This window comes from Camelus ferus, chromosome 4 (genome assembly GCF_009834535.1).
Source record: "Camelus ferus isolate YT-003-E chromosome 4, BCGSAC_Cfer_1.0, whole genome shotgun sequence".
Lineage (NCBI taxonomy): Eukaryota > Metazoa > Chordata > Mammalia > Artiodactyla > Camelidae > Camelus > Camelus ferus.
In genome coordinates this window covers 53,123,344-53,267,522 of record NC_045699.1, presented here as the reverse complement: position 1 = coordinate 53,267,522, position 144,179 = coordinate 53,123,344, and the positions used below count along the sequence as shown (strand labels likewise).

The 144,179-nt window shown below is 38.9% G+C and overlaps 1 long non-coding RNA gene across 1 annotated transcript; it reads left to right on the top strand.

The window, feature by feature from the left end:
* The first annotated feature begins 39,518 nt into the window (after positions 1 to 39,518).
* Positions 39,519 to 104,543, top strand: LOC116663218. Its single transcript, XR_004319393.1, has 4 exons — positions 39,519 to 39,835; positions 40,361 to 40,576; positions 79,593 to 79,648; positions 104,337 to 104,543. It is a non-coding gene; the product is annotated as an uncharacterized LOC116663218 (long non-coding RNA).
* Positions 104,544 to 144,179: the final 39,636 nt, after the last annotated feature.

Here is a 144,179-nt window from a genome sequence, read left to right as displayed (position 1 = left end):
CATTACTATGCCATAAGATATCCTCACCTCCAGAGGGAGCGAGAAAGGAGATCACAGAAGATGCCAAAGATCCTGAAAGGGACGGAAACTCTATCATGTCACAATCTGTTGAAATACAGTCATAACCTTAGTACTTTGGCCATTTAAGTATCTTACCAGTTGGCAGCATAGCCTACTGGACAATTCTTGAGCAATGAATGGGGAGATCCTGATTTGAGTCCAAGTACTGTCAGCTTCCCACTATGTGATCTTTGGCAAGTCAGGTTTCACTCTGAGTTTCAGAATCTTCGTTCATAACACAAGGTAGTTGGACTAATTCAATGCTTTCAAACTCTTTTAAAATACTTATATATCCCTTTCTTTCTTTAAATAAATGTTCTTGGGATTATAAACAAATCAAATATTAAAGCAGGATGGCTCTGGGATTCAGGGTCTCACCCATGCCCACCATCTTCCCTACCTCATGGTAGATCCTGGGGTCCTGTGTTTAACAGTTCTAACACCACTGTAATAGATTATATCAAAGATCTTTTCCAGCTCCGAAATTCTGTATGACAACCTGAAGCAAAGGCAATAGCTTAATGAAAATCAGCACACACACAAAATCCATGTTCAGCTTTTTTTTCTTTCTGAAAAGTTTTCTTGGAAAAACAGAAACAAAAGCCGAATAGTTCCTTAATATATTTCAGCACTAAGTAAGATTATTCTTTATCTATAGGTGAACAACTTGCGGTAATGTTAGATACAGTAGACTTCAAAGGAAGTCAGGAGTTGCGTTTAGGAACAGAAATCAGATTTCCTTCCCATCTTTTATACTTCTTGTAACCATAAATGCATCTAAACCAATTCATAGAGCATCACTGGATTTAAGATCTGGAAAGCAGTCACACCATATACATATTTCACAGTGCAGTATTTCTACACAATTTGGCTACCCTCAGCAGATTTGTATCAGACCACTGAGTGTTGTAGCATACTAGGCTCTGCACACACAGTAGCCTTGAGGGTGTTGGGTTGTTCTGCCGAAACTGTGAGTGGCTCTGGTTTGCCACCTGTTTGGTTGATTGACATTCTGCATTGCCTGATTCATAGTTGGCCCTCAGAAATATCTGTTGAGTGAATGGATGAATTCAGTAAGCTGAGTCAGGTCACTGAAAGGTCCCAGTGGCCACTCAAGCCAAGATTAAATGACAACTAGCCTAACAGTTGACACAGACCTTTAGAAACTTGGCCAATTATTGTTCTTACATACATGTGACCATGGGAACGTGAGACTACAGAAATGTTTTATGGGCTTAGATCATAACTGCACAAAATGAGAAGAGAATACTCAAGGCCTTGGTTTGATGTTCACAGTAGCAAATAATAGTTGGAAACCAGGCCTTCAAGGATGATCTTTAAAATTAATTGATAATTTAATCCATTTAAGAAAAAGTAGAAATATGTATTTGTAAAATGTCATGCTGCCTATGCCTCCTTGCTGGTGACCAGAAACTCATTAGTCTAAGATTGACTAATCTATCTGCTTTGAATCAGGAACTTTGACTTAATGCAGGCAAAGGCAGGAAAGAATATCCTATTGACAGAATTCTACTTCTTTTCTTTCTAGAGTGTATTTTATGCTCACTAGGTTGAACCAATTCCTCATCTTGTTTTTGTAATTTCAAACTACATAGAAAATTTTTGTACTCGGAATGCAGTTTTTGAGTTAGTAGTGGTTACTAAATTCTTGTATAAAGTTGTAAAATTTATAGAGCACCAGGGTAGCATTTCTCTTAAATGCTCAAAAAACGATTTGATTTGTGAGATGCTCTCTGTCAGAAGGGTTGAAGTCAAGCAAATCTTACTGACATGATGCAACAGAGGCAGTGTTGGGTTAAAAATTATATTAAACTGTTTGTAAATTAGTGTGAAATATATTTAAGAGTTTGTGTTACTTAAAAATCTTGTTCCAGTTGAATATAATTTTTAAATGCTACCGATTAATATTAAAATTACATGACTTAATGAAGAAATGAACTGCTTAAATGACGTTTTATCAAAATACTTAAAGTGAAAATTAATTTTAGTGTAATAATTTGACTAAAAATAGAAAAAAAAGAAAGAAAAGAAATTAATTCCATGCTATCTTAAAAAGAATATGGTAAATTATCTACTCTGAGTAGTTTTCCCTTCATGCCCAGGGTGGTCACTCTGAGTGTTGTGCAATGTCATGGAACAGTGAAGCCTTCACAGCTATATGTGTGGGCCTCTTTGCCACCAGATCCCTTAGTTCTTTGAGTTCTTGCATGTGCTTTTAGTGACAGGCTTCATCATCTTCTTCTCTGAAGTTATTACCTGTTACTTCTTATTTCTCTCTTCATTCTGATCCATCAGTTGTTTGGTTTTTTTTCTTGATATGTTGTGTATTAGGGTAGTGCAGTTTTTACAAATATGTATAAAATAAGGTAAATGCATTCTGAGATCCACAGCTTTAGTAAAGAGTATGAGTATTACTTTAAATTCATGGTATTTAGGGAACACCTATTTTTACTGTTCTTTTATTTCTACTTTATTCCCTGGATCTGAATAATTGCTGTTTTGAATGCACAGTATTTCTACTTCTTAACGTATATGATGAATGGATGAAATTTTTCTTTTATTTTAAAAATTAACATATTTTATTATGAAAGACCATCAGTCATATTCTCAATAAACTGTATCTATAGATTGCCTGACAGTTCCAACTAATCTATCACCAGGGAACTTCCATTCACCTGGTAGCAACATATCATAGTGACAAACAAATTAAATAAGAATGGAAGGCTTATTAAGTTCCATGATTGCACAGAAAAAAATAAATGAATGCCATAATACACAGCCATCTCAATCATACCAGATAGAACATTTGCAAATGACGCTAAAGTTATGTCAAAATAGGACATTTGTTATCTCCACTGAAAGCCACTGGTTCAGTGGTGTTTCCACTATTGATGAAACTGATCATACTGTATTAGGCTTTCACATTTGTTCACATCTCTGCAGAGAGAAGTTGTGTAAATCTCTGAAATTGCATTTTGCCTGGAAACCAGCTTCCTTTCAGATGCTCCCAATAATTCATAAGTAATACGGAGAGTAAAGTAAAGCACTTTATATCCAAGCCTCTATGCACTGAAACATAGCAGAAACAGCCTAGTCCACTAGGCTGAGTACTACTCTAGGAAAAAAAAAAATCCCTAGAAACTCAGATTTAAATCCCCTGAAGAAGCATGATACAAAGAACAGAGCTCTGGACTTGGTATCTGGAGGCCCAGACTAGTCTAAATCCAGAAAACCTCCAGTCTGCCACTAACTAGCCTTGTGACGGTGGACAAGTCCTTTGCTCTCTGTGAGCCTTATTTCCCTCCTCTACAAATGAGTTTGAATGAGATGCTCTAAAGTCTGTTCCAGCTCTGGAACCGCTTGTGTCACTGCAACATAATGGGCTTTAATGAAATCCTTTTTGCTACGGGGTTTGGGTGAGGGCCTGCTGTGGCTGATTTATTCATGAGGCATGGAAAGAGTGCCAAGGCTATCCTCCTGCTCTTTCTCAGACTCAGGCCTACCCATATTTTTCCAGTGCTGCCCTCAACTGTTGGCATTTTTCAAGCAAGGAATTAAGCTTTTTGAATTCTCCTCTTCTTCATCATAAATAAATGTTGTTTTATGTATACTTTGACCTACTATGGGCTAGTTTCTGCTTCTTGGGGTTCCAGAGCTTCCGACTCGTGTTCTGTGTCCGAAAAGTTACAACTGACAATGGCTCTCCCTGGTCCATCTGTCATCTGCTCTCTTGATAATACTTGGCACCCTCGTCCTTTCTTACTTATGACAATCAGTTTTGGTTGACACAGTGACTAAATGTAAAATATATTTGTTATATATTTAAGTATTTATGTAAATATTATAATTATATATTGTTATAACAATATTATAGATAAATATATTTGTATGTATGTATATTCATATAAATATATTTATTTATATTATGTATTATTATATGCATTATATTTATATTATATACAACTATACATGTTTTATATATAAGAATATATTACATATTTATATATGATTATAATTATATATAACTTTATGTATCATATAAATTATACATGCATATATAACTGATCTCTATGTATAAGTAATAATTAGAAAATATTCTAAAAGAAATATTTGATCCATAATAGCAGGAAAGAAAGCATCAACTAGCTAACTTACAATGGAAAGTATAGAATCTATATGAAGAAAAATGGAGAACACTGCTGATTGTTAAAGGAAGACTGGGGTAAATGACAAGACACACCTATTTCTGGCTAGAAAAATTCACCCTTAGAAACTATCAATTTTCCCTAAACTAATCTATAATACCAATGAATTACCAATTAAAATCACAGTAGGATTTTGAAAGATGGAGCAAAATTATTTTAAAAATTTGGGTGAATAATGATGTAATGGGGGGAGGGTATAGCTCAGGGGTAGAGTGCGTGCCTAGCATGCATGAGGTCCAGGGTTCAAACCCCAGTACCACAACCACCATTGGATTAAAAACCAATCAATCAGTTAATCAATAAACTGATTACCTCCCCCCACCAAAAATATAAATAAATAAAATTTAAAAAAAAGATGTAATAAATAGAAAATTAGGTAAAACTCCTTTTTTTATTATTCATTCATTCATTCGTTTGCTTGTTTATTTATGTTATTTATTTATTTGGAGAAGGGAGGTAATTAGGCTTATTTGTTTATCTGTGTTTGGAGGAGGTACTAGGGAATGAACCCAGGATGGTGCATGCTAAGCATGCACTCCAGCACATTCTACCACTTGAGCTATACCTCCCTCCCACTGGAAAAACTTCTAATGAGGAAAACTTATACCAGTTACTAACTTATTTGAGAGTGTGACAGAAATTAAAACAGGTGATATTACTGATGGAGAAACCAATCGGTAGATTAGAGGATCAGTACTGAAGCAGTCTTAGGTATGTAGAGAATTTTGTGTATGATAAAAGTTGAATTTTCATTACTTGGGGGAAATTTTTGATAAATGAGGATAAATTGGGAGATAGTGTTACAATGCTGTGTCCCTATCTTGTTCCAAACTAATTTTGAAATGGATCAAATATTTTTTAAATGTTAAGTACAGAACAACAATACCTGAATAAATCATAATTATATTAAAAAGGTAATTTGCCCTTGAGAATGACTTAAGTATATCACAAAAACCAGAAACTGAATGAAGTGAAAATTATGATAAATTTGATGACATTAAAAAAAAAACACCTCTAAAGACCATTATTATCTTTTAGAAATACAGGCTAAGGTATTTGTAGATGAAATAATATGATGTTTTGGAGTTGCTACAAAAGAATACAGGATTGAAGGAAGGAGAAGTTTAAAATGGAAACAAGATTGTCCATGAGTTAATTGTTGAAGCTGAATGATAGGTACATTGGGGTTCATTTATACTTTTTCCTCTTTTTTTGTATGTTTGAAGTTTTTAATGATTAAAAAAGTCTTTTATATGGCTAAAAACAATCATAAAATGCTGAAATGCCACACTGGAAAATATTTGCATCACCAATAGACAAAACAAGGGGCAATATTTCTAGTATGCAAAAAACTATTAACCAATGCGTGAAAGAAAGCTTATACAAATAAAAAAGAAATGGCAAAAAACATGAACAGACATTTCACAAATGGAGAAATAATAGCCGATAAATATATATGAATATTTGCAACCTTACTTAGTCAAAGTTAATGAACATAAAACTCACCTATCAGATTTGTGAGATTAAACAGGTTCAGAAAAAAGAAGAAAAGAAAACTCAAAAATAATTAGAGTATCGGTAAATGATGTAATTTCCTATATGGTCTCTAGAAATGTGAATTGCACAAACCTTTAAGAGTGTAGCTTCGCAATATGTTTTAAAATATAAACATACATTGAAATCCACATTCTACTTACAGAAATTTATTTGAAGGAGATATTGGCACAAATGACAAAAAAATGTAAGCATTATGATATTCTTAATATAAAAGAGAATACAATGCCCATTAATAGGAAGCTGGTTCAGTATTCTGTAATACAGATGAATAATGAAGTATTTTATAGCAACTAAAATGATTATATGTATCCATATTTATTGCCAAGGAGAGAGATCAACGGCATGTATTTGAGAGAAAATAATATTTAAATATTTTTATTTTCCAATTTATAGAAAATATATGAATCTTTGTATACATACATAGGGGATTGTCTGGAAGAAGGTTCACTAATTTTTTAAGTATGACAGTCTGTTGGTTGAATTTCTGGTGATTTTTATATTCTGCGTATTTTTGTGTATTGTATAAATTGATAATAATTAAGAGATAATTTATTAAGAGCCAATTTGGTAAAAATAATTCATTTCATATGCCTGACTTCACCACTACATATTGAGGTGCTAAGGGATTATGAGCATATAATTCATTAATCTTTGTGTTTCTAACTCCTATTGGTGCCTAGTAGGTGCTTAGTGAATATTATTGAAGTTAAATTGAATTTTATCTACCATCTTTCCTTGGCATCCATTCCTGCAATTTTTAAAAATTTGGCATAATATATGGTTCTGTCCATATTTACCTAGCATTTTTAGAGCAGGAGAGAGTTAAAAAATTTCTTTCCATTTAAACTAAAATTCCTACTTTGTGGATGAGGAAAATGTAGCTCAGAAAGGTAAAATGGCATACTCAGGATCATAGAGCTAGTGGTTTTCTGAATGTGAGCTCCATGGGAGCAAGTGTTTTAATCTGTTCTGTTTATTTCTATATCCCCAGCATCTAGGATCTGGCACATAGTAGGTACTCAATAAATATTTATTGAATGGATAAATTAATGCATTTTCTCACCACTCTGGGTCAGGCAGTTTGTCCATTTTTTTCCCCTCCGTGATTCCTCTTTTGTTTGAAATAGATTCTCAAAGTGGGCTGTTGTATAAAAATCCTTTCTTTTCTCATTGAAAATAAAGATACCCTTTTGAGGGGTTGATGATTGACTGACATGCTGATCATTATTATTATTGGCAATGAGATGCAGGGAGTGAAAATAATAGTGAGGAGGCCTTGTTTCTTTCATCACTGATACTTCACCATAAGCACTCAGGATGGCTCAGACCTGACGCATTATGGATCAAGCTTGGTAACAGTGGACAATGGAGAGGGGAAAGGAACCAGAGTTGGGCAAAGACATACTCTTCAGGGCTGAACGTAGATCCAGGATCATGCCTGGCTTTGGAGAAGTCAGGGGACAGTCCTGGAAAAATAAATACCTCTGGGGTCTAGCATCACAGGGATATTTCTGGAAGCAGTTGATACTGCACCATCTCATCTGGGTCATTCAGGGTCTGGGAATCCAGGCAGTAAGTACCATTTAGGGGTGAGGCTAGAAAGCAGAAAAATAGCAGCTCCTCAAAGTTTGGAGGAGCTGAACTGGGATATAGTTCTGTGAATGTGGCCTGAGCAAAATCATGCAGGGTCCCAGTGTCATGTAAGGTGGAGTGAGACCCAGCATTGGGCAACTCTAACTCCAGGTCAGATGATGTGGTCACAGATACATGATCAGAAACAGAAGCACAATTCTTAAGGTGGGACAAATCTAGATTGATGGATACTGAGAGTTAGAATATGGAGCTACACAGATGACCTAAAAGGCTAGAATTAGAACTTGTAATTTTATTAGAAACCTAAGTTTACCAAGCTGAGTTGGAAGCATGTCCTAATTTCAAGTTCCAACAGAGGTGTGATAGGGAAGATTAGCTAATATATTGACCTGTTTAGCAGGTACTAGCTTAGGCACTGGGGCAGGAATAACTATTCAGGAAGAGAGCATTTGGGGGCAATACTAGGGCAGTCAGTGGTAGAGGCTGACATCATCTACTTTCCATCATTTGTAATGAGACTGGTTCATGCAATTCATCTGTTGCTCTGTTTACTTTCAGTGTATCTAGTTCTTGTTTACTTCTAATCAACTAAACCCTCACATAATCCTTTGGATAAGAAAGACATTCATTGAAAGACAGTCAAAGAAAAATATTATGATGCATTTTAAAATATATAGGACAGATAATTTTCATGCAATCTTAACATAGCCTTAAAGTTTTATTTCTTTATCTCAGGTTTTTGCATCTATTCAAAGTAAGGCTAATATTTCTTCTTAAGTTTATGTTTCTGAGCAATATTCTAATCTGTTTGTCATGGACAATCAAGTCATTGAAAGGTGTATGTGTGTGTGGGAGGAGACTGGAAATATTACTTCATTTTATGACATTCTTAAAACCAAGTTTTGATTTTGTTTTGTTTTCAGAACTCTTTATTTCTGTTATGGGATCTACTGGGTCTTTTTGGCTTTTTCCCTGCTATAGTGTCTGCCAGTGTCCTGGTCAGGCCCCAAAATGCAGTTCAGTAAGATTTAATAGAACTCTGGGTAATCACGTTAAATGAGTGCTGCCCACGCTGAGGGCATTGAAATTGGGGACTGTCGGCAAGGCAGATAAGTCAGTTTTAAGGATTCTCTAGAGGAGCTGCAAAAGAGTTCCTCTCCCTTTTGATGGCATCTCCTATTCACAGCTTCAGCCTCTAGAAAGGCTTTGATTCAGCAGCAAGTTGGAGCTTTTAAACACTCCAGTGGGCCTTTGTTGGCAATTGCTCTGCCTGTATGCACAGAGGGCTCATTCTTCCACAAAGGCCCAGACAGCCTGCTGATGGGCCAAACCAGTTTACACTGATGCTGTTCGTGGGAGGAAGAAGAAAGCAAGCAAGCATGGATCAGCGTGGCCTGTAAAGGCACCATTTATCCCTTTCCAGCTTGGTATCCTCTTCCCTAATTGCGTGCCACCTTCAGTATGCCTTGTGTTTAGTGGTCTTTGAGCTGCAATTCTTACAGACTGAAATACCTCTGACACTCCTCTAAAATAAATTCCTGAATATACAACAGAGGCTGTTACAAGGTGCCGTCCCCAGTGTGCCTTGGGGAAAATGCTTTGTGGACAAAGTAATGTCATCTCACGCCCCTCTACACACCCACCTTTCCCTTTGATCTTGGTGTTTACCTGTAGCTTATTGGTACCAAGGCAAACTGGGTATTGAAGCATTTGACTTTGAAATGTCTCATTCTCCAATAGGTATTCTTTGAAGTCAGATCCATTATGCATTGTTTATTGCCCTTTCAGACATACCCACATGTATTTCTAAAACCAAAGTTCTTCTTTACTCATTCAAAATGAGCACTAGAGTTTGTTGCCATATTGGTTATCCTTTGATATTTTTAAAATGAGAGAAATGATATCTCTGGAGTCCATTTTGTCCACTTACAAATTATTTTAACAATATATGTTAAGGGCAATTTTACGTTCTCTCTATCCCATTACTATCTTCCAAAACACAATTATATGTCAATTGAATGACTCAGAACTTCTTCTGCCCAAGTAATAAATCATAAGTGTAATGGGTAAAAAGAATTTGTCATTGTTCAGTGTGTATACAGAGTTATGTGGCATATAACCTCAAATTTCTTTCAGATCATATATAAATACATAATAAAATAATAATACTCATTAGTCAACACCAAATATAAGTTCCAGATGTCTGAACATCAAAGTATTTATAGGCCTACAGGAACCGCCTTGAAACAGGAACAGTTCTTCAGAAATGGTACTGGAAGAAAGCAGGCTACAAAAACCTCCCAAATTCTCTGAAACAAAAGCTATTCTTGTTTATACATAAATTATGAATGACTTTTTAAGGGCTGACTCATTGGCCAGTGCATGTGCCTACAAATCCGGTTTCACAAGAGAATGGGAGCTGACTGGACTAACAGGAATTCTACAACAAATCATTTTTTCCCAGCTTGCCTCTAAAGCAAGTCAGTTTGCCCAGAATTGTGCAGCCACCACTCTTGTAAAGGCACAGAGGGTTTATTGCTCCAACTGGGAGTCCTGCCACAGCTCTGATGCCACTTAGATCATCTAGCAGGGACTGCCTGCTTCAAGTGCATCGTGGACCAACTCTCTTGTCTGCAAATGTGGCTGTGGTGCTCTTAAGCTAGTCCTTGGAAGAAGGGACTTGACAGCCCCCTCAAGTGGTGGAAATGGAATGACAGCAGTTAGACCCCTTGTCTGAAGCCGTTCACCTAAGAAACTGCAATTTCTAAGTCGTTTTTCTGGATTTTGGCCTTGTGTCTGAGGATATTGCCCTGGCAGACAACAGTGTCAGCTTCTAATCTCAACTGAGCCATTTATTCATGGCCTGATTTTAAATAGATGAGTTGACTTTCCTCAGGTTTTCCCATCCATAAACTGAGGTATTATACAGGTCTTAATAACTTTTCAGATCCTGTCCATCTTTTGATGAGCTATGATTTGGTTTTCCTCTACACAAAAAGTAGTAAGTGAATGTATTACTTAGTTCATCAACATGATGTATTAGATCCTGGCGACCAGAATTGCTAATGAGTAGCCTAATTAATCATGACTCAATATAAGATTTCACCATTAACACAGACCTTCCCAGACTTGAAACATTTTTCTCTTGCAAGGAGAAGAGGGGGCAGGATCTGATTATTTCCTGAGAGTTTAAGTATGAAAAGGTAAAGCCAAGACATCTGATTGACATTGTGAAAAAAATCCTATTTTCTTTTTATTTTTCAGATCTTCCTCTTATAGGAATTCTTACAGGAAGGAGGGGAAAAAAGAATGCACTTTTAAAATGCAGTGTTTCAAACCCTCCAATGACTGATAGTGTATGAATGTCAAGAATTTTGAACATGAGTTATCCATCCTAATTTTTCTACCCCAAATGCTTTTTGTTGATTTTTCTAACCATGGAAAAATGTCCCTAGGAAGGAAATGTTTGGTTCTTGAAATGTTGAACAGGGAGTTGAGTGTTTGGATCTGAGCTTCATTGGACCTCTTTGGGAAGCTGTCTTAAGTGGAGGTAACCACACTTCTTTTCCTCCTTTTCTCATAAGGAATTTGTTTTTATCTGTACATTTGTCCATATAAAGAATCCTGAATTTCCTCTGATAACAAAATTTGATCACTACAAGGTGGTAATAGTATTGACTTATCAGTTTTCATTAATAAATAAATGACTTCAAACTCCACAGGCAACATGGAATAAAGTCAACATGAAAGAGTGATTGATTACTTAAATCTTGAAGTTTCAATGTTGCACAATTAACAATAAATCCATTATTACTTGATGTATTTTCTCAAACAAAAAACACATGTGACTGGGAATTTAAAAACTGAACAGGCATTGGCAAATGTTTTCCAAATATAATACACCATCCTGACAGCTAATGCATCAGCAATGTTTACTTCAGCAAATGTTTCCAATTGGGAGGGAGAAAAAAAATGAATGTCTAATAATAATCTTCTACGTTTGAACATGTGTATAGTGCTTTACAGTTTACAAAGCACTTTCAGTGTATACATCCACCCAGCTGATCCTTGAAACCACCCCGGGACGGGAGGTAGATGGGACACATATTATCTTCCAGCAGTTTGCAGTTACCCACTCCTGTCATGCTGTTTTGTGTTTTTGTGACTTCACATGTGCTCTTCCTGAGTCCTGGAATGCCCTCTTACCCCTCCTCCATGCCATTTTTTATCTAGCTAATTCCCAATCAACTTTAAAAATCAATGCAACTGCCACCTTTTTTCAAATCCTCTGGAATCCTCTAGTCTGATTTAGAAGTCTTCCTTCTGTGCTTCTTCTGTAGCATGTAGTGTAGCAACAATCACATATTACTGTAATCATCTGTTTGCTTTTCTGTCTCTTACTAGACTGTGCACTAACTTGATTACGTGGGTCTCATTTTATTACTGGGCGCTGTCACTGTCACATAGTAAGCACTCAGTGTTGAAAAACTCCATTTATGACATAAGGAATCTGATGCTCATGAAATTAAGTGTCTTGTTCACTTAGTTCAGCTAGTGGGGTGCAGAGGTTGAACTTCAGCCTGCGATGCTGGTCTCCCAGTCCAGTAGTCTTTCCTTAATATCATGCTGTGTTTGCTCTGCTTATTTCAACTGAAACATATTAAATGATCATGGATTAAACATAACAGCATCTTGAGGATATTTCTGCAGCACTTATTAGAAACCATTGAGAAGAAATATGCTACTTTTTCTTAGTACTTTATTTATCATTTTTTAGTTCCCTATTTACTTCCTGTTTTCTTCCAACAGAGATCTGAGGCAGCTTAAAATAAAGTTTATGTAAGTAAGGATGAAAGACAAAGAGCCAGGTAAAAGAGGAAGTAAGGAGGGAAAGTGTTGAATCAAAAATATTAGGCAAAAGAAAGTGACTAACTGACCTTAAAACTTAGCTTTGAGCTTCCTGGGATTCAAGAAAACAAGGGAAACATAATGTGCTATATTGCTCTTATTGCTGTGTAAAGAGAGAGACCATCATGGCAGACAGTTTTTTCCCCTAGCATTAAACTTTAAGAGGAATTTATTGCATATATATTTATATGAGTGAGTCCATGAAAAACATAATGGAAAATGCCTTCACCTGCAGCTCACAAAAGAGAAATTTCTTCATTAAATATTTATTGACTGTCTCCTGTATGTTAGACACTGTACTGGGACAAAGATTCAAAGATGAATAAGATATGATCCTGCCTTCAAAAGACTTCACAGTTTGCTAGAAAACAAAAGTAATATACAGCTTACTAGATATAAAGGGGCAGAAATTTTTGACAAGCATATAACTATTTAGGCATATCATCAATGTTTGATGAATGAAAGGATTAACGCCTTATTTGTTTTTGTGTTTTTCTTAATTCTTTCCTTTAAAGTCTATGCGCATTGTACAATTGCTGTTCAGTATAAGAATGTATATACTTTAAAAGCTTATAAACATTAGCCATACATGGACGCATCTTTTTCAACACTAGCCCACTAGGAAGTAAACCTAATAATAAATTGTCTGGACTCAGAAAACTTGGTTAGAGTGAAAAGTCCACATTTTGTTCCTGTAATTTGTAACCACGCACTCAGAAAATCCTGAGGCTGGCTCAGAACCAGCTGACGACCCCTCCAGCTCTGGGCTTATAATGGGGAGCCTATTTTCCTTTTATTACTGGCAACTGGAAAAGCCTAGTAACTATTTTCCATTGACATTCCCTCCAGGATGGAGAGCTTGTTTTTCCTAGATTTTCGTATATTTTTAGATGGTCATCTTGGGCAGTCTGGCTTCATATCAAAAGTGTTTTTAATTGAAGAGGTTCTCCCTTGGGCTACTGGGTAGAAAAATACGTTCTCTGTATCCCCATGTCTATTTTGGGGGTCACAGCTGGACTCCAGTTCCCCATCTGTTTGAAAAGTGGCTGCTCTTTCATCTTATCCCTGCAGCGTGCCCAGAAAGAAGGGAAAAGGAAGGAAGGAACAGAATCTGTGATCAACCTTCTAAATGGCTGACTTAGAAGTGGCAAAAGTGGCAACTGTGGGCCACCTACTCCATTGTCTCAAACTTATGGAAAATTTTTTAAATGTTGATGGAGACGCAGGAGCGTTGATTATTGGGCAATAAAAAGGTGGTGGTCTCCACTTTCAGAATTGCTGTTGGGTGGGACTTTGGGGAGCTTTTACTTAACCCGATGACACTACCTCCACCTCGCATTTTTCATTTGCATAGTTCTTATTTTCTTAGAGGCAGAACTACTAGTGCTTAACTCTGGGTTCATGAAAGCCAAAACTTTAAAAAAAACCCTATGGTTATATGTGTGGCTTTTGCTCCTTTTGCTTCCTGCGTAGTGTGATGAAGCAAAGCACACTTAGTTATCAAGGAGACTAGTGCTTGATATTTTATCATTTCAGAATATTGTTTAGCAATCTGGAAAGTACTGGGCAAGAAGCCAGGTCTCTCACTGGGTCTAACATGGGGAAGATGGGAAGTGAACTACCAGGGATCCATAGGTTATAGCTCACTGGTGTTGACTGATTTCAGAGGACCACTAACTTGTGAGGGTCACATAGTTGATAGCTGTGGACTGCCGTTGATATGACTCCAAGTCTGATATTCCATTCTCTTAACCCCATGGAGGCCTGGCGTGCCCAGCATACCATGATACCTCTTTAGGAGAATAAGGGATATTGATGTGTTCCCTTGACATTTAAGTTTTCCTTAAATGATTCTTTCCACAGGGTAGGATTATTAGTAGAGAAGAGTTTTAGGCTATAACCCAGCATTCATCTTCTGAGGAAACCACTGATTGATTCTATTATATTATTCAGAGGAAGCTAAGAATATGAGGCATCAACAGACAGTGGAATTCCTTTTCCATGAAGCCAGAGATGTCAGAGAAAACACAATTAATGACATTTCATAATGCTTTATACACAGTGTACTTATCTGATTCTTAAGTTGTCTTGTCCTAGTTAAGAGGACAGGATAAGGGGTGTGACATCCACATAGTTTCACTTGAAAAAGGGACTCATGCTAAAGTCAAACTTTTCAGGTATTTGCTGATACGATCTGTTGGGAGTGGCTTCTTTACAGTTGAGGCCATTGTAGTTCAAGTGTGGAGTCTAGAGACCTAGATCTGGGCTTCTGAGAGTTTCACTGTAGTGCACTCTACCGAAAATGGTTTTATTAAAGGATGCTGCTTAGTATTCTGTGATAATTTACTTTCATTGATACTTTTAAAATGTTTCTGAAAGTTTAGTCATAAGTAAAAATTCTTTGGAAGCTTCTAGGGTATCCTGAGTTATTAATCAGCATGTATATATTATGGGGTTATGTTCAAAATATTGAACATTTGCTTTTGGTATGGCCACTGACTGTTAGAAAGGACTCAGCCTGCAGAGTTGGGGACTGATTGGAGGAGGAGCCTTCCTTGTCAGGTTCTAACCCTTCAGGGGTTGGGAAGGTCTTGCTTAGAGGGTGGCGTAGGTGGAGGCAGTCCCAAGGGAGACGATAAGGTATCCAGAACTGCAGGGAGGATTTCAGGGAGGGGGAGCTATCTACCAACTGACAGAAAAGGGAACCCTCAAAACCAATGTGAGACTCCATTTATAGAGTCTTTTCTAGAAATATTGACATCTAACACCAGAAAGATGATGTAATTAAATATTTAAGAGTACAGGTTCTGGAGTCAGGCTGCCTGGATGTTTTAGTTTCCTATTGCTGCTATAACAAGTTATCACAAACTTGGTGGCTTAAGATAATGCACATTTGTTCTTTTATAGTTCTGAAGGTGAGAAGTCTAAAATCAAAGTGTTGGCAGGGCTATTTTCCTTCAGGAAGCTTCAGGGGAGAATTCATTTCCTTTTCTTTTCAGCTTCGAGAGGCCACGTGCCATTCCTTGGCTCATAGCCCCTTCCTTCTATCACTCCAACCTCCTGCTTCTGGCAACACATCTCTTATTATTGACTTCGACCTTCTTGCTTCTCTAGTGATTACCTTGCAGTTACTCTTGGATCATCCAGGATAATCTTGCCATCTCAAATTCCTTAATTTAATTGCATCAGCAAAGTCCCTTTGGCCATATAAGGTAACACGGTCATAGGTTCTGGGGATTAGATCGTGGACACTTTTAGGTGGTTATTGTTCTGTCTACCACAGTGGATTCCCATCCCGTCTTTACACTTCCTAGCTATGTGACCTAGTGATTAGCTGTGAGCAAATTACTCATTCTCTCTGTGCCTTGGTTTCCTTGAATGAAAAATGGGGATGACAGTAGTAGTTTCCTTGCTGGAGGAAGATTAAATGAGTTATTATAGGTTAAGGGCTTGGAACCATGCCTAGCCCCTAGCTTGTGTTCAGTGAGTGCTGCTTGTTATGACCTGTGGGTATCAATGCTCTTCTGATGAATCTGCTCCCTGACAGACTGTTTCATTCTGTCACTGACTGTAGAGCCAGTGTCCTTGTCAGGCCAGTTTAAGGAGACGGTACCTTTTGGTCCTTCACCAATCTGTTGCTGTATAATGATTTGCTTGGTTTGCTATCCCTGCAACCACTCCTTCACTGCATTCAGGGAGCTTCTTGAGTTCTTCCTGCAACATCAACGTAGCTATGCCTCCAGGACCAAAAGAAAACAAAAACAAATAAATATAGACTAGCTTAACTAAATTGTAGCTTTGTAAGTCCAGGGCTAACCCTGAACCCATGCCTGAAGTCTACCAATTCCTTATTTCAGTGACCATCCTTGTAAGAATTTTCCAAAATGTAGTTTCATCCTGTTCTCAGTCATCTTCCTAGCACATGGTTGCCGTCTCCAGGCTGATGGAGCCCCTGACGTTGCTGTTTTCTAGTTTTTCTGCCTCTCCTCCCCATATCCTCCAAAACACATAGCAGCCCAACCCCAACATGTACCCTCGTCCTGGAAGGGATTTCAAGGCTCTGCCTTCATATCAAATGTGGGGAATCAAAGTCTGTTCCTTTTATAGAATAGATTGGATTTGGACTTGTAGGCATCTTCTGTCTGAGGGTTGTCGTGAAAGAAGAAAGTGGCATGTATAGATGAGGGTAGAATAGATGGCTCCTTCCAATCTGGGAGATCAGTGAATTCAGTGGAAACACTATAAGGAAAATTATAAGATGCTCTCCTAACATGACTGCATCCACAAAGACTGTGTTTCTACAGAGTATTATAATAACTTATTCAATATTTCTGTTGTGTTCAGGTTTGCCTTTTTAAATATCCCTATTTGTGGAAATTCCTCACCTGTAAAACCATATGCAGATAAAGAAAATATATTCTCTGACACTAAAAATCAATCTGTTTAATCCAGTGATCCTTTTCAGCATCCCCTCCTGCCCCGTTACCACTGTTTTAAGAAAGAATTTCAGTTTGTGGCATCACTTTAGTAACTTCTATTGCTTCTAAACTGGGTTGTACTATTTTGAAAAACAAAAAAAGTATTTTACCCAGACCTATTTTCCTTGTCAACTGCCTTTGCCACAAAAGACTAAATTCGTCTCTATTATAAATAGAGCTCAGTTACAGAGAAGTTTTACTGGCTACCTTAAAAGAAGCATGGTTATTTTAATGGGTAGAATAATCTGAAATTTTTGTTTTCTTAATTTTCCAGCTCTCTTTTCAAATTAAAAAAAAATCTTCATTAAAAGACATACAAACCATTTTTATAATATGCAGACTTTTTAACTCTAACATTAAGCATCTGAAGAGGAATACACAAACACTCAGCCCAGAGTCAGCCTTTAGTTTGATGGCATGGAAAAGAACAAACACTTGATTAGAAGTCAGTAAACCTGGGTACTAGTTCTATGTTACTGATTATTAAGACATTCATTCTGTGTGCTTCAGCTCTTCATCTGTAAAATGTGGATAATAATTTCTCTACCTCATAAACTTGTAACAGGGCTCAAGGGAAGTAATATATAAGAAATTGCACTGGGGAGCACAAAGGGCCATTTTAAAATATGAAATTTCAGCACAGTATAGTAGAGAAAAGGCACAGGTTTGCAGTCAGCCTGTGCAGTGAATGCTGGTTCTGTCAAGTAAGAAGCTGTGTGACTTGCCCAATTTAGTTAGCCTCTCTGAGCTTTGAATTCCTCATCTGTAAATTAAAAACCCTTCTGGGTGATTGTGAGCATGGAAACAAGTGTTCAGTGATGGTAGCTCTTATTACTTTTCTCCACTGAACAAGGCATTCCTGTTTATATATCCAAGCTATAAATATACCAGAGGTTTCCCTGACCCAGGCACTCTTGGAACATTTGACTCAATAGTCTTTCTCCTTTTTTTTTTTTTTCTTTTTTTATGAAAAATTGATACTGTGGGTAGACTTGTGGTTCTCCATGTCATTAGGTTCAGAAATAAATGTGCTCAACCACAAACTCCCCATCTTGCTCCAAAGGCAGCTCAGGTTTTTGGTCTGCACATTGAGTAGAGTGTGCCCTTGCCTGCAAGGAGCATTCTTATCCCTTGGGACAGAGCCCAGGGCCAGGTGGGGGCTCAGACCTGAGCAACTTTCAATTTATCATGTCTGAGAATTGTCTTCACTTTCCTCAGAAAGGCCCAATGTCTTTTACAGCTCAGTCTGGCGTGGCTGTAAGTCAGCAAGTGCAGACTCAAGCGAGGGCAGAGAGGTAACCAAATGAGTGCTGCAGGGGGCAGCAAGAAGACCAAGGAGAATGGGGAATGGCAGCTCTCAGTCCAGCTGATGGTTGCCAGGCAGGAACGCAGGATCAATTTTACTTATCTTGTTTGTTTTCCCCCAGAAAAACCACAAATCTGAATTTTCATGTGATATTTTCCAATTTTTAAATGTTGGCGACTAATCCTAATTACTATCTAACTCTGTAGAGATTAGAGTTGTCCCATGACTTACAGTGTTTGTCTTCTGATCTCCAGTGCTGGCCTGTGGGCCTCTAGTAACTCTATGGGTCAGAAGACACTGCCTTTATCTGCATGAACTTAGGTCACTTAGAATCATAATCACCTTTAAACGAAAAAGCCACCAACTCCCATAGACGGGATTTTAGTTCTGAAATTCTCTAATATTATACTGTTTTTTGACTATTCAAATTATCTTGAATAATTTTTGAAAAGTTTAATAAAATGTAACCCTCCTTGATCATTATCTCTTGATAAAAATTACAATTTTCAAATCATGTTTATATAAGACAAAAGCACTTCAGAATAGCATGGGTGACTCATCTGTGCACACAGACTCCTAACACCAGTATGTTTTTGGAATGGGACAGAGAGGTCTTGCCCAGATATGATTTCCATCGGCATTAAGTTCTTCTGACTTAAAGACCCATTTAGGATCAACAATTTGCAGGATGAAAACCCAGTCTGAGTGGAGCCACTGGGGCATCTATGGAGAGAAGCAGGTTTCAGATTCCACTCTCTCACCCCCTTAGATTGGGTGGAAGGGGAGGAGGCTCACTCCTTTAACTAATTGGCAGGGAGGCGTGGTGGGGAGAAGTGTAGCTAATAGCCAATTCCTTGTTTAGAATACCATTGCTGTAAGGGAAAATGGACTCTTGCAAACAGTCTAATTCAGTGGCTTTCACACTGTGCTCTGCAGTCTTCAGAGGAGTTTGGGGATCTTCCAGAGATACTGGCCTTTTAAATGACACTCTAAAGCTTATTATAGAGTATTGTTACTGTATATAGAGGTCATTTGAGGAAAGCGTTCCATTAATTAAAGAAAGAAAACCCCACTGATCTCATTTTGACTTTCAGTTGAAAAACCAGCCCAATGTCTAAATTATCCAAGGTTGCTCTTGAAGAAAGTCAAGGCAGTCCCCAGACCCTGACTTGGTTGTCTCCAAGCCCTTTCCTGTACTGTGTGCACATTAGTTACCTGGTTTAGCACCGGCTTTCTCTCTTCTCAAAGGTGCTAGAGGCATTTTCAATTGCTTGTTGAAAGTTAAAGTAGCTTGAACTGTTTTGTTATTTTATAAGTTTGGGAAATTTTGACATTTTTAACAAGGGCTTAGTAGCCACTATTTAGCACAACCACCATATACCATTTAGACTTAGAATTTTTTGGCTAGTGGGACTCTGGCCACCACCAGACTTCATTTCTGGCCTCCATCGATAAGGACTGTGGTCTTTTGGGAGGACCAGAGGTTGGTATGTTCTAGTGGTGTGCTTTCTAAGGGTGGGTGATCTTGACTTGTAGCATTTGCCAATTTCCATTGTGTAAATAGTCCCACCACAGCCAATTTCAAGTTATAAATGACACATTACCGAGCAAAAGGTTGAGAATAGATGTGCCCAACTGGTCATCACCAGCGGTGCCAGCTGGCTCCTGCACACCACTGTGCATTCTCCCCTTCCCAGTTAGGAACTCACAGGCCCTTAGCTTTGCCCCAGTTCTCACCTCCACAGCCAATATTTTCCATTCTCCCCTACTCTAACATTTCTCTCCTCGTAATGCCAAACCTAAGAATGGCCTGCTGTATCAAATGACTGATTGAATTAAAAGCATCCTTATATTATCTAAAAGTTTAAAAATATATGTCAGGTAAGACAATAAGCACACCCCTCCCCCCACCATTCCATCCTTTTAAAATCCTACATCTTTCATTGATTCAGGTTTTTAACTATTTCTTCAAGTTTTGATTAAGTTTCTTAAGTTTTGAAAAGCATAAGTATTCCAAGTTATTTCACTAGATGGTGCTGTATATAGGTTAGAGTTAGGGCAAGTGTCAGCTGAAAATCTGGGTGTCCTCTGAGGAAATCATTTCTTCTTATAACCAGAAGTTGTCATCAAATTGAAATTGGGATATTCCAATTGACTTTATTCTTTCCTTGCCTTTGTCTGTGGGGTTGGTGAATGCTTTCCACCAAGAAAGATCATCATTTGCCACTTAATTTAAGCATTGCTTTCCCCAGTGGTGGAAGATGCGTTAACTTTTCTCTGGTCATAAAGATTTTGCCATATCTTTTGCACCTTTGAGCTCTGCCACACTTCATTTGGAAGATGTCTCTGTCCCTGCCCTGTGACCTCTCCCTAATCCTTATTAAGGATTTATGGGTGCCAATATCATTTGTCCCTTTAGTTTTATTTCTGAGCTTCAGAATTTAATTCTACAAACATCATTCAGTACTTAATATTTTGGGGGAAATATATAAGCCCTACTACATATTTCATTTTATGTCATTCATTATGTACAGGAAGTTCATATTTTAACCCAACTTCTATAGTGTATTTTTCCACTTTCCATTCCCAAGAGACACATAAAGAACCTCTCTGAAGAGAGGATAAAAACATCACCTGCATTTTGCCACCTATAAAATAGTCATCAATCATTTTCACTGTTAACCACAATGATGTATAGGACTATCGATTGATTGCATTATTAATTTTTAAAATTTTAATTCTACCTTAAACATAGAAATGAAGAAAAGACTATTAATGAATATTGAAAATATCTTTTCAACCACTCTGTCGCCTCCATAAGGAAGCCGTGTTTTGCTTATAGTTGTATCCCCCAGTAGAGTACCAGGTATGTACAGGTGATTAGTGAATAGCTGCCACATTAGTTGTTAGGTGACACACATTGACATGCTACCCCAATTATTCTTTGGAATTCTAGAAGCAAGCCGTATTGTACCCATAGTGTCCCATAGAATGAGAAAATGAATTCCCAGAGACTTGTCCTGAGGTCCCACAGGTAATGCAAGCAAAAGGGCTGGAACTTGTCTCCTAGGCTTCATTCCAAAACCCTTCTTCTTACTGATTTTATGTAGATTAAGTATTGGGTCGGCTGTAATTCTTTCAGGTCCTGAAACCTGGGAGAGAATTACAAATGCTTATCGGCTTCCTTTTGGTGGGGAACAAAATAACCAAATGTTATGGCAAATAGAAACAGTATAACACTCAGTTTTGTTAACCATATCTTTGTGGTGTTCACATAAATGTCATTCTCTCTATCTAGAGGGGCAAAACATTTTACATCACATCTTGCAAATCTTCACAACTGACATAGAAGAATTCTTAAAAATGGAAACATTGAGAAGTGTTTGAAAAATCAGATAAGCTGAATTGATTAATAATTAAATCTCCTTTTATGTTATAGGTTCAGATAATCTCTTAATTCTTGAGTCAGTTTTGGTAATTTGTGCTTTTCTAGAAATTTGCTCATTTTGTCTAGACTGTCTCATTTTTTTGGCATGCAATTATTTATAGTAATGCAAGCAAAGTCTTGCATTATAGTCTTTTTATTTCTGTAAGGTTAGTAGTAAGACCTTCATTCCTGATTTTAGTGACTTGAGTCATCTTTCTTTTTTTCTTAGTCAGTCTAGTTAAATGTTTGTCTATTTTGTTGGCCTTTCGGAAGACTTACATTCTAGCAGGGGAGAGAGAAATAAGAAAATGACTTGAGAATGTCATTAGTTCTATGTAGAAAATGAGCAAGGAGAGGTGATAGAGAAGGAATGGACGGATGAAGAAGGCAGGGCTCACTTTAGGCAGCATGTTTGGGGAAGGTGACATTTTAGCTAATCCAGGAATGAAGAGAAGGGGACTACTGGAGGGACCTGAGAAAGATGGAGTCACTGGTCCAAGGGGTATTAACATGGACAAAGCTTGGTGTATTTAAGGAAGGAAAAAGCTGGAGATAGTGGTGGAGACGGAAGGGCACAGACAAGGTTGGAGAGTTAATGGGACTGATTCGGTGAAGCCTTTGATGTTATAATGAGGACTCTGGGTTTTATTATCAGTGCAATGTTTGTAGGGTTTTAAAAAAGTGAATGACATGATCAGATATATTTCCAAAATGTCTGTCCGGCTACTGTGTGAGAATAAATTTAAGGGGGGGCAAGAGGACACCAGTTAGAAAGGTACTGTGATTGTTCAGCTGAGACATGACAGGGGCTTGGACTGGGGAGGGGTGGTGGTGGAATCAGAAATTGTCTACAGTACTTGTTTCCAATGATAGCTCTATCCTATTGCTAAAAACATGAATAGATTAAAGTCACAGTGACAGGTTGACTTTAGGGGAATATGTCATAGGGGAAGGGTGGGTGGATAGGCAGAAGGCAGGAGACTAGGTGGGTAGCTAGATCAGTAGGTGGGCACGCTTTATGCCTTAAACTTTTACAGTATTATTATTTTTTCAAATATTTTTTAAAATTGGCACGGTGAAATGTTCTTACTTGTGTTTTTGTGAGCCTCAGTCCTCTGGGGGTTTATATAACACCATATTGAACGTATATTATGCACAAATGGCATGAAGACTTATGCCTATGCATTTGTGTGGTTTGTTTTAGGTTTTGTTTTTGATTGAATCTTATTTTAAAAAGGTTTGAGGATGCTATCTGACTACTGATTTTTCATCAGGATGCCTTGCATATAGTATGTACTCCATAAATATTTGTTGAATTTAAAGTAATTGGATCCAGTCAGAAAGCTAGCCTCAGCCGGTGTACTTTGAAACACATATTGATTGGTGTCATTTTTTTCTTTCCTCCTGCTTCCTTCCCTCCCTCCCTCCTTGCCTCCATTGCCCCTTTCTTCTCATTTCCCTTCCTTCCTTCTCCCCTGCTTCTTTCCTTCCTTTCTTTCATCTTTTTTTTTTTTTTTTTTTTTTTTTTGGACTCATTCATTCTTTCTTCTTCCTGGGATTGACAGTCTAACATCTAAGTGATATTCCAGTGTTTGGTTAGCTGTAGGTAAGTCAGTAGACCTTTAAGTTTTGGGCAAGGAATATTTTCACAAGGACCTATGAATATGTAAAAATCCTCAGAGTTACATACTCAGCTATTCTCTGTTGTGCTCAGAGATATCATCATGCAGACTGCTGTTGGGTTGAAGAAATCCATGAATGAATTACACTTTTTTTTTTCAGTGCTTTTGAAATAGAAAAAAAGCATCAGCTCGGCTGTCCAGTGGAAAATGTACCACTTGTATATATAGCATATAAAAACTCTTGAATGAATTTCCAAGCTAATACAATAGATAAATATTTTTTAAAATACACATAGTTTCTTTTCTTTAAAAAAATACACACAGTTTCTAATTTGAAATGGAATCTTTTCAATTTGAGGGTCAGTTTGATCCTTAAGAAGATGTTTCTGAGCATCAGTTCGTAAATTTTCAAGTTTATACTTAAAATCCAACTTAGAAATGAAGGTGAGACTTCTTGCTATGACTGTTACCATAGGCAGAAGGCTTTTCAGTTGACAAGCTCTAGAGACATCATTTCTGCTTTGAACATACCCTAACTCCAGTGTACACAGACACAGGTCTTCTAGTCTTTCCAGGAAAACTTACTTGTGAAGGACTTGAGGGAAAAGCCAGGGTCCCATCTCACCTATTTCCCCTTTAAATCATATCTCTATCTCTGCCAAGCGTGGGAGACTGGGACTTGGGGCAGACCCCAGGCTGGGCCTGACCAGCGTCAAGCCTTGGGCCAGGGGCCAGGAGATGGAATGCCTGGGAGAACACTTACCTGCTCACCCACGTCTGAGTGGGTAGCATGTTTCTCATTAGGGGCATGGGAAGGTGAACTCAATGAGCAAAGGTAATTTAGGGTTCCCATTCTTGTTCTTACCTGGCATGCCACTTATACAGGAGGCAAAAAACTTTTTTTTTTGTAACTAGGAATTTTTGGGTTATCCTAAATGGGTTACATAAAGCCTGTTTAGATTAATAAAGGAAGGTGGAGGAAATGGGACAAGGTTTACCTAAATATGGGAAGACAATAATTGTCCTCTAATTTCTTTTGGCAACATTTGGTTTACAATTGTTGCTCACCTCTTCAAAATGGAATTATTTTTAAGGCTTATTAAAATTGTCTAGAAAATGCCGTACAAGATATACAGGCAAAAGTAAACAAACACAAACATTTAGAAGGTCATGAAAGATTGTGTTTCTATCCAGAGACTTAAGGAAGTGGAGACTGATGGTAATTAACAGTATGTTTGAAGCAAAAACAATACTTTTGTTACCTGGATACTTCATCTTGAAGGATCTGGGCTATGCCTCACATTCTTCCAAGGGGCATATCATGGAATGTGCACTTAAACTTAGTGGGATCCTGCAAGAGGAGTTCTCCATAGGTATCCTCTTGTTTCAGGCCAGAGGCAGGTTATAGGATGGCCTCTTCTCTCCCATGTTGGTTTCCCCACTGCAATGCCAGGCCCCCCTATCAAGAGCGTTTGGCAGCACAGTAGGCGGAGGCGTGCCAGCAAAGCTCTCACAGTGTTTATGGTGCCAGCTGCTTGCTTGGCATCCAACGAAGTTTCATCAGCTTTTGTTTGGGATTTTCTTGGAGCTCATACTAATTTCTTTAAGATCGTAAAAGGATGAGGTATTTCCACATCTGCAACCACCAATGCTTGCTCAGTGGAAAATGGTGAGAAATTGCTTGGTTGCCTCTGGAGGAAGCACGGGTCTATAGCACTTTACAAAGTGTTCTCACACCCAGTGGTTCACTGCAGTCTCTTGGCAAGCCTGGGAAGTGAATACCACTTGTACCAGCAGTTTACAAGGCCTAATAAGTTATTAGCCCAGGGCAACTTCACTAGTAAGCAGCAGAGTCGGAACTCAAAGCCGAGGACTTTTTTTTTCAGTCAGTAAACTTTTATTTCTTAGAGCAGTTTTAGGTTCATAGCAAAACTGAGCAGAAAGTACAGAGATTTCTCATTTACCTGCTGTCCCCATACACATGCAGTCTCCCCTACTACCAGTGTCTTTGGTTGCACCAGAGTGGTACATTTGTTACAGTTGATGCATTACCTTGATCCATCATTAACACCCAAAGTCCATGGTCTACATTAGGGTTCACTCTTGGTTTTATACATTGCTTGGTTTTGGCAAATGTATGACATGTATCCACCCTTGTGGTATCATACTGAATAGTTTCACTGCCCGCAAAATCCTCCATGCTGTGTCTGTTTATTCTACCCTATCCCCAACCCCTGGAAACTGCTAATATGTTTACTATCTCCATAGTTTTTCTTTTTCCATATTGTCATAACTTGTAATCATGTAGCCTTCTCAGATCAGCTTCTTTAACTTAGTAAGATCTATTTAAGCTCCCTATATGTCTTTTCATAGTTTGATAGCTCATTTCTTTCTAGTGTTGAATAATATTCCATCAGCTGGATATACCACAGTTTATTTATCTACTGAGGGACATCTTGGTTGCTTCCGAGTTTTGGCAATTGTGAAACTACCTGCTATAAACATCCATGTGCAGGTTTTTGTATGGACATAAATTTTAACTTCTTTGGGTAAATAATGAGAGTGTATTTGCCAGATTATATGGTAGGAGTATGTTGAAGTTTATGAGAAATTACCAAGCTGTCTTCCAAAATGGATGTACTACTATTTTGCATTCCCACCAGCAATGAGTGATAGTTCCTGTTGCTCCATATTCTTGCCAGCCTTTGATGATGTCACTATTCCAGATTTTGGCCATTCATTTAATAGGAATATAATGATATCTCATGGTTGTTTTAATTTGCAGTTCCCTAATGACACATGATGTTATACATCTTTTCATATGCTTGCTTGTCATCTGTGTGTCTTTTTTGTTGAGCTGTCCAGGTCTTTTGCCCAATTTTTAACTAGACAGTCCATTTTCTTTTCTTAATTATTGTATTTATTTTTATTTTTTAATTTATTGATTTCTTCCATTTTCTTATTATTAAGTTTTTAAAGTTTTTTATATATTTTGCATTATAGTCCTTTATCAGTTGTGTCTTTTATAAGTATTTTCTCCCAGTCTGGAGCATTTCTTCTCATTCTCTTGATATTGTCTCTCATGTAGCAGAAGTTTCTTATTTTAATGAAGTCTAGCTCAATCAATTCTTTCTTTCATGGATTGGGCCTTGGTGTTATATATAAAAAGTCATTGCATCCCCAAGGTCATATAGGTTTTCTTGTTATCTTTAAGGAGTTTTATAGTTTTGCATTTTGCATTTAGGTCTGTGATCCATTTTGAACTAATTTTTGTGAAAGGTATAAGCTCTGTATCTAAATTTGGCTTTTACACATTCGTGTCCAGCTGTTCCAGCACCATTTGTTAAAAAGATTATCTTTGCTCCATTATATTGCCTTTGGTCCTTTGTTAAAGATCATTTGACTGTATTTATGTGGGCTATTTCTGGGCTCCCTATTCTGTTCCATTGATCTATTTGTTCTTTCATACTGTCTTGATTACTGTAGCTTTGTAGTAAGTCTTAAACTCAGAATAATGTCAGTCATCTACTTTGTTCTTACCCTTCAGTAGTGAGTTGTCTATTCCGGGACCGTTATTTCTCTATGTAAACTTTAGAATAATTTTGTCACCATCCACAAAATAACTTGCTAGGGTTTTGTATTGGGACTGCATCAAATCTATAGATAAAGTTGGAAAAAACTGACATCTTGACAGTATCTTCTTATGCACAAATATGAAACATTGCTCCATTTATTTAGTTCTCCTTTAGTATCTTTTATGAAAGTTTTGTATTTTTCCTCATATAGATCTTGTACGTATTTTGTTATTTTTATACCTAAGTATGTCATTTTTTACATGCCAGTGTAAATGGTAGTATGTTTTTAATTTTCAGTTTCAAATTCCTCTTGTTCATTTTTGGTATATAGGGAACCAATTGACTTTTGTATACTGACATCATATTCTGCAGTTTTTTTGTAATCACTTATTAGGTCCAAGAGGTTTTTTGGTCAATTCTTTTGGATTTTCTACATAGATGATCATGTTGTCTATGAACAAAGATAATTTTATTTCTTCCCTCCCATCCCCTCCCCTCCCCTCCTCTCCTCTCCTGTTTCATTGCATTAGTTACAACTTCTAGGATGATGTGGAAAAGCAGTGGTGAAAGGAGACATCCTTGCTTTGTTTCTAGCCTTAGCAGAAAACTCACCATTAAGTATGACGATAGCTGTAGATTTTTGTAGGTGTTCTTTACCAAGTTGAGGAAGTTCTATTCCTACTTTTCTGAGTGTTTTTTTTTTTTTTTATCATGAATAGGTGTTAGATTTTGTCAAATGCTTTGTCTGCATCTATTGATGTAATTAGGTGACTTTTCTTTTTTAGTCTATTTATGTGGTGGATTACATTAATTAATTTTGAAATGTTGAACCAGCCTTGCATACCTGGAATAAATATATGGCATCATGGTGTATAGTTCTTTTCATACATTGTTGGATTTGATTTGCTAATATTTCACTGAAGGTTTTTATATCTATATTTATGAAGAATATTGGTCTGAAGTTTACTTATAATGTCTTTATCTGGTTAGTAGGATAGTGCTATCCTTATGGAATAAATTAGAAAGTATTCCCTTTTCTATTTTCTGGAAGAGATTTTGGAGAATTGTTGTATCTTCCTTAAATGTTTGGTAGAATTCGCCAGTGTACACATCTAGGCCTAGAGCTTTTGCTTTTGGAAGGTTATCAATTATTGATTCAATTTCTTTAGCTGTTAAAAGTCTATCCAGATTGTCTGTTTTTCTTGTGTGAGTTTTGACTGATTATTTCTTTCAACAAATTGGTCCATTTCCCCTCTTTCTGCCAGAAGCATGAAAGGATTTGTCTCTGATATTCACTGTGAAAACCTGATAGAGCTTCCAGGAAATAAAACTCACCAAAGTGTTGAGGCCTCCTGATGACTGTGTCCCCCTGGTGTTGTAATTCTCAGAGTTGGTCACACTGAACTTCCATAAATTCATTGATTACAGTTCAGTCTTTATTACCCTGGCACTGGTTTCCAAGGAGGTTTCTGTTCCACCTGTCTGTCTCTCTAACTTGGGAGGCACCAGTTTACCCTGTGACCTCTCTTCTCTGAGAGATCTAAGAAGAGTTGTGGTTTTTCAACATAGCTTCTTACTTGTTGTTAGGATGGAGTGGTGACTTTTAAGCTCCTTATATGCTGGACTGGAAATGGGAAGGAACCTTGGACTTTTGACCTAACCTTGGTATTCTTTCCTGTGTACTACAACTGTCTCATATGGACTGAATTTTGTAGAGAGAGTAACACTCATGGCCATACCTTATATTATTGTTCATCTTCTATGAGTTAATAACCTTATTTCATACCTTGGAATCCACTCATCAACAATCTTGTCATCTGCCCTTTCATGTTTTCTTGCCTAATTGAAATAAAACTTGGAGCCATACTAATTTCATTCAACTTGTAATAGGATGATATGGATGCAATTTTAACGAAAAAGTTTTAGTTTTTAGCAAAAAATTAATGTATATAGTCTGCTTAGTATGGTAAAGGGACTGACTATGTCTTATTCTTCACTACACCTCACCTTTCACATCTTGATGACTAGGACAAGGTTAGTATAGTTTTTAAGGGGATGACGATTCTTCTGATCATAAAAGTACACTTCAGTTTACCCAATATATTTGTTATAAAATGATACGTATGCACTGTTATTTTACAAATACATATTGTGTCAAAAGTATATTTCTTTTGGGAAAGTCCAGGGAGAATATTAATGAAAAAGTTAATGTGAGCAACATCGGATTTTTGTTAAGATGGCGATTCCAAATTGACAAGTAAATGAAGATCTGTAAAGGGAGGCAAGCAGGATAATGTGAAGAAGAGATATTTATTTTCCTAAGAATTGATGTATTTTGGAAAAGTTCATGATAGTAATTCAACCAAATAGCATTTATTTGTGATCAAACAGCCAAATGAAACTGCCTGAGATATTGCAAAATAATTGAGTGTAAAATAAAGACTCAGAGGCCCAGGAGACGTAATTCTGCAGGCCCACTCCCAAATCTGTTCTCAGTAATTTAAGAAGGAAATGATAATGGAAGCCATTCTTCTCAAATATTTCCTGAGCGCACATTGGGTGTGTGACATTGCGATGAGGCCCTGGTGGGTAGTGTCTAAGGATTAAACAAAGAGACAAACTCTCAGCCTCTTAGAAGTTTAATCTGAGAAGAGACATTCAAACAGGTATGCACGGTAGGGGGTGATTAAGAATGGAGTCAACCAAGACTCAGATTGAAAATGTCAACACCTTGTCTTTTTTTTTTGGTCACAAGTCATTTTGACCTGGTATAAAGGGAGAGGGAAGGTGCCTCCCAGAAGGCCAGGAAAACAGGGCGCTCAGATTCCTAGCTGGGTTTATTTAAAGACTTCTCCTTGGATTCAGTTCAGCCACAAATGATAATGTAACCACTAGTGAATGCTGCTACCCACCACCATCCCCCAACCCCCGGCACCCCACACGTGGGCTTTGTCAGCGTGTAATTCTCAGCACAGGCACAATTCTCAGCCTTCCCCCAACTCCTGGTTTACTTTAAGCTCAAGTTTATTTGTTTTTCCAGTTGTGTTTTCAGGACTTTCAGGGCAGGTAGTTTCCCTTAAACTTGCTCAACTACACTCCCCCTTTTTCAAGTCCACTTAGAAACATGTTCTAACCCATATACTTAGTAGGGTATTTTCTTTAGAAAAAAAGTTTTTTTGTGTGTAAGTATTTCAAGTTGTGGCCTGTGGCATTTATCTAGGAGACAATGCTTCACACAATTAACAGTTTTAAATCTACCATTTTAAAATCAAGTTTCGTTTCAAGTTCTCCCCATCTCATTTTTTTTTTTAAAGCCAAAGAGCACTTCTGAAGAAATCAACATGCGTATTAACTTTACAACATCTGGCTAATTCAATATTCTCGATTTGCCTTTTGAATTTTAATTTAGATGCACATGAACAAAAATGTTTTCCAGCCATGCCTTCAAGTACCAACTTTACTATACATGGTCACAGGCTGCATGCACATAAAGCAGTGAGAGGGATAGGTGCAGAGTGTATTCATTCTATACGTAAATTGCCCCACACCAGAAACTCAAACCTGCATCCCAGAATGCACTCGGATACACAGAAGCTTCAAAGGCAAATCTTTCCCTGAAGGGAATTGGTAAAATTGGAGTTGGGTGAACCTCAAAGGACTCTCGATTCGCAAACATTGCTTATGTTTGGATTTGGAATTGAATTTGGCTCCAGCGGTTGGCATCTCTACACTGTGCTGTGAACTACCCCAGCCACAGAGAAGGGGGAGGAAGAGGAGTAGAATTTCCAAAAAACACACAATAGTGCAATGTTGATGCAATTAAGAAAATTAGAAAATGGAGTTTAAATTGAAAAAGACTGTCTTTATCTTTTGCTTCCTTTGTGATATCCTTTCAGCTCCATATCCTCTGTCTTCTTTGATCTCATTTGCCTTCCACTTTTCCTTCCCTTTCTTTTTCTTATAAGATTGCTATTCAAGCCTGTTCCTCCCTTCCAGACTTTGCCTCAAGGGCTTGAGTTGTGAATTTCAGGGCTTAAAAAGGCCTGGCAGGTTGCAAAACAGTATGTTCAGTATGAGCTAAATTTTGAAAAGAGGAACTATGCATTTATTTATGCATGTATGTGTGTGCACAGACAAGTGATTAGAAAGATACTTAAAATTTTTAACAGTATTTTTTTCCTGGACAATGGGTGGTTTTCACATTTCTTCTTTTTCTTCTCATTTTCATATTCTTCATAATTGAATGTATTTTCTTATTTTTCTGCAAAGAACACACTGTAATGAATGCAGTGTATAAAAGAGCTGGTAATTTGTCATGGTCTTATTACTGATTTTTAGGAAACTTATATTCCTTCCTATGTCCTATTTTTTTATTATTATTACTATTTAGTTTTAATAAAGTTCTTATCTTGTGCCTATTGCATTTTAATTAAAGGATGTTTCATTTCTTCATTTAAAATATTTTAATTTTAACTGTTCGAATGTATCTGTGATTAAATAGGTATAACCTCACTTTAGATAGTGGATGGATTTCTGATATGCTGTGTGTATAAAGGTTTAACAAATTCTATTTAGAAGGCTTTAGAGACATAGCTTTTCTTGCAAAGCAACAAAAAACAATTCTTTTGGAAAAGGAAATAATGTTACAAAATTTTCCTTTTTGAAAGTTTCACAGGCTAGTTTTCCATTAATAATATGACTCAAGGAAATAAAATATATTGCTAAAAAATAACCATTGAAAAGAATGGGCATTATCACAAAGCTAAATATATAAACTGGTAAAGGTATTGGCTATCTTTATGTTTGTTCTCTACTACAATTGAGTGAATCATCTCTAAAGGGAGAGAGAAACAAAACATTCCTCTAAGTCATGGATAATACCTACATTTTCAATCTTCAGTGAATCACTCTCCTTGGGGTCTTAGCTGGGAGATTTCTCTTAAGAAGAAAACATTCCTTTATCTGGGAATGCTTTTGTAATTTAAAAGATTTTACTCTCTTTGCTGGGGTTCAAGAGAGAGATGCTTTCACCCAATTATTCTGATAAATGTGTATCTTTATAGGTTCTGGAAAGACCGTTTATTAATTTTCTTACTGAGCCTTCTGTTGAGGAAGATTAGAGTTTATAGATGGGAAAGCATTTTGGCCACTTGATCTAATTCTCAGAGTGTGGATCCCCAAAAGAATATGAGGGTTACTCCCTTTAGGATGGGCTAAATGGCACAGGAGAACTGGATGATTGGCTACTTCAGTTGGTGTCTGGCTTCTCAGCCAACGGCTCAGGTCTAGAGGAGAGCCAGAGGGAGTGGGATCAACACAATGTTATAGCTCCAATCTGATTTCGCTGCCCTTATCAGGATGATTGTGGTCATAAAGAAACACTGACTCAGACCTTTTCAGTTTTCTTAAATGCATAATCTTCAGTGAAACTCCCTTTTCATGGGCCATGACATAAAGCAAAGCTTCTTTAATTCTCATCAAGAATCTGAAAGGAAGAGTAATCTTGATTGGTAAAAGTCTGCATTATGGAATATGTCTAGAAAGATGGGACTTGATTATCTAAAAAGATGGGAGTAAATGGCCCATTTACTGAAACTAGCCAAAGGGTTTTCAAGGAGAGATGTCATAAATTTATCATGCATCATCGTATTGTGGTTGAAAGCATGAGCCCTCTGGCCAGATAGTCGGGATTCAATCACAGCTCAGCCTCTTACTAGGCCTGAGACTTTGGGCTGTAAGTATCTTTGCTGTGCCTCCGTTTACTCATCTGTAAAGCAAAGAAAATAATAGTACTTACTTCAAATAGCTGTTACGAGAATTCAGTTAGAAAATACATGCATGTCTTAGAACAGAGCCTTGCCACAGCTAATTAGCTATAATAACTAGCTATTATTATTTTAAAGAGAGCTTGGTACATGAAGACAAGGTATTGGAGTGGTGGCGTTGTGTAATGGTTAAGATGGTAGATTTCAGAGCCAGACTGCCTGAACTTGAATTCCCATTCATCTCTTATTTGCTAGCAACCTTGGCCAAGTTACCTAACCATTCTGTACTTCAGTTTCCTCACAGATAGAAGTGTGCTTATTGTAGTACTTCCCTCACAGAATTATTGAAGATGTAAAGATTATTGTAAAGCATTGACACCTACAAGTCACTTAGGACCATATTTGGCATATAGCATTTGGTAAATATTGATATTATTATTACTACTATTACCATTATTGATGTTATCATTACTATCACTATTACCACATGTGGCTATTTGACTCTGTTGCGGCACTCACTTTTTCAGCCTGCCTTTTTATGAGTAAAATGGAAATAGTAACTCTCAGGCGGCTCAAGCACCTTCCTAAGTTACTTTGTATCTCAGAGGATTGATTATTAAGTATTGTCTTTCATCTCCAAACTCACCCTTCCATATCCCTACATTATGGAGCTGGGATGGGGAGCCTGCAAACCTCATTTCTGCCACAGCAACCCCGCCTTAGGAACTGGAGTGTAGTTTCATGTGCCTTCTGCATTTTACTATCGCCAAATTCTTCCTTTGTTCCCTCAGCTTGAGTGAGAGCTTGAGCTTGCTACCTCTTTGACACCTTTGAGTCCTCTTCCTAGCTAGTTAACCACTTTATCTAGACTATTTAGCGGTCCTTTATACTGAATTATCTCTGTTTGTACAACTGGTGTGGTTTCTGGCTACGACTGAGTCCTGATCGGAAACCTAAGGAATCTTAGGTTCATTCAGGAAGCAGAACACCTGAAGCTTATGATTCTTGAAGCAAAGCCTTATGAAAGACTTATATTTCATCTACACTGAGAGAAGACATCATTTTCTCTTCAGCTGCTATTGTCTTATCTCATTACTAACAATTAATAATAGGCCAAAGATCTAATTTACATTCATGTCAGAAAAATGGAAAATTTTGAAACTTCTCTCTGCTACTTTTTTTTTTTCCCTTGAGAACAGAGTTGCCTAGAGTTATATTTCAGCAGTGAAGCACTTCGATTCAGCTCGGAGGACATCAGTATATCTCAGTTGCAAAGACTCTTTACCCCTCCTGTTTATGCCTCTGTTTTAAGGGATCATGGTCCCTGAGCACCCCTCCACCCCCCAAACACACACACATAATGGGAAGGTAAGCTATAATCCAAGTGCAATTATTATGAACTCTACCTTACACTGGTTAAGTTTAAATTTAAAGGAAATTACTGTGTTCTGAAACATCTTTGAAAAACAAGAAGGCTACTTGGAGAGAGGTAGGAGTGTTCTGAGACTAATGTGGAACTGAATTCAAACCTTGTTTTCCTGCTCAGTCTTTTTAATTGTGGCAAATTGTAACTTCCTGTTTTTTTTCCAGGGCAGGGACATGGCTAATGAAAAGGCCCCATAAGGATATTTGGACGTCAAATGACTCTTACAAAAGAGCATTTTGATGATTTAAGTGTAAATAAATTAGAAACATACCACAGTATTTGATGTCTCTTAAAGTCTCCACGAGGTTAAAAACGAGGTTAAAAATGGCCAGGGAAGAACTAGAGAATACAAGAAACTTCGTGACATGGTCTATCTTGAAGTAGTCTTTGGACCAAATTTAATGAGTCCCAAAATAAGACTTATTTGCGTATTCTTAATTGATAATGAAAATGTCCTCATTAATCCTGACCATCAAGGAATACAATAACAATTATAGTTAGAATCTATTTCAGCAAATGAGGATGTATTTTTTTATAAGTAAGCAGCCCTACGCTAATGAATATATTCTAAGTTATAGGCAACGTTTCCTGCAATTCCTAAAGGAAGTATCTTGTGGGACAAGTGAAAGCATTTTCCTGTAATATGATGGGTGAGGGTAGGGTACAAAAAGGGGAGAAAAAAGAAATGATTATACTTGCTGGATCCTTAAAAGTTTTTGGATAGTGGAAGCATTGATTTCAAACAATCCGCTTCTAAGTTAAAACAAAGTAAATGATGATGAAGAACATTTCCTGTTGCATTTGTTAGCATTGACGTCAGTACTTCTCATTCTATTAACACTTCTTCGCTAATTTCATAGAGGTCAGTAAAAGCAAGCCTCTTAATCTTTTCTTCTCCAGAAATCCTGTCAGTAGAACTCTTGGCACTATACAGAAGGTGGAAAATTAAGGAAACGCCATATTTTCACAGCACCTGAAGTAGATTTACGACAGTGGACCATGCCCTTCTCCATTCTGGACCTTAATACCCCATTCTGTAAAATGACAGCCTGGGAGAACTTTGACTGGCACCTGATTTCGGGCATGTGGGGAGTCAAACATTTTACACTGAGAATTCAGCACCCTTTTACTTTCTCCCTAATTTCTTTTCCTCCTCATACACGGACTTTATATTAAAGGTATTGTTAGTTTTGTGTTGTATTGTTCATTTTCAATACTTTTTTTATTTTATTTTTTTTTTTACAATTGCTGTGCTTTATAACCATGTTTACAGCCTTTTACCTGAGCTCTGTGTTTACTACATTTCAGTAGTTAACACTGGTCTTTTTATACCCTGACTTCTTTATTCTTGAGTTCTTATCTTTCTGTTGGCTGATGTATATCTTCAAAAAATATTTTAAGACATATATATTTTCTGAGAACTTACAAATCTGAGAATATCTGTCTCCTGTGTTTACAAATCAGTGGCATTTTGTGTTGGTATAAAATTCTTGGTCTCTAAATTTTTGCCCTCTCAGTTCACTGTAGACGTGACTCAATTGTGTAATCCTTTCCTTTCATCTCATTCTTTTCTCTTTTCATCTCATCCTGTTCTCTCCTTATGGCGTCTCCCTCCTGGTCCCCAACCCTCACCCCATTTCAAAGCAACCATGTCTTTTTTCTTTATCCTACAACAGGTACCAAATAGCTTTCTAAAAATTTTCTTCTGGTTCCTGTCATAAATCATTTTAAGGAAATAACCTATTATCTGAGTTACACAGTTAATACTCTTTTTTGGTTGTTCCATAGAGTTTTTCAGCAGTACTAGACTGACTTTTGCCTTGAGTTCTCTTAAGGAAAACTCTGCATAGATTTGGCCTTTAACTAGAGGGGTTTTGTCAGGTTGGGGTAGAATGTTCCCCTCCCTCACCACCTGGCCCTTTGACGCTTGAAACTGATGGAAGGCATGATGACGCTCTTGAGTCCAGCAGGCGTTGTGCCCCGGCTCCCCCGCCTACTCCTGCTGCCACTGAATTCAGGTGGTTTCTTCACCTCCCAGGTGCACCACGTCACTATCAGACCCTCTCCCATGTCCTGACATGTGATTGCTCAGACTTTTAGTCCTCAGATAGGCACAAACCAGCATTTTGATTACTTCAAAAAGCAATACCCATGCTACAGAGAAGGATTTCCAAGTTTTCTGGTTGTTCCTGCCAGGCTTAATTTTCATGTTGATGGGGGTTTTCCTCTTTTTTCTCTGACTTCATGTACATTTTAATGGCAGCAACTCTGACCGGGGCTGCTAGCCAGATGCCATTGTAAAGCAGAAATAAAACGATTGGGCCACAGAGTCCGTACATTTAAAACCCTCTGTAGAGGCTGCTGAACAGCATTCCAAAAACTTGGTACTGATCTGCTCTTCTGTCAGCAAGAAACTTTTTCTCAGGGCTGCTCTTGGATCTGTATTGTTGATGTTTCACAGAGATGACTCTTTCAGCCAAGCATTTTTATTACTGTCTGCCTGTGCTGGTGGTCAGTCATGTTTGATTTTTGTGTCTCTGAAGCATCTGACTGACAATCTTGTATTTTGTTTTGTTTTTCTAAAATACAGTATCAGTGCGGTTTATGTAGCAAAAGTTATCAGGAGTTCAAGCCTTGGTTTCCCCATTTACCTGCTGTGTGATCAAGACAAGTTGTTCAAATTCTCTGGGCCTCCGATGCAAAGTGCTGACTGACACTCCTATATGCATAGTTGTGAAGGGCACGTGAATTGAAGCCTGGATAGGGGCTTTGTAAATGTAAATTCTGTAGGAATGTTGGCAGAATGGCTGAGTTAGTGGGTTCTCCAGTCAGAAAGGTGTCACCTCAGCCACTTATTTGCTGCTGGACCAGATTTCTAATCTCTCTGAGACTTGGTCTCCTCGTCTGTACAAATGGGGAATAAAACATATACGTGGTAATAAAAACATGGAGATAAAATGGTTTTAAAAGCAGAGTTGCTGTGAGAATTGTTAAGTTAATTAAACAAGAAGACCATGAGACAAAAGTGGCTCTAATGCCCTGGTGCCTACCTCAGCAAAGCACAGCACAGTCTAAGCCTGTAAATGCTTCACGGTTGCAGAATCAAAACGCTAAGGACAACCAATTCCACACGGCCAGCTAGGCTTTCAGCTGCCTCCACATCCTTTCCTTTCTTGCTTTTGGACCTTCTCTATGTAAGTCTCCCCTGCCGCACTTCCTTGCACCTGTCAAAGGAGTGCTTCTAACCACTTCCAGTTTGGTGCTGCACAATTCGATCAATTTTTACTCAGATAAACTCTTAAAAATTTTAATATGACTCTGTTCATCTTTTTTGAAGGTTAAATGAGGAAGTGAATGTAAAGATCTCTGCACAAAATAAGTACCCAGCAAAGGTTAGTCATTGTTAGAGTCATTACGTTCTATGCCAGGATATATGCCAGTGTTTGTTATCAGGAGTTCAAGCCTTGTTACCCACATGCACATATATCTGCAGGAGCAGAATCTAAGTAAACCAAAATACAGCAATTTCATTTACCTATTTCCTTTCCCTCCTAGACTCTGACTCTTATTCTAGACTATGACTCTATTCTGAAACACTGATTTAGTTCCTTTTTTTCTTCTTTCTTCTTCATCTTTTTCTTCTGTTGTTCTGTTTTCTTTTGTTTCATAAAAAGCTGGCTGACAGTTTGCAAGTTTATTTGCAGAGGAATGTCCTTTGTTTTCCTCATCTCAGTCTCACACACAGTAAAACAACAACAACAAAAAATCTCACAGACAAAAGCCAAAACTTACCACTCCTTTTCTTCTACCCAAAATTCCAAATAATTCTTTTAAAAATTATCCCACAAAAATATTTATGTTATCTTTTTTTATTCTTTTGTTATATGGTTGCAGAAAAATTATTTTACCCATTGATTTTACCTGGATTTACTTCTCAGGTCCTTAATAGTCTGGTGTTGAAGGGAAATGATATATAAGATTTGGGGGAGGATTGTAAGAAGTACAATATGAAACATGTCTTAGCAGAGTCCCTGGCACATGGAGGGAGCTCACTCTGGTGTGCTGCATTGTTTCGTTTGTAGCGATGAATAGAGAACAGGTGATCTCCACCTTTGGGCCTTGCAGCAGTTACTTGTTGCTTGCTCATAGTAGCACCTGGGGATCAGCTGAGGCCGTTGTTGTGATGGCATCTCAGCCCAACTTCTCCCTCTGCCTAGTTCAACTTCCTTCACTGCCCCCTAGGCAGTGAGCTTCTGGCACTCTCCAGTAATCTCCCTGTATGCAAATCTCTGCCTCTTAATCAACTTCCTGTGGAACACAATTTGCAACACAACACTCCCTACATAAAAGCCTGCATGGATATCTATGGATTCCAGGATGAAGTCCAAATTCTTTAGCAGGTCTTCCAGGGCCCTTCTCAGTCTGACCTCAAACTACTTCTCTTGAATCTTCCCTGAGAATATTTTGCCCCTGTACTTCTGCCACAGGTCACGTTTCTCCCTGCCCACAATAAATGATACTCTTAATTCATACTTTTCTTCTTCTGCCAATGGCTGTTCATCTTTTATCTACCCGATAAATTCTTAAGTGAAATATCACTTTTGAAGTTCAGTTTCTTCCATTGTTTCTATAGAGTGTCTAATGCTTGCTTTGGCCATCACACTTAAATGTCAGGTGATGAACTCAGAGAACCATGACCTTAAACCACCAGTGACCCATCCACCCTGCCGCATGTGCTGCGCATGGAATTTGTTATCTGCTTACCCATCCTTATGCCCTTGCCTTAGTCTTAGCCAGTCCTGCCAGCTCTGATCAGGAATTTGTCCCGGGCTTTTGGTCTCTGTTTGGTCTTGAGGATTCCTTTATCTTCGATTTGATGCCTGACTTCCATTCAGTCACAGCAGCTACTCAGTTCCTTTCAAAAGGTTTTGATTTCTTCCTTTCTCCTCAGTATGTATGACTTCTCTTTCCCATTTTCAGCTTTCTCATTGTCATTCAATTGACAGAATAAATGCTATTAGAATCCTGACTCTCAAACTAGGAGCAGGGAACATTTTTAATGTCTTGATTTACATGTGATTGTGGACTCCCTGAGCAGAAGGACTCTGATGTATCTTTGTGTTTCCATTTCCTAGCTCAGGGCCTGAACTGAGTAGGTGCCAGTATGATGTGTTTATAGGGTGGAAGATCATCAGATTATGGAGGCTCTTCATCAGCTATGCTAAAGTGAGAACCTAACACAAGGACATTTATGTGGGCACATAACTGAATTGTTTGGAATCTGATATTCTAAGAGGCAGGCTAGTACAGCAAAGCACCATTATTATGATACAAGGGATGTTTAAGGCAATTGTCAGTAAATGTTTCTGTGCAAAGAACCTCCCATATTGCAGACCCTGAGCTGAATGCTATGATGATTTAAAAATAAAATCTCCAGGGATTATATGCCCAATGTGCTCACAGTCTTATGAGTCTGACAAGAAATTCCTACAAAACAGATTAGAAAGGAAAGTATTTCAAGAGAGAGTTACTGATTATAGAACCTGGAAGCTGGGAGAAAGGGAAGAGGATGGGAATCTGGAAGGAAGTGGGATCAGAACTGAATTTTATTTTATCACCATCCTCACTGCATTGTGCTTCTTTAAGGCAAAAACCATGTCTTATTTATATTTATATTTACAGTGTGTCCTTGCACATCTCCAAATAATTCCCTGATGGAGAGTCTGGCACATATTTGGATTATCATGAATATTGGATGTATGATCATTGAAAGCCTAGAGAATCAAGCATAAAGGATGGACAGGAATCCTGAAGAACTGGCACTGGGGAACAGCATTGGAAACAGTCTCCTTAGGCCTCCACTACTGGCTTCACTGGCCCTGGACACTTTTGGTCTGTGTCTCTAGATTATCAATGCTCCCACCTCCTTTGTACATAATTTCCCAAATGACCCTGCATCTTTGCATCACTCCTCTGAGATCCAGTGTTCCAGAGAGGCACATGCTATTCTTTGATTGGCTAAGCCAAGCCTACGTCATGGGCTGATGTCCCAGCCTGTGGGGACGGCAGATGGGAAGAGTTGTTGATTTCATAGTGGAAACAAGTTCCTACCTGTCCTTGGGACTCACCCTATAGTGATTCCCTCTCCTACTCCCTGCCCCTATATAGGAAGGACATATAGATGTTGCTTAGTCAAAGATGACAAATGTTCATAAAGGGATGATTAGTTATGAACTTAGGCTTTTGGACAACGTGTGTACATTTTCTAATTCTGCCAGTCAACTATGGACTGCACCCACCAAAAAGGCTTAGAAGTGGATAATTAGTCTCTCACATCTTCTCTAGGGCTCTGACAGTTGGCAGTATTTAACTGCTCTTTAAAGAATGATCCATGAAACTTGTCTGGTTCTTTTTCAGATATGAAAACTAAATCCAGCTTTCTCCTGTTTGCCTGCACATCTGTGATGTGTATTGTACAACCACATACCTTTGTAGTATGAGAAGGTTTCCCCAAGGGAGAAACACATATGGCAAACAAGTGAAATAGCCAACATTGAGTGGGCAAGACAATTGAAATTTGGCTTTGTGATCACCCTGCTTCTTCTGAATCATTGAAAGAGTCGGCTTCTAGAGGTAACAGACATGGGCAGCTGGTTATATCAGCCATATAATGTACCTTTTGTGTGGGATTAAACATTTTTTCATGTTAATGACTATGCCATGTTTTCTTTGGAGTTCAAACTCAGCCTGGTGTCTCAGATGAAATACAAACCATTTTAAAAGGTTAGGAAATGGGCTATTTCTCTGAGAGTTGATCAGTTTGTGCAAAGATTCAATAATGAGCACATCAATAATTTCAAATATTGCTACTTATATTTTGAGTTCCCTGAACACGAGCTATGTTTTTACTAATTTCTATATTGGTTAACATAGTGAGGTTGACTCATTTTGTAGTTTACATCTGAATAGAGTCCCACTTTTCATATCTTATATCTATTTGATTCTCATGATGAGGCTCTTAGGAAGATGAAGTGCTATTCTAATTTACAGGTGAAGAAACTAGAGCTCATAGATGCCAAATGAATTGTTAAGGTCATATAGTTGGTAAGGGGTAGGTTTAGGTCTATATCCTAGATTTCTTGTTTTCAAGTCCATTGCTTTTACAACTAACATCATAATGCAGCCAAGTGAAGGAACTAGTTATGAAATGAGTTTGAGTTGAGACCTCCTGTGTTGCACATTTAAAAGGACTCAATGGGATCTTTTAACAAAAGATGTTTTCTTGAGTGCTTTTCTTGATGGTTATGAAACCCATGGATTGATGTATTTTGACAGAAATGTTACTGGGTAGCTCTACTCCTTCTCTTTGATGAATAATGGAATTGGTCACATCAAAGAATTTTCATACTCAATCGCTGGGATGTAGCAAGAAAGAACCTGGTTTATCTAGCTCTACTTTGGAGGAAGCAGAGAATGTTGGTGGTGAACCTAGCATCAGGAATGTGAACTGAGTTTAGGAGGCCTCTAAACCACAAACTCTACCTGGATCAATGTATAGTTGTATAGTTAATAATGAAATATTAAAGACACCTTGTTCATATAGGTCATTTGAGATACAATGAAAAATCTCATGTTATTCTGTTGCTCTTGAGAAAATAAGAAATAATCAGACTAACCCATAGTTTCATTAACTATGAACAGATTTGGCCACATTAGTTTCTTTGACCATAATGCAATCCATAAATATATTTATTACAATTTTATGTAATTCTGAGTTGGTCAGAGGAACTAACATTTAATGATTACCTGTTATAAAAGTCTGCATCCACTTCACCTGTGTACCTGAGACATGGAGACAGTCTCAGACTGGAAGATCTGGCAGTCACCCTTGGGTTTGGAGGGAGTTAACTTTTGTAGTATCCACAATTACATCCCATTCCCTACCTTGCTGGTCACTGAGGAAACCACTGCTGCTGATCAACCTTCCTTCATCTCTGCTACAGCCACAATCCTGGGATAAACCGTATTAATCTTGTTAAATTTAGAGAGTTTAGAACCAAACTTAGTAAACAAAGGTGTGCTTTCATCTTTTCATTTCTTTATTTTCAAATCTTTAAACCTCTAAAACTGAAAGGAATATATTATGAAGATAAAAAGCATTATTATTCTGTTTTCCCTCAATGTTTTAATGAATCAAATGTTCTATAAGAAGTTGAAATAATAGTATAATAAACATCCATATACTCTTTATTTAAATTCAACAAATATTAACATACTATTTTATTTATTCTTTCTTTCTGTGTCTCTTTCTCGCTCCATAAAATTTTCTGCATCCTTTGAAAGTATGTTGCATATATCATAGCATTTTATCTCTAAATATTTCAGGAGACATCTCCTAAACATAACATCTCCTACATACTCATGATGAGTCATAGGAAAATTAGCAATAATTTTCGTATCTTCCAATATTTAGGTCAGACTTAAAATTTCCCAGTTGTCTCAAAAACATTTTTGGACCTTTTAAAAATGTTTTGGAAAACAGGATCCAATCTAGGATCACACGGTGCCTTTGGTTGTTGTTTCTCTTAGACCCTTTTAACCTGGAATAATCACACCCCCCACCCCCTCCTTTCCCCACTGTCTTCTTTTTGCCCCTGATATTTTACATTATGGTGAGTCCAGGCTAGTTGTCTTATAGAATGTTCTGCATTCTGAGTTTCTCTGATTATTTAAACTTGGTATCATTTAATTCATTCCTCTATCCCTTTATTTCCTATAAATTGGAAACTATGTCTGAAAGCTTAATTAGATTGAGATAAAACATTTTTGGCGAGAATGCATCATAGGCGACATTGGATATTTCACATTGCATCACATCGGGGGCATAAAATATCAGCTGGTCCCACTATTAGGGATGCTAATTTTTATTAATTGGTTAGGTTGCCAAATGACACCAACACTAAAATAGAAAATATATTACAAAGAATTACCGTATACCCTTCACTTAGATTCCCCATATATTTCTGTTTTAAACTATTTGCTTTCTCATTTCATTCCTCTCTCTCTCTCTGTCCCTCTCTCTCTCTCTCTATATATATTTTTCTTTCTGAACCATTTGAGATAAATTACATATACAGGCCTCTTTATCACTACATGCTTCAGTGTGTATTTCCTAAATGAAAGGGAATTCTTTTATATAACCACAGTATAATGGTCACAATTAGAAAAATTAACATTAATACAGTATTATTAGCTCATTTACAAATCCTGTAATTTCACCAATTGTCCTACTGATATCCATCGGTATTTTTCTGGTCTAGGATCCAATCTTGAATTACACACTGAATTTAGTTGTCATGTCTCTTTTCATTCTCATTGTATTTCATGATGCTGGCGGAAGCTGCTGGGACAGGAGGTTTCTGCGTGGTAGGAGGCTTTTGTACCTAATGTAGACATTTCAGAGCACATGGTGTGCCTCCTGAGCACTAGACGTCACTTAATGTAGAAACAAACTCATAAGCACAACATATTCCTGATTTCTTTCTCAGTATAGTTGATGCATTGCTGTTATCTGAGGCAAAAGAAACAAGATCTGAAGAAACTGAGGGAATCCTTAGAGCATATCTTATAGCATTTATCAGTGATGTGCTCTGAGTTTAAATGGTTTCTAAATATGTGATGTCAGAAAGAAGTTTTTGCTTATATTCATTTAAATCTGTATTGGGAAGGGTGCAGCTCACCAATTTGTCTTCTCTATGTGACCAAGTTCTGGTACAAGAAATACAATTAGTAGTTGACTATTGAATGGATCTCAGGTAGATAGAACATCCTATCTTCCCTCTTGGACCCTTAGTTCTCTACCTCTCTTTGGACTAAATAAGATTGAACATTAAAATTGAGACACAAGAAACATCTTTAAAGGCAGAATCTTTTGGCTATAGTAAAATACTTTGGGAGTGGTAATGCAAAAGTTGGTTGAATTTACACATTTTTCATACCTCTAGCCATAGAGCAATGATTGGCCAAATTATGATCTATTTTACTGGTATTAAAAAAATTAAGTCATAGAATTTATTGTAAATAAAATAATTTTCCAGATCACTAAAATTTATCCCCATAAATAATACAACATTTCTGATTTTAAGTATCCTGGATAAAATTTTTTTCCCTAAACTATATTATATTACATAATTTAGGGGATACATAGAATAATTTAGGCTAACAATATTAGGACAAACATAGTTTATTAGTTTTTTTTTTTTTTAAACATAAGCAAATCCAACTCTTGCTCTTCAAACCTCATTAATTAATATATATATACCCTGGAAATACATGGGCTTCAAGGTCAAACTTGTAGTCGGCCTTCCTAATAAGCATTTACTTTCTGCGTAAGGCATTTAAGATAGCATTTGGAGTGTATGAAACAGGTTCATCAAGGGTAGGATTTATATTAGTTAGGATGACTTTTTAGTTGTAAATGACAGAAAAATCTCATTAAACCTGCCCAAGCAAAAAGGAAATCTATTTACTCACACAGTTGAGAAGACTAGGGGTAAACGTGGCTTAAACAAGCCTGGATATAGTGGCTCAGTGATATTTTTAGAAACCAGTCTCTTCCCATAGCTCCTCTTTGTTTTTCTCTGTGTGGATTTCATTCTCAGTCTTTCTCTTATAGTGACAAAATGGCTGCCAATAGCGCCCAGCTTGCATCTGCAGAATTCTGAATCTTGAGAAAATGAATACTCCTTTTCTACAAACAGTTTGAAGTAAAATTCCTTAGCCTGGTTTTCACTGGCTCATATTTAGTCACATTTTCATCCTTGAACCAATTTCTATGTTTAGAGTAATATAATGTACTGATTGGCTAAGGCCTAGGATGCATTCCCTCTCAGGAAAACATTCAGCTCTTTCCAAACAACATTGTACAAGAATGAGAGAAGAGCTGATTCTCCTAAATGAAAACGGGTCAACAAAAGAAAGGGGAATAGGTGAGGGATGGCCGAGGAACGTTACATGTCCATATCAGGTTGACACAGTACATATCACATATCGTGACACAAATGGTTCTGTTTGGTATAAAACTTCACAGTTTTACAAAACACTTTCACAGACACACTAACCTTCAAGACAGCCCCACAAGGGAAGCAGGAGGGATTATTAGTCCTATTTTACAGATAAATAGCTTGTTTGGGAGTGAGCACGTTAAGATCCCCTTCTAGCCTGCAGCAACCCATGTAAGGGTTAAGATCTCCTCTGACCAAATTCCTCCTGTCTGCCTAAAGGAAATGCTCTTTAGAGCAAAGCTTCTGCTTTGGTTCTATTTCAGTAACAGGACATTACAATCTTTGGCCTCCTTACTGAGCCGGAACTTCTCATTTCAGTTTTTGTCCCAACCATAATACCTCACAGAGGAATATTTACTGGAATATGGGAAGAGAGGGGAATCTTAATTTGTGTTAGTTTTATTGTTCACGCGTGGATTAAGAACAACACAAGTGTCTTCACTGGGTTAGATAAATATGATGAACTCCATAGAGCCATTGAGGGCTGAAGCAGAAGTAATCATGAGAAGTCATTTAGGCTTCTGCTGTCACTCTGCAGGTGAGAAGACAGAGGACCACACGGGATATAAGTAGCCCAATTCCACAGATTTAGTTAGAAGTAGAGCTGGGATTAAAATTTGACATTTCTGACTTCTAGCCATTGTTTTTCTCCCTATTCCACACTGCTTCTCTTACCAGATATGTCTCATGTGAAAAAAACTATAGTTCATTTATGGGACCAAACTGTTTTATTCTATTTGCAATTGTATGCCCAATGAAAAACAAAACAAGATAAAATTTTAAATGTGGAATATTTTGGCTCCTGAATTTAGCCCCATCCTGCTTTCCCCCTAGGGTGTGCCCCAGCAACCAAGCTTCCTAGCCATTGCTGTTTCACTTTAGGGTAGAACTGTCAAATTTAACAGATAAAAATACAGAATTCCCAGTTCAATTTGAGTTTCAGATACACAATAATTTTTTTAGTATGTCCCCTGCAATCTTTGGGACATACTTAAACTAAAAATTATTTGCTGTATCTCTGAAATGCAAATTGAACTGGGCGTCCCCTGTCTTATCTGGCATGCTACTTTGGGAACCCACTAGAAGAACTTGCCTTTGTTGGGGGAGGGGAGCAGTTAATAAATACTGATTAATGATTGGGTTGAATCCCAGGGAAAGAAAAGATTGGCTCAGAAATTACTTTCCCTTGGTCTCTCTCAAGCTTAAAGCTTTGAAGAAGATTCCAGTTACTAGTTGACCAGAAGTGGGTTGAGGCATGATCTTCCACAAAGAGGTACAGGTTATAATCTGAGTCAGGTTCAACATGAGCACTCATCCATGCTGAGGGGAGGGCGGGAAGGGAGCCACTGGCTGTCTTAAGGTACCCGCTGCCTACAGAAGATGGGTAAACACCATTCCATCTGCTCACCTACATGCGGACCTTGTTTTATTGAAATTGAAAGTCAAACCACTTACATGGTTGCATCATTTATTATTGGCTTATTTCTTTAACAATTTTCTGATTAAGAAAATTCCTCAGAATTAGAAACTTGGGACAAAGAAGGGAGTGATTAGGTGAAGAAACTGACATATAAAGGATACTAATCTACGTGCCAGACAACTCTGCCAGTTGCCTGAAAGTTAAACGTATTCATCCTCCCTTCCTTTCCTCTTTTGTTTCTTCTTTCCTTCTCTGCCTTTTTTCTTTCCTTTCCCCTCTTCCCTTCTCCTCCTCTCCCACAGGCAACCATTCAGACATTTTTGTGTCTTTTTTTATTTGTATGTGTTCTTGCAAAATATTCATTGTATTTTTGTATGGATGCTTTTTAAATTTACAGAAATGCCATTGTGTTACACAGCTCATTCTTTTAAATTAGCTCAGTAACATATATTTTAAGATCCGTTTATGTTGCTCTGCCTACACCAGTAAGGCATTGATTGGTTACTTCTAACTACTAGATTCTTTTCTTTATCGACAGTATGCTCCTTTAAGGCCAAACTTGGCTTATTTATTTTTTTTATTAAATTAATTTGTTAATTCAAGAATAAATGACCTTGCTATTTCTTTTTTCTTTTTTTATTGAAGTATATTCAATATCTTAGAGTAGCCTATAATGAAAAAGAATATGAAAAGGAATATATGTATGTATATGTATGACTGAAAAGTTACACTGTAAACCAGAAATTGACACAACATTGTAAACTGGCTATACTTGACTTATTAATGTTAGAATCTACAATGCCAAGTTTAGAGCCTGGCACTTAAAAAGTGTTTAAGCAATTTGTGTTGAGAATTGAAAATATGATACGAATAGCAGTGTTTAATTAAAATTTTGGTGAACTGAAAGGAATGAAATGTTAATGAGAGAAGCAGCCAAGAATTATAGATATTAAAGACTCATTTAGGAAGAATTTCTATGTTGTCAGAATCTTTGATGATTAGTTAGGTTTTCTAACTTCAACTTAATACCAATGAGCCATAGTCATAAGTATAATTACCTTGGGACTTCTGAGTGTAGTTGCAAAGTTTTGACATAGTCTTATTTAAAAGCACAGCTTTAGGAAAACAGAAGTGATACACCTAGCACATAAATTCCAGCTTTACTCACAACTGGGGTAGGATTAACCTTTAATGGAAATGAGTTAGTAGCATTGCTCAAGTCCTCTCAGTTCTCCAAATTCAAATCCCTGCTTTGAATCAAATTAAATGCAGAAAATTCCGCCTTCATTTCCCTCAAGTAGGATACTTGAATGTTTGTGTAAGAAAAAGACATTGACTCTGACAGGAACAGCACAATAATCATGGACCTAATTAAAAAAATTTTTTTTGAGGTGAAAAATACCAACAATACTAGTGGATTCAAACTGCTTGTTGAGGGAGCCTCAAACATGCATTTGACTGGGGAACCACGTGAAGATGTCGCCCAGTATGGGCACAGCCATATGAGCTGTGTGTTGTGGAAGAAAAACCATCCTGTGATCGAATGGGGCTCAGTGGGACTTCTTAGAAGCAGGGCTCTAGAAACCAGTCATTTTCCTACTGTCCTTCTGCCTGTGCCTCAGGAAGAGAGAAAATATTCTAAGGACACTTAGCTTTTCCTCTGGGATTCAGGGGACTGGCTGGGGGCTTTTGAGGCAGACATGCAGCTGTTGGTATGAAGGGACACTGGGGAAGTTTATCCTTGGTTTTCTGCAGTTTCAGAAGGAAACTTTCTTACAGGAAGATTGTTTTAAGTTCCTTCTTAAATATTTTTATACAGTTACTAAAATCATGGACTTTGGATCCATACCACCCTGGTTTGCAGACCAGTTCTGCCATTTACCAGCTGAAGGACCTTTTCCAAGTGACAGAACCTCCACGAGTCTCCATCGCGTCATCTTTTTAGTTATTCAGGTGACAAGGCTGAACAGGTTTCTTTACAGCAGAACTTTTTAGGGTTTTTAATATGGTAATGTCAACTATGAATCTCTGAGAGATTGTTAGGGTAATATAGAACTTCCCAAGATACTTCGTCATGGAGTACTTTTTTCTCTCAGAGCATCTTATAGGGCTAAATTTCTGAGCCAACATTCAGGGAATGCTGCTGTATAAGGATGTTCTGGATACTTATTTAAGTCATGACTATAGTAATTATTAATTGATAGATTGACTGAAGTCAGAAACTATTCTGAGCACTTTACATGTATTGTATTTATTTTTATACATTCACCCTAAAAGACAGGTTATTGTCCTTGTTTTGCAAATGAGAACACTGAGGCACAGAGAGTTAGTTAATTAACTAGCCCAAGGTCATATAGCTCTCTTCGGCTATCTAATTTGCTGTTTAACAAAGATCTCAAGTTTTTAGCTTCAGTGACTACATTTTTCATTTTTTCAAGTTCTATTTGGTTCCTTTACAGATCCATCTATTCTTTTTCAGTGCCCTGTGTTTTCATTATAGTTTTCATTTCTTCTTTTATCTCTTTAATAATTTAAGGCATTTATTTTGTATTGAGTGAGTTCACTTTAAAATTTCTGGTTCTTGAAGTGCAAATTATTGCATTTGCTAAGTCTACTGACTATCCATCATTGTAGCTCATTTCTTTGTGTAATTTTAAAAATTTTGCAAGTGACTTTATCTCCAGGACACACGGTTATTTGCTGCTTGCTGCTGTTTATTTCTGGTGCTGCTGGGTTGCTGAATTTAGCAAATAAAAATTCAGAATACCCAATAAAATTTGAATTTCAGAAAAATAACAACTAATTTTTTAGTGTAAGAATGCCCCCAAATTGCCACTTAAATATTATTTAACTTAAATTCAAACTTAACTGGGTAAACTGTATTTTATCTGACATCTCTACCTGGGTAGGTCTTCAGTACCCTGCTTTATGAAAGTCTGTCCATGGAATGATTATATAATTGAGTCCATTTGAAGCCACAGGGACTCACAAGGGTCAGACCAATGGTTATATACTTTTTTGGCTTGGGATTCCTAGAAAATGTGGGTTGTGTACATTTGGTTGCTGTATGTATGACCAAACTTCCAGGTTGCCCTGGGACAGAGGTATTGCCTAAGATACAGGATTTTCAGTGCTAAAACCAGGAGAGTATTAGCAAATGGGATAAGTTGGTCACCCTAATGCCACACCCACGTGTGGGTGGACTGGGAGTCCAGATTTCTTACAGAATCTTTTTTTTATTTTCTAACTCTTGAGAATACAGCAAATTGATATTCTTGATATATCTGAGAGCCTTTGCTTAGGATTTTTCTAATTCTGTTTTCATGAAAAGAAACAGCCTTTTGAAGTTCCAGAGTTAATGCAGGTGTCTCTCCACTTGGCCATGTTTCCTGTTCCCAAAATGGATGTTAAACTCCCCTCTCGTGGCCCTCTGGCTTGTTTCTGGATTTAATACTCGTAAGATGCTGAGCAGGCTGCTCATTAAACCTTCCTGGTCAGACTTTGAGTTTTGCTTTTGTTTCTTGGATTTTATTTTCCTTTCTCTTAAACTTGGCTCTATATTTTTTTACTTATTATATTTAACACAGCATGTTAATGCATTTTTAGTGAGAAATAGTTCCCCATTAACTGACCACCATTTTGCCATAGTGGTAAACATCTCTGTAATAATTGCATTTTCTATAACAAGCATGTAAATAAAAAATTAATATTGTGAAGAAGATTTGTAGTGAAACTGAAACTCTCATCTACTGATGGGTAGGAGTATAAGTAGGTGTAACCTTTTAAATAGATAAGAAGAATTACTAAGTGCCTTAAAAATGTTTACATGCCTTAACCTAGGAATTGATTTTTAGGAAGTAATCCAAAATATAGGTAAAGTTTCAAGCACGAATCTATTTTTTATAATGCTAATTATGATAAACAAAAGTTGGAAGCAACTTGAACATCCCAAAGTGGGAGAGTGGTATCTTACAGCACTTTCATATCCTGCCTGACTCTAAAGCTTATTCTCAAAACCACCAAGGTAGGACCTCATAATTTTATTTAAATTTTAGAGTGAAATGAAAAATGTCTTCACATTTTTGCCTATTTGACAAAGTAGGATTGCTTATTTCTTATTGTTGAATTTTAAAAGTTCTTTTTACATTCTAGACACAAGTCTTTTATCGGATATGTGTTTTGCAAATATTTTCTCTCAGTTTATGGTTTGTCTTTCGATTTTCCTAATGGTGTTTTTTGAAGAACAGAGTTTTTAATTTTGATGGAGTCCAATTAATCAATCTTTTCTTTTGTGGTTTATGTTTGGTTAGTGTTTCTAAGATACCTGCTTAACCAAAGGTCACAAAGATTTTGTCCTGTTTCTTTCAGAATTTTTATAGTGTCAGGTTTTACTTTTAGTGCTATAATTCATTTTGAGTTAATTTTTATATGTATTAATATGGGTTGTGGCTCACTTTTTGCATATGAATATCAAATTTTTTTCAATAGTATTTATTGGAAATGTACCTTTTACCTTTGCTTAAAAGCAAATATGTGAATCTACTTCTAGACTCTATTTCGTTTCATTGATCTATGTGTCTGTGTTTTTTGCCATTACCACATTGTCATGATTACTATGACTTTTAGTAAATCTTTTAATCAGGTAATGTGAATCCTCCAGTGGTGTTCTTTTCCAAGTTATGCGGGTTACTCTCTTCCTTTGCCTTTTCATAGAAATTTTAGAATTGTTTGTTCTAAAATTGTGACTGTGTTGAATCTAGATTGATTTGAATGGAATTGTCATCCTAATTTTATGGAGTCTTCCAGTACATGAGCACAATACCTCCATTCACTTAGCATTTCTTTGATTTTTTTATTTGCATTTTCTTGTTTTCAATATATAATCCTTATATATATTTTGAAGATTTATTTTAAGTATTTCATGTTTTCAGGTGCTAATTTAAATGTTTTTTTCAATTTCAGTTATAATTATTCATTGCTGATATATAGAAATAAAAATTGTTTTTGTTATATTGTATCTTGCAGTCTTACTAAACTCACTTACCAGTTTTAGTAGCTTTTAAAAAGATTACTTGGAACTTTTTATGTGGACACCTCTGTGAAGAAAGTCAATTTTATTTCTTTTACGGAAAGTCTTTTGTAATCTGTATGCCTTTTATTTCCTTTTCTTTCTGTGTTGCACTGGCTGGGGCCTCCCACGTGATACTGCGTAGAAACGAGGGCAGTGGACTATCAAGGGGGTTTTACGTAGTTACAAACGATTTAAAGCAGTTGAAGTTAGAGGGAAATTTGTGTGTGGGTTTGTGTTAAGTGACCAAATGATCCTGGTTTGTGAGGGACTTTCCGAGTTTTATCAATGAAAATCTCGTGTCCTGAGAACCCTCTCTGTCCCAGGCAAACCTGGACAGTTGATCATCCTGGTGTGTGAGCTCTGTGTGTTTGTGGTGAGCGTGTGGGGGTGTGTGTGGGAGTGAAGGTTGAAGGTGGAAAATAGAGGATAAAATGACTTAGTTCTCTTTCTAGACTCACCTTTAAATTACATGGTCACTTCTATTTATTAAGTCTTTCATATAAGAAGAGGAAGCTGAGGAGGTGGAGAAGAGAAGTCTTTATCATTCAGTTGGTTTTGGACACTAACAAGTAATTATAATTAGAGAGAAATAAATATTTTGTGTTCCAAAATGGACACTGTTTGATTGAATGTCAGATTAGTGCAGATGATTTAGAAAAGTATTCTTTGGGGCTGCACTTCACATTGCATAAATAAACAAGCTTTATTTTTCCGATTTTATAAAATGCTTTTTTAACTTTATGTTTTCTGAACAAGTAGTCACAAGAGAAAAATTCATGTATTCATGTAGGGCCCATGCCAAAAAGAAAAAAAAACTGTAAACTTTTCCAATTTAGAGTTTGGTACAAATATGTCATATGTCCTAGTGAATAAAATGAATAATTATTCATCTTAATATATACTTTTGTGCCTAGTAACATGCAAAAAAATGTAGTTTTGGCATAATCTTCCATAGTAATCCTTAGGACGCTCATGAAAACTGTACTCAAAGTATCGTCTGAGTCATTTAGGTTTTGAATATGATTTGTGGAGTGGAGTTAAAATAAATCTAAGATGAAGAAGCCCTTGCTTATAGTGACTACAAATATTATCATAGTAATTCATCTTTTTGTTTTTTTGTTTTTGCCTTTGCATGAATCATGGGTAGTCATGCAAGCATCCAAGAAGAACAGACACAAATGGGGCTGAACAAGAGTAGTTTAATCCACCCAGTTTTTCTGAGTCTGAAAAGCATACTCTGATCTGTTTTCCAGGTTCTTTACACTATTTGACCAGTTATTTCCTGCCTCTTCCTCCCTAAGCCAGGGACCTACTCTCCACCATCAACTTTAGAGCGTTCTTCTCACTCTCATTTTAATGTCATGCTCCTTCTAAACATGGCAGTGATGCTGTGATTTTTTTTTTTCAATGACGCAGATATACCTCACATGTAATCTATAATTGTGGTCTGTTTGGAGAAATGACATTAGGAGTTGTCTCAATATTCCTGTTCTTTTGAAATGTTCAGCTTTATACTTTGGCTTCTGGACTATGATTCAGGAGTGTCTGCTATAACCCGTATGTTCTTCTTCTAAATATACCACAAAGCCTCATAATTTGCAGGACTTTAAAGAGCTCTTTCTTCCTTTCTTCCTTCCTATTTAATTGAATGTGCCCAGAGAAAGTCTAATAGCCTACGTATCTGCTTTTCAATGGAAAGTTTAAGGGACAATAAACTATATTAATTTTACTTTCAACATCTGATTCCCTCCTTCCACATCAGCTCTTCCTCTTATATTCTCAGTTTCAGTTAATGATCCAGATAGAAGCCACAAAACTGTCTTTGATGTTCTCTCCTCATTTCTTCCTCAACCAACAAGTGACCATTTTCAGTCCATTCTTGCTTTACTTCGTTTCTTTAGTCTGGCCTCTCCTCTCTGTCCGTGGCCCTTCATGCCAATTCTGAATTTGTTTTCTCTCCCAGAATAGAGCAAGAGCCACTTAACTAATCTCCCTGTGTATTAATTTCCTAGGGCTGCCGTAACAAATCACCAAACTTGGCAGCTTAAAGCCACAATTCTTTTTTCTCTCATAGTTCAGGAGGCCAGAAGTCTGAAATTGAGGTTTCAGCAGTTGATTCCTTCTGGAGGCTTTGAAGGCAAAACTGTCCCAGGCATTTCTCCTAGCTTCTGGTGTTGCCAGCAATCCTTTGCATTCCTTGGAGGCACACTCCAGTTTCTGCCTCCTTCATGTTACCTTCTCTGTATCCTTTTCTACCTCTTATAAGGAGCCTTTCATTAAATTTAGGGTCTAATATGAGGTCATATTAGATTAAAGTGGGCCCTAATACCTTAAATACATCTGCCAAGACATTATTTCCAAATAAGGCCACATTCTGAGGTTCCAGGTGAGCATGAATTTTTGGCAGGCACCATTCAGCCCATCTATGCAGCCTGCATCTCATCTCTCTCCACTCCATGGTTTTTACTACACACAGCACAGAGAATTTTCTTCAACACAGATTTCATCAGGCTATTTCCCCACTTAAAGCTCTTGGATGACTCTTAATTGTCTACCAGCCAAAGAGCAATCCTTTAACTTGGAAATCAAGGCTTTGTATGATCTGGATGCAAACTTCCTTTAAAGTTTGTTTCTTTCCACACACTCCGAACTGCAAGCATCCAGACCCTCTTACCAGTGGGAACACTTTCTTCACGTGCCTTGGCTTCTGGTAATCCGTCTGCTTGACTCTCTCCAGTATATCCATTCAGCTTGTACAGACCTATGCTACTCATCTTCCAGGCTCAGCTCAGATGTCACCTTCTGGATGGAATCTCCCAATCTTTCCTTTATACTCTTATCCCCTTTCACAGCATTTTATGCATCTCCACTACAAAGTATGTCATGCTAGACATCACAGTGAGATTACTACATTGTTACATGATGAGGTTTTAAAAAATAGGGTTGTTTCCTTATTCTTCTTTGTAACTCCATGAGGAGAATCATGGTTGGCATGTAGGCGTAGCTGTGGCATAGTGGTTGAGCACTTGGGCTCTAGACTGGCATTGTCTGGGCCTGAATTTCTGCCTCACTGCTACCTATGTGACTTGGACAAATTACTTATTTAAGTTTCTCTCATCTATAAAATGGGTGAAATAATAATGCCCAACTAACAGGGTTATTATGAAGACTTGATGAGTTACTCCATGAAAAGTGCGTAGAGTGATGCTGTCTCATTATATTACCAGAGTTGCTCAGTTTGTTTTCATTGACGGAGGATGAGATGAGTGGAGGGATGAATGGAGAGAACTGAGTATATGAGTAAATACCCAAAGATTGAGTTTCTCTTTTCTGACTTTCTTTTATCTGTTAGTACTTAAAATTGTCTCCATTTTTGCCAGGCTTCAAACCTCAGGCATCTCTTCCTTACTTTGCCACTCATACCCATCTATCTCTGTGTGAATGAATTCATTCAATGTACATTTACTTATTTCATTAATTCTACAACTATTGAGTGCCTGAGTAAAAATTCTTAGAAACATTTTAGTTTCTCAGTTGGAAGCTAAAGGGTCAATTCTTGTCACTCAAGAACTTCTAGCCTAGTAGATAAGAGTACACTTGATCAAAATAGAAGGTACAGAGTGACACAGGTACAAATAAAGTGCTTTCAGAATCTGAGGTGGAAGGTATATGTAGAGCTCTCTTTATGTAGGAGTAACTGGAAAGGCCAGTTGAAGAAGGTGGCATCAGAGTATTGTCTCTTCATCTCATAAAGTTTAAAGTTTGGTTGGTGAGTGGCTCTCTGCTAGAAGACATTTAAGGACCTAGGACCTTTCCATTTGTGATTCTTCCGTCTTCATCATGTGACTTCTAAGGTGGTCATGCTTGTCTGATTCTGGGTGGCAAAAGGGGGAAAAGCATTGAGGATGACATGTGAAAGATTTTGATGGGTCAGTTCTAGAAGTGGCACCTGTTCCTTCCACTCATTCTGTGCTGTCTAGAACCCAAGACTAACTACAAGGGAGGTGAAGAATAATAATCTCACTGTGTGTGCAGAGCAAAGAGGAAATGGGTATGGTGAACAGCTAGCCAGTCTCCATCTCAATTCATGAAGAATTTAAAATAGCTGTGTATGTTTTAAGAGTATGTACATAACAGTTTAAAATAACCAACCTCTTGCCAATTAGGAGCATCAGGAAAATGCTGCTATAGAAACACCCATGAGGAACAGGAAAAAAGGAGATTTGCTAAAAGGCAAGCATCAGTGTTAAAGGGATAATTAACTCTGTATACCAGTTCTACGAAGTGTATTTTCAGAAAGTGAGGAAGAACAAGTTCCCTGTTTGTTTCCATGAAGCTCTTGTATAAATCATTCTTCTGAGCAACCAACTCATTCAACTAATGTCTACTGGATACTATTTCTTTGGCATTTCATAGACATCTCAAGCTCAGAATATCAAAGATTAAACTCATTATACTTTCCCTCTATTTTTCCCCACACATAGGATTCTTAATTTCATTTATCAAAATAAGAGTAAGAAAAACCCAGCTATAGATTTTTAAAAACTTTTTCTTGAATCATGTAATATACACATATTCTCAGTTCACAGCTCCATGTCTTTTCACAAACTAAACACACTTACGTAATCAGCACCCAGGTCAAGAAAGAGAACTGACTAGCACGTGAGAAGCTACCCTGGATCTGCCTTCCAGTCACTATTCACCACCTTCTACCCCAGTCCTCCAATCACTATACTTACTTCTAACAACAAAGATTAGATTGTCTTGTTTCTATACTTTATATAAATGGAATTATGCAGTATGTACTCTTTTGTATCTGACTTTTTTTGCTTCACATTATGCTTATGAGATTTATCCATATTGTTTTGTATAACTGCAGACCATTATGGTAGTCTGCCCCTTATCTTTGGGGGTATGCTCTAAGACTGCCAGTGGAACCCTGAGACTGTGGATAGTATGAAATCCTATACATACATACATGTGACAAAGTTTAATTTATAAATTAGGCTCAGCAACACTAATAGAAAGGACAATTATAAAAATATTCTGTAATGAAAGTTATGTGAATATGTTCTCTCTCAAAAGTATCCTATTGTACTGTATGCACTCTTCTTCTTGTGGTGATGTGTGATGATAAAATGCCTATGTGATGAGATGAAGTGAAGTGAATGGTATAGGAATTGTGACATAGTGTTAGGCTACTGTTGACCTTCTGGCAATATGTCAGAAGGATCATCTGCTTTGGGTGAGCCTGGATCATGGAGCCATGATGATGACAATGATTTGCTATAAGGAGCAGACATCAGTGATTGGGGATCCTGGGCAAGATGGAGATGGAGTGGGATGGTGTGAGAGTTCATCATGCAACTCAGAACAGCACGCAGTTTAAACCTTATGAATCGCTTATTTCCCATTTAATATTTCTAGACTGAGGTTGACCACTGGTAGCCGAAACTGTGGAAAGCAAAACTGTGGGTACAGTAGGACTACTGTAATTTATTTATTAATTATATTACTGATGGACATCTGGGTAATTTACTGCTTTTGGATTTACTAATAATACTGCTTATGAACACTTGAGTACATGCCTTTTGCTGAGGAAATATATGCTTTTCTTTTTAGGGATATACCTAGGAGTGAAATTGCAGATCATAAAGTATTAGGAAGTCTTTTTATTTTTAGAACTGGTTTTAATTTTTTGTTTCTCTTTTTATTCTCTGCATCATCTGAGCCCCCAAAATTGAATGCTCCTGATTGGAACAAGGCTAAAGAGGAGTTAACCACTATTCTCTTGCAGTTCTTCAATCCTACTTATGGATAGGAGGAGTTAGCTGTCCTTCAGCCTTCTTGGCCTGGGCTGATAGGCTCTCAGATATTTCTGGAGTGTCTTCTGAGCTAGTCAGGAACAAGAATTGGGAGAGAGAAAGTACTGGACCTCACTGATGATTGTAGGGTCCTGGTGAGGACTGGATTTAATAAGTTCTTTTATCTGTGGCTTCCCATTGTTGTATTACCTGTAGAAATAAAGTCTGAATGTCCTTGCCTCAAATGCCTATGGAAGACATGACTAGGTCATGAAGTGGTCAAAGAGAAAGGATGGCAGGAACCACAGCAGGACAAGATGCCAGAAGAGTCAAGTCATCCCCACGTTACTCATGCTGCTCTTCCAGGCATCTGGCCACCCAGGCCAGGGAGGGGGAGTCAGTCTTCTCTTTGTTTTACTTTCACATCTAATCAATCAGTAAGTTTCATTTACTCTGCCATTATTGTCTCTCAAATCCATTCTTTCTCCATCCTCCCTGCCATGGTTCAGTCCCACATCATCTGTCTCCTTCTCTGTATCACCAGTGCCTTAACTGTCCTTATTCCTCTATTACTCCCCTCTTCTCATCTCATACACTTGCCCTCCATCCATCACTTCTCCTCATTTGCTAACAGGGGATGGTTCCAAAATAGAAATCTGGTTGACATATTAGTTTATTCCCCAAACAAAACCCTTCATTAATCCCCATAACCTTCAGTATAAGGTACAAACTCCTTACCTGAATATACCTGACAAGCTTAGGGATCAAGGATGAATGCACTTTGATTCCTGTCTATCTCTTCAGCCTCATGTCTTATCACTTACCTCTCTACCACGGAACCCTTTGTTAGAGCTACATTGCACAGCTTGTAATTCTGAAGAACATCATACTGTCTCTCATTTTGCACACACTGCTCCCTTAGCCCTTCTTCTTTACCCTGCCTTCCTCTGCTATCTCCTTCCCTCTTCAGGTATAACATAAGATAGCAGGTGGCTTCCAGCCAGCCTCTCACTCCCTCAGAGTTGGGGTGGGGTCCTTCCTTTTGGCTCTGATAGATCTTGCACTTTCCTCAAAAGCAGTGTGTAACAGTGATCTGTTTGTCTCTTTCCTAGTGATTCTCAACTTTGGCTCCTCTTTGGGCTTCACCCCAGTGATTATAATTTAATTAGTTAGCAGTGGAGCTCATCAGTTTTTATTTTAAAAAATCTCAGGTATTTTTAATGTGCATTCAGGATTTAGAAACACTGTCCCAGACTCTAAGTTCCTCTGATCTTGGACTCCTTCTTAACTAACAGTGTATCTCCTCAAGGCCTGGATAAGTGGATTTTCCAGGCTCTCGGTCAATATTTGTTGAGTAAATGAGTTTAGATCATGAAAGAGGAAGTTTGGGGGGCATATTTAGAGGTTCAGGAAGAGGAGGGGTTATTCCAGTCTCTGGTTGAGACCAAGCATCTTTCCTTGAATACCCATCCCTGCAGAGTTTGGCTAAGCTTAAGATGCTGGAAGCATGCCAGTCCCTTACCTGCTAGATGTTTAATCTTGGAATGTTTCATCTCCATTTGCACATTTCAACCTCACTGGCCCATCAATCACAAACATTCTATGCATGAGTGAGTCTGTGGAAAGAATGGGAGTTTCCTAGCTCTGTAGCTTATGGTTTAATACAATAATTAATAGAATAGACAAAGTTTATTTAAGTGGGAGGACAGGGGATCATGGCTGTTAAAATTATTTTTTATGGCTCTTCTCTAATCTTTCAGAGTTGCATTTAGTAGAAGACATTCCTGTTATTCAAAGAGAAGCTATTAGAGCAGCTTATATCCACCCCCAACCCTATGTACACTGCAAATAAAAAATACTTAAACTGATAATATTAGCTGTACTCTCAATGAAGGCTTTATTTCTGAACTCATACTTGTCTTCATTATGTCTTTAAAACATTTACCCTATCAGCTCATTTTTGGCACTTTTTATGTAGCAAATACTGAAATTCTATCTGAATATACAGAGGGGGGAAAAAACAGGCATATATTTTCAGTGGATACCAGACTCCAGCCTTTTGTTTTTCCTTTTTTCCTCTCTCTCTGCCAGACTGATGAACATATCCTATTTTGCTATTTAGAATTGTGGGTTTTATTTTTTAGCATTTAATGACTAGAGTAAAAGCCTTCACTGAGTCTGAACAAGGAATTGAAGTGAAATGCAGACCATCTAATGAAGACAACCTTGTTTATAGTTCCCGTCTTTCTGTTGGTTTTGTAGCCTCCAATGGATCCTGGGTCCTAAGGCAAAGATTAATGGTGCTATAAAACCAGGAAATTCATCAGGACACAGGTTGTCATTTCAGAAAAAAGCAAAGGGAGTATAGAGATTTACACTCTTTTAGACACCAAGTAGATCTTTCCTTGTAAACACTGCATGGATAGAAATAGGGCAGAGATGTGATGGGTGGGTTCCCGAGCCCTTCTGATTGTGTGCTTTCATTCCTAACACAGCCAGCTGAGAATGGGTTCCTGTACCTTATTCTTGAATCTTTTGTGTCACCGATCTGCTTACATCTTGTCTTAGTCCCTCTACTTAATTTTCCATACTGCTTCCAGAGTAGTCCTCAAAATACATAATTTTACTCTGTATCTCTAAGTTTAAAAACCTTTAAGGCTCGCTGACTGCCTACTGGAACACTGCTCAACCTCTTCTTCTGGTGTTCAAGACTCAAATATCAAGCTCCAGTACTCCTCTCCTGGGAAGTAAACAAGCTAGCCTGATTTTATAGTTGAATTTGGGACCTGAAGAAGTGAAGTGACGTCCTCAGGGCCACACAGATAGAGTTGAGGTTCAGCCATCTGACTCCTGAACAAGTGCTTTTTCCCACTGCACTACATTGTCTTCACACTTAACCTCTGCTGTTCCACCTGTAAAATGGGGTTGATGGTAATAACCAACTTCTCTGAAATCAGAGGGTGTGCTGGCAAGCCTTCACAATTGCCCATATTAGCTTCACTTCCTGGTATTCATGCCCTATGTAGTTCTCTCCTGCACTGAATAGGGCTGACCTGGGTAAAGCAATAGAATAATCTGTAAATGATAGTGTGTCACTTTTAAGGCTAGGAATACTTGCTGTGGAGGAAGTCATCTTCCATGTGTTGAGGCCACTCAAGCAGCCCTATATGGCAAGGAACTGAGGCCTCCTTCCAACAACCAGAAAGGAGCTTAACTCATCTAGCCACAAGCCATATGAGTGAGCCATCTTGGACATGGACTTACCAGCTCTAGTCAAGCTGCAGATGACTGCAATATGGATGACATCTTGACTGCAACTTTCCACCCAGCTAAGCTGCTCCTTTTCATCTTCTATACCTGACTCATAGAAACTGTGAGATAGCAAATATTTATTGTTTTAAGCCACTAAGTGTTGGGGTGATTGGCTTGTAGCAATAGATAACTAATTTGGTGTTAGAAAAACAATAACCTATTGAGGTCCATTTCACCCTTTGGGTCAAGATTTTATGGGAAATGGTATTTGCCCTTCTTAGACAGATGGGAGTCTATCCTACAGCCAAATAAAAGGGCTGCTTAGTGACTAATAGTTGATTTTTTTATTCCAGTGACTATAGTTAATTTACCAAATTATCCCCCTTTAAATAGAGGGGTATTCATAGACAAAGAAAGAGAATCTTTACAAATTTCTCCTTCCACTCTCGCTTCACCCAGTGGGTACTGATACTGCTGTATTCTATGCCCTAGAGTTCTCCTTTCTGCCCTCTTCCCTCCATCTCACAGCCAGAGCCACAGTTTAGGCTTTTGTTTTGTCCTCACCTCCTGACTGAGCTATTCCAATGACTTTCAAAGTCTCTCCCTCTCATTTACCTTTTGTACTGCTGACTTGGCCATTCCCAAACCCAGATCTGGTGATTTAACTGCCCTGTTTGGAAAGACTCTCTTTTCCATCCATCCTTAAGCCTCCCAGCCAGTGGCACAAAACTCACCATGACCTGGCTCCTGCTGGCTTCTTAGCTCTTCCTTCTTTGGCCCTAGGTTCCAGCCTCACTGTATTACCTAGATCACTCTGGTTGATCCACACTTCTCCATCCTTGCTCATGCTGTTTCTTCTACCTGGATTGTCCTTCTCTAATGCCTAAATGGTCTTCCCTCTTTTCTGCCTGGTGGGTAGGTAGGTAGTCCCCTGTCATCTTCAAGACCTGGCCCCCAGAGATATCTCCCCTGGTGTCCCACAAAGTTGTTTACTTTCTCTCTTGGCCCTCCAGGCTCCTCTTGTACTCTTCTATTAAGGCACGTAACATTAACACACTAGGTCAGATTACTTTATTCAAAGATCTACCTGGCCATACTAGATTGGGAATTCCAAAAGGATGGTAATTGTGTTTTATTATTCATCTCAGTGTCCTTAGCACTTTGTTTTGGGTGTGGTATGGAGAAGACACTCAGTAAATTTCCTTCCAATGGAAAGATGGATAAATGAATTAAAAATGCTTTAGTTTCCTGCAGGAATATATCATATCCTAATTGTTTAGAGTACATCTGGGCTGTTGTATCCATCTTCTTTTAAAAGTTTTATTCCCCAGAGCCTTTTGAACATTTTACATTTTAGCTTTAATCTGTAAAAGTTACAAAGACACTAAGTCCTGAAGAATTACTCAGGACAAAGCTGTAACTGCTCGGGGTCTGGTTTGATAAGGGATTTGGACTGTGCCCTAGACTGGCCAAGTGGGGTTGAGGCAGGAGCTGGAGATGATTCTCAAGGACACCCCTGATGGCCAGCAGAATGTGATACAGAAAGAAAATGGCAAAAAGTGCAAAGAGGGTCTGGGAGAAGGTGGTACCTAGAGACACAGAGGTCCAGATAGGCAGATGATCAGAGTGATGGAGGATGGGAATCTGGGAGAAGTGATGTCTGGAAATGTAGCTGGACAGAGAGATCCTTCTGAAGGAAGTGAATGGGGCCAAATCATCTAACTTCAACTTACCTCGTTTTCTTTATGAAGAGGGAAAAATAATAGCATTTACTTGATAGGATTGTTGTGAGAACTAAATGCATAAATGCATGTAAAAGCCTTAGAGCAGGGCCTACAACAGAGCAGCACTCACTGCATATTAGCTCTTCATACTCATATTACTATTGGTAATTAGTATTAGTCATAGTATTAAGGCAAGGCCCTAGGAGTCCCAGTTCCTGAGGGCAGAGTCAGGAGATCTGATGGGCTAGAACAGGGTATAACCCCATCCCCAGGGCTCAGTTCAAGCACCAGACAGAGGCCTGACAGTAGACCTGAGGCACAAAGTTGAGATTGATTTAGGGGAGTATGGCAGAAAGGCTGTCCTAATGAACAAAGTAAAGCAAAACAAAACAAAAAGAGAACACAAAAGACCTTTTATTAAAGGTTTTTTTATTTTTATATTTCGGACTCTACAAAATCCCCTTTAAAATACGTTGGTAAAAATGTATAAAATTACTGTTTGCATGGATCAATAATGGTGGGATACTGGTGATTTCACACAGTTTAACCTCATACGTCACACAACATACCCCAGTAGTTTGGACTATGACTTTAGAGTCCCCCATTTACAGGCTATATGACTTTGAGAAAGATATTTACTCTTTATGCCTCAGTTTCCCCATTTGTAAAAATGAGGGAGATAATATATTACCTCTTCATTGGATTGTTGTGAGGTCTGAAGAAAGTCAGAGGAGTATTGTGAAAATTTAGCGTGTTTAGAAATGTGAACTGTTGAACTGTTGAGAAGTAACATGTTATCCAACAGATGAACACAGAGAAACTTGCAGGCGATGGGTATGTTTACCACCTGCATTGTGGTGATGATAACATGGGTGTATACACATGTCCAAATGTATACATTAATGATATGCAGTTTTTTGCATATCAATTATACCTCAATAAAGATGGAATTTTTAAAAAAAACTTGTTTCGACATGTGCCTGGCACATACTAAGTGTTCAGTAGTATTAACTATTATTCTAGACCTCAGCAAACAGTTCCCAATAACATGGTAGGTATTCAGTAAATATGAATCAAATAAATGAATGAATCCACATAAAGAGCTGTGCACAGAGCCTGGCTCATTTTACACCCTAAGTGTTAGCTACCATAATTAGGTTTTCTTATTAAATCTTACAATGATGCTGTAAGATAGTTACTGGGTTTGTTTTATTAGGTGAGATAAACTAAGTTATAAAAAGGTGAAGTAACTTTCCACAAGACACACAGTAAAAACAGGCAAAGCCAGCACTGAAACCATGCTTGTCTGACCCTAACATCACGATGGGTTCAAAGTCAGGGCTTGGAGAGGACAGAAGATGTTTGATGATTTCTCTTTTTGACGTGGGGCTGCTTAAATCCCTCTTGCTTCCAAACAAGGTAGGCCCCTGGTTTGGGGTAGTGCTGATGGGGAATCACATGGCCTGGGTGTGTCTACAGGAGGTGAGGCTGAGACCGTGGTTCTAAAGCCTTGAGTTACAGTTGGCCGCAACATTTATTTTCTCAATCTAACTCTGGAAGACCATTTTCCCCAAAAGATTATTGTAATGAAAATTAAGAAAGGTCATTATGAAACAGTTGCCTCTGGAAGCCCTGACCTGCAGCTGAAGGTGCTTGCCTCTGGTCAGCATCTTGGTGTAGAGATTGGTCTGGGCCATGGGTGTGAGGCTCAGGCAGCCTGTATCCAACTCTCCCTTCCTAGGGACTCGGCACGGTAGCTGCACCCTGATTCCACCTCACGGGATTCTGTTCTTAAGAAGGACATTCTTTGTGTTTCACTTAATAGCACTGCTGGATATTCCCTCTCCCTGCTGACCAAGCAGCTGCCTCTGCAGTGCTGTGCTGAGTCTGCAGGGCCTGCTCAGAGCACCTAGTGTGCAGCCCATCCCTGAACCTGCTCACAAACCTCAAACCTACTGGCAGTTACTTTTCGTTCCATTATAAGGAATGCTTTTGTGAATCTAAGCTCTGAACCCTGGAGCAAAGTCTATAGTAGCTTCTGCGCACTGAGTGTGTACTGTGTGCCAGCTACAAAGCATTTAGGAACCAAAAAAATGGAGACTCAGACTGATTCTGAAACTTTACTGTGCATATGATTCATCGTGGGATCTTGTTAAAACGCAGTCTACCTGAGTAGATCTGGGATGGAATTTGAGGTTCTGCATTTCTAACAAGCTCCTGAGTGATGATAGTGCTGCTGAGCCATGGACCACATTGTGAGCAGCAGAGGCTTTGCTCCTGAATCAGAATGCATTTCATCAAGGTCACCGAATGAGTCATGTTGAGAAGCTTTCTCCCTCAACACCAAATGTGTGGTGTCATTTCCAGCATCAGTTCTGCAGTTATCAAGACACCAACTGAATGTCCAACAATTCAGTTATGACACTATTTACCTGGACTTAGTGTCAGATCGCATAAGTTAAAGGACTTAGTCCCACAAGACTGCTCCTACTTCAGACACCAGGCTGCCCACATTTCTGCTTGGCCAGCTACAGATTTGGGGGTTTCCTCGAGTCTTCCCTCAGGTTTGACAATTTGCCAGAATTACTAACAAAACTCAGGAAAACTCTTTACTTACTATTACTTGGTTATCACAAAGAATAAAACTCAGGAACAGCCAAGTGGAAGAGATGTATAGAGTAAGTTATACGGAAAGAGGTGCAGAGATTCTGTGCCCTCTCCAGGCTTACCACTCTCCTAGCATCACCCAGAAGTTCTCTGAACCTGTCTTTTAGAGTTTTTCTGAAAGTTTCATTCTGTAGCCCTGCCTGATTAAATCATTGGCCATTTGTGATTGAACCCAGTCTCCGGCCCCCTTTCCCCTCCTGGTAGGTAAGCGTGAGGGGTGAAATTTTCAGCCCTGTTATCATGGCTTGGTTTTTCCTCTGACCGTCTTCCATCCTGAAGATGTCTAAGGCCCTCTAGAGAGTCGCTTCATTAGCAAATACTTAGTCTGAAGTGGCTTGTTGTGAAGATACTGCTATCAGTCCTATCCTCAGGAGATTCCTGGTGTTTTAGGAACTCTGTGCCAGGAAATGGAGACAAAGACCAAATATATATATATATATATATATATATATATATATATATATGTATTTTTTTTCCCATTATGCTACACATGTAAAGGTAAATTTAGGTGTGCTTCATAGTAGTTATACTTTCTGCATGTTCCTTTGCTATTTAGAAAGTATGGTTCCATATTTTATCTTCTTCGCTCCTCACCGAACCCTATTCAGTATGTGTGGAGTAGAATTGGCCCCATGGGTGTGTCAGTCACATCTATAGTTCAGGTAATTTGCTAGGTTGCCATAGTTGTGAATTTTTAAAATTGCATCCAAACAACGGAGATTTGTACACACCTCATTCATTTTAAGAAATGGCATTTCTTTAGAAAGAAAGGAGAGTGGAGATAAAATAATGAAGTGTGAAGTTGCCTGGGATTTGCTTAGCCAAATGTTAAAATGCTGGTCAGCATCCTTCACTTGCCTGGGCTGGATCTGGGAATGGAGGGGGAATGGGAGAGCCAAGAGAACTTTGAGCTCAGAGAAGTCATGTCCCAGACTGAAGAGAGGAGAACTGGCAAAGCTTTTCACCGAGGACTCATCCAAGCTGCTAATAAATGGTTTGAGTAAAAGCCAAAGAATGTTCTTACCTTTATCTAACAAATCTCAGTTCTGGGTGTTTATTTAAAGGAAAAATTATACCTGCATGTTAATTTACTGTAGCTTTTTTTTTGAAATAGCACAGAATTGGAAACAAATCAAGAGTCCAGATTACTAGAAGGTTGACTAAAAAAGTTACAGTATTTGATGAACTATGCAGCCAGAAAAACTGTAGATTTTGTACCAAAAAATGAAATGAAAATAAAAATTACATATCAACATTAAAAATATTTGAAATTGAGAGTGAAGTGAAACAGCCGATTATAAAAATTTATGTGTTCTATGATTTCAGTTATGTAAACTAGAGCTAGGAATGGGGATACAGTGAAAATAAAATTTTTTTGATGGAGTGTTGGGATTTGAGATGATTATTCTTTAAGCTTTCCTTCCAACTTTAATCTTTAAAGTTGTTACTGCTTTTATAATAAAAATGTAAATAATCTTGAGAATCTAAATTTGCTGTGTTGCTAAGTGTAGTTGTTGTCCTAATAGTTTATGATGAGGAAGGGCAAAGCTATAAACAAACCTTATTAACCTAATAATATTTGTATGAATAAAATTAATTTTCTGTTTTTTCCCCCCTCTATTCTTTTCAACAATTTTTAAATTGAAGTATATTCAGTTTATAGTGTGTCAGTTTCTGGTGTACAGCATAATGTTTCAGTCGTACATATACATACATATATTCCTTTTCATATTTTTTTCATTATATATTGCTATAAGATTTTGAATATAGTTCCTTGTGCTGTACAGTAGAAACTTGTTGTTTATCTGTTTTATATATAGTAGTATCTGCAAATCACAATCTTCCAATTTATCCGTTCTCACCTCCTCCCCTCACTGGTAACCATAAGTTTGTTCTCTGTGTCCGTGAGTCTGTTTGTTTCGTAAGTAAGTTCATTTGTGTCTTTTTTCCTTTAGATTCCACACATAATTTCCCCTTCTAAATGTGTCCTATGACTGAAAGTTTTTGTCAAATTCAAAACTATATCTGGGTGAATCTGACTCAAAATATAAGCCCTGTGGCTTTCATTGCCTTCTCTGGGAGAGATTTTAGGGAGGAGCTCATAGAACCAGGCAGTTATAGTCCAGGGTTGCTGAGTTGTGGCCAGAGAGGGCAAATAATTTCAAGTGTGAACCCAAGTCAGTGGTTGCCTGACAGTTACTTCAAACTGTAGGTATGGAATATGATGCAACTTTTCCTTACAGGGCAACTGCGTAGAAAGCTGATGAGAAATTTGAGCAAGGGCTTATGTATTTAATGACAGGAAAAGAGTTGTACCAGCAACAGCTGGGATGCTGGCTAGTTACCCAATAATTAAAATACCTTGCATATCAAAAAAGTTTCTATATTACAATTAAAAATTAAAATTAAAAAAGGTTTCCATGCTGTAATCTTATTGGTGCTAAAATGTGGGCAATTACGAAGAAAAGAGGTATTTTGTTACTCACGTAGTTTTTAAAATTTATTCAGTTGATGCTATTAGGAGGTAGATGGACTCAGTACATCTTAAACTACCCCTTCCTAATCATCTACCTGGGAGTAACAAGCGATACTTTCACTAAAGGCACTAACACAGGCTCGGTGGAATATGCCAACTCCCTAGAGGCTCTCATCACATACAGGAACCTGGTTCATGCCACCAAAATCAAGCAGGGAGTCAAGGTGTGAATTCAGCCTGCCAGGGGCTGTCCAGTGTATCTCCACAACTTTCTGCCGAGCAGTGTCCACCCATTGTGTGTCCAAGCCCACTATGTGACACCCTTCCCGGAAGCCTCACCTTGGGTCCCCTCCCTCACACAGCCTCTCTTATTACCATTACTAATCACGTGTACTGATCATTTGCTGGTCAGGTAGGATCTATTAAACTGGCTTTCAGAAAATGAATTTATGTATCGAACCAGCAAAGACATTTACATTCCCTTTCCTTCTCTCAGCAGTGAATAACAGTGATTCTGAAAGTATAGAAAACGAGAAAATGAATATGATTGAAATATAGATCTCTGGAGATATATTATTGACGGAAGAAAATCTTTTGAGAGAAGACCCTAGTGTTTAACTAGTGAAGCTTACAACACTAAAACAGATATTCCTTTTAGTTGCTGTTCAAGTTAAGGCATCTTAAAACTACTTTCAAAGGATAACTTAACCTCAGAATCAAAATTTAGCACTCAAAACCTCTAAACAAACAGCTGAGATGAAATTACAGCAGCATGTTTCCCAGAGAAAAATTCTGGGTCATCTGTGAAGTGGAAGTGGCTACATCATGATAAACAGGAGCAGGGTCTCCTGAGCACTATTTAGGGGTGTTACCAGATAGTCAGGACGGACTGTCTTTACACACACTACCCCCTCATCCTTGAACTCCTGTCTTTCCCCTCCTTTGATATCTGGCTAACAGCCCTGTTTGACTTGGACCGCTTAGTTTAACTCTAGTTAGAGAAAACTTGAGTTCCTAAGTTTTCTTTCACAAGATCCCATAGCGACGAAGCAGCAGGATGGGCTCTGATTCCAAAACCCACGATTTTAGGCTCTGTGATTTACTGTCTCCTATTTCAACTGTGAATAATTTTCCTGTGGATTTCTATGTAACTCTGATCGTCTCTGTTCTCTAGGAAATGGGGAACATATTCCAAGCTCCTGTGGGAAGGAGTGACCAGGGCCCTCTATCAGCATAATTTGTTTTTCTCTCTCCTACTCCTAATGAAAGTGAAAATATAAATTTAAAAAATTGGACTGTGTGACTAAATGTGATATTAAAACTGAACTAATGGCTTTCAAACAATTGCTTACAATTGTCCCAGGGGTTGGATGCCAGCTCACAATCTCTTGGCACTTCTACGTGACCTCCTCCAGAAAGGCAGTCCCAACTCCTTCTGCCCAGACTCCTCCCTGACTGTAGCAGAGATTTAGTACCACTTGATTAAGTTCAGGGTGATGCTTAAAACCAATGTCTTTAATATCCTCGAGACTTGGCTTTGGATCTCCATTCCCCGGGTATGTCACACTGGATGAGTTATGGAACCTCTCTGTGACTCGGTTTCCTCACTTCTCCTAGAGAATTGGCTAGAACTTAAATGAGATAATACACCGTAGGAGATACAGAAGTGTTATGCCCTTGACTAACTTGACTTAGGCCTCAAAGCCAGTAGGTCTGGGACCCAAGATTTGAACCTAACCAGTCTGACTCTAGAGGCCCTGTTGCAACATAATAGGGGCTATCACGGGAGAACGTAGGAAGGACCCAGGCCAAGAGGGAAGGGGTCAGGGAAACTTTTCAAAGGGTGATAACATCCAAACTAGAAGCTATAGGAATTAACCAAAGGGAAGGTGGGGTGGTGGTGGGAAAGCGGGATATTGGGTGGTGAGGGTAGGGTGGGAGAGAATGTTCTAAGCAGAAGGAACAGTGGGTCACAGGCCAGAAGACAAGACAGCATGGCACATTTAGTTTGATTAGGCACATGTAGTCGTATGTAGCTAAACAATATGATAGAAATGTTGTTATGCAAGTACCTTCTGTGCCAGGATTACTGCATTTACAACTCTGTGTGTGCATGTGTGTGTGTGCACACATGTGTGCACACAGAGTGTCCGGGCTGTATGGCTTATGGCCAGTGTGGCTGCTTGTGGATGCATTGTATGTTGTTTGGATTCCAGTGCAATTACAAGCTTCCCGAGGGCAGGACCCAGCCTCTGGACTTAGTTTCTTCTCCAGAACAGAACACATTCCATTAGCCACAAACATACTGTGTAGACCTGTTGGAATAAACTTATCCATGAATGACTTAGTAAGGTTACCCTGCTATTCACAGAAAACACTGTAAAGCATTCTCTAAGACCAAAGGATATGGAGTGGTGGCCAGAATTTGTTTTTATCTTTGGGCAACACCAGTGCTGCATGGTTTGTGTGGACAGTCAGTACTGGTGTGAACTTATGAAGCAGACAACTGACAGGCACTGCCCAGAAACAGATGGCAGATTCAGAGAAGAGGCTTTGCTTCCCATTGGGATGAGCAGGCACTGCTGTTATGGGCCAGTGTAAATAATGGCCAGTGTAAATGAAGCTCTACCATGAAGCTGATTGTTCAAGCCTCCAGGGAAAAGGTTATTGTCTCTCCTCAGAACCAGGACCCTCAGCATGGCCCAGAGTGACCATTTTCCTGTTTATATCCAGAAATGTCCCTTTTAGCTTTTTGTTTTTTTTTTAAGAGAAAAACGTGTGGGTTAATGATTTTGCTGCAATCAGTGGGCATCAATTTTCTCATTGTAATTTTTAGGATAATAGAAAGTTATTTTTACTACGAAAGATCATAACAAAATTGGTAAATGGCAGCAGTCCCAGAGGGGTAGAGCCAACCCCAAATCAAGACAAAAACACCAAGTTGGGAGGCCTTCTAAGGTGACCCTGTTCACTGCTTTCATGTATTGAGATTTTGCTTTTGTAGTAAATATGCATGAAGGATGTCATGATTCTGTATTTTTGGAGATGTTCTTAAAATGCCCTCCTTTACTCTTGAATGAAGAGTGGTTATAATTTTGTGGTGCTGGTGGTAATCATTTGCATGGCTTAAATTTTTTTCTTACTTTGTATTTGGAATAATTTCAAACTTACAAAAATAGAGCAAAGAGCACTCTTACAACCTATATCCAGATTTATCTATTGTTAACATTTTGCCTTAATTATTTTGTCCGTTTGTCTATGTCTTTTTTCTGATCAAATCGAGAGTAAATTGTATGTCATGTTCATTTATCCTTAAATACTTCACTGTTCATTTTTTAATGAATAAGCATATTCTCTTTGAGCACAGTACGGTTATCGACCTTAATAAGTTTAACTGTGCCACATACTTTTATTCAGTTCATGGTCTATTTCAATATCAATTTTTTTTGTCTTTTATAACACTGATTTTTTGGAGAATTTAATTTCTTACCCCCTTTTAAATTAGAATGTTCCTCATTTGGTGTACATCCCATATTTCCCCCCAGTTAGAGTCATGTTACTCATTCTCTCCTGGATATGTGACTTTTAAAAGACGCTCAGTCACATATACAGTAATTTAATGGATCACTTAGTCCCAAAGAGGATATCTGGGTGAGCTATGTGCCATCAGCCTGGAGCCTGAGTTACGGGCGCAGCCCTGCCAGTCACTCACTGTGCCATCCTGGGCTAATAGCCTTCTGGGCCTCAGTTTCCTCGTTTACAAAAAGAAGGGATTGAATTAGATGGCCTTTAATAGCCCTCTGGGTTAGACCATTCATGATGTTTTGTGAACCTATAATAACAAATGCTTGTGTTTAAAGGCAGTTAATACTCTTATTAAAAATGAAAATACTAATAGCAACTTTCTTAGTTGTCTAGATTTTGGAAGCTTGGTCTGGATTTGCAAGCAAAGCTGAAACTTTAAACTAGAAAAGTCCATTGTATCTTGATTAGTGAGGGGAAAGATTATGTCTTGGCCTGGATGCAAAATGCAGTTTATCTCATGCAGATAAACTGACACATTAACAGCAAGGTTTCAAGATGCTCACATTTTTCAAAACATATACCTAGGATCTAAAACCTTCTTTCTGATTGATAACAAGATTCGTGTAATAACATGCACTTAGAGTATTTTCCAAATACCCAAAGGCACGCATGACTTTAAAGAACACATGTGTATTTCATTGCAGTAACCCACTTTCGTGCTTAATTAAATTCCTTTTGGCAGAAGTGGCATTTTGAATTTGATACACTATTATCGCATCGCATTACCAATACACTTCTGCAGCTCCTGCCCTGGACACCCCGATAATAAAGCACTCTGCAGCAGAAGGGAGTCTGTGGAGCTGCCAAAAGGCTGCTCCCCAGGGCAGCCCCCAACGACCTAGAAAGAGGAACATGAGAGCTCGCAGGAGGCGCTGGCTCATGGTGCCTTGGAAGGCTGTTCAAGTACCCCTTGCCCTATTGGAGAGCTGTTTATTGAGTACTAGCAAGTAGTGAGAGACCCTTTCCCACATTTATGATTGGACAGTCAGTTGGGCAATTCCAATTTTGTGTTGGAAGCACTGTTCATGCAGGAGTGTAGACTTGTTGGGCAGTTTCCAAAGCATTTGTGTTTCTATTCCGTGGGAGGCGGCCGGGAGGAAGGAAGGCAGCAGGGAACAATCCAGGAGATAGAGAACCTGTGAACAAAATCTGACTTCAACACTTTCTAATAATACGACCTTAGGCAAAAGTTAGCCTCTTTGAGCCTCCTTAGTCTGCAAAATGGGCTTTACAGTGTCTGTTGTCGTTCTGAGGATTCAGGAAGATAATATAGGTATGTAAGCTGCCTGCCTGGCACAGGACTGGCACTCAGTGTATATTTCTCTCTCTTTTTCCCTTTTCTTTTGAAGTAGGTAGGCAAGACAAGTACTGCCAATCCTGTTTTTTGTGGGAGAAAGTGGAGGCTCAGAGTTCTCAGGTCTTTCATCTGTTAAGGTCCCAGGTTGGATTTGAACTTGTGAGTTTTCATTAGCCTTAATGTTTATCTCCCTAGCAAAGCTGTCTCTTGGAAGTTGATTAATCACTGAGCCAGTTTCAACAAGGCTTGCAGTAATTTATTTTTTTAATGAACTAAAAAAAAACTACAATAGTTTCAGATTTACAGAAAAGCTGCAAAAATGGCACAGAGAGTTCCTACAAACTCCTCCTCCAGTTTCCCTGACTGTTAACATCTTCCATCACTATGGTACACTTGTTATAACTAAGAAACCAACATCAGTACATTACTACTAGCCATTAATTACTAGATTATTATTAACTAATGAGGGGCAAGTTTCTTAAAGACAGACTTTGAATAATTTTTGCATCTCTCATAGCATTTAACAGTGCTTTGAACAAAGTAAATATTCATTTGATGAGTATTTTTTTAGACTCTTATTATTTTGCCAAGCACTATGCTAATAACTGGGGTGATAAGTGAGTATTAACCATAGTCTCCTACTTTGAAGAGCTTACAGTCCAGTGGGGTAGATGGATAAGGGGTCAGATAACTAGGTTTCAGTGTGATCAGTGCTCTAAAGAAAGAAAGGCATGGCCAGCTCTACCTGGAAAGGTCTCAATGATTCCCAGGGGATGGGGCTTCTGTACCGGATCTTAAAGTGTTATTAGGAGATCATGAGGGAGAGAAAAGGCACAAGCGTAATATTTGCAAAGTAACAATTTGTCTTGTTGAGAAACAGTGTTGGTGTAGGAGAGACAATCCGGTGTGAGGTGGAGGTCTGGCCTAGTATCCACCATGTTGATGAGGTGGAACTTCATTCTGTAAGTTTTAAAGCAACATTTGAAGGTTTTGAGCAGGAGAGTGACATGATGAGATTTATATTCTAGAAAGATTACTCTGTGATGATGCTGTGGAGGTGGGAGGAAAGCAGGGAAACTGGTTAGGAGACTCTTGCAACAGTCCACCCAAGACACAATGTGGGTATGAATTTACCATTAGCCAACGTCTCTTGTTGTTTGCTTGGCAAAACACTTAGTTCATGTTATGTATCATAAATACAATAAAACTATACAGTTCTGAATGACAAATTTTCCTTTCTTAGATTAGCACAGAAGCAGTACAGAGGGCACTAGGGAAGTGTTTGAAATGCAAAGCAGAGGTTTGCCCAGGAAGTAAGGTAGATAGTGTGTGATGCCCGCCTCAGGAATCCAGACTGCAGGCCTCCAGAACAGCAAGAACTGGGGCCCGTGAGAAACACAAGTTTGTGTTTGCATTTCCCCTTCCTTTGCTTCCTGATCCCCATTCTTCTTGTTGATTCCTCTGTCTGCAACATGCTCATGTTAGCAAAGAGCTAACCTGAGGAATTATCTAATAATGTAGTCATGCTTTTGGCAATCTACGTTAACCTTATTTGACAAACCGTCAGAGTATAGGGATAAAGAGCGATCTTTATATTACAGATTTCAATGTTAAATCGTGTCATAAACTCTCCAGTTATACTCCACAGAAAGAAAAATATATTTGGTGAACAATGGAGTCAAGTTAAGACAAGAAAAAGAGCATGTTCTGTTCTTTTGTAAATGTTCCTCTGCCAAGTATAAAAAAGTTCCGCAATTTTCAGGGCCGTATACAAGGCTGGGGGCTTAAAGGGCCAAGAGCTGCACACAAGTTCACCCAAGTAGACCAAAGTCATGGAGTTTATGGGGATCAGAAAGTGGTATAGTAGATGACTGTGGAACATGATTTAAAGAACACTTGGAATTAGCTCTTTTGGGGGGTAAGACTATGACTGATGGTTTCCTGTCTTCTCTACATGTGGCAGTGTTAGGAACAAGCAGGAGGCATCAAAACAGAGGGAAAGGTCCCTAACTGAGGTGGGATATCTGAGTTCAGGTCCGGCCTCCAACCCTAAGCCCTGTGAGACATCGGCAAAGTCACTTCAGCTATTCGGGGCTTATCTTCTTCAGTAAAAGGAAAGGGTTTGGTTAGGTCATCTCTAAGTTCCCTTTTCCTCTGACAAAGCTTTCACTCCATGGTGCCTAGTCTGTGAAGAGTTACTGACCACTAGTGTGTAGGGCCCTGTATTTTCTCTGTAAAACAGGACTGATACCACCTACCTCACCAAGATGGCTTGAGGGTGACATTTAAAATGAGATCATCGGTGAGAATGATTGGCACCAAACCTGTTGAATAGTAGGTTCTCAGTAAATTGGAGTGTCTTTTATCAGGTCTCCCATCCATTAAAAATGTTTACTGAGCACCAGTTATGTACCAGGCAGTGTCCGCAGAGCTGGGTACGTAACAGTGAATAAAACAGATGAACTTGCTGCCTCCACGGAGCTTTCAGTAAACAGTCAGATGAACATACACTAGCACAGCATTTCTTCCTTTCCTTCCTCCCCGCCTCCCTCTTCTCCCCTCCTCTTTAACCCATTTGCTCTCAGCTCCTGTTGTAGATCCTGGTGGGCTAGAACCTAGCCCCAAGAGTGATGGCTCCGAGGTCAGGACTGGGGTGTGAAACTCAGTGTTTTCACTTGAGGGCCAGAGCTTGCGAAAGGGTGTGGACAAATGAGCATGAATTGTGACAGGAGTAGGAACAGAGTTCATCAAAGTAAGGGGGTACCAGGGCTGTACTTTAGGATTCCCTGCATTTAAGAACATTGACAACATTATGCTGGTTAGCTCTTTAGATGAAACACCTGGAAAGCCGTACACACAGACGAGCATGTAAAGAAAGCCAAAACATTTATGACTCTACAGTCAACCTACATTTACTCAGCACCATCTGGGAAAGGCTGAGCAAGGTGTTGACTTCCCGGAGGTGAATAATACTTAATTTCTTCCCTCAAGGAGTTCACATTTTCCTGAGGGAGGCAGACACGAATCTAAATACACTGTGCTAAGTGCTTTTACAGATGTGTAAATCCAAGAAGCTGCACAATGTAAAGCAAAATATTTTGACCTCATCATTTTGACATTGCCATTTTAATCCTGCTGAGGTAAAATTAAAAGGTCTTCTGAAACTGAACAACTCTAAAAGCATTAATTTTATTTTTAGGTAATGAAATCACAACTAAATATTGCAGGTAGAGATAGTGAACTTAAAGTAATATTGATAACAAATATATGTATAGTTAAATTTATTATTGAAGAAAAACTGACAAAAGATTATATTACCTTAAAGGGATTTTTATCTACAGAATTTATCCAGATTTTAAAAAACTGGACTGGGTAGAAATAACCTCAACAACAACAACAAATCACAGTACAGAAAGTATAATTAGAAAATTTTAATACTGGAAAAAACCTGATAACTTAAAAAATGTCTGTGTTGTGATGTATATGGAAAAGACAATGTGGACATAATTTAAGTAGATGTTAAAATAGAAAAATAAATATAGTTTCACTATGCTATAAAGATTATTGATCAAGGAATTCAAATGATATAGTGGTTTGCCTATATAAAACACATTTTGGAGGAAAATTTATCCATATTGAAGTCCACTGAGAGTGTACTTTATGGGTCACAGAGCAGAATGAAAAGTTTGATAATAGATATGAGAAGCAACAGAAAATAACTAGCATGTGCATTGTCTCTCTGTTAAGTCAATAAAATTGACAAAAGATTTTTGTGCACACTATTTTATCCAGTTCATTTTTGTGCACCCCTAAGCAATGAATAGCACATTGCAAATTGTGGTTACTTAGTAAAGTTTTGCTGAGTGAATGAAGAATAAATAAACAAATCAAAATTAAAAGGATAATATACCACTGACCCTCAAATTATCACTAATCCACCTTTGGGCAATAATACCTTCTATCACTTTGTGCTGTAAGAATGTATTTTTATGGTTATCACTGCTATCAGAGTGTGATTTTTCTGAAGGGCAGGGACTATGTTTTTTATCCCTATGTTTATATTCAGTGCCTGTACTTTAGCAGGCATTCAGAGAATGTTTGCTAAATAAATGAATGACAGAATTTTATATTAAGGGTCAGATTACTTAGTCGAAGAAAGCTGAGATGTTTCCCTCATATTTCATTTTCATCACAATAGAAGTTCCGACGAGAGCCAGGAGCATGTGGTCTGGGGGCTTCCAACCCCTGTAGGATCAGAATCTGATTAAGAAATGTACTTTGTAAAGGTAACACCTACACCATTTAGAGGAAAATATGAAATAAGATGATATCTACTGATATCCCCAGAGCTGTTTCTACTCCACTATTTCCCTGGAGACCCCTGGCTCAGTTTGCTCTGTTCTTAGCACAGCTTTTGGCCTCAGCCTTGACAGCAGCTTGGAGGCAGATAGGAACATTATTTCATGAAGTAATTTAGATATGATTTTTCAAAAAATCTCATCTTGGCAAAAATCCTGCAAGAGCTTGGGTTTAACCTGTTATTATGACATTGCAAGGAATAATAAATAAGCTTCAAAATGGAAAAATGCAAAAGCTTGGGAAGAAAGAAGTTAAATTGCAATTTGCATATAAGACACTCAACAAAAAATAAAAGGGTACTCAGAGGAGTGAGGTACACTAGTTAGTTGGTATGAAGTTCTCATTTTCACATATAATTACAGGGAAAACACTTGAAGACTTCCTTCTTTGCTCTAATTTTCAGACAAGATAGGTTCTTTGAATTTCACAGCTATAGAGTCTTTAGCCAAGGATGGTTGGAGATGCTTGGTATTAGACCAGGGGTTTTAAGTGTCCAGTTATGGTTTATAATTACAAGATCTCTTTAGAGCTCTCACCTTTGGTTTGGTCTTAGAGATCCACTTCATTATCTAGCCCTGAAAGGGTGCAGGGCGTCTGCTGATCTGACGGCTGAAAAAGCTAGTACTTCAATAGATAGGAGATACAGAATTCAGCTTTGTTGAAACACAGATGGAAATATATGAATTTGGGCAAGGTACTCAACTTCTCTAAGCCTGTTTCTTCATCTGTAAATGGAACTTGAAGGAGGAAAAGCATGTAAAGCCTGTAGCATAGGGCCAGGCACATAGAAAATGCCCCAAGCTGTAGTTAAAAGAACTTAGGCTCAAAGGTGGGAAGTGACTAACTCCAGGTCTCAAGCACACTCACGTCTGTTTTCTAATCCAACGTCCTTTTTATGTTTGTTGTTTTTAAAATAAGTTATTGAGGTGAAATTCACATATCATAGAATTAGCCATTTTAATTGAAAAATTTAGTGGCATTTAGTACATTCACAGTGTCATGCAACCACTGTATCTAGTTTCAAAACAATTCTGTCATTCCAAAGTAAGACCTCATGCCCATTAAGCAGTTTCTCATTCTCTCCTCTCCCCAGCCACTAGTGATCATTAACCTGCACTGTTTCTGTGGAGTTGTCTATTCTGAGCATTTCATATAAATGGAGTCATACATGTCATGTGACCTATTGTGTCTGCCTTCTCTTGCTTAGTATAAAGTTTTGCAGATAGCTTTAAAAAATTGGGCAATTAAAAGATTTTTTAAGGTGAAATTCACATACAATGAAATGCACAGATTTTAAGTGTAGAGCTTAAAGAGTTTTAACAACCATAAATACTTATACAGTCACCACTCAATTGAAATACAGAACATTTCTATTGCCCCAGAAATTTCTTTTTAAAATGAGTTTCATACTCAGTATTTTATGTTTTTGATGCAATTGTAAATTGCATTCTTTCTAAAGTTTTATTTTCTTATTGATATATAGAAGTATAATTATTTATATATATTAACTTTATATCCAGTGATCACAATAAATTCACTTCTTTCTAGTAATTCTATTTTTTTGGTAGATTCCTTAAAATTTTCTACATAAGCAATAATGCCTCTGTAAATAAACAAATAATTAACTTATTTTTCCAATTGGTAGGACTTTTACTTCTTTTTCTTGCCTTATTGTTATGGCTGAGACCTTTAGTGCATGAGACTGGAAACGGAAGAGTGGCCATCTGCCAAAATGAGTCTGAGAATGAAGTCATAGATGCTAACCACACTAGTGTAGAGTAAGAGAGTCAAATGGAAGCAGAAAAGGAGACAAAGATGGAGGGCTACAGAGTCAGAAATACCCCATGATGGCTTTTATCAGATAGACAGAAGACAAGCCCTTGCAATGATATACCCCTCTTGTCTTTTTGGATCCACCCCAGAACATAGCACAACCTAGAGTGGTGGATTCTTGCAAGCATTTTTAGCAGTTATTAGGTACTTCGTTTCTGCTTCCCTAATGTGTTGTTTCTAATTATAAAGTCAACATGGACATAATTTAGGAACATTTGCTCTTCAAGAATTATGATTTCTACCATGTGGTGTTTTATAAACTGACTTATCAATGTGGTAGAATAAAATCTACTCAAAGACTGGCAACTTTTAATGAGCTGGAAGTCATCCATTTTTTTCACTCCTAGGATTTTATTTTCCTCAGGCCTTAAGACATCCTCAAAAAGTTGAGAGTATATTATTCAATGTTGTTCCTCAGAGACCCAGGTAAGCAAATCCAAGGGCATACATTTTTCTAGCTGAGGAAGCTGAGGCTCAGAAAGACAAATGGCCTGCCCAAGATCACTCACAGGACAAATGGCAGCACTGGGGTTGGAACCTAAGTTCACCCTCCAAAGCCTAGATACTTTCTTCAGCCTTCTGTCTCCTGCAGAGATGATGCAAAGACCTAGGCCCTGCATTCAGATTTATGAAACACTGGGAGTTGGGGATCAGATAGACTTTCAAACAACATACAGGGGACTGTTACTCTAATGAAGGATGTGTTGATGCCGCACAGAACCATACATATCAAACTGACTAGTACAAATGGGTGAAGCTTAGTCAAATTTTCACCTAAGCAGAAGGAAAGCTGAAAGGTGTTTATAAATTTTTCTGCTCAAGATATTCTCAAATTTCATAAAAGAAGAAAATTAGGAAAATATCAAGTCAGAAGAGAGATAAAACTTTAAGTAATTGATGGTATAAATGGAAAGTGACCTTGAGAAAATGAATGGCTGGCCAGAGTCTGATGAAGTCTTCATATACTGAAGTTCTAAGACATCTTTTGGGGGATGGAAACTATATTGAATGGTCAGCATATTAAATCATGTGCAGTTTCTCACATATGACCTGCTTTTCCAACCTCACACTTTTCCTCTTGTTTTTCTCTCTTCGTAGATTGCCCTTCCTCCCACTGACCAGTGATTAGTTTCTACTCATCCATCGGGACCCAGGTAAGATCACATACTCAGCGAAGACCTCAGGGGGCCCCAGAGAGCCCTCTGTTCCTTTACCTTGTCCATATTTCCAAGAAATGGGATACAATGATATCCAAATATATGTAAAGTATTTGTATATGTCTAACCATTTAACTCTAGGGTTCTGGAGGCAAGAGACTGTGTCTTATTCAATTCTTCACATATATGCAGGCGCCCAGTAGACTGTCAAAGGTTTTTGCAGCAAACTAAAAAAAACTCACAACATGGGAAATTCTTCTGTTAAACGTACCTTATATAACCAGGAAAAAACTCATACATTTACATATTGTCTCTAGGTTAAATGTACTACTAAATAGAAAAATAAATGTCAGCATTTAGTGAGATTTTTCTGCTTTTAGTCATGCTGTGGACAGAGAACATTGCCACTACTTGCAGAATTTATTGACATCAAAGATTACATATTGCTTTTGGAATGCACATCATGAAATAGAAAAGGAATGGCTAGGAAAATAGGTGGAAGTGTGAACATGCTGGGAAAAAAATATTTAATCTCTAAAATAATATTTGAATATATCTTTATTCAAATTAATGATCATAAATCACACCACTAAATCACACATTTTAGTAATTGTCACCTAGGTGACAACTTAACAGATCCAGATATAAATCTTGGACTCTGCCACCTGTTTCCTCTGTAAGCGCCCGAGACTTTCTGAACCTTGTTTATCCGTTTGTTAAACACAGGCAGTGCATATTTTTGGAAAATGTAAACTATTTGTTATTAAAATTATTTTAATGTGAAGAGGCTAAATACCCTTAAATCAATTCATAAATTCAACACAACCCCAATTAAAATTCCAGTGGAATTGTTTTTTAGAATTTGATGAAATATTTTTAACTTCATCTAGAAAAATACCAGGGTAGGGTGAGAGAAGAACACTTTGGAAAAGAGGAGTGATGAAGTCATACCTGCACCAGATGTGTGAAGGCACATTACAAAATTAGAATAACATAAAGTCCTGGTATAGGGATAGGGCCAGATAGATAATATACTAGATTTTAGTCAATGATAAAAATGGGATTTCAAATTAGGAGTGAGAGCAGAGGTTATTCAGTAAATGGATTGTCAGAATTGGCTAGTCATTTGGAAAATAGTTTGGATATTTGGATAGCTAGTGCTATGTGTAAGGCATGGGTCTACATTCTTTATACCAATTAAAGGTTTTAATTTTCACTGTAATTCTATGAGTGGACACTCTTCTTATCACCATTTTACAGATGAGAAGATTGAGGCGCACACAAGCTAAATAATTTGTCTGACTAGTCAGGAATAGAGCTTGAATTTGAACACAGGCAGTCTGATGCTGGGTTCATGCTACTAACCACTATGCATACTGTCTCCCAGTCTCATGCCTTGTACTCAGATACATTGCAAATCGATTGAAGTTTTCAAAAGTAAATTTAAAACGAGAAAAAAATATAAGCAGATTTTTCTATAGTTTTGGGATATGTAAGGCAGTTTAAAATGATATTAAAATCAGAAATTATGAAAGAAAAATGTAATAGTTTTAACTATATAAAATTTTTAAAATATCTTAGCATAACCAAACCAAATGAACAAAAATACAAATGTAAAAAATTAACCAAACTTATCAAACAACAATAGAAACAACACAGAAAATTAACACCATCAAATGATAAATTGGAGCACAACACAAGCAATATATATGGTCGCATATTAATAGATCAGTGAATAAAGAGTTCAATGGAAGATTGGTGAATTAACTCCTGGTATATCCATGCACTGTGAAAAATCAGTTTTTAAAGACAACAGTGGAAACTTATTTATTGACATAGAATTATGCCTGTGATACATTAGTTAATGAATAGAAAATTATAAACTTACACTATAACCCTATTCTGTGATAAAAATAAAAAAAGCATGTGAGTGCTTGTGTGTTTGTGTGTGCATTTAATGTATGTATATACAGGAAAAAGCCTGAAGTGGTAAAATCAAAAATATCTCTGGATAGTATGGTTATGGGTGATTTTTGCCTTTTTTCTTTGCACCTTAGTTGATTGTCAGATTCCTTATAATATGCGTGTATTTCTTCAATTATGAAGTAATTTAAGCCTTGAATTATTTTTTCCATAAAGTTTGAAGAGGAATATTTCAAGAGCATAATAGACATATATTCCTAGATTGTAGGAATTTCTATGATATTTTGGTGGAAAGTTTATGGTTTGGGGAGCATGGCTTACAAGAAAAAGCCAATGAGACCATGTTAGGTATTAATTTCTACATTTAAATTATATTGTGATCTGAGAATATGACCTATACAATTCCTACTTTTTGGAATTTATATTGGCTTTATTTTTGCAGTCAAATATATGATCTATCTATGTAAATGTTCCATAAAATCTTGGAATGAGGGCATATTCTCTGTTTCTTCCCCTGAAATCACTATATATATATTTATTATTAACTTTATTATTCATATCTTCTATATTCTTGGTTGGTTTTTATCCACTTGAATGGCCAAGGCTGGGTGGTATTTTAGTCTCTAACAGTTGTGTTTCCTGTATATTTTGCCTAGAGTTTCTAATCCATATGCATTTTTGTTCTTGAAATCTCTGTACACTGTGCTTTCTGTCAGTGTGCAAGGAGACTCCCTTTCCTGTGTAACGATACTTGATACTCTTTTGTCTGAAATTAATATTGTGACTCCTCATTCCTGTTTGTTTGGGCCTGCTAAAACAAAAGTGTGCCTTTCCCTGTCTTTTTGTTTTTAAGCTTTTAAAATAATTTAATACTTTGGTTTTAGATGTATCTCTTAGAGTTAGGTTTTGATTTCTGATCATTTATATTTACTGCCATCATTGATATATTTGGTCTCATTTCTATGATCATCTTTCTGTTATACTTCCATACTGATTTATTACATTTTCCAGAGTGGGATATATATATATATATACCCCAGCTGGTGTGCAAGGTATTCATTGCAGACTGAAGAAAATATTTTTATTATTTTCAAAAATTAAGAAAGATATTAAGCTTTACTAATATCGAATGTGAACTGAAACTGATACTTTGCTCTGGTCCACATGCAAGACAGACTCAGTTTATTCGTAATAAGTGGGGTGAGAAGAAAATGATTTCTAGAAATCAGAGTGAGTGACATTGACACTTTTACACTTTTTGCTCACTTTCCTTGACTCACTGTAATTTAAGTGTATTCAGTTAAGTGGATTTAATTGTTATTTGTTTACTTTTGTCTAAGCAAATTCACAGAATTGGCAAAGATCTTAAAATGACTCCTAAAAAAAAACCACGCAGGTTGAAAGTAATGTCCACTATGCAAACACGGACACAAGGAACAATAATAACAACTCCCCCCCCCCAAAAAAAAAACCAGGCCTAGCTAATACTTTCCCTTTTCCTGGCAGGAATTCACCATTAGCCACGTTATGAGGTAATAGAGAGCATTTTCAAAACGGATGTTTGGAAATGTTTCTTGGTGTGTTTCCATTGCTATCTGATACATTGCTGAAAACTATATAAATGTTACACCTATAAAAAATAATCTCTCATATCAACACACTTATAAAACCTGAAATAGAATTTTTATCCTGTTTAAAAGTTTAAGAGAATTTTAAACCCATTTGTTGAAGCATAAAAATATAACATGTACTGATCTGTTTTCAAGAGTAATTGATTAATATTGTGGAAGGTGGAAATTTACTACCACATTTCAACAATAACAATTACATAATTGGTGGAGGACACAGAACGTAAGTGTTGTGATTATTAAGTGTGGCCAGTGACATACTCCTTCACCTTGAGTTTGTCTATCTGTGAAGGATCTTATCCAGCTATTACAGTCACTAAAACCAAGTTTGAAATAAAAATGGATCCAGAATCACACCTTTGAATTGCTGTATTGCAAAGTGTGGAATCAAGACTTTTTAAAACATTGAGAGCAAATTCATCATTCTGCTCCTGCTTAAGTCATTATTATTTTAGTGAAAGAAAAAAGTTTGTGTTATTAATAAATGCAATTAAATTTATTTTAAATTAGTGTTAATTTCAGGTTTATCTCATCCTTTTGATGATTCCATCACCATATGTTGTTCTATAATGCATGCATATGAACTTGCACATACATGTGTTTATATATAATTTATTAAGAAATCACTGGACTGTGGATATATTGCTAAGTCTCACTGATAAAAATAAAAGATGCAGTCTTTTTATTTGGCTTTGTTTTCCCTTTAAATAAAAAAATATTTGAATATATTCTCTTTAATTCTTGATGTTGATAATTAAAGAAATTTAGCATAAGAAATTTAACATACCTTTGTGTATCTATTCCCACATGCCCTGTTTTTTATTGATAATAATTTTGACTTTGACCCAAATTATTATCATTTTAATCATATAGCTTCTCTTTTAAGAATTATTAACATCTGTATTACGTTTTTAAAACACTTATAGTTATTTAAACGGTTCTTTGTTAAGTTTCACTTAACACTTGTATCACTGAGGCTTTTCTACCACAACTTCCACATTATTGAATTTTAAAATTGTTGTTTATGTCTTGATCAAATCTTCAAGAAATTTTTAACCATACATGCTTTTCTGGAAGCATGTAAGAATGATGTAATTTCCATGTCTTATATCCTTCAGTATAAAATTTTCAGTCTCATATATACAAAGCAATTGTTTAGTTACAGAGTTCTTTGTCACATCTTTTCCCCTCAGAATGCTCTAGATATCACTCCACTGTTTTCTGGAAGTTTGCAATTCAGAGACATCTGTTTTATCTCCATTGTATTTTTTAATGTTATTTCCCCCTGAGTTTTATATTGTGTGGTTCTTCTACTGATTTCTCCTGGGCTCAGTCCTATGGCTCTGTGACCTCTGATGGCTTCAGGGTCTTTCTCCATTCAGTCTCTCTGCTGACCCAGGCCCCCTTACATGGTGATGGGAGTATTCCAATAAGTGAGGAGAGGAGCTTAAGGCCCAGGCTCTAGAACCCACACAGTGTTACTACTGCCACATTCTGTAGGTCTAAACAAGTCACGAGGCCAGCTAGATTTTATCCACTTCTGGGTAGAAGGTGAGATATTGTGACTTACAATATGAAATATACATTTGGTCTTGTCCCTGTTGTTCCCGGCACAGAGCTTCTAAAATCCTTGGAATCTTCAAAATGACTGTGTATTTTTAGATGCTAATGAGCTGATGGTGGTTGGGGGCTCCGGAATAGCTTCTGGTACGGGACTGGTTACCAGGCAAACCAACCTTACTATTAGGGGGTTGGAACTTTCTGCCCTATCCTTCAACCTCTGGGGAGTGAAGAGGAGCTAGAGATAGACTAATCACTAATGGCCAGTGATTGAATCAACTGTGCCTATGTAATGAAGCCTCTATAATAATCCTAAGCAAAGGGGTTTGGAGATTCCAGGTTGCTGAACACGTGGGAGGGTTGGCACACCAAGGGAGAGAGAGCATGCATGCTCTGTGCCCCTTACCCCGTACTTTACCCTATGTATCTCTTCCATTTGACTGTTTCTTTGAGTTTTATCCTTTTCTAAGAAACTAGTAATCTAGCTAGTAAACTGTTTTCTTGAGTTCTGCGAGCTATTTAAACAAATTAGTGAACCCGAGGAGGAGATCATGGGAGCCCTTGATTTATAGCTGGTCAGTCAGAAGCACGGATGACAACCTGCACTTGTGTTTGTCATCTAAAGTGGGAGCAATCCTGTGGGACTAAGTTCTTAACTAGAGGGATCTGGTGCTGACTTTAGGTAGGTAGTGTCAGAATTTAAGTGAATTATAGGACACCTAGTGTGTGTCCACAGAGAACTGGAGAATTCCTTTGTGTGGGAAAAAACATACACATCTGGTAGCAGAAGTGAAGCATTGGTGTGAGTATAGTAGAGTACGGAAAAACAGAGTTTTCCTTTGGTTGGTGAAGAAATCATAGAGAGGAAATAGTTTTTCTTTTCTGAAGGCACAGCAAAGTCACATTGCTAGGGGTGTGGATACTGGGAGGGAAGGAATTTGCAGCTATTAAACCATTTACAATGCCACGCAAACTCCAGCATTCTGCTTAGCAATAGAAATTTATTTGTTCCCCCTCTACTTGACGGTTCAGGGTCCCAGATTCCTTCCATCCCTGAGGGCCTCTGAGTCCTCTGTTTCCAGCCAAAGCAGAAAGATTCGATAGAGCAGGCACACTGGCTTCTTAAAAACCTTAGCCCAGGAGAGATGCTTCACATCTGCTCATACTCCTTTGTCAAGCACTATTCATATGGCTCTACCCCAATGTCAAGGGGCAAGTGCCTCCCAAGAATAATAATGGAAGGGGGACTATGAATTTTTGGTGGACGATCAGCCATCTATGCCACATTCAACAACTATGTTTTTGTTTGTTTGTTTGTTTTACTTCCACTACTGACTCTGTTACTAGACTCTCATTCAGAAACCCTCTGGAACCTTTCTGAGACACAAATTGGCATATTTGTGTTCTTATTTCTTAGAATAAATATTTCAAAAGAAGCATTTCATCTTTTCAAAGTGATTTTCTTATTTATACCTACAGCATCTTTTCAGGACCTAGGATGACCCTGTTTGGGATGGCCTCCCACTGAAAGTGGCTTCTCACTTCTGTTCTGAGCACTTTCTCCTTGAGGTGGCTCCTGGCTCAAGAAGAAAGCCTAACAACACAACTCGTATTTTGATTGTGGGCTTTCCTGTCCCAGGGTCTCTTTTCACCCCTGCAAATTTGTTGGTCTCATGGGAATTGTCTAGATCCCTCCACTTTCTTGCTATTCCTTGTCTGTCACAAGGACATTCACGAATAGAGCCTAAATGGAACCTATTCATTACCATCAGCCTATATGAAATATACATTTCCTAACGTGTTAGGCATATGCATGGCATCCTTCCTATTTTCCAGTGCTGATGCTGGATTTTCCTTAATTTTATATCCATTGGTCATCCCATTCGACTGAGGGTGGAGAGCTGAGTGTTTGACGCCTGCACTTACATCACCATCAGATGCAGAGGAATTACACAGTCTTACATTGAAATGCTTGTGGAAATTATATGGCCTGTGATATCAGTTTCTTTAAAACACCTTGTAAACTTTTACTTTTGCAGAACTGTCATAAATCTGTTTAATTCAACAGTTTACACTAAGTACTCCAGTATTCCACTTAGAAGTAAAGCATTTTTCTGCTTGATTGAAACGTTGCACTGTTGGAAGTTGTTAAGAATATCATTTGTTGCAGCCAACTTTTCTCCATATCTGATAATCAAAAATTGTGATAGCTCACATGTGTATCCATTTAGCGAGCACTTCTGAGGCTACGTGGCTGTGCCAGAAGTGTGCTGAGCAGTGGGCGCTGGCACCAGGAGTGGCGCTTCTTACTGGTGCTTCCCTCAAGCTGCTCGTAGTCCTTGAGGAGCAGACAGTGATTGAATTAGTGCAATGACTTTTTGGAATATGAACCATCATGCTTTCTTTCTCTCTACCTCCTTACATGGGACCTTTCCTCAGTGATTTTCACACTAACTCTGGGGGAAGCAGGACTGAAAGGGAGGGAAACAGTAGGTGAGTTTTTCTTTTTCAATCTTCAACACGAACTTCTGAGATCCAAAAGGCAGGCTGGAGGGAAGCAGGGTGTAAACTTTCTGCCAACACAGGAAATTTTGAAAGAGTTCCCTATCTCACTTGTGGTTGGGTGGCTGGGGTGGGGTTTGATGGGAAGAGGAACAATGACCTTGTGGAGCTGGGGGGTGTGGGATGGAGGATCAGATCTGGGAGTCCATGTGAAGGACAGCAGTGTCTACACAAAGATCATCTACAGCTTTTTCAGCCCAAGACCTTTACGAGCTGTAAGTGGTACCTTCTGCCATTTTTTCCATTGTGTGAGACAATGATAAATCCTCCTCTTTAAAAAAAAAAAAAAAGGCTAAGGGTCATGACACCTCAGAAGTAGTTGATGATATGGAAGAGGAAGCCTCTGAACTGGCTTTAGGATGAGAGTGAGCAAGGGTGAAACCCACTCCTTTTTCACAGGTAAATACAATGTGAGATTCTGAAACAGATTTTTAATGTAGATGGCTATTAAGCAAAGAGAAAAGAAATAATGCTGAATCGATGGCCAGCAAGATGGGTCTTCCCTGACAGCACTTTGACACCCTAAACTCGTGTCGTTCTGAATAAGGCCAGTGAGACAGTATGTGATAACATAGGTGGAGTGAGGATAGTTGTAGACTTTTAGTAACATGGTTTTTGAATTCACTATAAAGACACCATGCAGCAAAAGACATCCAAATGTATTTATATGAAAAGCTTTTCAAAGACATATGAATGAAATCATGTACAACCATGTGTTTAATAAAAACCACCTTAATTAAAAAAAAATTACATAAAATTATTATCATCCTGGAAAACCCTAATGCCCAAGCATAGAGTAGGGAGAAGATTATGAGCATTCTAAAATTGAGCCTGAAATATATATTACATATGTAATATATAAACATATTTCTACTTGTAGGAAAATTATCATGGTTTGTGGGATTATGGGAGGGTTTCCTTCTCATTTTTCAAGTATTGAATGAACATGTATTTTATAATTAGAAACCATATGATTATAATTCTTTTGAAAATAGGAAATTGAGGATATGTCCTGATGAATAAAGAATTTTTCTGAAAACATTTCTCTTTAAATTATCTTGGTATATCTATCAAAATAATAACAAATATGAGAACCTGACATTAAGGTTGTTTTAAAAATTATTTTTAGAAGTTTTGTTTTAAAGGGGAGATTGTTTTTGGTTTTGTCCAGCATCTATTGAACCTGTAACTCTACCTTAAAAATTTGGCATTTTCATCATGACTAATAACTTTAAGTACTATTGCTTTGAAAAAAGAAAAAAAAAAGCAATTCTTTGTTCTTGAAACCAAAGATGAAGGATCCCATGGCTCTGTTTCCTCTAACTTACTTCATTCGGTTTGACTTACTGTGACATATATTCCAGGTCCTATTTCAATAACCTGTTTGACGTTGATCTCAATATTTCATTAGGAATTCATGGTGGAAAGAAATTACTCTGAACATTTGTACCTTTTTCTTACAGTAAATGAAGTGTCATTTATATTTCATATCTTTTCCTGCTAACCTGTAACTCCTTGAAGACTTTGATACTTTTCCACTATTAGCTCAAAGACATTTATTATCATTTTCCCTTTTGATTTATGCTGAGACCTCAGTGATTGAGCCTTGATTCTCGGGGTCATCATGTAAAATTGCATAAGTGCTCCATGAACAAAAAAAAATTCTTTAAACTTCTTGACAACAAACTAAAGGAGGAGTTGGTTTCCTAGCTTTTCCCTCTAAAAAGGGCTGTGTTATAATAGCTCAGTATTAGCTACTGCGGTTTAATCTTTTGGATGTGAAAAGGTAAAAATTTAGATTTCAGAGATGATATTTTGTAGTGAGACGTGCCAGCTTTAGAAATGACAGACCTGAGTTTTCATTCAACACTCAGATAATTACTTACCTTGTCTTCTTCGACACGTTACTTCACTTCTCTGAGCTTCTGTTTTCTCATCTTATAGTGGGGTTTTAAAAAACCTCAAAACTGCCTTTCAGGATTATTAGGAGGATGAAAAGTATAATATCCAAGTACCATGTATGTAGTAAATGCTCAGTAAATGGTAGTTGTAATTTGTTCATATTTTTGCTTTCTCCTCAGTCAGTTCTTATGTTGATGGAATGGCTGGCACATACTGAATGCCGAATTACCTACTGTGGCTCTGGCTTTGGAAATTCAGGAAGGCATGGTTTGGGACATGTGAGCTCTTACCTGTACATTAGCCTTGAAAATTCAACAACTTTTATATTGTACAAACAACAGGGTGCTGGATCACTCATTTGTAGTAACTAAGTCTAACAGCTGCCATAATTGACATTTTAACAACTTTGAAATACAACCAAAAATCAAAGTCCTGCCTAATCTCGTTAACTGTGAAACTCATTGGTTTTAAAATTCAGTAACTCTTCACTGAGCCATTACCGACAACGTGGGCACAGAATGAAAAGGACAAGCATGGAAATGGCTTTTGAATGGGGAGAGAGTTAAGAAAGAACAGACAGTGAATAAATAAAGTAATTAGAGCCTGTCTGAAGTGTTGGGGGACTCAGCTGGAAAGTCACAGATGACTTACTGAGGTAGAGTGATCCTACTCCTGGAAGGCCTAGGGCTGTGGCTGACATTTAAGCTTCATTTAAGAAGCAGCAGCTTCTGCAGAAAGTGGGGCAAGACTGGTCCAGGAAGCCAGAAAAGCATATGCAAAGTCCTAAGGCTAGAAACCCGGAATATTTGGTGAATGTCCAGGTTGTTGTAAGGGCCATGATAATCGTTTCTTCTGTCATTTCACTTGTTGAGTAAGTACTGAAGTGAGACTTGTGATAATTTGAGCCTCTTGTTAGCCATATATTAAAATATTCTGGAATAAGATAGTCCAGAAGATTATGTATAGGGAGGCATAATTTCTACTGAAATAGGTTTCTGGGTCACTAAATAAAAGCTATTCAGTTCTCTTATTCATTGTTCTAAATAATAATGATGGTAGTAGTAGTACCACTACTTCTGAATGGTTTACTTGTAGTCCTCAGAGAGCCAAGGGAATAGTAGAATACTAAGTAGAGCTGGGGAATTAGGGTTGGGGTCTACTTCCTCAGGCTCTCATGGACACTACTGATGTTCTCATCATCCAAGTGTACAGAAGATCCTAAGTTGAGGTGGTTCTGAAGCCTCCATCACAAACTTGACTCCAGAATCTTTGCTTAGCCTGGGAGCCCCAGTGAGTGGACATTACTCACAGGACCTCCCCGACTTTAGCACCTTCCTTGCCGTAGGGATTCTCCCTCTTCTATCCCTTTATGTTCCCCTCTCCCTACTCAAAGGCACTCACTGCTTCAATTTCCCCAGAAAAATCCTCTCAAGGTCTCACTTTTGGAAGACAAGAGTCAGGAAGGAAGGTTGACTGTGGACAATATAATGACCTTGGCTGTCCTTTTTGAATAGGTTGGGAGAAGTATAGTGAGGACCAGACCTTAATACTTGCCATCAGGAAGCACAGAATGTATTAGAATTTGTTTGGTTTTTTAAATTTTAATTTAGATACTATTTTATCAAAGCTATACATGTACATAATTTTATGAAAAGCAGCACTTCTTGATCTATTCCTATATTCCTCTTCTTAGAGGCAACGACTTGCAACACTTCTAATAGAATTTTTTAGCATTTGTCTCTATAAATTTAAACCAAGCTTATGTTGCTCTTTCTTGATGTGTAAAAACTGCTTTAAGAACTAATACTATTTTAAGTACTACACTATGGTAGATGAGGATTTATCCCTATCCACATTTTTCATTCCCTTATCTTCTCAATGTAATTGTATGACCATATAAAGATGATTTATAGCTGGGCATGCCGTATTGTATGATGATTTTCTTGCACAATATTTTCTTATCTTTGGAGTTAATATTGTTTTTATCCTTTGCTTAGGTTTCTATGTACTTATCATTCATTCATCCCCAAACTTAACACCCAGTTGTGTAAATTTAAAACACATTAGGTAGTATATCAATTTCATCTCTTTGAAGAACTTTCTACTGGACTCTAAACGTGCTCCAACCTGGACCAGTGTGGTGGACATGGAGACGTGCTGCCCAGAATCTTTTGTTCCAGCTGCTGGGAATGAGTCAGAAGACAGCCTCCAGCTGTCAGCTTCTTCATCTTTTGCCTCAGCTACACAAAGCTGCCCCACCCAATTGCATGCCTTTCCCTGGGTGGCCTATATCCAATGATTGATAATGGAGAGGTTATAAAAGTCACTTTAGCCCACCGTGGAGCAACTCAAATGGACTGCAGTGCCCCAGAGCTCCCTGAGGGGTTGGCCAAGGCTTTATTGTATCTGCATCATAATTCAGCTTCTCCTTCTGCTCAATTTTGCTTTTTCTCTCTTCTTCCCAGTTCCTGGGAAGTATTGCTTTCTAATAAGTATTCTGCATGCCTGACTCCTTCTCAGCCTCTGCTTCTGGAGAAATCAACCTGAACTGGTTACTCTTTAGGGCCTCTGCACAGGAGTTTTCTTTCAACATCCCTTACTTCACCCTAGAGATTCCCTCTGATGCATTGTAATGTTGGGTTCTCTATTTCCGGAAACTCCTATCTTTTTCTCTTTGGTTTATTCTCTTGTTTTGATGAAGCACATTGTCTACTAGTTTCCCGAAGAAAGGTATCTGAAAGGTAAAATTTTTTAAACGTTGTGTGTCCAGATATGGCTTTATTCCCATCACATATAATTGATAGCATGATTGGATGTAATCTTCTGGATAGGAAATAATTTTCCTTCAGAATTTTGAAGGCATTGCTCAATTTTCTTTTGGTTCCAAGATTTCTGTTTAGAACTATGATGCCAATATAATTCTTGAACTTTTATATGAAAACTATATTTCTTCTCTGCAAACTTGTAGAATCTCCTTTATTATCATTGTTTTGAAATTACTTCTTTCAGTTTAGGATTCTGCTAAGTCTGCTGACTACTGATCCAGTTACTTTCCACCTTGCAAATTGTTGTTGCTCTTAACTCCTATTTCCTTTGTCTTTGTATATTTATACCTTAAAACAAGCAAACAGATAGCAGACAGACAATAACAAGCATTATAATGCCTAATGGCATTCAACTAGACTTTTGGGAAGGAAAGAGCAGGAGTTAAATATATTTATTCAGCCTGTCATATTTAAGCAGAAGTAGAATTTGATTTTTTTCAAGGAAAAGTTTATCTGGTAAAGCTGCTTCCTTCTGCCCCTCCCTTTTTTTTTCTTTTTTGACTCTTTCCCATAGGCACCAATTGCATAACTATATTATATCACATCTTGTGTCTATAAAGTCATTGGTTTGGTGCCTTTGACTAGATATCCATGGCTAGGGTAAAGAGCTCTGCTCTCTTCTGATTCCAGTCCTGCGGAGACTCTGCTAAGAGCTAACCAAACTGCTGCTGACAGGAAGGAGGAGTCCTGCTTATGCATTAGAGTTAAGCTGGATACCTGTGAATTTCCTCAAGACTTGAAATCCGGAAATGTCCGTCTTCAACAAGAGTAGGGAGTTGCAATTCCCTCTAGGAAATAGAAATAGTGAAATAGACCCTTAAGAATACCATTGAAAATTCTTACCCACAGTGGGAGTGACTGGCAAGGTGAAAACAGAACCCCCTCAGCTGAAACTAATGTATAATTAATCTTGAGAGAAGTGAAGAATATGGATTCTGATGAATCTGCTGCCTAATTCTTTGTATCCTTTGGAATTAGACATGATCTGTATATGAGATACAACTACTTAGCATTATGTGCTAAATTATGTGGACTCATAGACCATAATTTTATGGGAATTAACTAGTTGAGAAAATGAGAAATAAAATGGAAAACCTTTAACTTCTTCTGTGTGTTGTAGTGATGAGAGCACTAGTAGAGCAGAAATCCCTGTTTTGTTTTTGTTTTAATATTAGTCACTAGGTTTAATAGCTTTATGACTTTGGGCAAGTTACTTTATCTAAGATTTTGTTCCTTCTTTGTAATCTGGAGAAAATATTAATTTCTTCATAGGATTGTTGTTAAAGAGTCAGTGTATGTGAAGCTATGAGCACAGACAATGTCCACAATGGTAGTTTTCTTCCCTCGTATCATCTATATTTGTCAAGAACTTGATAGTTTTTTGTGTGTGAGAAAATTTGGGGGCCACACTATTAACACTCCCTTCAAAGAATCTGTAAGTTAAGGAGGTATCATCTGTATTAACTGAATTGTGAGTTCAGATGGGTCTTAATCCCCTCCATACAAGCTTAATCCTCAAATTTGAGCCAATTTCAGGTGGCGTGAGGGCCTCAGAATTAGGGGAGATTTCATAACTAGAGTTAACTGCAGCAAAGAAAATTGGGCCTGTAAATAAGAACTGACAGCTAAAGTAAAGATTAATCTTAATGGCATGCATTAACAATATGCAATTTGAGATTGGCAGTGGAGAATTCTCCTTGAGAATGGGCATTAGGCAGTATGAGTCTTGACATGGGAATTCACATGAGCAAGCACATTCATTCAATTCACCTTTTCTACCTCAAAGACATTACCATACCTAGAGACCCACGATATCAGGGAAAGTGGCCTGTTTATTCACATCAAATCATCATATGTACAGACTGTTTCCATTTAATATAATTGTCAGCAGTAATGACTCACTTGGTATAACTTAGAAGTGACAAGGAAATTGGATGGAGCTTTAAATGGTTGATGCTAGAGAAAAAGTGAGGCAGTGATTAGAAATCTTAAAGTTAAACCCTAGTGTCTATAAAGGCTTGGAGGGTTTATGTCCGTGTAAAAAGTGATGGCAGAAAGGAACCCAGTTTAGTTATTAAGGACTTTCACAGGATCCTTGTCTTGGGTCAGATTTTAGACTGAAGGATGACACTACTATGATCACCAGCTCCTCTTCATGCCTGTGGGTGGGGAAAGGCTGAAGGGCAGAGGAACCCTGGGTATTGCCTGCTTCAGAATTGTTCACACCAACGTTGACTCTCGGGGCAGGCCAGAGCAACATGACTTTTTTGGGCCTCATTTGAGTAAATCCAGTTACTGTATTTGTCCTTCCTGATGAGAATGTTAAAAAAAAAAAAAATTAGTGGAAGTTATCTGAAAGTCTTAGAAAGGGGAATGTGCAAAAATACTATAGTTTTTACATTGTAAATTATACATTTAAGTTATAAGCTGGTAAAAAGCTGATTTTATTAGCGAAACTTTATTAGCTGAAAGATAAATATCTTTTCTAAGTTCATATTTTCTAAGAAAATACAATTCCTCATTTATGGGAACTGCTGTTTCATTCTTCTATTAAACAAAGTATAGATTTTTGTCATTTAAAAATGATATTTTCTAATACCACATACCTATATTTGGTATGTCTTTACAGAAAATGGAAAAATGTGATTAGTGGTCATTGAATAATCAGGTATTTGTTAGAATCAAGGGTGAGATGAGAATATTTTTTTGGTGGGAGAGGAGGCTTTACCTGTAGTTATGACAAGACCTGAGAAACCTGTACATGTCTTAAGAGCTATCTATGGATTGAGTCAGTATTGCCGATTGCATATACACATGGGATGTTGGCATAGCGCATGAAAATTTCACGGCCCAGACACTAAAATCAAGCTCAGAGAAGCTCTATCACGTGATCTATTTAGCAATAGAGCCTGGTTTAAAGCCCAAGTTGGTCTGATTTCAGAGCCCAAACTCTCTTTACCATATTGCCTTTCAACTAAGCAGATTTGCTTTTTCATATCATACTTTTAAAGATTCAGTTCCCATGAGGAAGTAGCAAGGATATGTACATACAGGGAGCTAGAACTATGTTTGTGTGTGTGTGTGTGTGTGTGTGTGTGTGTGTGTGTGTGTGTGTGTTGCTTTGAGCTTCAGTAATCATCTGCTTGGAGGAGGAAAAGGAAATGATTCTAAACCACTAAGGAGCCCCAAGAAGAGTGGACAGAACTCTGCCTGAGGAAACAGGAGGCCTAGCTTCTCACTGCAGCTCAGCCATCAACCTGCTGTGTGACCTGGGGCAAGTCCCTAGCCTACTCTGACCTCTATTCTCCCATTTGTAAAACGAAAATGTGAAACCAAGCCCCAGAAACAAACTGGATATCTGCTCTGGCTTCCTAAGCCAACTGTGCAAAACAGCCGGGCTATGAAACAAAATTAGACTCAAGTCTTCATTGTTATCACTGACTGTGTTTCTTGAGCAAATAACTTAATTAATTTTAACCAATCCTTTCTCCTCCCAAATTATATTGATGAAGAAATCACAACAAATGTTCTCTCATTTACTTTGCCAAAAAGCAAGTAGTGCTATAGAACCTATTTCTGACACCTTAACATGATATTGGCTTCATGGTCAAAAAAGAATGGTGGGAAAATATGCACAGAAAAATTATAAAAACTGTCTTCACAAACCAAAAGTATTACAAAATAGCCTCCTCTTTCCATTTTTGAATTAGAACCGATCTAAAGTCACTATGGAATCAATCGCTACATCTACAGTCCTCTAGTCCTCCCCTCTCTCAGGGAGAACAGTAAAAGTCTTCTTCCTCCTGTAAAATGAGCCCTTTGTGACCTGGTCTAGCTGATCTCTCCCAACCTCTTCTCCCGTCTCACTGTGCCCTCAGGCCCCTACTCCTGCCCAAACACCACAGCATTAATCTCACCCTCCCCTGGGCCACGTCTGACCACTGCCCCCTTCTCACTGCGTGAATCACACTGCACTGTAATGTGCCATGTCTACTTCCTCTTCTGTACTGTGAGCTCCTTGTGGGGAGGGACTAGTTCTTGTTTGTATTTGGTATTAAGAGCCTAGTGGGTAACTAGTAAACTTTTGGTTAATAAAATATTAAACCAGACTGTAAGGGGTTGAAAAGATGGCCTGGATATTTTAGAGGGGTACGTTTGGTTTCTTTGAAGACTTCCCACCAAATAAATACATATGATTTTATTTTAGAAGGCGGATAATTGATTTTTCTTTGTGAACAAGGAAGGCACTTCCTTTTTTCTGACTGATGTGAAGGACATAAATTATACAGGAAACAGGATGCAGAGACATAAACCTGCTTAATCCAATTATATATTTCAATCAACAGACAGGGTCCCATGAGAGGGGAGGATGATGCACAGGACTGAGACCACTGAAGAGGAGCTGGGAAGCTGTGTGCCTCACTTTTCTTTAGAAAGAGAGAGGAGCCAGGAGAGGAGAAGGAGATAGAGCAGCTGCCATAAGAAGTGAGAATCAATGTTATTTGTTATACAATATAAAACGAATCTTGAAGAGGATGTTCAGCCTTTGGAATGTTAAACAGTGGATACATAAATAATTTTCTGAAGACAAATGAAAAGAAGCAAAAAAAAAAAAAAAAAAAAGGCACACAAACAAAACAAAACAAAGAAACCAAAGTGAGGAAAACAAGAACCAGGCTTTTAAAAGGAAAGGCAATCTAATGACAGCCATTTGGCTGAAAAAAAGTTGTACTTTTGTGGCTTGATGCAGACAACACACGAGTTGACTTCTAATTCCCAGAAGAGTGTACCTGAAAAAGGCCACTGGGGTAGAGGAGGCAGAGGAACAGCCGGGATGCTGATAGTTAATGAACATGGGACCAGCCACTTCCAACTTCACATACTTTACCTTATTTTGGCTGTAATACAATAATTATGTAAAGCAAGAGTTTGTTACTTGGCATTTGCAAATAAACTGAAGTTCAAATAGTAATGATTTCAAGGTCAAGGCTTTTGTTTAGCTGGTTAATGGCACAGCTGAGACTGAACCCAGGTCTACCTGACTCACTTTCCATAGTTTCCTCCACTATACAGGGCTCCTTCCACAGTGGGCTGTGACTCCTACGACCCTGTTCGCCCGGCTCCAAGCCCTAGGCTATTGGTACTGCTGGGTATGAACTACACGACAGGACCTCACAGTTCCCCTTACTGTGTTTCTGCTAATTAAATGTTCATTACTTACACTGTAGCAGTTGAATGTCTCTCTTGCATATACATATAGCCTTTCCCTTCTTTCCTGCAGCTGAATTCTTGGGTTCTTACCTGGGACCCAGTTGGATAGAAGGATCACCATGGCAGGGGACAGATAGTATCCTGGAGAGTCTCAAACTAGTAATTACATATTCCAGCCCAGAAGTGACACTGCTTGGCACTCATTTGCAAGAGCCAGACACATGGAAAGCTGAGCACAGGAAATGTTTGCTGAGCAGCATCAGTGACTGCTGCGGCATTTGTTGTCTTTAACATCCTGCATATTTTATGTATTTATCATGTTTATTACCTGTCTCCATGTCTAGAACGTTTGTTCCATGAGGGGAGAGACATGTTCAAAAATGTAACTTCAGTGCCCAGAACGGTGCTTGGAAAAAGCAGGCACTCAACAATTGGTTGAATGAGTGAATAAATATTGTCACTGGCTGAGTGGTCTTGGGCAAGTCTTTTATACCCTCAGGACCTCCAAATTTTCTTTTAGAAAATGAAGAGATAAAGGGGTGATGTCTCACAGGATTGTGGTGAGAATTAATGAGATAAGCAAGCAAAGGGAGTGATATAAGACCTAGTCCATGAAAAGCTCTGGATGAATATTGCTTTCTTTTCAACTCCAGTAGCCGAATTAGTCCTCTGACTTTTAATCCAATTTTAAAAGAAATTTAGGTAAAAAGAAAAAAAGGAAGAAAGGAAGGAAGGAGGTAAGGAAGAGAAAGAAAACAGAGCAACTGTGTAGTTTGAGTACGTTCTGTAACTTTTCTGTTTCTTGCCCAGTGTGCAGAACAATACTGATGTTCCTCCCAGAAATCTTTCCCCCTAACTGCAGGAAAACTCCGTAAATGAAGCAAGCTTTATAACTCAGGGCGGGAGTGAAGCTGGGTACAGCCACTGGCCAAGCCTTTCAAATAGTGTAACAAATGATGTGTGGGTACAAATGGGGAAAATGCATACATTCTTCATGAGTCTGGAGAAATCATGTTTGGCCCCCAGGTGCACTTGACCTGTTAACAACATTTAGACAGATTTATCAGCTGTAAACTTTGCACCAAGTGAAAAAAAAAAACTTGTTTTTTTCTCCTTCTAAACGTAAAGCAGAAAGATTTGTTAGCAGGGGGAATTCAAACAAATTAAGTAGAGGGCTTGATTCTCTCTGCCTCTCAGTGGCCTACTTGTAGCACATGGACTCCAGGCATGAAATTCCCAGAAACCTGGAGAATTTCTGGGGACAAGCATGGATATGGGGTGAGTACTCCAGCCAGGGCTGGTGAGCTCTAGTTACAAGAGCCTGGAGTGAGTAAAAAAAAAAGGGACAGCACGTCCTTAATTAACACCATAACAGAGGGAATAGAAAGAAAGAAAGAAAGCACATAAAAAAAAAAAGCATACAAAACTTTCCAGAACTTTTTGTGGTTCTGTTCTTTATGTATTTTTTATGAGATCATCTGCTTGGAAATGTATTGTTTGAAAAACTAGATGGAGTTGGTTTTAAAACATCCCAGATCGAACTGATTGCAACGAGTCAGAATACCATAAGCCTTATGTTTATGAAACATCTTTCATGATACGGAGGAAGGAGAATGGGATTTGGACTCAAGAAGTGAGTCCATGCTCCACAGTTTACTGGCTGTGTGAGTCTGGGTGAATCACTAGCTCTAAACCTCAGTTTCCTCATTTGTTATATGGGTGTTGTAAAACCCAATTTCGGGGGCTGTTGTGAGAAGTTTATGACCTAATGTTTGTGAAATTGTATTATCAATTTTAAAGTCCAATGGTGGCATTGAGAATTTTTCTGGAGAATTTTTAAACAACACAAAAAAACTTTTCCTGTTTGTCTTTGGAGAGGAGGTAGAACCCCCTTCTCCCTCAGCTGCCCTCATTGTCCTATAGAGCCTTAGTGTGTGTGTGTGTATTATACATCATACATATAGGTATTATATACACTAATTATGAACACACTAATGTTAGAGTGTGTATATAATAAAGCAGAAGGATTTGTTAGCAACGGGGAATTCACACTATTAGTATTATATGCACACAGTAATATTATATATTAGTATATACACTAATTATCATTTAGTATCCGTGTATCTATCGATATCCAGAGATGTGTATCTGTCACTACATCTTTGTCTGTATCTCCACTTAGCCATAGCTATAGAGAGAACAGCCCTTCTTTAGCATTTCTAATGTCACTTGTAATGTCTTTCCTGGACGGTTGCAGTAGCCAGATTGGTTGTCTTTGTGCTGTCTTTCTAATCCGAAACAATCTAAATTAAATATATATGTGTATCTGACTATGACACCTCACCTTAGGAGCCTCTAACCCAGCATAAAGTTCAAAATTCTCAGTTTAGTCCAGTGGTTCTCAACCAGGAGATTTTGCCCTTCAGGGGACGTTGGCAATGTCTGGAGACATTTTTGGTTGACACGGTTGGGAAGGGATGTGTATGTGGCACTGACAATCTGGTGATGGAGGCCAGGGATACTGTTAAATATCCTACAATGCTCAGGACATACTCCCATAATAAAAATTATTCTGCCCAAAACATCAATAGTGCCAAGGTTGAGAAACCTGAGTTCAGCCCATGGGATCTCCCTAATAAGCTTTTACTTATATTAAGCTCCAGGTTCATTGCTGCCCTTATATCCTGGCCTCTAGCCCAGGTGAATTACTCTCATATCTTCTAGTCATCCTAACAATTCTCAAACTGTGGCATCTCTGGGACCTTGTCCTGGCTGACCTTCCTGCTCTGAACATGCTTCCCTTGCCTTCTTCAGTTGGTGAACTCCACCTTCTCATTCTTTTGTGTATCCTCTTGAACCTTATGTCCTTTAGGAAGCCTTCCACATACCCTGGGCCCACATTCCCTTGTCTTCCTCTCTCATTTGACTTCTCTCACTGCAATAAGATGGATCTTACTCTGCCATGACATCTTTAAACCTGACTCTCCCACCTATCAGTGAATTCAGAAAGGTCTGGGACCATTCTTCCTACATCTTTGTATCCTCAGATGCTTGGACCTGGCTGGGCACATAATCTTGGTAAATATGTGTTGATGGACACAGAGAAGCTACATCGCTCTCTCGCAGCGTTGTGAGGTGGACCACTTGAGCAAAGATTTTGTTCTGGTAAGTCTTGTGGCTGCTGTGCGCCCTACGTTGTCAAGGACAGTCCTGTTTAACTCATGGCGATTTAAAATATTGATTCTATTGTGTTCCAGGAGCTTGCAAGGATTTAATATTAAATAAAATATATTCAATATAAAATCCTACTGAATCTTTACTCTTATACGTCCTCTCATTATTTCCATTATACAGATGTGGAAAGTGAGGCTTGTAGGTTAAGAAAACAAATCATACACAGTTGACAGAACCAGATTTAACCCAGGCATGCAGACCCCAGAGACTACCCTTTCAAGTGCTGTGCTGTACCAGTGCATTGTCAGATCCAGTGTCCTAATCTATGGTCCTCTGGGAACACAATTTCAGTAGGTCTGCATTTTAGAGATGAGGAAATAGAGCTTGTAGGAGATAGTCATCAGTCATCCATATAACAGCCAGGCTAGAAGTTGATCTGAAGTCTTTCTGTACAATTATATCTCAAGGACCCAACTAAGCCTATATTTGTCAAAATTTGCCAGTCTACTGGGACAAAGAAGCCTGCATTTGCAGGTCTCACATGAGAACAGATCCTAGGCATCTTAGTGTCCACCTTGGGAATCTGCTGCAAATAGATCTTTGGTAATTACTTAAGTCCCTGGAAATCTTTACCAGATCTGAGACAGATTTGATTCCTGTCTGGGACAAGTTCTGCATTCTGGGAGGTCTTTGTGCTGAATCCCATTTGCTACAGATCGCTAAAAGCTTCCAGGCTGCTTAACTCTTCCCAAACTTTTTGGTTGAAAAATGCATTCCTAATCAGTGGGTCTGGGTGCATTCTTTGTGCCTAGAGAATGCTGTTCCCGTCAACTTTGGATCAGGTCAGGACACAGCACAGACCGAAAAATGTGACACTCCATTTCTAGACTGAGTGGGCTGAGAACACAATGTAGGTGGAGAGGGTTTCCATGCAACTCTGAGAAGAGGGCTTTGCTTTTCCAGGGTGGTCCAGTGGTCTTGGATTGCAGTCGACCCCATTTGCTGGGATCCTTTGGGAAATCTGACAGAAAGTTTATTGTAGAAATTCTCACTTTTGCTTTCTTTCCTCTATGGGCTGTCTTTGCCAGGGACCATAGCCTACTTTAAATGATTATCATTTGTCATTCCTGACTTGCTGTAGTTTTTTTCATGTATTCATGCTTCAAGTGCTCACTTAATGTCCCTTAGATGCCAGCCACCCTGGTAGGGGAACAGCAGTGCACATTCAGGCTCACTCTCAAAGTGCTCACAGTCTATTGGGAAAAATATAAAGCCAATTGATCTGTCCTATAACAGAAGCTTAGAGATCCAAGGATGCAGACAAGATGGACCCTGAATCAGCCTTGGGAATCAGAGATAACTTTCCAGATGTTGGCTAAATGATTCATTAGGAATAGTGATGAGCCAGGCAGAAGGACATTGAAGGTGATGGGAGACAAGGATTCCAGCAAATAGAATTAGGATGTACAATGTCCCTGGGGCAGGAAAGAGTGCAGCACATTTGGAAAGTGCAGTAGTTCAATGTGGCTGGGAAAGTAGAATACATGTGTGGGGCTGGTTGTGGCAGGGGTTGGGGGAGGTTGGTTAGAGAGATTGCCATAAATCGCATCCTCTGGGACTTTGCAAGTCATACTAAGGATTTGGACTTGATCTTGAGGGTAAATGAAGCAGATTTTAATCAAGAACGTGGCATGATCATGTTTGCCTTTTAAAGGTCCAATTAGGAGGGGATTCAACAGAAAGGCCCGGGGCCTCCATGACTGAGTTTTTATCAGAACAGAAACTTGTTCCTGCCCCTCTCATCAGAGCCAGCTGCAGGGGATTTTAGGGAGTCCTGGGCAGTTTGATGACAGTATTGGGGCAAAACCGGTGAAGACCCAGCAGATCCAGAAGCAAGCAGTGGACAATATGAAGCCTGGGTGCAGGAGGAATGTAAGACTCAGGAAGAGAGACTAACTTCCAGCAGACTCTATGCCCTGGAGGAAAATGGGGTTCCAGGCAAATTAATACAGCCAGGACTGAAGTTTAGGGATTCAAGATGAGGTTGAAACCCAAGATCACAGGTTGGTTACTCAAAGGAGGAAGAGAGTCAAACAGTTACCCAGTGCCAGGCACTGGCATAGGCACTTTGCAAACATCCATCTTAACATTAGTACCAGGAAGTAGGTTCCGTTATCTACGTCTGCCAGCTAAACTGAGGGAGGCTCAGAGAGTAAACTAACTTACCCATGCTTACACAGACAGCAAGTACAGAGTCATGATTTTAACCTAGTATTAGAGTCAGAATTTTAACCTTGCATTATCTAGCCTCAAACTCATTTTTACCAAATGTGAAGAGTTAACACTCAATCCCCAAGTATGTTGTAATACTCCATTGTGATTTGATACCTCTTCAATTTTTGTTCTTTAAAGAAAGTGGGTGTGCATTACTATTTACCAGCATGAAAATTCCATCCCACAATACTTTGCATCAAGGACACTGTGGCTTCAGGTATTCTACCAGAAACATCATCTCATACCAGGGGGTTACTGCTTGCATGGCCATGCTCAAATCTCCCCTCCTTTTTCACATCAGTGTTCAGCACAAGTGCCCAGGTGAGGCTCCCTGTTTCCTCGCAGAGTGATACCCCTCTTTCCTTTGGAGCTCAGTGTCCACCCTTTGGGTTAGGAGAGGCACTGACACCTTTGGGGTATAGAACACATGATCCTAATCCTGAAGTTCCTTTGATCTCACCTTAGTCTTCTCCAGAGTACCACTCCCAGCCAACTTGCTTGGGTAAATTTAGTTGCCAGGAAGAAACAGCTCCAGTTTTTTCAAATACGGAGCCATTGCAGTGTTATGTATGTAAAGAGCTGCAGCTTTGACTATGTCAGATATGGGTCCACAGCTCTGCTGCTTAGCTGTGTGAACTTGGGCAAGTCCCTTCACTGAGGCTCACTGTCCTCATCTGTGTATGGGGATCATAAGGCCTACCTCCCAGGATTGTTTTGAGAATTGTTTGGATAGAGCTTGTCATGATGCAGGGCCTTATAAATAAACAGTATTAGGTATAACCATTATTATTATGAGCACCCTCTCCCTGAAAATCTAGGTGATGCTCCATCCTGAGCAGCTTTTATAATTTGTGTGCATAGAGGAGTGGGTCTCATTTCTCCAAGATGGGTTGGGATGAATTCTGTGTGCAAGTAAGACACTGTGGCTCATGAACAGACTGTGCCGTTGTAATTTTTTCACAGGAGAAGGTTGTGTACATGCTTATTTCACAAGGTGGTGGTAAGGGTTAAGAAGATCAACTGAACATTGAAACACCTTTGTAAACTTTAAAGTTCTATGCATGTTTTGGTTTATTTTATAATTTTTATTTTTAATCACATTTCTTTCAGTATAATTGACACAGTGCTTACATTTTAAGTGTATACTTCGATGAGTTCTGACAAATGTATACATAAGAGAAACTGCCACTTCAGTACGATACAGAACATTTCCATCACTCCAGAAACTTCTCTCATGGCTTTTGGCAGATTTTCACCAAAGCCAACCCCATACTCATTGCCTCTGGCAAAAACTTATCTGATTTTTATCACTATTAATTAGTTATATAAGAGTTTTACAAGATCAAGGACTTCATATAAATGGAATCAGATAGGATGGGATGCTATCATGTCTGGCTTCTTCCACTCAGCATAATGTTTGAGACTTATTCAGGTTGCTGCATCTATCGGTGGTTCATTTCTTTTTATTGCTGAGTAGTATTCCATTGTTTGAATATACCATACTGGTTATCTACTCGTCAGCTGATGAACATTTGGATTATTTCCAGTTTGGGGCTATTCTGAATAAAGCTGCCTTAAATATTCATATAAAATCATTTTGTGAATGTATGTTTTCATTTCTCTTAGGCAACTACCTATGACTGAAATTTCTGAGTTGTACACTAAGTGTATGATTAACTTCAGAAGAATCCACCAAGTGACATTTTACCATTTTACCATCCAAGTAGCAATGTATGAGTTGCCCCAAATTCTTGTCAACACTTGGTATTGTCAGTCTTTTAATTCTAACCATTCTTGTAGGTATATAATGGGATCTGATCGTAGTTTTAATTTGTATTTGCATGATGATTAAAGATATTACTATCTTTTTATTTATGTTTGAATATCTTCTTTTATCAAGTTTATGTTTAAATCTTTGGTAATCTGTTTGTTTATTTTTGTTTTTTCTCTTCTTATTATCAATTTGGAAGAGTTCTTTTTATATTCTAGTCCTTTGTCATATATCTGTATCATGAATATTTTTTCTAGTTATTGGTTGACATTTTCCATTTTTAAACAGTATCTTATGAAAGATAGAGCATTTTAATTTTGAAGATAAATTTATCATTTTTATCTTTTATGATGCATACTTATTGTATCCTGTTTAAGAAATTTGTGTCTTGTTTGCCTACAAAGATTACAGAGATTTTTCTCCTGTTTTCTTCTAGAATTTTTAGTTCTACCTTTTGTCTGTGATTCATTTTAAATTAAGTTTGTGTACAACATGAAGTAGGAGCTGAGATTCTGGGTTTGGTTTCTTTGGGTTTTGGGTGTTTTTTGGGTGTTTTTTGGGCACATGGATGTATGACTATTTCCAGAACCCTATGTTGAAGAAACTCTACTTTCCCATTGAAATACATTGGTATAGTTTTCAAAAATCAGCTGGCCATATATATATGAGTTTATATCTGACTTATAGTCCTTCTTGTTGATCTGTATCTATATCCTTAGTCAATAGAATGATGTCTTAACAAAGTTCATGATAGATCTTTACATTAAGTTGTGTAACTCATCCAACCATTTTTCTTTTCTTACTGCTACTTTTGCTATTTGTGACCCTTTACATTTCTATGTAAATTTTTGAGTCATTTTGTCTTCTAGAATTTTGGTTAGGATTGCGTTAAATCTGTGAATGAATTTGTATAGAATGGACATATTAAATAATACTGAATTTTCTGATCCATAAACATAGTATACCTGTACATTTATTCAGATTAAAAAATCTATCTCAGAAAATTTGATAGTTTTTAACATGGAGGTTTTGTACATCTTTCATTAATTTATTTCAATGAATTTTATGCTTTTCATGGTATTGCAAATACTACTTTTAAGTTTAATTTTCTAATTATTTGTTCCTAGTTTTAAAGCTTATAATAGGAAAGCTAGCCTGGTACCGGATATTCTGTCATATGCCAGAATCGAGATTTTTTATTTTTAATAACCATGGGAAAGTTGAAGTGTCTCCTCAAGAACTGCTATTTTTCTTCTTTCTAAATGTTTCCAGGACTCTGTACAAAACAGACATTTTTTTGGTCCCTGTTACAGATTCCAAAGCATTAAACAGATGGGCAGATTGTATGTGTGTGTGTGAGTGTGCTCACACGCGTGAGTGTGCGCACACGCACGCGTGTGCGCTGCTGTTCAGATTTCATTAATTCTCTTCTGGAGAAATTTACCACTATCACTCCTTTTTTTTTTTTTTTTTTTTGCATCAGTGATCTAAGACCGATTTGTGAGCAAATCAGGTATAATACTGTCTATGTTTGGTTCATTCACAAACCTGGGAAGCTTTCCTCTCAAGCTTTCCTATGGCCAGTTTAGCGGCACTACTGAGAATATTAGCTGAATGGCCAAGCTTAGATTAGAAAGCACAAAAAAGGGTAAATATTGACTTATTCAACAAAGTTGTTACATTTGCGTTCAAGGCATTCTTGGAGGCTGGAAGATCCTAGTTTACAAGAAAAGTGAATCTGACGGAAAATAGCCTATTTACATAAATTCTTAGGAGGATTTCAAGTTATTAATAGTGACATATTTTTGCATCCTACTTTCTAAAACATTTTCAGATTCTACACTCAGTATATGTTTCTATGGACATTTGTTTATTCTGCTCCCTCTCTCTTGAACACCACTCCTTTCTTTCTCTGGACTTTTAGTCATTCTTCAACAATAATCTCAGTTTGTTCCCAACTTCCCCATCTCCACCTCCACAGCTTTAGTGCAACTCATATCATGAAGCCCTCCTGCTGACTTGGTTCACACTTTCTTGATATTACTATCATGATACATTTTACATTCAGTTCCATTTAGCAAGTATTACTTATGCCTTAGTTCTTCTGGAGATACGATGTCAATGAAACTTCTTAGGCAGTCTCAAATTACCCTAAGTAGCATTTGTAGGTTTTTTCCTTCCTTTCTCTAAGTGTAATCCTGTCAGTATTTAGGATTTGTTTTAGGTATCTTCTTTTACCAGTTTTAGGTATCTTCTTTTACCACATTCAAGGAAAGGAAATCAACACTGAATACACATAGACAGAAGTACCCAAGATATGCCCGAGATCATAATTTCTTAAAAAAAAAAACCAAAAAAACTAAAAACTAATTCAAGGGCAGCACTGGGGGTAGGAATGGAAGGAGCTCAAGGTCAGAGGTCCTGGGTGCTAGTCCTGACTTTGTCAACAACCAACTCTGTGACCAGTCCAGTGCTTGCCACACAAAAAGTATTTACTGATGAGTAAATGAACTTGAAGAAGTCACTAACCTCTGTTGGTCTCAGTTCCTATATCTTAGAATAAAGGAGGTGGAAGTGATAGTCTCTAATTCCATTTCAGCTTTATAATTCATGAACTTTTTGTGATCCTTTAGCACCTAAATCAATCACCATAGTAAAACTTATTGTTTAGATCGTTGGGAAAGGAGAATAGAAATAACATTTATGGAGTACCTACTATGTGGTAGATATTTTTGCTAGATTTAAAGATGTGTAAGCATAAAAAAAAATCATATTGATCCTTTCATTTTTATGGGTTCTGTTAGATTTTCATTATCTTCCTCATTTCTCCAAATCAACTTTCAAGTGAGTAGGGATTAAGAACCACACTCTTCTAGGGTGAGAGACAAAGAGAGCGAGCTGCTCTGTGAAGAGAGGTGAGCACTTTAGACTTGGTCATTATTTACATGAAAATACATATTTCTAATACACTTGAAGCTAAGCTAAGTAAATATACCGTTTCCTTGAAGTTGATTGATTTATTGCCTAATTATGCTTTGTATATAGATAAACATTAGTATAACTCCTATCACAAATTTCAAATAAATGAGAGGTTTGAGCTAATGAGTTCTTACTACGTATGCTAGGATTGTAAAGTGTAGACTAAGGATGTTTGATAGAATAGACATTTGCTTGAGCAAGATAGTCTTTGGATATGGGTCACTCCATGAAATATGACCCTGCTACATGGCTGCCACCTTGCTGCAAGGCCACCATTCTTCCCCTCCATTGTTTGAGAGGTTGATTACCTTGGCTTATGCTTCCTCCAAAGGGAAATTGGTCAGCTTTGATCATGTCTAGTGACATAAAGCACAAAGCTTCTTGCACCCTTTGGATGCTAGGTTCTAGAATCAAGGTCTAGAACCATGTTACTTTCTGGATCCCCCTATGTATGAGTTGGCTAGGGCTGCTGTAACAAAAAACCAGAGGCTTAAACAACAGAAATTTATTTTCTCATGGGCTGGAGGCTAGAAGTCCAAGATCAAAGTTAAGCAGGTTTATTTTTCCTCAGGCCTTTCTCCTTGCAGATCTTGGCCATCTTCTCACTATGTTCTCACATGATGTGTTCTTACAAGGGCATATCAGATTAAGTCCCCATCCTTATGGCCTCATTTAACCTTACTTACCTCTTTAAAGACTCAATTCAGTCCATAACACCCTATGAGGACCTGAGCATCTGAGTTGATTTGATAACACATCCATTCTCTCTTAACTCCCTTAGTAGAGGGAAGGGTCGGGTCAATTATGGGTGGTTTATGTTAGAGCCAGAGCCCCTGGGCCACTGAGAAGAAACAGTCACATCTCCTGTGAGAGAAAGAACAGGGAAGAAAAGTCATTCAACTGTCTTTAGACCCTAACATGTCACAGAGGTGAAATATAGTGACCCTCCTAAAAGAGTTGTTTGGGAAAAGAAAGCAGCCTGGTTACTGTGCAGTTCTAGAATTTTAGAGGATGTACAACCTGCAGGAAAGAGCTTCTATGAAGGGAGGCACTCGGGGTCTATAGGGAGTGGTGCAGTGTGTTTGCAAGCATGTGCATGACTTTATCACAAGCCAGAGTCTCCCTTGACTGTTCTGTGGCTTGTGTGTATCTAAACCTAAATCCATTATGCTTGCACCAGAGGGCTGATCAGAGCCATCACAGAGTCATCCTGCTGCTGTTAGACATAGCATTGGCAGGAAGACCCACTGGGGCCTGGTAGACTGCATGCAGAAACCTGCAGCTCTACAGCCAGAAGAGTGAATGTCTAATAAGGTTAATAAAACCTCATATTCCTCAAAGGAGAACTTGAGTAACCTTGTTCTTCGCTGAAGCCTACTTGTCATCAGAGGCAGGAAATCTGATGGATCTGGGAGTCTCCTTGCCCTGGCTCAACTAGTAAGCTCTGTTTCATGCAGTGTGGTGCCACAGGCTGCCACAGTGCTGGAAGGCCAAAGGCCCATGTGATGGTGATGGTGTGAATGCTGGATAGGGAAGACGGCTGGACTCTGTGACTAACTGCAACACTTCAGGCAACTTATCTAGTTCCCTGCAGGTCTCAGTTTACTCCTCTGGAAAATAGAATAAAAGATCTCAATTTCACGTTCTAGCTCTGAAATGCATGTTGTTCAGGCAGTAATTCTCTTAAAGCATCTGCAAATTTTGGAACAAGTGGATTAACTCAGGGATTATTCAGGACCCCAGAATCACATTAACAAAGTCACATTACTGTAAAGTACACTAACTTTACAAATCTCTTTAAAAAAAACCCCATAAATTCTTTGTCTTTAAGATTGTGTTCAAGAGGTATTATAGGGAAATGAATCACTCCTTTTAAAAATGCTAATTTTTAATAGGTCAGATTACTGGCACTGAATTTCTAATTAAGTTTCTTACTCATAATGAAATTTGGAAATTGTTTATATAGTAGACATTCTCTGTGTCTAAAAAGATAAAGAAGTTAGAAGACTATACATGGACACATATGTTAATTATTTCTACACCCTTTATGCTGGTCTGGAGTAAATGAAGAGAACAAAACCCCTATCACCTTTAGAAAAAGGATCAAACTGAATTTCCTTCTTTCTATCATCCCTGAAAGCTGATGATTCCATCCCAGTATTTAAAACATGGGTCATGAAAATATTTTTTCATCTAACTACATAATACTAATAAAAACAAGTTAATAGTACATTCATTATATCATAGTCTTATGACTTTGTCATTAGTAAAATGACAACATTAAAAATTATTATGTATTAATTTAATCAAGATGATTGTTTCTTGTCAACATAAATGTTCTAAATTTTGCCTACAGTCCCACAAATTAATTTGTTATTGGGGTGAGAATGTCTTTCAAAATGTCTCACATGAGCTTCAAGCTCATATTTTTAAAATAGATGCTTTTCCTGTCATCACAGCCCAGATCAAGCCTGCTTCCAAAGTTTCCTCCTGGTCACTGGGATGGCTACATCCTTAGTCACTCAGGCTTATTACCACTTCCCAGACACCAGCACCACTTCCCTTTCTTCTCACCAAGTCATATTGGCTCTGCTTAAATCCACTCGCTCCTTGCTATATGTACTGCCATTACCCCGCGTTAGGCTCTCCTTAACATTACTTAGTTGAATCTCTTGCTGTTTACAGGTTGAATTTTCTAAAGAGTGAGTCTGTCACTCACTGCGCTTATTAAAACCTTCAGTGACTCTCCAGGCATGTGGAGTAAAACCTATACTCCTCAATTTGTCAGCTCAAGGGCCTCTATGATCTGATTCTCCCTAGATTTCCAGTCAGATTCTCCAGTATATTCCCCAGTGACTCCCAAGACATAGCTCCATTGCCCTAGTCACTTTTCTTCACTCTGTAGTGTGGTCATGCTCTCATCTCCACCTAGAATGTTTTTCTTTTTTTACTTTACCTGTAGAGAATTTTCTGATTTTCAGACTTTTTGGAGTACAGAGGCCACAGCTGGTAGTTAAATACAGGGTATTTAACCTGGGGAACAAGTCAACAAGCTGTTGGAAAAGCTGAGAGGCCCAACGGGGAAGAGGGAGGCAAATGAAAGACTAGCATCAACAGGAAGCTGCTTGCATGGCTAGGGCTAGGGCTGGAGGGGTAACAGAGGAGGTAATATTCCTAGAGACCAGGAGCTGAGGCCATCCAGTGGGAGCTGTGGCACAAGGGAGATTCAGCCACAGCCAGAGATGTCACCTAAAGCAAGGAGAAAGAGAAATACCCTGGCCTTCTGCCTTCGTTCAGTCTCCTACTTGAGCCTTCCACTGGCTGAACCTGGCCTGAGGCTGGATGGCAAAGGAACCCGGGAAATGTAGTTTTCAGCATCAACCCTGCAGTGACATAGTGTAGAGCAGGGGGAAGGGTGAGGAATGGATCCCAGAACAAAGAGGCAAATAACTAGCAGGTACCTCCGCCATGAAATCATTCCTTTTCTGTTGGAATTACACTCAGCTCCAATCTCTGCTTTGTGCTGTTGGAACTCGGTGAGTCTCTAATGAAACTTCTCCTATATGAGATTGATTTCTTTTGTGTGTGCTTGTATGCACCACCAGATTGGAAAATTAATTGAAGGTAGGGACTCTGTTCTATGAATCTTTGTAACCCCAGAACTCTGTACAGTTTTTGGAACTTTGTAGTAACTCAGGAATATTCCATACTGAGTTAGACAGGAAACAGTGTTAATAGCAAGAAAGATCAGGGGATAATTGATTAAGGGGTATCAGAGGAGACAGAGATGAGAAGAAATAAGAGTCAAAGAATGCCTAAGAATAGAGCAGAAATGAGTAGTAAAGAACGGGTAAGCACTTAAATCTCACAGCTTTATAATTTGTCTATAATATCAGAGTATCTCTAATTTTCAGTTTTCCTCAGAGTGGAGTCCTTTGGTATGGCATTTACATTGGGAGATTCCATGCAAGTCTGCAAAACGCCACATCCAATTATGCTTTCCAATACATTTAATGACTTGTCCAAGGGAGAAAGCACTTACTAATGCTTCCTAATTACTGAAGGGCAGCCTGTAGAAGGGGAATTAAAATTGAAGAGGGAAGCGTGTGTCATTTCTCTGGGGTTTCATGGGAATGATTCAATGTTAGGCTTCGTATATGTTTTGTAAATTAAGATTAACCTTCCAAATTCTGATTTAAGAGCTTTGATCTGGCTGTCCCTTTCCTGAGCCAGTGCCTTCTTTACATACATGTTTCCATCTTATAGAATGAAAGGATCAGGGAAAAGTATATTTTTATTTGAAAAAAAAAAAAAGAATTTCTCTTGCTAATTATAAAATCAACACATTTACTGCATCATATTTGGAGAATATAGAAAAGTTCATAGAAGAACATAGAAAAATTCTATCACCAATGATAATCACTGTAATTTAAAATATATATTTCCAGTCTTCTTTTCTTTTCTCTCTCAAAATGGAGTCATACTCTATATATACTATCTTATAAACTGCTTTTTTACTAAGAATTATAATATACACATTTTCCTATTTCAGTGAAAATGAATCAATACTTTTTTAAAAGGCTGCATTGTATTTCACTATAATTTATTTACTTAATCTCTGGTTGTTGGATATTTCAGTTCTAACTCAGTGTTTTTGGTATAATTTGTTACACTGTTGTATTAGTATCTTACTGCTGTTGTGACAAAGGACCACAAACTGAGTGACTTACAACACAAATTTATGCATTTACAGTTCTACAGGCCAGAAGCTCGAATCAGTTTCACTGGGCTAACATCAAGGTACCGTCCAGGCTGGTTCCTTTTGGAGGCTCTAGAGGAGAATCTATTCCCTTGCCTTTTCCGGTTGTAAGAGGCTGTCTGTATTCCTTGATTTGGCCCCTTTCTGCATCTTCTAAGTGCATCATTTCAGCCCCTGCTTCCATTGTCACATGGCCTTCTCTCTGACCCTGACTCCTCTTGCTTCTCTATTATAAGGACCCTTGTGATTATATTGGGCCAATTTAGATAATCCAGAATAATCTCCCCATCTCAAGATCCTTCACTTAATTTATGTGCAAAGTCCCTTTTTCATACTAGGTCACAGTCACTGGTTCCTGGGAACCAGTCATCTTTGGCGCCTCAGACTACCTCACTGCTCGAAACAGCAATGTAGGAATTTTTTCACATCTCAGCTCTGTAATTCTATGGTGAGGCTTTTAGCGGAATGACTGAAATTACTGTAGCTTCAGAAAGATTTACAAGAACAAGTGGAATAGCTGACAGAAAAAATGAGAGTCAGGACACTGGATTGGTCTGGATCTGCCACCCACTTGCTGTATATCATGGGCCTTTTATTCTGCTGCAGCATCCTCAGTGTCCTCATTGGTAAGGTGAGGGAGGGGAGCTGGAGATGCCTTACAGACTGAGTTTTCCATGGCCGTTGAACTGCAGCACTGTAAGTTGTGTAAACTAAAAACAACAAAGCTATGTTAAAGAGATTGATGAAGGCAATACCTGTGCAGTATCCTAGGGCCAGACACACGGGAAGCATGTTTTAATAACTACAAGTCTTGGAAGAAAACATCACCTCAACCTTAATTATTTACTAAATATCCACCGTGTACAGGATGTTTTATATGGATCATCAGTAATAATCTCATAAATTAGGGATTCTCTGTGTACTTTTCAAACAGTTTAAGTATGCTGTTCAAGGCCCTGCAGTTAGTGAGTGAGAGAATTGTCATGTTCATTTGGATCCAAGTTTAGGCTCTTTCTCTTAGATCCTACTGCCTGTGCGCATGCTGTATAGAATTAATTGCAGCAGTGGAGTTGGAACATATACCTGACTTTTCTAGAATAATTGGTAATACCACATCATTGAGGGTTTGGACATTTTTGATGCAGTTAGATGGTTAGTTCTTTATGAACTTGCCCGGCAGGGTGGAAGAGAACTTTATTTCTCTCGAAAGCAACTTTTCCTGCCCTACACGGTACAGAGGGGGCCGAGGGAAATTTCTTCATTCTCTTTGGCGTCTTTCACTGGTGCTCGTGGTCAGGATGTGCACGTGCTGCACTTACGTGGCTAGCCATTCGCCAAGTTCCCTTGCCTTATGGAAACCAGATGGAAGCTGGAGTCGAAGTTCTCGGCCACAGAAGTGAGGCTGGGATGCTCTCTGAATGGAATCTCTGAATTTAAGAGGCATAATCCTCTTTCCTCCCCCTTCCCTTGCCCCACTTCTGCTTCCAAAAACCAAGAGTCAATTTCAGCGATATAGCCTTTCTCTGTGTGTTGCCCAGATACTTTTTTTTTTTTTTTTGATTTGTAATTGCAACTTTGTTTGTAGCAAAAGCTCTGGTTGTCAAATATTGTAACCAAGAGGAATAATATCCACAAAATAGTACCCAGTGCTATCATATGCTTTGAATAGCCTAGATTGATCCTGTGAGGTCTTGCACAACTTTACTAACTTCTACTAGCATTTTGGAAGAGTTAAACAAATGTACAGTAAAACAAACAAACAAAAACAAAAAAAAAAAAAGCTGGGAGAGTAGGGAGGGAAGTTTTCAAATGCGCTGGTCACCAATGAAACTCAGCAAAATTGGTCCTGAGACTTATCCTGGAGTTCTCAGGAAATGAGCATTTCAAGAGTAGGAGTAGATCTTAAACCTCATGCAGTGATTAATTTTATTTAGCTATTCCCTGCTGAAAGAGCCTGGAAGAGCCCAGAAGTCGTTCGGTTGTAAAATATGATTGTCATATAAAGTCCTGCTTGCTAGTTATTAACTTTCATAGTAGTAGGAGGAGTAATGATGATTATAAAAGTAGAGCAATTGGTGGAATGTAAGATATGAAGGAGTGAGGATTTCATAGTTAAATACTCACACATTAGTTACATGCTTTGGGGAAAGTCCAGCACAGCGGTAAGAACATAGGATATGAGTCAGAAAGGCACTGGCTTATTGGCTGTGTGGCCTTGAGTGAAGTATTTAACCTCTCTGAGTTTCCATTTTGGCATCAGAAATGAAGTTAGGATGAATTTCGAATGTGATGTGGCTCAGTGCTGGGAGCATATGTGCTTTAAGAAGTGGTAGCTTCTGTTTGTCGTACCCGTTCCATAAATTCTCCACCTGTGTACCTACTTTAGGTAAGCTTGCAGCAGAGGACTATAGGGGAATTCATCTTTGGACCCAAATCCTATCCTCCACCCAGAGCCCCTGCCCTTTTTCAGAAGGTCATTGTCCTCTCTGGAGGTGTCCCAGTATAGTGGAAGTTGGAGTCAGATAGCCTTGTACTCAATTCCTGAGCTGTGTATCCTTGAGACAAGTCACTTGAAGGAGGGCCATAATTATTTATTATGCTAAATAATTTTGGTTGAGTACGGGAATGAGTTGCTCTTTTCTACCCCTATCTACTTGGAAACTTTTTAGCTTGTTCTTCAAGGTCCCATTTATATTACTTCTGCTGGAGACTTTCCCCCAAACACTGACAGACCTGTATTATAGCACAGGTGGCAGCCTGTACTCTTCGGTAATGAATAAATGAGATTCTCACTGGCAGGACTGTGACTGTGCGTTCCCTGAATATAACCTGGTTTCTGAAAATTGATTTCTAAAAAAACAAACTAATGAGTAAATGAAAAAAAGAAATCCTAAAGACAGCATCCCATCCTCTCCTCCTCTCTCACTTCTGGGCTACTTTTGTGGTTCCCATGCTCAGGTCTTTTACAGAGAATTAGCTAAATATTACTGACTTCCTGCCCACTGTATAGTCACAGTAATTTACTGCCAGTTCTTATGCTTATCTTGTCAGGAAGGTGACCTAGAATATTTCCTGAGTAGAGACAGAAAGCCATTGCCAAGGTGTGTCTCATTGCTTTACAGCATCCAAGACGGATTGACTGATTAGGCAAACATAATTTTGGCTTAGTATTTTCAAGACATTGGCCCACTATGGAATTTTGTGTCACTCAGGGGATTCAGAGCATGATGTACTCCAACCCAAACAGTGTTTTCCTCTGAATTTCCACATTTCTTTTCAAGGAGGTGTTCTGCTCTCAGTCAACTCAAAAGCCCATCTTCTCTTTCTTCCTCAGCACATTCAGTCGGTTATCAGACCCCATTATTTCTATTTTGTTAACTGATATAAATTGGCAGTCTTGTTCCAGTACTTATTAACTGTTTGTTTTGGGGTTAAATCACTGTAGTCTCTGAGCCCCAGTTTCTTCATAAATAAAGTGGAACAGTAACCCTTTCTGCCTTTCTCACATGGTTATTGCCTGAATGAGATTTGATCATGGAAGGGAAAGATCTTTGGCATTTGTGAAACACTGGCATCATTAGTGCTCACTGTTTCTGTGGTTTGACCCTCTAGAGTGACCAAACTTTTGCTCTGGGCTGTCTGGTCTTAGCACCAGAAGTTCCACATCCTGAGAAACTCCTCAGCTCTGTGAAAACCAAGATGATTGTCATCCTCCCCCGTATGTCTGTTCCCTTTGCCTCTTCCCCAGTTCAGCTCCTTCCTACTGGGCATTCAGAACTTTCCAAGATCTCTCAGGTCTGCCTCCACCAACATTATCCACCTGGTACTGCTGGCATGATTTCTCTGGAGGATTGTGTAGATGGAAAAAGTTACTTCTGCACAGTAAAACAGAGAGGCTCCCCCATGGGGAGCGAGGGAAGGAGGGACACAACTTCAATACGATCAAAGCTGCTGCTTGGGGAAAGGGTGGATGTTCTCCCAGAAGCTGGTGGTGCAGAGCTCCAGAGGTACTGCAGGGGAGCTGCCAGGTTCCTGCCAGGACTTCCAGTGCGAGACTGGCTGAAACCCTCTGACCTCAAGCTCACACTCTGTCGCACATGATCCCCAACTTTGTGGGACATTGCAGGAAACAAAGGCTTTGAAGTCATTCTGGTCTGGATTCCAGGCAGGACCTGCTACATAATTGGCAGAGCCCAAAGAAAGGACATGGGGCTTGGAAAGTGAAATGAGGCTCCAGATGGGGAGGTCCGTCTCCTCCTTCTATAGCATCACTCTCTAATAGACTGCAACCTCTGTGCAGGGACATTCTTGGTACCTGTATGGGAATGAGTAAGAGGTCCCCACTGAGGCACCTGCCAGGCATGTGCGGTGCTTCTAACCCATGGCCAGGACAGCCACTGCCTGCCTTACCCAGAGGTGCTGCAGGGCACGTGCCTGACTCTAACTTTCCTCGTGCCCGCAGGCACACACTGGTATGGAGGGCAAGGGCAGAAGACAGGCCTCTTTCTGCCAACAGAACCTCATGGCTGCCCTGGGTGGAGGACCCAGTGGTTGAGTGTGGAGAGGTGAAGGCCAGGCAATGGGGAGCTGGGGTCAGGGAGCAGGACTCCAAGAACCCATCCAGGCAATCAGGGGGCGGGTGGCAGAGGAGAGCACACGAGCTGCAGGTTCCAAGCTCCCGAAACATGTGCTATTGACCTATGATACTTCATTTACAAAACTCAACTTTATAATTAGAGTTATTAAAAATTTCAAGATGGTGACAACTGGAACCTTTTTGAGCACTGAGCCGCATGTGACTGTATGAATTAAACATCCATGAAGCCAGCTGATTCTAATTCTAATTTGCCTACCTATTAACTATAGGACAAGTCACATCTCCTTTTTGCCCTCAGTCTCTTCACATGTGAAATGGGCTCCCATCCACCTCTCAGAGCTACTGTGAGAAGTAAATGGTATTTTCTATATCATGCAGGGTAGAAGCTCTGTATGTAATGCATTAGTTCCTTTTCCCATTACCATAAAGTTAAATAAGAACTTCTAGCTGCCTTTGGTCAGGCGATTTTCATTGAAAGACCATTTCTCTCACCTTAGCCGAAGAGCAGGGTCTAACTGAGCTTTATAATCCTCAGAACTTAGCAGAGCTGCACGTGGTCTGTATGTAAAATGTGAGTTAATGAGTGAGCAACTTCTTTTCATGATAGAAATATAGGACTTTTCCTTTGTTGCAGCTTTTCCTTGTTTTTCTTTTGGCTTATTTAATTCATAGTTTATTACTGAATCTTGTCCTATTATCCTTGAGTTGTGAAAGACAGTTTAGGAAGCCCCAGCTTAATATATTATAATATATGTTAAAATGTAGTATATAAATTTTGGAATGGATGAGGCCCTCTAAAATAAAAAGCAATAGAGAATTGTGAGAAATAAATAGTTTATTTGACTCTAAAATATAGGAAATTTATATTATTTATTTGTTATATGTAATAATATATGAGAAGAAAGAAGGCCAGGCAGAGATTTACCAAAATTCCAATGGTGTTTGAAAACAAGAATTGGAGTTTATCTTTCTTCTTTAACACATTATATTTTCTAGATTTTGTACAGTTAACATGTATAATAACTTTACATTATTTACATTATTTTTCAAATATAGAAATCATCACTTAGGGCCTAGGACAAATGCCATTTCTTCCACACAATAACAAGTTATTTTCCAGTCTTTTCTAACTTTATGCATACCACAATCCTTGAGGTGAATATTCTTATTGTCCTCATTTTGCAGATGAAAATACTAAAGTTAAATGATAATAAAAATTTGACAGGGTTGTCAGGAAGCTAGGAATGGCAAGCCTGGAGTTTAAACCTCAGTTTTTCAATTTTCCAAGGTCAGGCACCTTGCCTACTACATTCTCTTCCAAACTTCCTCAGTGCATTGTATGTAGTTTAGTACACTCTGCTTCACTTTTTAGCTATCTGGGTTCTTATCTATTTCTCCTTCTAGACTGGAATCAATGTGTGTTTGGTGGCTGTGGTTTGCTTTGGATTCCCCACAGAATCTCACAGGCAGAAGAGGCTCAATAGGAACCACATGTTGGTTGAATGAATGCTTGAAAAATGAATGAAGAGTGACTCCACCTACCATGATGGTAAAGTTTGTTGCCAATACCCTCGCTACTTTTTATTGTAACTGCCTCCTGAGAAGACTTGGGTTTTCTGCCAGTTTAGCTGTGGGTGCCAGCTTCTCCAAGCAAAAGCAGTCGTATATTTTAAGAAGTGTTTTAAATATCAAAACAACAAATATTAAGCTGAGGCCATGTGCCTAAAAGTCAAGGCTTTTTTGACCCAAAGGTGCTCCAAAATGAATTAACAAGTGCTTTGGTGTCTGAGGCATTGTGACAGATCATAATAACTCATGTGTGGTTGGACCAGGATGGAAGAGACTTTTTAAAAATAATAGTTTAGGTGTTCAGGTTGGTGGCCTTCAAAAGGCCTTATAGCTTTCAGCAGGTGTCTGTGGTGCAGAGCAAGGGCTTGTTTGAAACTAGACATTATGGGAGTTGGATTCTAGTACATTCTATCCATAGCATTCTTTTTATAGGGCTTCTGCCAATTGGTGCTAAGGCATACTTACCAGGTAAGCCACAATCTTAGCATCTTTGGCCTAAAAATCGAACATGTTGCAAAGCAGTGTTTTGTCAAATGTATACTTGAAATTTGAGTGCATTTTGTTTCCTAGGATATGAGGATTTCTTTTCCTCTCTCCTCTCCTCCATCCCTTTCTCTTTTAAAAGTCAAGAATTGACTCCCATTGATTCTGTGTTCCTCAAAGAATGGGACTAAATTACCAGCTAGTCATGTTAAAGATATTTATTGACTTTAATTGTCTTATTGGAAAAAAAAAACACAGAATAGGAAAATACTGTTTGTTTCTCTTGAGAGGAAATTAGAGACTGCATATGTGGGGTTTCAGAATATTGATTTGCATTTGCATAAGTTAATTGCCACTCGGCCACAGCTGATTGGATCAAGGATACCTAATCCAATCGGATTATCTGCTCTGAAATTTCTGAATTGTTACCAAGAGGTGAATTTCAGTCTGGGATATTTCTTTAAATTTAGATAATGAAATAGTAGGGGTTTGGGATGAGGCAGAGAATAAAAGAGACACCGAGAAGGAGTGAGAGCATGAGAGAAGCTGTATCTAAGGTTTTCTAGCCCATCCCAGGGAGTTTGGTTGACCCCAAACTGTGACTTTGAATTTAACGCAATATTTTCCGTCTGCCAACAAACTCTCCGTCTTAATAAGCTGCTTTGAATTGGTTTTTGTCACTTGTAAACCAAAGAAACATGTGTGTCTATCACCACTCTTGCCACTTTGTTTTAAACTAGTCCATGAGTCAATTTCCCCCATTAAATTGAGAAGTTTTCGTAGTCACAGACCTGTTTCTTTCTATCCTTTTTACTGAACATATGTCTGGTGCAGAAAGAAATTCAGTGACTATGAATTGAAACAGATAAGGAAAAGATAAGGAAACAGGGCTAGTACACAGTGAGCTTAGTTCATTCTCTGAGGAGATCTTCCTATTAGAACAGTATACACAGTTGCCTGTCCTTCTTAGATGGTATGAGTACACTGTGATTCATCTCAGCTGTATCTCAAGTCTTAACTGTATGCACATACACATATATCTCCAGGATTCTGGGAAACCATTGTGGCAATAAAAAGGAGAAATCATATTTTAAAAGCAAAGTAGATGTTAAAGAGATAAACTTAGTAAATTGAGATACAGATCTAGAAGGATTGATTCTTGAAATGGAGTGAGAAGAGAGGAATTGGTCTGGGGACAGATACAAGAGAAATGACTCTGGCTTACCCTGAGAAGGCTTTATTTCCCAGAACTAGCTCCAGGAGGACTCCTGAATGCTCAGCATTTGGTGTGTGGTATTGATAAATCCTCCAGTACCCGAGTAGGGAGCTGTATGCACAGGGAAAGGGCTGTCTGTTCACATGGTTCCCTTGGGAGAGATGGAGAGGAGACAAGAGCTGATTACCATGCCCAGGCACACTCTTGTGAGTCTGCCAAGCTCAATAGCTAAAGAGGCCTTGACATGTTTCCATTTCTGATTCTGCCCTTATAAAATGTGTTACTAATTAAAATAACTGCCAGCTCAGACTCCTGCAAGGAAACCCATCCACGTGCTCAGAGGCTGTTGTTTTCCATGTTTCTAGCTCTAGTTAAATAAATAAAAATGACAAACCAGCAGCAGAACCCAACTATCTGGGACAGCTTGAGGGGCGGGAGCCTGGGTTGGGGGGTGGCTGTCCCATGTGTGAGTAATTATGTGATATGATAATTCAACCTTCCCTTCACTGAAGAAGGGAAGGGTTAAGTAACAGATTACGCTACTTCGACACAGCGCCATAGGCATGTTTGATTTGGCAAGTGGAGAAAGAAGCACAAAAACACATGTCCTGACAAAGTCAAGAATTATCAAACTGAATTTGATACACTCACTGAATTGAATTTAGAGTATGTGTTTCTTCTTTATTTGAGCCATAGTTTGTGTAATTGTTTAAAAATTCATAGGTACTCATTTTACTCCTTGCTATACCGCCTTCATTGGCCCCCAGTTACACTTTGCATAAAGTTTAAGCTCCTTTGCATGGCTAGAGGACCTTTTGTGATCCAGACCTCACTTACATCTCTGGCTTCTGGTCTCATTGCTCACTCTTTAGCCACAGCAAACTACCTGCAAGGCCCTGAGTGTGCCATATTGTCTCTTCCCTCTCTGTCTTTGCATGTGCTGTTTCATATACCTGGCAGGCCCATCTCAGCTAGCCATATTCCCCTGGGCAACTGGTAAACAATTCTACAATTCAGATCAGGAGTCTGCTCATTTCGGAAATCACCCTTGACATCGCTACTTCCCCTACACCAAATCTGGTGAGCTATCCCCTTTGACCTTTCCTGGCTCCTGCTCTATCCTTTACTACTGTGCCCGCCACCCCGTAATTGATATGAATGAAGGAATGAATTGCTCTGTAACTATGTTTAGAGCCCAAATCTCGGGGCCCCCAAGGCCCTAATGTTGCAGACATCCTGATTGACGAAAGAGGGATTGCAAAGCTGAAACTGTATGGAAGACTGAGGACCAGAAGTACTAACCAGTCTTAGACATGATGTGTGATTAGAAGTATGAAATGATAAATTCACTCACTCTTCTATTCATAGTTTCAATTATTTTTTATTAAGCGCTTACTTTGTGCTAGACCTCATGAATTATTAGAGATTACAAATGTAACTATGACCTAGGTGATTCCTTATAGCTTAGAACTTATAGTTTAGTTAGAAAGGCATAATACATACAAGCAATTTTTAAATCACAAACTTTAATAATGTATAGTAAAGCACAGTAACTTGCTTTACTACAAAGTGAAAGCAAGGCATTAAATGAAGACTATAACAGGGAGATCTGCCTCAGTCAAGGAAAGCACCCCTGAGAAAGTGCTATTCAAGGTGAAATAGTAAGGATGTCTGTGCTGTTCAGCAGAGTAGAAGGAAAACGATACCAGGTAAAAGGAACAGCAGAAGCAGGAAAGAGACTGACATGTTTAAGGAACAAGGAAAGACCACTCACTGCATGACAGTAAGCATGTTACTAACCTCCCTAACTTCAGGGTTCTTCCCGATACATAGGGTCAATTTAACTGATGTCAATCAGTATCACTAATATCCTTTTTGGGTAATGAGGTATAACATGCTTCCTAATGTGATACGGTATGAAGTAAAGCAACTCACCTGTGATGTATTCTTGTCACAAATGTTTAACTAGGATATAACCAAACCTTTAGATCCAACTTCCAGCTTAGTAGAAACAAAAGGTATAGACAGCGTGAGGAAACACTACCATAAGGGAACAAGTCCAGAAAGTGGGCATTCTATGTAACAACTGGCCTGGCCTCTTCTATGGGCCCAGGGAGTGGGGACTGTTCTAGATTTAAAGAAGTTAAGGAAAGAGACGTAACAACCAAATGTGATACATGGTCCTTGATTGGTACAAGCTTGAAGGTACACCTGGGAAAATTTGGAATGCAACTGGGAGACTGAATATGAGAATTGTAGTAGATGATGTTGGGGAGTTACCACTGATTTTGTTAGTTATTAATTTTATTAGGTATTATTACTTGAAGGAAACTGTTCTTATCTTTTAGAAATGCATAACAAAGTATTCAAGGGGAAAATATCCTGATATCTGTGTTTCACTTTCGAAATTGTGCGTGTGTGCACTGGGTGTGTGTACACACATGTGCATATACACATGAAGTACAATGTAGTGAAAAGCTGTAACTTGTCATTTAAATCCAGGCGCTATACATATAGGTGTTTTATTACACTATTGTCTCTACTTTTCTGTATTTAATAATAAAAAGTGAATTTGCCAGGCTCTGGTCTAAGTGCCTTATCTTCTTATTCAATTCTCCCCAAAACACCACGAGAGCATCATGAGTCCTATTATTGTCACTACTTTTAAGATGAGCAAACTGAGGCAAAAATAGTACTAATAATAAAAAGTGAAATAGATACATAGAGGGATAGATGGATGAAATCATAACTGCTTTAAATATCATTTAAGTGAATGAGTATTCTCCTTCACATCAGTCTTCTAGTTTGTGCATCAAAACCACACTCAAATCCAGAATCTCATTGCATTCAGCAGCCATGTATCTGCAAAGCTTGGTCAGAAATCTCTGGAATCCCTTAGAGGGTAATATATGTAAGCTGGCAGACTGGCATCATGTTGGTGGAATAAACTTTAAAAATTTTTGGCCTATTCACTACTGTGAACAGAAATACTGCAGTCCTTTTCCTGCTTAAAGTCAAAACTCAAATAACATATTCATGTTTAGATTTGTTAAAAAATGGAGAGATCTTTGCTGAGCTGGAAACATGGTCCTTATATACAGGGTGTGAAACTGGCCTCAACGTGGTTCAGAAACTTACATTCATAAAAGAGTTTTACTGGACTTCTTGTTTCCCCCATTTCCCATTTTCTGGACTTCTTCTGTTTCCCCTAGGTCTTCCCTAGATACAAAAAAGGAGTGGAATATCTCCAACACCTGGGAGAGTGGGAAAAGACTACAGTAGGATGAAGTCGGGAGATATCAAGTTGTGATGTAATGTGGATGCGTTGCACACAGACACATCCGGATTTGATCTGCTGCCCCAACAATTGTAGACAGTAGCCCCTTTCACCCTCAAAAGTGACCTGGTTCAATGATAAATTATTTGGCCCTCCTAAATATACAGCAAGTGTCTTTCTGTGAGTTGTTTTGTGAACTGACCCTTGACTCGTCCCCAGTCAGTCCCTGTCCTGCCACCATCTCCTCACTGCCACCTCTACCTTATAGTAATCCCGCTACATCAGTCAACTTGAAGGCGCACCATTGAGTTACACTCTCTCACCTCTACCGTCATGCATCTGCTGACACACCTGCCTAGGTTGCTGTCACATTCAGTCCCTGCCTTTCTGTGCCTGGCTGACTCCTTCCCTTCCCAGAGACTTAAGTCATCTACTCCAAGAGACTTTCCTAGATTCCATAGAGAAGAGTTGGGTCTTTCTCCTCTGTGTTTTGCACATAAATTTAAGCAGGCTTTCATTCTGAGGGTAGTACAAGTGCCAACTCTGCAAGTCTCATGACCCTGACAGTGCCTTCTTAAATTTTGCGCCTTAGGCACCTCGCTTGCCTCACCCTATCCTGGCCCTGGTTTCAGCATCTTCTATTTTCCACCATCATGACTGCACTGTAGAATTTGTTCTCTCTTCCTGGTTGGAATGTGAACTCCTTTAGCTGATGGACCATGTCTTATTCATTACTGCAATCTCAGCCCCTGGTAGTGTGCCTGGCACACAGGAAGTGTTTGTAAATGATGGTTGAAGTAGGAGAGTGATGGAATGAGGTAAATGGTGTTGGAGACACACATGGTATAAGACTTATTAAACTATCAGGTACCAAGTGGCATCTTCTGGAGAGCTAGGAGAGGATTCAGAGATGGAAAAATTGCATGAAACATAAAATTTTCATCTGAAATATACCTAGTAACCAGATACTGGTGAGCTGCTTAACAATACTGCTGGCCCTCTACAGAAACCTGAAAAAGGTTGCCTAGGTGCAAGGTCTTCTTCACCCTGCTTATGTTGTATGTCCATGATATCAGTTCAGAAGGAATGGCATGGGCTGGACTTTAGGAAGCCTTTTTCATGTGTCCATCATCATGCTTGGACTTTCACAAGGATTGTAGTATTTACTCGTCACAACAGTGTCATGAAGCAAGAGTTCATGTCCCTGGTCTATGGGTGGGGAAAGCTAGAGATGTTGTGTAACTTGCCTGAAGCCACACAGCTAGGAGATGAATGCGAAAGAGCACTTCCAATATTTAGGGCAATTAAAATGTGATTATGCTATTTATAGCCGTATTTCCCACCCCCCTCCCCCAAAAAGTTGTCACAGACTAGAAATATCAATAGACTCAGGCAAGTATTTGAGCACCTACTCTGTGCTCTACTGTGGGTATAAAGTCCATGCAAGAAAACTTTGTTGGGATGGGGTGGGGAGAGAGGGAAGATAGATACTAAATCATTCATAGGTGGATTTAGAAGAGCAAACGTATTCTCTTCAGGGGAGAGTGCCTAAAAATTGAAGTACCATATTTGCAATAATGCTAAAGCCATAAGACTGAAGAACCCCAACAACAAAACTGTCTCCTTAAACTTTCCCAGAGACAAACACTTCTCCTGTGTTGTGCCTATAACCTACTGTAAGGTGGGTCTTTATGTGTGGGGAAGGCAGAAAATGAGATGATTGTGCAGGTAATTTTCAGAAGTAGCTGGCAATTGTTTTTGGTGAGTTTTCTTTTGAGGAAGGAGCATACTTCTGGGGCTAAGGAGCTCAGATCTCAACTTTATTCTCATATGTGTAAACAGAGTCTCAGCCCTCAAGTAACAGACCTACTGAGGTATGACTTGGGGCCGCACATTTGGCCCATTTGATTTATTTCTTTCCTGGACAGACTCCTATTTTGTAGGAGCCCTGTGAAAACTTCAAAAGGACCATTAAGACTGAAACTTTTCTCAGTTCATTTTCAAATTACTCAGTCATCGTTTCCAAAAGCCAGTGACAGGAGAGCTCAAGTGATTTCAGTCAAGTTTTCCCCACTGAAGCCCTGCTTTCTATGACAGAGTTACAAATGCTTTTAGCTCCATTTTGCATACATTGTAGAGAACTTCTTGGCAGGGTCTGTAAAGTGTGCTTTCATATTCTTTGGATTTCATCTTTGTAGCACGGCCTCATGGAAAAACATCACATTCCAAGTGTGACTGGGAAGTTTCATTCACCACAGCGGTTGCCAGTAACATGTGGGGAGTTTATTGTCCCTCCAGCGAGCTCATCAAATCCAAACAAAATGTGTTCACTGTAATTTTAGCTGATTCATTTCCATAAGATGCAAGCTGATGCTATTTACTAGATACCCAAGACCAATTTAAGTCTAAACTATGGTGGAATTAAATATACAATCGTTTTTAACTCAGTATATATCATTAGAGTCTTAGCAGGAAACAAACGGCACACTCAAAAGGGTTTAACTGAATATAATTTTGTGAAGAGAGTTTTTAAGAGGCATGGGCATGGTTAAGGGAATCTACAGGGAATGATGAGGCACTCAGGACTTGTCAATATCAGGAAACTCTTACTGCCCCAGGCAGAAGGGGCAAGGGGAAAGACTTAGAGGCTGAAGCTGTGGAAGTACCTTGGAAGGCCCAGCAGGACCTGTAACTGTAGAAATGAAGCATGGCTCAGGACAGCAAGGCTGGGTGGAAACAGGAGAATAAATTCCTCAGCCTCTCTCCCTACATCCTCAGATCATTTGCTGGTGGCCCCCAGCCAGCAGCCAAAGAGCAAGGGAGACTAGGAATATTCATCATTGAGGTCCTCTCCTGGGAGTCCATGACAGAGAAGGGAAGAAATTGTCTTGGGGTAGCCTGTACCAACCAACTTCAGATTTTACTCTGAGACATAGAGCGGCATAACAGAATGATCATAGGTTTAGATGTCAGAAAGATCTGGATTCAAATTCTACCTACTAATGGTCAAATCTTGGGATCTTTTCTGGAGAAAACCTGTTGGAGAGCTTCAGAAGAGTTCAGCTTACCTCTCTGAGTTTCAGTTTCTTCATCGAGTAAATGGAAATAATAACTACTTACCTACCTACCTAATTGAGATATTGTGAATATTAAAGAAGTTGCCCAAGTGAAGGAGCCTGATACCATGCTTAACATATGGAATGTGTTTGGTATTTGTTGATTTCCTCCAATTAGCCATCTATCAGTTATCCTTGTATGGTGAGATGTCTACTACATGAAAGTTGGAGAACCAGTCTGACCATTTTTATCTTACTGAGTTCTTGCTGGGAATCCCCTGTTGACTCATCACTGGAGCAATGGGTGGTACTGTGTTGTTCCTGGAAACCTGTTTATTGGGGTCCCCCTGTCGGGAGAGAACCAACCATCTGGCTGGTGTCATTTCTGGCAAGAAAACCTGTTGGGACATCTTCAGGAGAATTCCAATTTTATCTCTCTGTAGGGACACTGGTTCTAAGGAACTGTTCCCTGAACTGCTGTACAAGTCTTCACCATTTCTTTAACAAGTTTAGTTCCCCATCCATAGACTGATGCTCAAAACCTTGTCCTTCCTCCTAGTATGCATTAGCTGTTGACAAGGCATAGGCTGCTTTTCCAAGAACTTGACCAATTCAGTTCCTGATAGTGAGGGCCATGTCTTTCTTGGCTGAAGCTACTAGGGTGGTTTTGGTTTATTGTTACTTGCTGTTGTTAATGTTTGCTAGTTTTGGAATAGGTGGGAATGTTTAGTTACTTGTGAATTTTGACTGGACCCTTGGTGATTGAAAAATAACCACAGGAGTCATTCATTTAATTTCATTGGGTCAAACTAGCATTTATCCACTGGGCTTAATCACTGATTCCCATAATCATTTTGTAAATTAGTGTCTTATTTTCAGTTGAGGAAACTGAGGGTCAGCTAGATGGGGTGACATGTCCAGCTGGTAAGAGGTGAAGCTGGGCTAGAGACCATAGTTCTGTCTGAATCAAAGCATAGAACTCTGTTTATCTTTAAGATGGCTACGGAGAGTCAACTGCAAGATTTTCATTCAGCTCAGCTGTGGCCATTTAAAAATAAAAATCATAGGCTGTGAGTTTCCTCATGGCAAGGGATAAGTCTTAATCATCTCTTTTCGCTGCTGACCAGGGTCCCTGCCACAGAGTGGGTGCCCGATTAATGTTTGCTGAATGAAAAAATGATTGACTGAATGAATCATCGATACAAAGATATTATTGTCTCTGTGTCGCATTTTTCTAATTCATATTTATATTTCATTTGACAGTGTTTGCAAATTGCATAATATTCCCCTTCAGCATAACTTGCAGCGTGGAAATGCTTCCATATGCTAGATGTTTCCCCTCATTTGACTGAGGGAGAAAAAAGACTAAGGAAAACATCACATAGTGGCTAAGCATCCATATAAACACAAGTTACAGCATGTACTCTTCATGAATGGTGTATTTTAGAAGGGTGATTTTGCAAAAATTTTGAAGTAAACATTTAATTTGGATTGATATTTGTTAGGAAAATGTTCTCTTGCAGCTAAATATAGTTTTATATTAATTCACTATGTTGTAAGGGTATAGGGTAGGGGAAAAGAGAATGGGTCCCAGAGCAACTGCCTGTATTCAAACCCAGGCTCCATTACTTAATAGCTATGTGAACTGGGCAACTTAGTCAGTCTATCTGTGTCTTAGTTTAACTCCTTTATAAAGTGGGGATAAGAATACCATCTCCTTTATGAGAAGGTTGAGCAAGTTAAATGAGTTAGTACAAGAAGTATTCTTAAGACTGCGCTTACTGGCAAGGCTTAATAAATGTTATTATCCCCAATTGCCATGGAGTCTAGCTTAGAAAAGACAAATCTCTTTCACCTCTCTGTCCTCATTATCTCTACCTTATTTCAGGGGCTAATCAAGTCTTGCCTGACTTTCTTTAACATCCAGCTCACCCTTCACATGGGGCCTGGAGTGGATCCTTGAAGACTCACATTAAACCAGACCCTTCATCTTCTTCAAGCAATGTCATTATTCCCTATCAACTTCAGGACTAAGTACAACCCCTTAGCATGATATTCAAGGTCCTTCATGAACTCATTCCTTTTTCCTCCTCTGGCCTCATCTCTCATCACTCCCACATGCACACTATACTACAGGTAGCAACAAATGCCCAAAGGAAAAAGTTATACTGGCTTGAGGAATAAATAATACTTGAGTAAGATGAGTGAGCAGCTAATTTTGCCCATGGACTCATAGAAGGCCTCAAAGAAGAGGTATTTAAGTTGTATCTTGAAGAATAAGTTGATATTGGCCAAGCAAGGTAGGGTAGAACATGATTGGGTGGATCACCTGGGCTGAGGGAAGGATCTGTGCAGTGGAACAGAAAAACAAGGTGTATTCATAGCATGAGAACTTTTCTAACCCAGTGGAATAAACTAGGGGATACTTAAATGTGGTAGGAAGGGAGAGGGGAGCATCAAAAAGGGCCCTTCAATCTGGCATGAATGCCTGGATGGAATAGTGATGTTGTTATGGAGATGAGGAATATAGAGGAGAAGGAATGTGATATGTTTGTGTGTATATGTTTTGAATTGGAAATAATAGGTATCTGTTTTTACACATGTGTACAAAATCCACCTGGGAATATTCAGTTCTAAGCTCCCGATCTTGTCCTTCATCCCAACCCCCAGACCTATTTCCCAGCAAATTTCCCCTTCTTGGTAAATGGCAACTCTATTCTTTAGAGTCTCCCATGAGACTTAAATCCTCTCTCTTAAATCCTATTTTTGACCCTTCAGCAAAGTCTGTTGGCTTTTTCTTCAAAATATATACAGCATATGACCATTTCTCACCATCTCACCACTACCACTCTCATCAAAGCCACCATCATCTTTTATGGAATTATTGAAACAGTCTCTGAGACTGCCTCCCTGCTTTCCATCTTGCCTTCCTTCAGCCTATTCACAACTCAGCAGCCAGAGTGGTGCTCATAAAACGAAGTCAGATCATGGTGCCTCTGTCCATAGCTTCTCAAGGACATCCCACATTACTCAGAGTAAAATTCCAAAGTATTTACAGTGGTGGTTTGCATGACCCAACCCTCCCAACCCATGACCCCACTGTTACTCAGACATCCTCTTCTCCTGCTCCAGGCCTCTCTGGCACCATGCTGCCTCACTGGACTCCTTCATGTGTCTCAGACATGCTTGGTGTGCTTCTGCTTATGAGGCTTTCCAATGACTGCTTCCTTGCCTAGAATGGCCTTTCCTCAGATGCCCATCAAATCAGCTCCCCCACCTCCTCCAGGTCTTCACTCCAGTGTAACCTGCCCAGTGAGGCCTCCTCCGGTTACCTTTTCTAAACTGGCTGCTCCCTATTACCTATGATCTCCCAGTCCTTCCCCCACTTCTCAGCACTTTTTTTTTCTTTGGTATGTATCACCATCTATCAGACTCTCTATTTTACCTTTAGATTTTATCTGTTGTTTGTCTTCCCCCCCACTGTCTTGCATCTATAATTTATGTTCCCTGATGGCACTGATTTCTGTATTGTTCTCCTCTGTGCCTAGAACAGTGTCTGACCACAGTTGCTCAGTAGATTTTTGCTGAATGAAAGAATAAACCTAGCTGGGAACTAAAGCAGAGTGTTGCTGCAAGAATCTGGTACTCAGCAGGCAGATCAATGTTAAAGGTAGATTTGGGATTTCTTAGCAATGAGGTGACAGATATGTGGGAATAGCTAAGACAGACCAAGGGAAAGATATTTAGTGAGATTCAAAAAAAAACCACATAAAATTTGGGAAAAATAATAATTAAAGACTGTGCAGATGAAGTGGCAGAGTTGTCTTTATTCCACCAGTTATGAGCTTTATGACTGTGGGCAAATGACTGGATGATTCTTGGCCTTCATATTTTCAAGAGTAATTGGAAAAAAAAGATCTCCACTTCAGAGAGCTAAGAGAATTGGCCAATAAAATGTATAGAAATCAGTTAGCAAAAGATAACAAAAGAATAAAGCTTGTTTTTGTTATTGATACTGACACCATTATTATTATCAAAATCAAGCAAAGAATCCTGAAAAACAGAAGTAGGAGAGCGCAATGAAGATAAGTGAGGAGAAATCTTTAAGAGAGAGGGCAGTAAACTCTGTAGATGTTGTTAGTGGTCAAGGCTGTGTGTCTGTATCCTAAGGCGTATATAAGGCCCTGGGGTAGAGCTATTTGAGAGAACAGTTTCACTTGAATCCAAAAGTCATAATCCTGTATTTTAAAATGACCTAATGTTTTGTGGAAAATAACCATAATTGTCCTAGAAAAAAAATCAAATAAAAGCAAAACAAAACAACATTGGGCCCTCAATTGTGTCCAGCTGACGAACGTAGGAACATGGTGACCCAAAAATTTGCTTCTCTCTGGTCTTTGGGAGATTTACTTGCTCACTAGTCAGAACTAGTTTGCTAGTTTTATGAGGTTAAGCTATTGTGCAATGCTGTTTAGTGGCTCTGTGGGTGTTTATTTACAAATGGCTGCCATTTTGATTTATTGTCTGTCAAATTATAATTATTGAGGATGGAGTTAATTGTCATTTTAACCATCTGGTAATTACCCACTGTGCTTTTATGTGGTGACAAATCTGTCCTTTAGATCAAAATTAGAAGGTTCATAAGATATTTCACTTCCACATTCTTCTCCATTCATGTCTTGTTCAAAATAAATGATTAGTGGAAATTATCAATACCTTTTAATGTAATTTGTGGGCCGTCAAGTAAGTGAATTGCTGATTGTTGTGAATGTGTCTGAGTAGTAGGGCTGGTAGAACAAGAATCCAGTGATGTGAGTTATAGTAATTGAAATTAAAATAACGAGGCATACTCTTTCAAAGGTTGGCCTAATAAAAAAAATTAACAATGTTCCCAGTATCTTCCATGGTGCATCGCTTAGAATGATGGTTTATAGCCCTCATTATTTGTTTGCGCTATTGTTTACCAAAAACTGCCTTACCCATGTGCCCTTCTGAACTTTCAGGACAGATTGCAGCAGTCAGCGAGTCATCAAGGCCTCAGTTACTTTGATTCAGGCTATGAATGGGATAGTCTGCTTGGCCCCGCTTTAGGATAGAACCAATGGGACCGAAGAGGGGGGGACATCTATAAGTCATAGGAGCTACATCCCTCCTCCCATTTTTGGTGTCTGGTGCCTTGTCTGTGTGCTTTTCCTTTTCTGGCTTTTCCCAGTGGGTACATTTTCACATGTATTTGCTACATTAGTCAGCAGAGGATGAGGTGGTGGAGGCGTCCCTGTGAAAGCACAGTCTTGGGATGCTACTGTGGTCTAATCATCTTTTTCCTCTCAGGAAAACCATCAAGCAGGCATTCTGTATCCAGCTTCCTCTAACTTTCAGACTGGGGGGACGGAAGGTGGGGCACAGAGAGAGGAAGCTATGTCCCTAGCTCGTCAGTATTTTCCATGCCAAGTCACTTTCTAATTGACAGCTGCCATGTTAGAGTCCTTGGCATTTGCTCTGCAGTGAGACTCAGCCTGGACTGATTTCTATAACACCCCTTCTCAGCTAGAGAGCTGTATATCCATTGGGCCAGAGAAGACGTGTGAGGAATGTCTGCTTTCCTTCACTTTGTGGAATGAAGAATCAGTTAGTTGAGGAAGGAAAGCTCAGGGGCTAGAGGAGAGTACCTAGGACCGCTCTGCAGTTTGTCACCAGGCTCAGGCAGTTCCTGATTCCTCCTAAGAGACGCTGACCTACCATAGAGGATTTCTACTTCTTGGGCAGTTCTCTGTGGTCAAGTGCCCGACATGACTTTCTATGCTCTCCCTTTCTCACTTAATCCCTGGGGCCGCAGCAAAGACCTCTTACCTGTAAGATCTCTTTATCTCTGGTACCTGTCCCCCTCAGTCTACCCTCCTTATTGCTACCTGAGAGAGTTCTCAAAATCCTTTTGGTGCTTCTTCTAAGAACCCAAAATGTTCACCATGGCATTCAGTGGCCTTTATCATCCTCAGTCTATACCTCCAGTCTACTGTTTCTGCACTCCCTTTTATTGGTGCATTTCAAGGCTTTTCCATTGAGGGTTCCCCTGGCTGCCGTGTCCTTTCTCCCTTCATGGCACTCATCTGGAGTATCCCCAGTTATTCTTCCCAACTCACAAGTCAGCAGTTGCCTCCTCAGTGGAGACTTCTATGATCACCCCCTACTCCCCTGGAATTGATTCTTTCCTTCATTGTCTTATATCTGTAACTTACATTTCTTTCTACCGGTGCTATATCATATCTTCTTCTTCTTCGTTTTTTTTTTTTTTTTCCTGTCTGTCTCCCTTCTAGTTCCTCAGGAGCAGAATCTAGGATGGACGGATGGACGTATTTCTGTCATCCTAGCACAGGAGCTAAATAAGAGTTGAATATATTTTTGTTCAATTATTTGCACATCTCCCATTCCTTAGCATAGTGTTGAGTATGCAGGGGGCACTAGATACATAGTTGCTGATGGATCTTTATTAAACATAGCTAAAATCTTGGCTAATGTTCTTGGTACTATTGTTAGAGTAGATAAGTTTCTGTATGGAAAAATAAGAACTGGCTTCATGGAGAAGTTGACCCTTTTCAAGATATACATGACAGCTGCTGATTGGAATAAAAGACAGATAATCGTATCCAAATGGAAAGAAAAGAAGGCTTTGGTTTTGGTTACGAGAAAACATTTTTTTACTGAATGTTAAGGAAATGGGATATGCATTTCTTTTTTATGGTCAGTGTATATTTTTCTTTTATATGAGATTTCTGTAGGACTCAAAGGAAAATTTTTTCCCCTCTCTCCCCGCCTCTTTTCCTTCTTTTCTTCCTATAAAGATAGGCAACCTTGTGCAAACACAGGGGGCTATTAACTTCTGTAGAGAGAAAGTAGAGTCTGTTCTCATGTCAATACAGTCACTCTGATGGCAGATTAAGCCATCTCATACCTAAAACTTATAACTGAGGTATAGATTTCTGATTACTTACTTCCCTTACTCATTGTGTCTGAGGAGCATTGGCTTTATTGGTCCAGCATAGAGGCTAGTTCCCTGAATGTCTGGGTAATTGTCATTCTTGGCAGGAATTGAACAAGGAGAGTATTTTCCGAAATCAAAACAGCTCCATAGGAAACTGGAACTGTTCTAACTTCTGTTTTGTTCTATTCTGATATCATCAGGAACTTTTTGAGGCAAAGTATACAGCTAAGTTCTAGAGTGGTTTGAAAATTGTACTAAAGAATGGATGATTCCTCAAGAACCATTCTCTAAGAACCATTAATTACTGTCGCGGTGGTTTACATGTATAGATCTAGTATTTTCATATTGGAAAAGTACTGCTCAATTTTTGCTTCAGTCTCATGAGAGGAGCTGCAGTCTTTGTACCTCCTGTAGGAAACAGTTGAGAAGAATTTAATGACAGGTGCGTGGACAGAAATGTTCTGGTCAGCTTTCTGATGTTGAACCCTGTACTTGAGCACAAAGCCTCTTCTTGTTTTTTTTTAATTGAAGTATAGTCAATTTACAATGTTGTGATAGTTTCTGATGTACAGCATAGTGATTCAGTTATACATATAGATATATTCCTTTTCATATTTTTCATTATAGGTTATTACAAGATATTGAATGTTATTCTATGTACATATAGTAGGACCTTATTGTTTATCTATCTTATATACAGTAGTTAGTATCTGAAAATCCCAATTTATCCCTCCACACCCCCATCCCCTCTAGGTAACTGTAAGTTTGTTTTCTGTATCTGTGAGTCTGTTTCTGTTTTGTAAGTAAGTTCATTTGTGTCATTTTTTCAGATTCCACAAAGAAGTGATATCATATATTTGTCTTTCTCTTTCTGGCTTACTTCACTTAGTATGATAATCTCTAGGTCCATCCATGTTGCCACGATTGGTATTATTTCATTCTTTTTTGTGGCTGAGTAGTATTTCAGTGTGTGTGTGTGTTTGTGTGTGTGTGTATCACAACTTCTTTATTTAATCTTCTGTCATTGGACATTTATATTGCTTCTGTATCTTGGCTGTTGTAAATAACTGCTGCTATAAAAAATTCACAAATGGTAAATGCTGGAGAGGGTGTGGAGTAGGGGGAACTCTCCTACGCTGTTGGTGGGAATGTAATTTGGTGCAACCACTATGGAGAACAGTATGGAGATTCCTTAAAGAACTGAAAATGGACTTACCATATGATTCAGCAATCCCACCCCTGGGCATATATCTGGAGGAAATTCTAATTTGAAAAGATACAGAGCCTCTTCTTTATCCTGTTTGTCGCAGTGTCAACACAGAAGTTAAAAAGAGAAGGAATGAATAGAACAGAACAGCATGCTTAAATTTCTCAGTAGAAAACAGACTATCATGTCTCTTTTCCTTAAAGTGATAGATCCTAAAAGCTTGAGGAAGCAGCATTACTACACCTGATAGGAACACGTTGCTTTTCATTCTGGCCAAGTTGTGGTGGAAAGATCACTGATCTGAGAGTCAGCGGACTGGTGTCTAGTTCTTATTTGGAACTGACTGGTCATATCATCTTGGATAATTCACTTCTTTTCTCTAGCTTCAGTTTTCCTCCTAGGTATAATGAGGTGATTGCTAAGGCTTCTGCCAGGTCTGAATTCTCTGAGAGGTTGAAAGCCACGGGAGAATGGGTGAGTCACTTGGTGAACCTCTTTAAGTCCTGTGCACACACACCCAGCTGAGTATCTGCCAGGAAGTCTCTCATCTTATCACCACTTTTGAAATCTACTCGCAGGGCCAAATAATTGTTTGTACTCATCGAATTAGTAATTTCTCTCCCGAGAGTTTATCGTAAAGAAATGAACTCCTTAGGAGGGAAGGAGAAGTTACATTAACAAAAAATAAGTTGCTTTGTTGTATAATTCAAAATTTGATTCAAGCATAATGTGCAACAGTAGGAGAATGGATCAGGATAGTTGGTGGGCCATTTCAAAGTCCTGAGGACTACATGGAGAAACACTTTTAATAACACAAGAAAGCAAAGTGTATTTGACCTGTAGATTGCAAAAATGTATATGGACCAGAGAAAGCTAAGAGGAGTGAATGTCTGTGATCTACCCTGTACGGATCAGATGCTATACTAGGCATTTGGTTACATTAATTGTCTCACATATTCTTTTGAACAGCTGTGAGCATAGGTTACTAACCAATATACAGATTAGGAACCTAAGGCTCAGAAATGACAGTCACTCTCCAAATCACCATTGCTGCTAATGGGTTAGTGCTCAAGATTCAAATCCAGGTACAAATGATTTTTATTATTCATGGTAGTTGTGGTCTGTAATGTCTCTGTGAACTGAATTAGTAAATCTGAACTACTGCTCCTAGGGGAAATTCAGCCTGTGAGGTTCCTGTGAGCCTCTGGTCACAACATTTTCATCAACTAATCAGTACATACATAACCTTGTTTTATGTGTATTTCTATTTAAGGACACGTTAGTTAATACATATTGTTGATTCCTTAACATTGAACTCAGAGCCAGTAGCACTATAACTCATGACTGGATGAAGCTTATCAAACACATGTAGTTTCTCAGGAAGGCACATCATAGCTTTCTGCATTTAGGAACACTAGACAGCACTTAAGTACTGTGCTTGGGGGCCACTGTAAACAACAAAATCATCTGCAAAATGTACCAAGATGTGAGAAACATGGCACCAAATAGACTGCAAATAGGACAGTTGTTTACAGTGTGAGAGCTGAAACAAGAAGGCAGACTCTCACTTTGCTCAACTTCAGCTGGGAATGGATGCATCAGCCAACTCGAATTTTTCACTGCTCTGCACATGTCTGTGAATGACCATGAAATGTCTTGAGTATTGTTTGGGGGTTACAAAGAAATTTTAGGAAGTAGGTGAATTCACAAACATGGAATCCACGAATAATGAGGATTGGCTGTACATTCATTCATTTGGTAAATATTTATAGTGTATCTGTCATGTGCCAGACCCTGTTCCAGGCACTGGGGGATTTAGAAGTGAGCAAAACAAAGCCCTCATGCTCGTGGATCTAATATTCTGGGGAAGGGTTAAATGCAGGTAAATACATCATGGTCAGATGTTGACAGTCTGTAACAGACAGGTTAAACTCAGAGGGGATTAGGGAGGGTTGGGTGGAGGGGTTGCTATTCATTCTGGGTAGTCAAGGGAAGCCTGAGAGACAACATCTGAACAGATGCTCAAAGGGATCAAGTCACGGGGACCTGAGTGGGAAGAGCAGTCCAGGAAGTGGGAGCGAGAACTGTAAAGATGCTGAGCAGGGGGCCAGTATTGCTGGGGCCGTGATGGGGGAGGAGATCAAGGTGGGCGGGCAAGTGATGCTGAGCTCTCTTACTTCAAAACCTGGGCTCTTGGAAGGAACAGGTTATGAAGATGCAGGGCAGCAGCACTGGGACACTTCCTAAGTTGTCATAACGTCGGCAAAAGAAAACACCCCTGTGCATTTTCTCTTGAGAAGGGCTCAGGTAAGGGCCAAAAAGAGGTTCTTTGCAGAGGGATGCAGACGTTGCCAAGCTCCTTCAGACTTCTGCTTCATTTGAGGCTTGGTTGCCCAGCTTCGGGAAGTAACTTAAAATTAGCCTGGACTTGGGTGGGATTCTCTGGGAGATAACATGGCCCAGGGCTGCAATATCGAGGACAGTTTCATCAGCATTTGTGGTACATCCGAGGAGAGTCACAACAAACAAATCATCCCCCGGACAACAGGAGGAGTGGAGGCGGGACCCAAGTCCACACAGTGAGAATTAACTTATGGAAAAATGCTGCTCATCCTTTGCCGAGTTCTGCTCACAATGCTTGTGAGAATAGCAGTACTGTGGCCCAAGCTGAAGCCAGCTGCAAACACCATCTGGAGTTAAAGTCCTGAGACTCAGTCCTCATGCTGACAGGGAAACTGAGGCCCAGAGAGGGACGCGGGTGGGCTTCCAATCAAACACCAAGGGAGTGGCTGGTCCAGGGCTGGAAAATAGTTTTGTCACCAAACTGTCATTCTAGACAGTTAAGACTAGAATTTAGGAGGAGAAGAAATCTGACAGAATTCCCAAGTTTGCAGAGAAGCCATTGATTGTACAGCTGCTGTGTGTGTGCCCAGGTCAGCTCAGTGAACACCTTTTTTCCCCTCAACCTGGCCATTCAGCATCTGGCTCTGGGAATGCCCTGTAGACATTTATGTGGCCATGATGTGATTAGTCCCAAGAGAAATGTTCTCCGTCAGCAAAGGGTGTACATAGGAGAGAGTTAAGGGGAACCAAAATCCTGTTCCATGTTCTTTAGATCTAGTGGGGGTGAATCCTTCTGCAGCTTTTGTATGGAGGTCTTTGGTTTGTAGCTCTCTGGCTACAGGTTTCTGCCAATCCTCTATGAATCACTAAACTCCAAAAGAAGTTGAATGTGATTGGTTAGAAATAGTGGTGAGCTGGTAAACCAGCTCTGAGTAGGATGGGGAAAGGAAGCCCTGATCTGTTAGATTTGTCAATATCTGTGGTGTAAATACTGTCACCGTGGTGGATTTCAAGCCATCAGTGGTTTAAAAAACAGGCTTGCAGAATTCCTGAAAGTTTAAGGATCAGCTGTCATGAGACTGCTCCAGCCGTCTCCTGCAAGCCTTCACAGCTCTCCAAAGCAAGGGGACAGGAGGGCAGGGCCAGGGAGAGGAGCTGTGGTTGATCCTGTTTAGTTCTGTGAGGTCAGACCTCATCTGATAGAGTGTGTCTATTTTCAAATCCTAAATTACGAGGGATATTGACAAATTGAAAATTGTTCAGAGGGTTGAGCAAGAAACAATCTCATCTAGAAAAAGCTATTGGGAGAGAAAGCTGTTGCTGGGATGAGAATCCAGAATTAAAAAGAAAAACACAGGATATTCTGGTCATTGTTTTCAAATCTCTGTAAGGCTGTGACTTACTTGTTCTGGGCATGAGGGAAGGTGTCCAGAACTGGGAAGCTGATTCCAGTTCATCATAAGAACTTTTTGATAAAGCTGCCCAAAGAAAGGCAAGGCTGCGAAGCGCTATGGTGAGTGCTTCATGGCCAGAGGCATGAGAGCAGATGTGGGGCAACCGCTAGGTGGGGCTGTGGCAGTGGGCGCTCCAGGGCCCCTTGCAGGCCCTGGGGGCCGATCCTGCCACGGAGTCCTCTTCCTTCTCCTTGCATTTCACTAGTTTCATCCTGTTACTTTCTGTTCCTTTTCTCTCTTTTTCCTCTTCCCTGACTTACTTTCTTATATTTACCTGGCGTTGCTCCCTCCTTGAACAGTGACCTCTGCATCTTTCCGAAGAGAGAAGCCCAGAGCTTTCTCCTGACCTCTTACATTCTAGGAAGAAAGTACAAGCCCTCCTCCCCCCCCCCCCCCCATTTTTCTCTGCTTGCTTTTCTGTCTTTCAACGTTCTCAGCTCCACATTTGTGACTGAAGAAGGGCAAATAAACAAATTGAAACTGAAACTGTGCGCTGGCCATAAAGTGAGGACATCTGGGAGGCTTGCAAGGAAATTTACATGCTTGTCGGGTTTCAGGTTACATATTTTGTGTTGCTTGGTAACTAGCCCCACAGTTTCCTTTCATGCTTTATTCTCCCTATCCCTTGTTTATAGTGTAATTACCACTCTGACATCATAATCCCCCATTGAACAGCTGTCAGGGGGGCCCAGCTGCTGAGTAAACAGGGCTTTACAATCTCTCCTGCCACAGGCTGGTTTACTAAATAGATCAATATTTGGTTTGTAGGCACAGGGATTAGGAGGTGGAAGTGTCTTTTGAAAAAGCCCTCTCTCTTCCCAGGGCCTCCAGTGCACCTGAGAATGCTGGAAAGAAAAGCCAGGTTCATGGACAAAAAAAGAATCACCCAGGCTGCTTTCACCTGCCCGCAATTTCCCAAGGAGCAGCTTGTCTGTAAGAAGTGAGACCTTTTTGAGAATTAGTAATGTCTTAGGTTCTTTATTCTAATGCTTAGAGAGTTCTACTTTCTTCCCTCTCTCTCTCTGCCTCCCCCTTAGCTCTTCTTTCTCTGTCCTCAATCCCATTTGATTTAATCTTTCTAAATGGATATTATAGCCTCAGGGACTAAAAGAATGACACATGGATAAACAGGAACTAAGCTCCTGAAGTTTTCCCCCTACCCCCACCACTCTCTCCACCCAACTCCGGGATTAGAAGCTCCACAAAGAAAGCAGCCTCTGAGGTTTCTTTGTCAAACTAGAGATTCCTGGTTGAGAGTTTGGGAAAAGATGATTTAAATCTTTCCTCCCCTGGGTCAGGAAAGTCTGACTCAAATACATGTAGAAGCAGAGAACTTGGAGCACTGGCCTGAGCATCAGGATCTGTGAGTTCTAACCCTGGTGCTGCTCTCACTTGCTCTGTGTCCTTGGACAAGTCCCTTGTGGATGCAACATTGAATTGGGCTGTAAGGATCTCCAAGGTCTTTCCCAGGGAGGCAGGGTGGAGTGTCAGATTTAGCCAGCCTCAAAAGCTGGTCCTGGCAATAATTAGCTGCAGAGCCCTTCAAACCACAGGAAACTCCTTGGAGCTGCATTTGCCTAACTGTGAGGAAGGGGAGAGTTAACTCATGGCTGTGAGGATTAAATGAGATAATATCTGTAACACACCTAGCTGGAGGCAGGGATACTTGGGTGTTTTTTTAAAGATGACATTGTGTAATTCCTATAAAAAACAAATGATGATAAAGAGAGGCTTGGAGGTAAAAAGAAGAAGGAAAGGGAAGAAAAAGAATTTTATAACCATCATTTGTATAACCCATTCACAGCATACAAACTCCCTTCCACACATGGTCTCAAGTAATCTTCACAGCGATTTGAAGAGAAAAGCACCACATTTATTGATCTCTTAGAGTGGGCCGGTTGCTGTCCTGGCTTTTCGTAAACATCACCTCCCTTGATCTTCATGAAAATGGTAGGTTCTTATTTTCCCTATCTTGCAGATAACTGAGGTTTAGAGAAGTGAAATGATCTGCCCAAGGTCACCCAGCTGGTGAGTGTAGGACCCACTCTGATCCATCCGGTGCTAAACCTCTTGTGTTTCCCCACTGACACAGCAGTGGCCAGATCAACATGGAAAGGGAGGCAGCAAAACAACGAGGTGCTAAAAGTTTATGACTAAGGAGAAGGAAAAAAATATTTTCACAACATCCAGTGCTTCCTTCACAGTTTTCATGCAGCGCCATAGTGCTTTCCTTGTTCACTTATTCACAAATAATTACAATTGGCGACTGAAAAATAAACACGGCGACTGACTGCTGTCCCTTGGACTTTGGGCAACTTCTTTTTGACAGGCAACTGTAAAAGGCCACTACATCTGTAAGTGTCCCCTGAAGGCTGCATATACTCAGAATGGAGGACAGACCAGGCTATGATGATGGTAGGGGAGAACTCGAGTTCAGACAACCTACAGAAATCTGGTTCCTGACTTTTCTGTGCAAGGAATAGCACAGGCATCCTGTCATTCCTCTAATCTCTCTGGCTGATGGTTTTCCCTTTGAAAGACTGTATGGTTTCAGTTCAGTTTCATATAGATCTGTGTGTAGATTTGTACAGTGATAACATTCCTCTGTGCTAAGTCTGTCCAAGATAACTAACCTGTTTCCAAGATCTAATTTTGTACGTGGGAATCTTGCCTTGCCCTGATTTCCAGACCCATGGGCAGGCTTGGCAGCCTGTAGCTGGGGGAGGCATCGTGCTTGCGTGTTGCCCTGAGCAAGGCCTTGTCCTCTCTGCTGTCAGGCAGAGCACCTGTCCTGCTACAGAGGGTGCTGTTTTCTTGCTGGCAGAACTCAGCTTCCCTGAAGGGAAAGCTCCTTAAGACTTAAGGCCCCTTGAATATGTCAAGACTCATGTTAATTTGCTGGTAAATCAAATGCACTATCCAAGAGCCCTTTCTGATATCAACCTCTGCGAATTATATCCTGGGGGAAAAAAAAAAAAAAAGCTACAGCCCTCTAGGGACTTCCCATAAACCAGTGGTTCTCCAACCGTAGCACGCAGCAGAATCGCCCGGAGGACCTGTGAAAACACAGACAGCTGGGCTGCACCCCAGAGTTTCTGACTTCGTAGTTCTAGAGTGAGATCTGAAGCTTTGCATTTCTAACCAGTTCCCAGGCGATGCTGCTGCTCCTGGTTGGGGGACCGCATTTGGACCACCGATCGTCTAAAGTATCTACTGCAGCCGCTTAAGTCCATGGAGCCGCTGGGAGCTGATTTCTTCAAAATTGTCTTTCACGTCATTTCTTTCCGTTGACCATTGTTTTGATCCTGTCTTCCACCAAAGAGTTTTGGGAGTGCCTTTCTCCTCTTAAGAATGCAAGTCAGGTTGCCTTCTCTGGCATCATTTTCCACATCATCTTCCTGCTGATATCATGTCCACTCTTAGATGTGGAAGAGTCCCTGATGAGCTTTCCCTCTCAGGACTGCATCTTTGGACTTGCTGTTTGCTGTCTGGACTGGAAGCCCTCCCTGGCTCTACCTAGTGAATTCTGAATTGTCTGTTAAAATGGAACTCATGCATGGCCTCTGTAGGGCCGTTCCTGAACAATCTATCCAAGCAGAGAAGGTTTTCCTTCTCTTTATTTAATCTTAACACTGGCAATACAAACTTGCATTGTAGCCCTTGGCACATTCTAATGTAAGGATCTATCTTCAGTCTTCCCCTGCGCATTAGACCAGGACACTGAAGGCAGAGGCCAGGAATGACTCCACGTGAGGTTCCCTGAAATACCAAGCATATGGGTCTCAACCCTGGCTACGCCTTAGAGTCACTTGAGGAACTTGCAGCAAATTCCAATGCTCTGGCCTTTCTCCAGACCAATTAAATCAGAAACTCTGGGGAAAAGAGCCGTGATTAAGACCTCCAGCTTCCAGATGTCTAAGGAGAATGGTTTCAGCAGCTATAGCTCTATGCTGGTTTTGAGCTTTTGTAATCCAGTATCTTATCTATGAGGCAGATGGAAAAGACTTTATGGTTCCCATTTTATAAGTGAGGAAAATGCTCTAAGAGAAGATCACTGATTGATTGTTTCAGTAAATCATCAGTTCATTGGTTCACTCACTGATTCACTCTCCTTTCATTCACTTATTCATTCAACATATATTTTTGTAGGATCTACCATGTTCCTAGCCACTGGTAAACAATAACAGACATTGCCCCTGCTCTCACGAAGCTTTCAGCCTAGTGAGAGAGACAAACTGATCAATCACCCAAACAAATGCAAGATCACACACCTGATAAATGCCATGAAGGGGGGTGTTTTACTCAAGGGAGTGGAACACAACTGATTTTGGAGTTTGTAACAGGGGAGGGCTGGACCAAGTCTAAGAGGCCAAGGATGGTTTCACTGGAAAAGGTCGGTTGACTGGAGAGGGGAGGAATGAGTTGTTCTCGGGGCGAAGAGGAAAAGGCAGAGTGTCTCAGGCAGAAGGAGTCACAGGAGGCAGCCAGAACCTGGGCCTCCTTGAGCCGGGTTTACACCATGGCTCTGGTCTTCTGTCCTCACCTCAGGCTCTCTCTTCACTACTTTCTTGGGATAGCAAGCAGGACTCCAGGGAAGTGTAAGCTGTGTGTGTGTCTGTACATACGCACACACATGTGTGTGTGCACATACACACATGTGTGTGCATGTACATACAGATACTCACAAGCACACACTTGCATTAGTACACATCTCTCTCTCTCACACACACACACACACACACACACACACACAGTCCTTTTGACCAGATCAGAGCAGGGCTTCTTACTTTGGGCTGTCCCTATATGTTGATACTTAAGGGCCCCTTTCTGCAGGAAGCTCAGAACAAATTTTAAACAAAATTATCTTACTGACTTTCTAGAATCTTCTGACATGATGGGGGTGTTACCCCATCACAGCAGTACAGGAGAGGTGCGGGGAACCCTAGCAGCTGACAGAAGGGATCTGAAAGTCACAGTGCCCGGAACCATGGGGTGCACTCACCCTCACCCCGTCTTAGCTAAGCTCTTCCTTTTTGTTGTTTCAGAAAGGCCAGAGGAAGGGTTGGGGCACCCCGTCACTCTGTTCCAAACCTTTGGGTTTGCAGCTGCCATGGTTTATAGCACATCAGTTTTTCTTTTTTTAAGAACCATATTTTTAAATGATGGAGGAAGCCTGGCCTTTAAATGTTGCCACCAATAAGAGCCCATGGACTCTTAAACACTTGTTTCTTAAAAACAGGTGTTAGATAATATGGCAGGTGTTTTATTTGCGTTATCTCAGGAAATTCCCACAAAAAATTTTATAGAAGAAAACTGAATTTGGGAGAAGTAAAGTAACTACCCCCAGGTCAAACACCTAGTAAATGAGATTCAAGTCCACCCAATTCTGAAGGTTATGATATTTTCCAACATTACAATCATTTGGGCCTCTATACCCCTATGTTCTCATCTGTAAAATGGGTAACACAATATTCATCCCTTTATATGCCTTGCAGGTAATGGAATAATAACTATTATTAGCAATAATAATTCCTTCAGTTTGTGGAGTACTTCAGTTTCCAAAGTGCTTTTGTATCCTGAGTCCCATTTGAGCAACAAAACAACCTTGTGACCTAGTCATTATCATACCCATCTTTCAGATGAGGAAGCTGAGGCTCAGGGAGGTAGGGTGATTTGCTGAAGGTCACAGCCCTAAAGAATAGTAACACTAGAAAATTGATAGCAGAGTCAGTGCTTAGTCTACCTACCATCAGCTTCCTCTTTAATGACGAGATAACTG